Here is a 144179-nt window from a genome sequence, read left to right on the forward strand (position 1 = left end):
GTGGGAAAGGAAGGAGCTACTGCTATCTCTTCTTCAGACGAAGTAGTTCTGGGGTAATAGAGGAAACTCCAAACAAGCATTCTTTCTTTGAGTCTGAACGAAGAGACATTAGGAAATCTTTTATGCAGAAACCATCAAGGTATGGGTTAACAAGCCTGTGCTGTCTATTCTCAGCCCTTCTGCTAGGAGGAATGGCGGGTGAGGCGGGACACACCACAAAATATCATGAAAACTATAGTGTCCTTTCTGCTCTGAGGTAAAGTGTAGAAAACAGAATGCTGTTATGCATTGAAGAAGTGGGAGAAAAAAGAATTATAGGTAAATATTATTCATATTTATCCATTTCACATTCACACTAGAAATTATTACCAGCATAAAACAAAAGTGACTATCTGTGACTTGATATCTCCCAGTAAAAAGAGGGGAAGATAACAAGTAGTTCCACACTTTGCTTTAACAGGTAACTTAGAGGCCTACAGAATAAAAATTGGAAGCTATATTTCCTTCTGAGGATCCACTACTTTGTCTCACAAATCCTTTCAGAATATTTGTTTATACATGTATTTATAAATAGCTGGGATGGGATGGGAGAGGAAGTGAGCTTTGAAGAGAGAATGGGTTTTGAGAAGGGACTTGAAGGAAGAGAGGGAGATGTGTGGCTTATGGAACCCCTAGATCATTCTGGGCATAAATGACTGCCTAAGAATCAGCACAGAGGCTTTTACACCACTGGCAGAAAAGGGATTAAAAGCAGCCCTAGGGAGGCTGCGCAGGAGGTATCCAATCACAGAGAGCTTATAAGAGCAGCCAATCGGGACCAGGCTGGCCCATATAAGAAGGGCTGCAGAAGAGAGCAGGGGCAGTCACTCTCGGGAGCTTGAGAAGGACTGTCTGCCTTGCAGGCAGAGGGCAGTAAGCACCCTGGGCAGAGCAGTGCTGCAGGCAGACACCCAGGGAGCTAAAGGCAGCTTCTGGCAGATTGCAGGGATCTGCAGACAGAGGCCCTGACACAAGGGCAAGTAGGGTGCTGGAGCCACTGAAGGGAGTGGCTGGACCATGAACAGCATATACACCCCCTGCCCCTCCCAGAAGGGGGGGGAAACAGGGTGTGGCACAGCCAGAGGGCAGTGTTACTGAAGAGGATGCTGTGGTCCTGGCAGTGATGTGGGTCCAGGAATAAAGGTGAAAGCAGATGAGATGCCACCAGAAGAGGGTGCAGCACTAATTCCCCAGACAGCCAGCAGGAGGTGCCACAGTGGTGATATGTACCTTATCACACGTGGATATTCTTGTTATCCATAAAAAATGTCCAATCCCTCTCTGAATCTTGTTATGCTCTGGGCCTCAATTCTATCCTGTGGCAACAAACTCCACACAGTTTAATTACATGTTTTGTGAAAATGAATGTCTTTTTATCAGTTTTGAATTTACTCCTTTCAATTTCATTGAATGGGAAGAATTTGCACATTCTTTATTTTATTCCTAGTTACACCTCACAAATTAAGGGCAAAGTTACACTACAGAATTAGGTCAATTTAAGTTATGTTGACGTACAGCCACTACAGTAATTAAATTGAGTTGGCATGTCCACACTAGCTCCTTCTGTTGGCAGTGTCTATCCTCACTAGGAGTGCTTGCACCACTTTAATTGTCAGTGTGGGGCATAGTGAGGCACTGATACCCAGAACCCTACCAGACTGATACCTGGAACCCCACTGCCCAGGGCCGACAGCTGGAGCTCTGCAGCCCCAAGGGCTGATACCTGGAACCGTCAATGCAGTGTCTATACAGACACTGTTGACCCTAACTACCTAGACCTAAGCATTATGCCTCTTGCGGAGGTGGAGTTATTAAGTGGGTGACTTACATAGGTGGGAGCAACGTTGCAGTGTAGATGCTTACAAAGTTATGTTGATGTAAGCTGCCTAACTCTGTAGTGTAGACGAGGCCTAACAGGGAATGAAGTTAGAAGTTTCACATCCTATATAAACTTCTGATTGTGGTAAGCTGGGAGTGTAGGCTTAAGGTCAAGAAACAGACAACAGTTCATACTGTGGGAATAAGCAAAGGGGAATTTGTCACTGTAGTTGTGTTCAACTAAAAGCACTGTGTTCTCCACTTACTTCCCTTTTGCATTGTCCTTTTGCTTCCCCAGGCAACCTACTGTAGACTTCTTTCAGTGACACTTATTATTTCTAATACAGTTGTGCTTACAGCTCCCAACAAACAATTGTGCTTGGTATCAGCAAATATGTTAAGAGACAGTCCTGGCCCTGAAGAGCTTAAGTTCTAAACAAGCAAGAAAAAGAGAGATACTTAAGAACATACAAATGGCCATACTGGGTCAGACCAATGGTCCATCAAGCCCAGTCTCCTGTCTTCTGACAGTGGCCAGTGACAGATGCTTCAGAGGGAATGAACAGAACAGGGCAATTATCAAGTGATCCTTCCCCTGTCATCCAGTCCCAGCTCCGGCAGTCAGAGGTTTAGAGACATCCAGAGCATAGGGTGGCATCCCTGTACCCTCTTGGCTAATAGCCATCGATGGACCTCTCCTCCATGAACTTATCTACTTTTTTTCAAACCCAGTTATTTTAGCCTTCACAACATTCTCTGGCAACAAATTCCACAGGTTGACTGTGTTGTGTGAAGTACTGGCTTATGTTGCTGCTTATTAATTTCGTTGGGCAACCAATGGTTCTAGTGTAATGTGAAGGGGTAAATAACACTTCCCTATTCACTTTCTCTACCCTATTCATGATTTTGTAGACCCCCTTAGTCCATATCCCCCTGTAGTCTTCTCTTTTCTAAAATGAACAATCCCAGTCTTTTTAATCTCTCCTCATTTTTGTTGTGTTTCTCTATAGCTTTTCCAATTCTAATGTCTTTATTGAGATGGGGTGACCAGAACTGCAAGCAGAATTCAAGGGCTGGGAGTACCATGGATTTTATATAGTAGCATTATGATATTTTCTGTCATCTTAGCTATTCCTTTCTTAACAGTTCCTCCTAACATTGTTAGCTTTTTTGACTGCTGCTACACATTGAGCAGATATTTTCAGGGAACTATCCTTGATGACTCCAAAATACAATGCACAAAAAGAAGATTGGGAACGGAGAAGTGTTATGTGACTTGCCCAATGTTACACTGGAAATCTGAGTCAGCTAGGAATTTAAGGTTGTGTACCAGCATTAGCATCCACCTCTTGTGGGCATCCCCTTTTCTCCGGACAATATACCTACAATGGGGCGGAGGGATAGCTCAGTGGTTTGAGCGTTGGCCTGCTAAACCCAGGGTTGTGAGTTCAATCCTTGAGGGGGCCATTTGGGGATTGATCCTGCTTTGAGCAGGGGGTTGGACTAGATGATCTCCTGAGGTCCCTTCCAACCCTATGATTCTATGAATCAGTCTTTTTCAGAGCAGCACCCGCCTCTCACAGGCAGCCCCCTTTGGTTGTGAGCCTGCTTTTGGTTTTAGTTCTTGTATCAGGGTGGCCCCCACCTCTCACCAGCCCCCCCCCCCAGCTGATGGTTTTTAGGATGGTCTTCGGCAACTCAGCCCTCTGGCCAAGCCGCATAGACTGTCCCTTCTTCTGGGGTATACAGTACAACTTCTTTCTCAGCTCTGGTATGGGGCAATAGCTCTAAGGCTTCTCCCAGAGACACTGCCTTCTCGGGGCCTATCTCAGTACCAGTGCTTCTATATCCTGGGAAATTTCCCCAAATCTGGGAATTTGTGAGTAAAATGTTTTGAATGAAAATTCCCAGTTTCCCAAGTTGAAACATTTTACTCACAAATTCCCAGGTTTGGGGAAATTTCCCAGGATATAGAAGCACTGTAAAAAACTTTCTGGGAATTTTTCACCAGATTTGGGAAATTTTTAGCGCTAGGTTGGGAAAAGTTGGCATCAGGATATAGAAGCACTGCTCAGGCCAGGTTCTGGACTCAGTCCCCTAGGCTCAGCCTGCCCACACTGACCTTTTCATGGTCCTGCTGCTACTCTATCCAGCCAGGCAGGCAATTCATCTTTGGCAGCCTTCCCTGGGATTAGGTCTGCCTGGTGAACTCTCTGCAGTGAGCTGTCTGTGGCCTGCTGCTCATCTAGACAGCCAGGCACCCAGTCCTCCCTTATCAAGCTCCACAAAGCAACTGAAGGCTCAATCTCCTCTGCTGCTTGCCTTTTATCTGGCCCTTCTGACCCCTTATTGGTCGCTCCAGCAGCCCCTCTGATTGACCACTCTTCTGAAGCCATTCTAGGCTGCCTGGAGGACTTTTCGCTGCTCTATTCTGGGCAGGGTGATACAGGGCCATGAGGCCTCCAGCAGGGGGCCTCCGGAACTAGTCTACCCTGCCACAGGTTGGTCTTCTGAGTCATAGTCCAATGTCTTAACCACAGGACCATTCTTTGTGCAAAAGGACAGCATATCCCAATAAGCTCCTCAATTTACTTTCCCAATTTATGTACATTGAGGTAAATCACACAGCTACAGTTGTCATCAATTCCACTGTACAGATCAGTTGGCAAAATGATCCAGGAGCAGAGTAGCTGACACCTTTTCCCTGTCTGAAAACAAAGTGTGTTAGATTGACTACATCCCAAATTTCCACTGGCCACAGAAGTCTTGAAGTTATTTCCACTTTCACAGTAAATGCCAAAATTAAAGGTCAAGTTTGATGACAGTCATCTACATATGATACATCAACTGGGAACTATTTTAGGATAGTTTGATATTATGGGGATGTTTCTGGACACACAGTATCTCAGTATCACTTTGTTGCTATTGGCATGATGATTGCCAGTAAAGAAGAACATCTAATATAACACTTATTTCCCAAACAATTATAAATGTTGTGTAACTAAAACTGTAACATGAAGGCATAAACTCGCATACACTCCACAGTAAATATCAACCTTGTAAAAAAAAAAACAACCACATCATTGTGAAATATTGATATTGTATCAGAAAATTGTGTTCACAGTAAAAAGCTATATAGTTTGTTCATTCAAATTGGTTGTGGTCAGAGTATTAGTTCTGAATATTTAAATTTTCTAATATTACAACTTTATCAACAAAGGGAGACAGCTACTTTTTTACATGTGAAAAGTTACAGAGGTGCAAAAACAGCCTAATCTTTAAAAAGTAAAAACAGTAATACTTTCCAGTTTTGAAGTGCTTCACAACCATTAAATTAACCTTCACATCTGACTTATAGATCAGTTTCAAGTAGTATCCCCATTTTACAGATGAGGAAACTGAGGCACTGGCTTAAGTCCAGAGTTTTCAAAAGTGTGCACTGATTTTTGGTGTGCGTGTGTGCTGAAGTTGATTCCTTGAGCCAGACTTTCAATGGTACCAAGTATCCACAATTGCCATTGACTTGATTTCGAACTGAGTGCTGAGCACTTCTGGAAAATTAGGTCCAAGTTGTCAAAATTAGCAGGCACATCTGAAAATGTGGGCTGTGTTGACTTGTTGTGTCTGATATGTTAGAAGTGCCCTGTTCCTGAAAGAAATGGATAATTATAAATTTCCAAAGCCTTTCAGTTTTCTGTCACCATTGCAGAATGGCAAGAATGGAAACAAGTTTTTCTAGATTTAAGACAGCTACAGTAAAGTACAAAGGGAAAAAAGAGATGTCCAAGTAAACACACTTATCTGTGCAATTGGAATGGGAAGCAGAGCATATTTCCAAATCTTTCGACAAGCTCTCTACTAGAGATACAGATGGTTATGAGGCATTTCTGCAAAAGGCAGAGACTTAAATTAGACTGCTGCCAGACAGAAAGAAATCAAACAACACTAGCATACAGAAAAGCATAGGGGTATAGTAATTGTCAGATAGAAGCTGAAAGATAGTACAGTACTCATCAAAGAGAGCTGCAATCACAAGCATAGTGATTACTGGCTAGCAAAAATGGCCATATGCTGAAAGTGTAAAAAGAGAGGCCATTGAGCTAGAGTTTGTCCTATCAAATCAATGAAAGAAGTAATAACAGAAACTGTCTCATGGAGATCCCTGGAGTGTGAGAATTACTCAAAGCCTGCTTGGAAAATCATCTTAAAGGAGAGCCACACGAATATTAGTTTTAACACTGATTCAGGTGTTAACGTTTCTGTGATATCAGTATTGATTTATGATACAGTTTTGCCATTCTGGCTACTTCTGTCCACCAGTTCTATTTTACAGTCCCCAGGTGGTGTGCCACAATGCAAAGGGCAGTTTATTGAACAAGTGGAATGAAAGGGCAAGCCATACATTTTCCATATTGTTGTGGTCTGCAGTGACAACATGGATGTGAATCAGATGAATTCTAATGCTGTCAGAGTATAAAGATTGCATTGAAACCCAATGTAGAGTTCTATTGTATACTGAGTATTACTCACAGAATATCTGCTCCACAGCTGCCAAAAGGCAGGCAGGACTAGAAAGAATAGAAAGCAATGGTGTTGGTGTGAGAATTCATGAACAGCGGAGGGGTGTGCACTCCTACTGTTTCTGTCATGGGGAAAAAGGGGGGGGGGGAGATACAGCTGTATGTTGATCATCTATATTTAAATCCAACAATTCTGAGAAAAAAGTATATTTAGCATGCACTTGTAAACATCCTTCCAAAGCTGGATAGGAGGTGTGTTCAAGCCTACATGCTTCTAAAGGGTTGTGAAAATTCCCAGTAGAAGAATAGTGCCAAATTAGGCTGTGATTTTGCAAGTTCCTCTGCACAGGCATACCCAGAACCCTTGCCCTGAGCGGCTTTCAGGATTAGGAACATAATAGCTTGAGTGGACCAACAACATTTCATGTGTTTTCCATTTTGCATTTGTAACATGCCTGACATTTTTCACTGAGAAAAGGGCTCAGCTATTACAAGACTCTAAGAGGGAGTTACTGTCTACATGGACGATATTCCGGTGTGTGGATGTTCAGAGGAAGAACACAATAAGCACCTAGAGGAAATCTCTAAAACAATAAGAACTTCTGGTCTGAAACGCAAGGGGGTGGGGGGGTGGAGAAAACTGTGCCAAACTACTTCCACTTTTTAGGGCATGAGATTAGTCAAGATGGACTGCATCCAGATCCAGAAAAAGACAGCCATCTTAGAAACGCAGTCTCAATAATCTATGCAAAGCAACAAATCAGGGGCAAAATAAACAATCTTGGGAAAATTTTTTGTTACAAAATCACTTAATTATTGATGAGCCACTGACAGACTCTTTGAGCTTGAAAGTTGAATGAACATGGAATTTGAATAAGGAATTAGCCTAGCATTGAGGGCTCCATTATGAGCTTTCTTTGATATTGCATAGCAGATAATTATGTGCATGGATGCCAGTAGTTACAGTGCAGGGAATGTGTTACTGCAACAGTAAGGTTTCCTATTAAAGCCATTACCTTCCTCTTTGAAAACATTACTACTGCACAGGCACATGCAAATAGAAAAATGTCAGGCCTGTGCCTCAACTTATGAAAGCTCTTATTTCTTTACTTTTTTCACCTAGTCACAGATGCCAAAATATTTGTAGCTTTAAATCTGCTTCTGCCACCATTCCTCATATTTAGTAGGACTTACTCATGTGAGAAAGTCCATTGATGTAAAGCTAGCGCACCATGAGTAAGGGTGGCAGCATCAGGTCTTAAGGGAATAAGCATTTTGCAGTCTGTAACTAGATGAAAAGATTTTTTTTTTTAGAGTTAATGTAGAGGGTAAGAACCAGTGGAGTACACCAGCAGTAGTAAAAAAAATCTACTTCTCCAAGCTCCTATGTTATTGAGATTAACAAAGGAAATTTCAGAAGGAATAGAAGATGCCTGTAACTTGTTACAAATTCCTTAAAGGGTGTAGATGAGACTTTGCAGATGGACTCTTTAATTCCTAATAAGAAACCAAACTTTTAAATTAACACACACAAATAACAAAACACTCCCCTCTCTTCCCTCCCTGCACCCCAAAAGCCTCAACAGATTATTGGAATTCTATTTCTAAATTGGGGATGGACTCTAATCTCGTATTGCACCAGTACAACTTCAGTGCATTTCTCCTATGTAACCAACATCAGAATCAGGCATCCAAGAGGAGTGTATGTAGTAGTAGAATAGTATATTGTGTTTTTCCTGCTAGAACCAGTCCATTCACCAGAGTGTCTTGGACAGTGGTCAGTGCCTTCTCCTAAAATGCACATAACGTGAGGGGAGAGGGAGAAAGACAGACTGTCTTCCTGTCCCTAGCAGAGGGACACCTTGAAACTTGATAGTCCTTTTTTTTTTTTTAATCATAATTAGTGTAAAACAAATTTTGTTGTTTTGAAGACACGTTCTTCCTGTCAAAATATAGAAATACTCATATCGTACTGCCAGAAAGGGGAAAGCATGCTAGATTACTGGGCAAAGCTGTGAGTCAAACAAATCGAGACACTTAATTGTGTGATTTCTTTTTTTATTTTATTTTTTTCATAGCTGCCTGCGGCTTCATTGTACTTGCCGATTGTACTGTAACGTGGGTTGTTGTGAAAGACACCTTTCATTTCAGGATAAGTGTAAAAAGCAATTGTGCTCCTTTATGGAACCACATAGCTGAAGCAACAGGAGCACCACCCAAAACACAGGCACATGGCAAGACTCGAGTAGAAGCTGAACCATGTAGCCCATCGGGTTTTTTTGCGGACTGATATAGCAAATGCTGGGGCTTGGGCATTGATTGTTGGAGCTGTGAGAGTGAGAAAAAACAGAGAAACAGAGAGAGAAGCAGCAGAAACCCAATCAGACAGACTGACCAAGCATTGGGGGCATGGCCCTGAGAAAAAGATGAGAGCTTGGAGTTCCCAAACTGTGGTACATGTACCACGCGCGGTATTTGAGCTTGATGTCCCAGCAATTCACTTCCCAATAATTTTTTAAGAAGGTTGTATGTGAACCAGTGACGTTTGGTTGCCACTGGCCTAAAGAGAGATTTTTGGGCAGAGTGCTGGCTGAAAGTGACTTGGAACTATGATGAGCAAATAAACTTTGTCCAATTATTTGACACCTTCTATGTTAAGGGAAACAAGACTTTATGTACATTCTTGGTAAATAAACAGGATTGCACTAAAGAAATACCGGACTCCATCAGCAAGGTCTCTCCCTAACGGAAACAACTTGCAAGGTCCCGAATACTGGCTACCTGTTTGAGTCAAAAGGGGTAACAAATTATACTTTTTGTCCTTGTTCTTTATAAAGTAATTGTTAACTTAATCAGAATCAATAAACAAAACCACTAAGGGCATGGCTACACTTGCAAGTTAGAGCGCATTAAACAGCCCCAGGAGCCCTAACTCCCGACCCATCCATACTGGCAAGGCACTTAGAGCGTCTGGACTCTGCAGCTGGAGCATTCCTGGTAATCCACCTCCATGAGAAGCATAACGCTTGTTGCGCCTCGGCTGAAACGCCCCAGTGTCAGTGTGAACGAGGTGTTGCATTACTGCGCTTTGATTGGCCTCCGGAAACGTCCCATAATCCCCTTAAGTCAAGTGGCCACTCTTGTCATTGTTTTGGAATCAGCGGTAGGAATGCGGATATCCCCTTTCAAAGCTCAATTTCTGACAGCTCCAGGACAAGGCAAGCCATTAGTGTGGAATGTTGCGTGCTGTGAGTGTGTGAGAGAGAGGTCGGGGGGGAGAGGATTTAAATTACAAGACAGCATGCTGACACACTCTCAGCATCCCAAAAACCCACTCTCTCTCCCCCCACATACACACAACACACTCCCTGTCACACTCCACTCCACCCCCCCGCATTTGAAAAACATGTTGCAGCCACTTGAACACTGGGATAGCTATCACAATGCACTGCTCTTTGTGGTCTTGCAAGAGCTGCTAATGTGGTCATGCCAGTGCACTTACAGCTGAGAGTGTAAACACACGGCAGCGTTTTCCCTGCTGCGGTGTCCGAAGGGTGGTTTAACTCCCAGCACTCTACAACTGCAAGTGTAGCCATGTCCTAAGATTTATTACAGATATTTGAATTTGTTAGTTCACTGGGGCAGGAGTGAATGTTACAAATATGTACTTTGCTGTTAACTGCCATTTGCAATCTAGTCAGACATGACAATTTTACTCCTGAGAGTATTCGGTGCCAAAAATTTAAAAATTCTGCACACAATATTTTAAAAGTCTGCAAAAGTGTGCAAGTTTTATTTGTCAATAAATAAATGCAGAGGTTCCAACATGATATTGGGGAGCACAGGCCACGGGCTCATGGAAATGGGAGATCACTGTGCAGCTTCCCCCTCGGGACATGGACTCAGTGGTGAGGCTGCACCCAACCCTGAGTGCAAGGACCGGGCCTGCCCCCAAAACACCCCAGGTCCTCTATGCTAGGTGCACCAGGTGTGGGCAGGCAGGCTCAGCAAGACAGGATCCAAGTGTGGAAGGAATCCAGGTGTGGGTTGAGAGGGTTCTGTGTGGGGCAATCTGGGTGCGGGTGGCTCAGTGGGGGAACCAAGTGCGGGGGGGGGGGATCTGGATGCACAGGGGCTTATTAGAGGGTTCTGGGTGCAACAGTAATGGAACTCTGCAGGGGGGTCCAGGTGAAGGTGGTTGGGGCTCAGTGGGGTGTGTGTGTGGGAGGGGATACAGCTCATGGGGGCGGGGTCTGTGTGTGTGTGTGTGGGGTCAGTATACAATGTGCCTCAATATACAATGCCACATCCCAAGCATATTCAGGGCCACTCCTTTTTGAAAATGTCCATGAAGCTCTTTGCTAACCCTGGATGCTCCTATGTAGGCTAAACTGCAAATTCAATATCTTGTGCTATTTGTTAATACTGTATTTAAATCTAGAAATATCAGTGATCATAAATAACCTATACCCATTTTCAGAAGGCATATTACGGATGGAAGGAACCCAGAAACCTTATTTTCTTTCAGTCTATTCCTTCCCAATAAAGGGCTTCCTGGCTTGACTTGTCCTGTTCTTTTACAGAATTTATGAGAGAACACCTGCGAAGTTTATATCTTCAGAGATCTCAGGCAGGTACTATGGATGGATCATCATTTCCCCCTCTTTGTTTACCTGTACATATCACCAATGCAAGACTGTAGGTGAGATACCTAAGAAAGATTTTTAGACTATTAAAATCTTGATTGCTGGAAATAACCAGTAAATAAATGGGGTGGTGGTGGTGGGGGAATCCCTCCAGTATCACCTTGCCTTAGTTGTTGACTATAGTCAGCTGATTGCCAGAGGTGGCTGCATTTTGTTCCTTGAGTGCTTTGGACTAAAAGGTGTTGTAAAAATGTATTTTTCTTCTTGCAACCATTATTTAGCCTTACTCAGAGGTCAGTCCACTCAACATGCAACTCTGCTCCTAGAAAAATTTTGTTCTTCCACTTTGAAAAGGAACCAGACTATTATTTTCAATTTATCTGGAATATTTATTACATTATGTATCACCATAGCCCTTTGTTTATTATATTATCCTTGAGACAAGGTAGCTGAGGTAATCTCTCTTACTGGACCAACTTTTGTTAGTGAAAGGGACAAGCTTTCAAGCTTAGAATGAACTCTTCTTTAGATTTTTGATTGGTTTTCAGTTGTCTGATCCTCCACAGCCATTTATAAATGGTGTTTTGTGTTAGTCTCCTTCCATTGATTCCATATACCAGAAAAACAGCAAATTGCATGTCTTTTGATGATATGATTTTTAACCAACTTTGATGAGGTTAAAAAGCCTGAGACTTTGAAGGAGTACTGTTGATTAGGCTCAACCAGAGGCAAGTCTCAAGGAAAAATCAATAATGGCATGTGTGCATGATATGTGATACTAAAATAGAAGGAAAGTTATTGTACTCTAGCCTTGCTCTCTTTCTAGTCCTAGGAAAAGGTTTCCTCATGGGACAGAAATCTCATTTTAAAGATCAACAACTCAATCAGTCTTCTTTTCAAGTACTTTTCAAATCAATTTTCACTGAAGTCAAGGTTGAGTGTAAAAAAAAAATAGCAATAAGAGTGTCAAATCAGAACAAAAGAAGGAATAAACATACATAAATCTAGCCACAATCGGCAGTTATTTAATTTTAAAAGAGACTGACTTCTCTTCCAAACTGTTTTATGAAGGGAAAAAACACCATCCTGCTCACTACACTACTTCAAATCATACTCTAGAATACCCATGTTCTGACTGAGTGTTTTAAATAACCTCTTCTCATTCAATAATTAATATTTTAAAAGACATTATTGTTCCTCCATCCCTCATCTGTTCCCTTTAATATTTCAGCTAGTGGTACATTCACTTTTCCTTCTGCTTGCCATTCTGTAGTATGAAAACAAAATTCTGGTACTTGTGTAGATCATGCACATACTGTGTGGAAAACAAAGTTGAACAAACTATAGTTAGCTTACAGTGTTTGGCCTAATAAACTACACCGCTACCTCAATATAACGCGACCTGATATAACACGAATTCGGATATAACGCGGTAAAGCAGTGCTCAGGGGTGGGGGCTGCGCACTCCGGTGGATCAAAGCAAGTTCAATATAACGCGGTTTCACCTATAACGCGGTAAGTTTTTTTGGCTCCCGAGGACAGGGTTATATCGAGGTAGAGGTGTATTTAATTGGTACCTAAAAAGCAATCAAAACAGTCACCGTCAGCTATTCCAAATGCCAGTTATCATTGGCCATGCCACATACCTGGCTGCGAGTTGTTAGAATTTTCAGAATCCAGAATATATATAACATCTTGTGCATTGCAAGCAAAGGGCCAAATCCATTGTTTATTAATCAAAATTCTCCATTAATAGGGAAATTTGCCCAATTTAGCAGTACATGATTTGGTCCACAGTGATTGAGTCTAGAGAGGGAGAGCGATTCTGACCTCAGTTACGCCAGTGATTATAATGGAATTACTTCAGATTTACTATTATTTATGATCAGAATCTGACCAAGAGAGAGAACTCTGGACATGGAATTAGACCAGCAGTTCTTAAACTGTGGGTCGGGACCCCAAAGTGGGTCATGACCCTGTTTTAATGGGGTCACCAGGGCTTACTTAGACTTGCTGTGACCAGGGGCCCAAGCCCAAGGACTTCAGCCCTGGGCAGCAGGGCTCACGTTACAGGCCCCCTGCCTGGGGCTGAAGCCCTTGGGCTTCGGCTTTGGTCCCCCGGCCTGAGGAGGTGGGGCTTGGGCTTTGCCTCCACCCCCGGGGTTTTGGGGCTTGCTTGAGCAGGCTCGGGCATCAGTCCCTCCTCCTGGGGTCCTGTAGTAATTTTTGTTGTCAGAAGGGGGTTGCGGTGCAATGAAGTTTTAGAACCCCTGATTCAGACATTCATATTTCAGTGGTCATCAGGATTACCAATGTAAAATAATACCAGGCAGGATTTACAGTAGTAGTGCTTGGTTTTCAAAATCCCTTCTTCAAAACTATTTAAAATGACAATGGGGCATGCATGCCTATCCCACTCCATTTTCTGAACAAAAATTAGTGAAGATCTGCCTCATCTGCTGTTTCTGCCTATAGACTCCCAGGTTTGTGCCCTTCAGCTGGGGAAACTCCAGCAAGTTACTGTTTTGGGTTTTTTTGTTTGAACTTCTGATGCCAGGTGGATTTCACAAAAGCAGAAGAGACTTAGATTGTAAGCTATTTGGGGCAACTTTTTGATCTGCTTATATAGCACCTCGCACAGTGGGGCCCTAGTCCTTGAGTAGGGTCTCCTAGGCATTACAGGAATACAAATAATAAAAAATGTGTGTGAGTGTTGAGAAACAATCCTAGCCCTATGCCATTTGGGTCATGTTCAGTCAGTCCCTGACATTTCTCATACTTTAGAGGATTAAGTAATAAGTAAGATGTTGATTCTGCAAACATTTACACAGGTACATATCTTTAAGCATGTGAATAGTTCCACTGATTTAAAAGTTAAGTAGGTACTTAGGGCCTGAGCCTGCAAATTCTTAAGCCAGGAGGTCTGCACAGTTGGGATCCAGAAAACATTTGGAATCCCTTTGCTCCCCCAACCCCCTTTTTATGACTTGTCAATATGAAAATGAGTAGGCTCAATATGGATATATAACATGAACATTATTTATCTATGGATGTTGTTACAGAGTGACTTTAAAATGGGAAGGAAGTTGCAGATAGCTCATATCTGAATTGATGCAAATATATGCCAAAAATGTGCAATGCACTGTGTGTGAGTGCCAGAGGATAGTGGCAGGTACGGTATGCTAATACCCTGGCACGTTTAGGAATGTTGACCAGGGTTGATTTGTGATGCCGAGAGACAGCTGTGTGCGCTTCTGAGCATCTCTCACCAGGGAGCAGCAGTACAGTATTTAACATACAATAAGCCCTTGCCTTCTCCGAGGGGCAAAAAAGGGAGACCTGTCCCAGAATGTGCAGGCAGGGGTGCTGGAACAATACGTATAATGGGGGTGCTCAGAGCCATTGAACCAAACTGTAAACCCTATATATGATGGAAACCACTTCAAGCCAGGGGGTGTAACAGCACCCCCAATTCCAACACTTATGTGTGCACAGGCCCATCTCTCTGAGGGAGAATAGGAGAACCCTGCTTCCTGGCAGTTGGGATGGGGGGAGGAGTAACCAGCAGCCCCTGCCTTCAGCAGCCATGGGGAGATCCCTGGATGAGTGTGGAGCCAGGGGATACTGATTTCACTCTCAGCAGGATTTAAGGGAAAGGGAGAATCAGTGCCGGTGTGAGCCCACTGGGGGCCTTAAGCAGGAATACCCCCCCCCACACACAACACATACTAATAATTAATAGGGGCTCCCCTGAGTTCCTCAGGACCCGAAAAAATTGCTTAGTCTGCTTATGTCTAGCGCCCGGGGACGGGGGGGAAAGCAGGGCCGAGGGGAATCAGTGCCTCCCAGGACAGCGGCGGGGTCTTTCTCCTCTCCGCAACGGGGTGTCCGGGTTCTCCTCTCTCCTAGCCCGGCACTGAGCGCCTGAAATGCGGCGTCCCGGGTGGGGGAGGCGCTGCGGGGCCGGGCTAGGCGGGGAAGTGGGGGGAGTCTCCTGGCGCCGCAGCGCGAATCCCGGCCGCCGTGTCCCCGGAGAGGGAGCGGCGGCTCCGCGTCCAGGCTCCTCCCCCGCGGCCGGGCCGGGCCGCGATGCGAGCGGGCCGGAGGGAGGCGGCGGCGGCACGATGTGGCTGCGGCCCGAGGAGGTGCTGCTGAAGAACGCGCTCAAGCTCTGGGTCACCCAGAAGAGCAGCGGCTACTTCGTCCTCCAGCGGCGGCGGGGACACGGGGACGGCGGGGGCCGCTTCACCGGTACCGCCCGGCCGGGGCTGGGGAGGGAGCCGCCCAGGTGGGGCCCGCCGGGCCATTGCCCCCCCCGGAGCCGCTCGCCCCGCGGGCCCCGCCGGGCTGGGGAGGGAGGGGAAGCGGGAGCGCCCCTCACGCCCTGTGCCTGGCACCGCAGCGGGCGGCGGTCCCGGGCTCAGGAATCAGCTGGTTCCGGTCGGGACAGCGGAGCGGCTGCTGCCGCCCGGGGGAGCCCGGAGCAGGCTCTTTGTTCCGTGTCCTGGCGGGCTCTGATGGAGGCTGGTGCTGGGTTCAGCGCGGAGACAGGGCCGGGGGTGTGTGTCTGTGGCTGCGGAGCGGGTCACTGCCGGGGGTCCAGCTGCGGCGGGTTCCTGCTCGCCGGGGGCTCCGGGGTCTGCTTGCGGCCATGGGGGTGGACCTTCCAGAGTCACTGGTGCTGGGGTGGTTTGTTCTGGCGGCTCGATAAGTTACTTGGTAAAATGCTCCTTCCGGGCTGCTGGAAAATCTCTCCCTTTAAGGTGAGAAAAAGATGTTGAGGATTGTTTTGGGTAAGGCACTGAAAAACCATGGGCTGTTTGTTCAGCTGCAGCCGGAAGGCAAACAGAATCCTATTGTCCGCCTGCTTCGGTACAAAACAAAAGCGCGTCCCGCTTTATAAAGTACTTGTTAAACTCCGTAAGGAATAATGCGTGCAGTGCTGATCACCCTGCTGTAAGAATCTGAGTTATTGCCTTGCAGGGAGTGTTGCCTTTGTCTTCTATGAATGTTAGCAGGTTTAAATAATCCAGATGACAAGGAGAGGGTAAGGAATTCTTAAAGGTAACCAAAAACACTAATTTAGTGCATAGACTCCATTCTAATGGACAGTGTAGAAAAACTAAGAAAAATAGAAGTTTTCAGAATAGGTGGATTAACCTGGAATGAAAGGAGAGAGATGCTGGTGAGAAGAGTGAGCCAAAAAAAAAAAAAAAAAAACTCCCATACTGTTCTTATACAAGCATTGAGTGAAAAACACATACAATTATGGTGGTTTAAATTTCCTTCATGCATGTGTTGCAATATATTAAGTGCTGGATGATCTGTATTTCCTTTTTTAAAATAAAGGATTGATTCTTCAGAGTTCTTTGACTCTGACCAAGTCTCTTGAAACTTGTTAAGTTCAACATCAATTCAAGGGGAGCTGTACTAGTGTAACTACCCAGGTTAAAAGAACGAGGAGTACTTGTGGCGCCTTAGAGACTAAAACATTTATTTGGGCATAAGCTTTCGTGGGATAAAACCCACTTCATCCACTGCATGCATCCGAGGTTAGTGAAAATTACAAATGCTTCACAGTTTTCTTATGGAATTGACTTCAAACCTCCTCTTCTTTTTGCTGATACAGACTAACACGGATACCACTCTGTACCCATGTTAGTGATTGAAACAAAAGGGGTATATTAGCATTTGTCTTAAAATTTCACTTCTTTGAGCTACCACAAATGTAGCTTTAGTACAGACTGGCCGCAAGCATTTTAATGACCATGTTGTCCAATTCTACTTTAAGCAGGTCTAGCCCTTATGGTGGCTATTTGCTGCTTCATATACACACGAAAAGCAGCAGTGATAATACAGATGGATGAAGAAAAGCAATTGCCCAGAGCTATCCTTTGGGATTTCTAAAAATGAAAGGGGCAGAGCCACTCAAGATTGATTCTATCCACCCCTGCTGGGAACTGCACAAACAAATCACAAAAAACCTTGCAGTCAGTAATATCAAAGATAGATCTAAGGAAAATCACCTTGAGTGATCTGTTTCTACATCTGTGGCTCGGACGTGATTAACTAATGAAACAAGTGGAGCTTCACAAATTCAGAACTAAAATTGATTGAGTAGGGCCAAGAAAATGATTTGGTGGCAGTTATCTGCATGTACTTTCTTAATGCTCATAGGATTTCTGTCATCCTATCAAATATACATGGTGAAAAATTACATTTAGTAGTGCATTTGCAACTTCATATTTCCATTAAATAGCTTCCAACCTACATTTGCATTTTTACTTCATTTGACTGTACAAAATGTTTATTTAGCACTTTAGTTGTGCATGGTACTTTTAGAAAATATGAAGACAATGGATCATATTCTGCTCTAAATTATGACAGTGTAAATCTGGAGTAATTTCAGTGGGATCAGTGAGTTATACCAGGTTAACTCTAGAGTTATTGAACAGAATTTGGTCCAAAGTCCTTGCTCTGAGAAGTTTACAATCCAGATTAGACCAAAACATGAAGAATATGATAATACATCATGTTGGGGATGGAGAAAGACAGCGGCAAGCAAGAAGAGGAAGGAATACTGCTCTTCAATGAGTCTGACTTCTGAAGAAAGAAGATTGTAGTCTATATCTTATTTTTTTTTAAATTCAGATTTCTTATGATGGATTGTAATTTAAAGAAAGCTGAGCTATTTAAATCTCAGAAACTTTTTTTATTCCTTAATAGACACTTTTAAAGGCTACTGTGTTTATTTGATATACACAAGGTAGAATTGTTCTATGATTCTTGTCCGTATGTGGCATTGTCTTCTGTTATCTCCATTTTATTTGGAGTCTGTGTCTGTCCTGGCTATGTAGGCATTCACTGTTTGTCACCATGAATGCTTAATTCTGATTCAGTAGACCAAGAGGTTGTCATGTTACAATTGTGTAACTTTCATGAAATCCTGGCCCAGTTGAAGTCAAGGGGATGGGATCAAGATCTAACCCCTAGGGCAGGGGTCTCAAACTCAGTTTACCTTAGGGCCAGTCCTCTAATCCTCCCAGCGGGCCAATAATGTCATTCATGCCACCCAGAACCCGCCTCCCACCTGCCTAAGGCTCTGGGAGGGAGTTTGGGTCAGGGAGGAGGTCTGGGGTAGGGGATTGGGGTGCCGGGTGCAGGCTCTGGGAGGGAGTTTGGATGGGGGAGGGGGTCTGGGGTGCAGGCTCTGGGCTGAGGTAGGGAGTGGGGGTGCAGGAGGAGGGGGTGGGGTTGCAGGCTCTGGAACGGAAGAGGGGGGTGGGGTTCAGGCTCTGGGAGGGAGTTTGGGGGTGGGATGTGGGCTCTGGGAGGGGGTCAGGGGTGTGGTGCTTACCTGGGGCTCCAAGGCGGGGCACTGCTGCCCCCAGGCACTGCCCCCGCAGCTTCCCATTGGCCGCAGGGGCGGTCGGGATGGGGGCAGTGCACAGAGGCACAGCCCAGCCCCGCCCTGGGGCCGCAGAGAGGGGCCGGCAGCCACATGGAGCGAGCACGCAGGAAGCCGCTCAGCTCTGCTGCGATGCCGGTGGTGAATAGAGCCCCGGGCTGTTTTAAATTGCCCAGGGAAGGGGGGGGAGGTGCCCTGGGGCGGTAGGCAGGGCCAAGGGAGAGACCCGGCCCCAAAATTGCTGGAGCCCCTAGGGCCACATTGGGGAGGTTCTTGGGCCACAGATGGCCCGTGGGTGGGGACTTTAAGACCCCTGCCCTAGGGTTTATATTATGTTTTCCCCTTCCTCCTTGTGTGGAACATATCATTCCTTGATTGCAGGGATGAGAGAGATTAATTTTCAGATCTAAAAATAGCTTCTACAGCTGTTAGTTTTAGGTCCAGGTTGATCATGTTGCTGAAATCACAAATGTGAAGTCTCTACTTCTGAGCTTTCCATGGCAGACACCTGCAAGTTTAAAATAAAAAATTGATGTTTGTTGTCTAGCTAAGTTCCTGGTGCATCCTGTTGGCTGAATGCAGAAGCTAAATCCGCAGTGTATACAATCTTTTTATATAAGGCTAGCATAAATCTGTTTTGGCTGACTAACTGAAAACACCCTTTCTCTTTCTATCCTCTTAATTTCCTCCATTTTAAGAAAATTAATTGTATTTCTTTAATCAGCTTTTGTTTGTATTGTAGAAGGGCCTAGAGGTTAGGTGCGTCTTACAAATGGAAAACAATACATAGAAAAAATTAAGTGCACTTTATGATGAACATAAGCAAAATGTTACAATTCTCTTTTACTTGGAACAGTCAAAAATGAGCACGATGGTGGGAAACAAAGTGAAAGAAAATAGTTAAAACCAGTGTGAAACTTTCAGTGTAAATGCTTAAAAAAAGTATGTTCAGTGATGGGAAAAATGGCTTGAAATTTCTAGGACTTTTAAATAGACTCTAAAAATAGATTAAAGAAATGTCACCCACATGGGAAGAGATTACACTACTTATTTTTTATAGCAGGTGTCTGAGTCAGGAGTTTTGGGTTTTGTTTCCGGCTCCATCATTAACTTAGTGAAAAGTGAGTGCTTACCTCACAAGGTTTGATAGGTGGTATGATTCCAGATGAAAGATTCAATAAAAATGAAAAGTACTATTATTAGTAGAGCCATCTTTGACTTTAAAATTATACAACAGTTCACTGCCCTAACTTTGATAAATCATGGAGGTTGTTTTTTAAAGGAGGGATCAGATGTCACTTAATACATTTTAATGTGCACAAAAGCATGTAAGCCACCGTGATAGTATATGATGTTTTCACTGTGCCTGTGCGTGAACAACTGCTTTTGGGTCCATTCTTTATTTACTCACTCTTCTTTCCAACCCATTTCACCCTTCTTTACAGGTTAATCTATCCAGAAAGTACAAATAAACCTAACACAGCACAGCAGAAGAATATATTTTGTTTAGATATATTCTTTTTTCATCCCCAAAGAATTGAACTATAGGGTAGACATATGTCACATGAAAGCACTAGTCTGTTTTTGTCATCAGGGTAGTGTATTTGTATTGAACTTTGAACAGGTGTGTACATAAGAGAAACATATAACCTCTACGGTCACTTAATCTTCTGCATACTAGCAAAGTTCACTGATACAAGTTGGGGTTGCAGGTGGTGTGGAAAACTGGCCTACTTTCATACAAGAGAAGGTGAGAGGAGATCTCTTAATCTGTTGATCACCCACTTTGTGTAATTTGTTTTCTAGACTTGCAAGGGACCTGATACAGCAAAGCAGTTAACCAAATGCTTAACCCTGAGCATGTGAGTAGTCCCCTTAACTTCAGTGGAACTACTCACATGCTTAAGTGCTTTGCTGGATCAGGGATATAGGCAGGAAATCTGAAATGTGTTCTGGAAAGCGTGTGTTTCAGGATGAAATTATCCACAAATTAACTTTAATCAAGATGTAATTCAGCTCTGGCTGATTCTGGGGTTGTATATAAATATAACTGAAGAAATCCTTTTGTAGTAGATCGCTTACGTTGTTGCTCTGGAAAAGGTGGGAGCTGGTTGAACTTGAACTTAATAACTAAGATATGTGCTGGTATCTTTCTGTAGTCTCTGTGAAGAATCTATGGTTTCCTTAGGTCAGAGGTGGGCAAACTACGGCCCGGCCCTCGAGCTGCTGCTGGGGAGCGGGATCGGGGGCTTGCCCCGCTCTGCACGTGCCGTGGCTCCCGGAAGCAGCATGTCCCCTATGCATAGGGGCAGCCAGGGGGCTCCGCACGCTGTCCCCGCCCCAATTACCGGCTCTGCAGCTCCCGCGGCCAAGGGGGGACATGCCACTGCTTCCAGGAGCTGCTTGAGATAAGCGCCGCCTGGAGCCTGCACCCCGACCTCCTCCCGCGCCCCATCCCCCTGCTCCAGCCCTGATCCCCCTCCTGCCCTCCGAACCCCTTGGTCCCCGCCTGGGGCCCCCCCCCACCCCCCCAACCCCCCCCCCCCCAGCTGGACCCCTCCCCCCCCCCTGCACCCCAACCCACAGCCCCAGCCCAGAGTTCCCCCACCCTGAACTCCTCATTTCTGGCCCCACCCCAGAGCCCACACCCCCAGCCGGAGTCCTCAGCCCCTCCCGCACCCAACTCCCAATTTCGTGAGCATTCATGGCCCGCCATACAATTTCCATACCCAAATGTGGCCCTCAGGCCAAAAAGTTTGTCCAGCCCTGCCTTAGGTAAATGGTAATCTCTGGTTGTCCATAAGATGTATAATCAAGAGTAGTGTCAAATCCTTGTCATTTATAGTAATATAATGTCAGAATGCCTTCGTCGCACAGAGTGAGGCTGTGGCACTACTGTCATTTTTATGAGAGGATGTTGGAAGTTTCAGCTCACTCCTCATTTGATTGGATTAGTACTGTGTATTCTGTTCAAAGCAAAAGAACATTTCCTGTAATTTTAATGTCTTGTTTAACTTTTTGTATTTTAAGATTTGGAATGTTGGATTAATAACATTCAATGCAAAGCTATTGATTATTTTCCCACTCCTTCCCCAATAGCTAACTAGTTGCAAATTTTGTTTATGCAGTATTCCATATTCTTACATATTACTTATGTCCAGCAGAATTCTAAGTGATTTTTTTTTATGTCCTCTAAATATTTGTAGGGTTGTTCTTATAACTCAGGGAAGAAAAACTGTAAACCAGAGGTTTACACTTATGGACACAACTTACCGTATATACTCGTTCATAAACCGATTTTTTTTTTTTTAGTAAAAAAGGGAAGCACCAGAGAAGGGGGTCAGCTTATGAACGGGTATAGAGAGGGAGAGGTGGGACACAGCCCCTCCCCCCAACAGAGGGAGCAAGGAGAGGCAGCACAGTTAGCAGAGACAGGAAGGGAAGAGGCGGGGCCAGAGTCTCTCCGCTTCTGGCCACGCTGCTCTCCCCTCAGCCTCGGAAGCAGCTGCAGCCGTGCCGCTCGGCCCCACCCCACAGAGCAGGCTGTGGCTGCGCCGCCCGGCCTGCCGGAGCACACTGCAGCCATGCCGCCGGCCCAGCCCGCTGGAACATGCTGCAGCCACACTGCCCGGTCTGGCCCTCTGGAGCAGGCTGCGGCCACGCTGCCCAGCCTGCCGGAGCAGCTCCAACCAGGCCAGAGACATCCTCCCCTGGCCCTCCCCAGATAAAGTGGGAAGGGATGGTATGGGGAGAGTGTAGGGGTCCCGAGCTAGGGGTGGGGTCATGTGGGGGGTGGTCATAGGGGTTACTCCCCTGACTCCCAGCTTCTCTCCTCCAAAAAATTTCCCCACCAGTTGCTGTCTCGGCCTGTCAGGGTAAGCAGCTGGTGCGCCGGGACACTTTGTTTACGTAGGTTTACCTCCATACCTGCAGACGCTCGAGGTAAACAAACCATCTCGGCCCACCAGTGGCTTATCCTGATGGCCCGGGAGCCAAAGGTTGAGCAACGTAGTTACACTAATATTGGCCTGTAGTGTAGACCTGGCCTCAGAAGCTGTAGAAAATAGGTTTTGATCAATTCATAGCATTAGTTAAAGTGAATAAGATATTAGGGTGCATTTAAAAAAAATACCATCCTAATGCAAAATGCAAAGCATCTGTTCTCAAGTTGTTGCCCACAGAGCTCCTTCTGGTAGTCCAGAGAGAGCTGGCTGGTCACAGGGTGCTGGTTCCCTTCTTTATTTCCAGTTGCCAAATTATTTACTGCATTTTGATTTAGAATAAAAAAGTGTCCATGCTAGGGTCTAGATTCCTTTTCCAGAAACAAAAAATATAATATAAGCAAAATTAAAGCCAGCAGCTGCTATGCATCTTCAAGCCAAAAATAATAAACTATGATAAAGTCCAGTCCAAACAATATCCCCATTCCTCACAAACATTAGCCCTTACTATGCCTGTTCCTCCTCCAACACCTGTGCAAATAACGAGGCGTTTAGCATACTCCAAAATTCAAGCTATTTCAGACCAAGGGCGTGAGTAGGCCGCAAAGTTGAGGTCCCTTCCTGGAAAGCATCATTCTGTTAACAGCTTCTTATGCTGAGGGACTCCACATTAAATGTCCCCATTGATAGCAGCTGTTGCAGTATGGCTCATGGAGAGGTCTCAAGAAGGAAGGTTCTAAGCCAGTTAGGGCTTCACAGGTCACAACCAACATCTTGGACTCAAATTGGGAACCGATGTGTGGATGAGACGATAGTGTTAATAGGAGGGATTTAAGTTTATTATTCCCTATTGGGAAAGGAGAAGCTTATACAGGAAGGATGGGCTCCACCTATACCAAAACAGAACCAGATTGCTGGCATATTTAATGAAAATCTCCCCCATGACTTTTTAAAACTAAGGGCTGTGGGAAAGCTGACAGGTGCAGAAGAGCATGTGTTTCAGACAGACACATACCTAATGGGAGGATCTATTAACAGGGATTCTCTATATCGGGGTGGGCAAACTATGGCCCGGGGGCCACATCCGGCCCTCCACACGTTTTAATCCGTCCCTCAAGCTCCCACTGGGAAGTGGGGTCTGGGGCTTGCCCGGCTCCGGCACTCCAGCCGGGGAGCAGGGTCGGGGTCTTGCCCCCCTCCATACTGCTCCCGGAAGCAGCGGCATTTCCCCCCCCCCCGCCCCTACGTGTAGGGACAGCCAGGGGGCTCCGCTCGCTGCCCCCGCAGCTCCCATTGGCCGGGAACTGCAGCCAATAGGAGCGGCGCCTGTGGACAGGGCAGCGCGCAGAGCCGCCTGGCCGCACCTCCGCATAGAAGCTGGAAGGGGGGACATGTCGCTGTTTCTGGGAGCTGCTTGAGGTAAGCGGTGCCCAGAGCCTGACCCCCTCCCATGCTCCTTCCCCAGCCCTGATCCCCCTCCCGCCCTCTGAACCCTTAGATCCCAGAGTGGAGTATCCTCCTGCACCCCCAACCCCTCATCCCCAGCCCCACCCCAGAGCCTGCACCCCCAGCCAGAGCCCTCTCGCCCCTCAGCCCCCAATTTTGTGAGCATTCATGGCCCACCATACAATTTCCATACCCAGATGTGGCCCTCGGGCCAAAAAGTTTGCCCAGCCCTGCTCTATATCCTAGTAAAGAGGACAGAAGTTGATAAAGTACAAGTAGGAGCTGAAGAGAAACAGTCAAACGAAAGAGTCCCATTCAATTATATCACATGAAGGCAGACAACTAAATAAAATTGACAAATTTTATAAGTGCTTGTACACAAATGCAAGATATCTAAATACTAAGATGGGTGAACTTTAGTGCCTGGTATTAGGTGAAGATATTGATAAATAGGTATCACAGCAACTTTGTGGAATGATGATAACCATTGGGACATGTTAATACCATGGTACATAATATATAGGAATGACAGAGTAGATCACGCTGGTGGGAGAGTGGCATTATGTGAAAAAAAGACACGAGTCAAATAAGGTGAAAATCTGAAATGAATCAAACTGTACCATAGAATTTCTATGGCTATACATTCCATGCTTGGATGATAAGAGTACAGCAGTGGGACTATATTACTGTCCACCCAACCAGGATAGTGTCAGTGACTGTGAAATGTTCCAGGAGAGTAGGGAGGCTACAAAAACAGAAAACCCAATAATAATGGGGGATTTCAACTAACCCCATATTGACTGGGTACTTGTCACCTTAGGATGGAATTCAGAGAGAAAATTTTTAGACACCATTAATGGTGACTTCTTGGGAACAGCTAGTCCTGGAATCCACCAGAGGAGAGGCAATTCTTGATTTAGTCCTAAGTGGCGCAGAGGATCTGGTCCAAGGGGTAAATATAGCTGAACCACTCGATAATACTGACTATAATATACTGTAATTAAACATCCTTCGGGTGGGGAATACCAAAGATACGCATTTAAATTAAAAAATGGGAACTACACAGACATGAGGAAACTAGTTAAACGGAAATTAAAAGGAACAGTGACGAGTGAAATGCTGGCAAGCTGCATGGAAATTAAAAAAAAACAAAACAATAATAGAGTCTCAAACTGTACGTATACCCAAATTTAAAAAACTAAACAGTAAGAAGACCAAAAAATGCCATAATCGCTAAACAGAATAAAAGAGGTGGTTAGAGACAAAAAGATATTGTTTAAAAATTGGAAGTCAGATCATAGTGAGGAAAATAGAAAGGAAAGTCTGTCAAGTCAAGTGGAAAAGTATAATTAGGCAGACCTAAAAAGTATTTGAAGAGCAACCTAGCAAAAGAGACAAAAAAAATTTAATATTAGTTTTTAAGTACATCAGAAGCAGGAAGCCTGCCAAACCGTCAGTGCAGCCACAGGATGTTCAGGGTGCTAAGGGAGCACTCCAGGAAGGTAAATCCGTTGCAAAGAAGCTACATGAATTCTTTGCAATTGGTTTTCTCCATAGAGGATGTGAGGTAGATTCCCACACCTGAACCATTCTTTCTGGGTGACAGATCTGAGAAACTGTCCCAGATTGAGGTGTAAATAGAGAAGGTTTGGAACAAATTGATAAATGAAACTAAGAAGTCCCCAGGTCCAGATGATATTCACCTAAGAGTTTTGAAGGAACTCAGAAATAGAATTGCAGAACTACTAACTGTGGTATAATCAATGAGGGGAGTCCTTGTGGCACCTTAGAGACTAACAAATTTATTTGGGCATAAGCTTTCATGGGCTATAACCCACTTCATCAGATGCATGGAGTGAAAAATACAGTAGGCAGATATAAATATACAGCACATGAAAAGATGGGAGTTGCCTTACCAAGTAGGGGGTCAGTGCTAACGAGGCCAATTCAGTCAGGGTGGATGTGGCCCATTCCCAACTGTTGACAAGAAGGTGTGAATATCAACAGAGGGAAAATTACTTTTTGTAGTGACCCAGCCACTCCCATTTTTTATTCCAGCCTAATTTGATGGTATCAAGTTAGCAAATTAATTCCAGTTCTGCAGTTTCTTGTTGGAGTCTGTTTTTTAAGTTTTTTTGTTGAAGAATGGCCACTTTTAAGTCTGTTATTGAGTGTCCAGGGAGATTGACGTGCTTTCCTACTGGTTTTTGAATGTTACAATTCTTGATGTCTGATTTGTGTCCATTTATTCTTTTGCATAGAGACGTCTGGTTTGGCCAATGTACATGGCAGATGGGCACTGCTGGCACATGATGGCATATATCACATTGGTAGATGTGCAGTGAATGAGCCCCTGATGCTGTGGCTGATGTGGTTTGGTCCTTGAATAGATATGTGGTCAGAGTTGGCAACGGGATTTGTTGCAGGGATTGGTTCCTAGATTAGTGTTTTTGTTGTGTGGTGTGTAGTTGCTGGTGAGTATTTGTTTCAGGTTGGGGCGCTGTCTGTAAGCGAGGACTGGCCTGTCTCCCAAGGTCTGTTAGAGTGAGGGATCGTCCTCCAGGATAGGTTGTAGATCCTTGATGATGCACTGGAGAGGTTTTAGTTGGGGGCTGTAAGTGATGGCTAGTGGCGTTCTGTTCCTTTATTTGTTGGGCCTGTCCTGTAGTAAGTGACTTCTGGGTACCCTTCTGGCTCTGTCAATCTGTTTCTTCACTTCCCCAGGTGGGTACTGTAGTTTTAAGAACGCTTGATAGAGATTTTGTAGGTATTTGTCTCTGTCTGAGGGATTGGAGCAAATGCGGTTGTATTTTAGGGCTTGGCTATAGACAATGGATAGTGTGGTGTGGTCTGGATGAAAGCTGGAGGCATTTAGGTAAGTATAGCGGTCAGTAGGTTTCTTGTATAGGGTGGTGTTTGTGACCATCACACACGGTAGTGTTCAGGAAGTGGATCTCTTGTGTGGACTGGTCCAGGCTGAGGTTGATGGTGGGGTGGAAATTGTTGAAATCCTGGTGGATTTCGTCAAGGGCCTCCTTCCCATGGGTCCAGATTATGGAGATGTCATCAATGTAGCGCAAGTCGAGTAGGGGCATTAAGGGACGAGAGCTGAGGAAGCATTGTTCTAAGTCAGCCATAAAGATGTTGGCATACTGTGGTGCCATGCGGATACCCATAGCAGTGCCCCTAGCTGTGGTATGTAACTTTAACCCTTAAATCAGCCCCTGTACCAGATGACTGTAACACTGATTTTTAAAACCGGCTCTAGAGTTGATCCTGGCAATTTCAGGCTGGTAAGCCTAACATCAGTACCAGGCAAATTGGTTGAACTTATAGTAAAAAACAGAATTATCAGACACATAGATGAACATGATATAATGGGAAAGAATCAACACAGATTCTGTAAAGGGAAATCATGTCCCACCAATCTATTAGAATTCTTTGAAGGGGACAGGGGTGAGGGGTGTGTGTGTCAACAAACGTGGACCAGGGTGATCCTGTGAATATAGTGTACTTGGACTTTCAGAAAGCCTTTGACAAGGTGCCTCACCAAAGGCACTTTACTTAAGCAAAGTAAGCAATCTTGGGATAAGAGAAAAGTTCCTCTTATGGATCAGTAACTGGTTAAAAGATAATAAATGGTCAGTTTTCACAGTGGTGAGAGGTAAATAGCGGGGTCCCCCAAGGATCTGTACTGGGACCATTGTTATTCAACATAGTCAATATGATCTGGAAAAAAGGGGTAAACAGTGAGGTTGTAAAGTTTGGTGGTGATTCAGAATTATTCAAGATAGTTAAAACCAAAGTTGACTGCAAAAAGTTACAAAGGGATCTCTCAAAACTGGATAACTGGTCAAGAAAAAGACAGATGAAATTCAGTGTTGATAAATACAAGATAATGCACATTGGAAAACATAATCCCAACTATACATGCAAAATGTTTAAATTAACTGTTACCACTCAAGAAAGTGATCTTGGAGTCATGCAGATTTCTCTGAAAACGTCTGCTCGATGTGCAGCAGAAGTCAAAAAGGCTACCAGAATGTTAGGAACCATTAGTAAAGGGATAGATAATAAGACAGAAAATATCATAATGCTACTATAGAAATCCATGGTACGGCCACATCTGGAATACTATGTGCAGTTCTGGTCTTCCCATCTCAAACAAGATCTATTAGAAGTGGAAAAAGTACAAAGAAGGACCACAAAAATTATTAGGGGTTTGGAATAGCTTCCCTAGAACAGGTGTTAGAGTTATTGTCACTACTCCCCCTCATAGGAGAAAACGATTCTTTCTAACCAATAGGCTATTCAATAACTTAGGCCACTACAAACTTACATCAGTATAACTACGTCGCTCAGGGGTGTGCATTTTTCACACCCCGGAGCAATGCAGTTACATTGACCTAACCCCGATGTAGACAGTGCTGTGTGGATGGGAGGGCATCTCCCGTCGCCATAGCTACTGCCTCTCGTGGAGATGGATTAACTATGCTGATGGGAGAAGCTCTTCTGTTGGTGTAGTAGCATCTTAACTGAAGTGCCACAGCAGCGTAACTGCAGCTTTTTAAGTGTAGTCCTGCCTTTAGACTTTAATCAAAATGTTTTTGTAGCCTTGCCCACAACTGGAATTCTGATATCATATTTCTCTCCCTCCCTCTTGTTTGGTTCTTTAACTGTAACATCTTAAAAGGTCTCTCTCAAAAACATGTTTTTCTTAAATTTTCCCTGAAGAAGGTGACCTCTCCACAAGTGAATTTGGGCTGCAAATAACTTAAAACATGGAATCACATGCATAAATAACTCTGTCTTCAACAAAGGCTGTAAAATGAAGGCCCAGTTTCTCAGCTGGGCCACACCAACAAACATTTTGTGTTTTTTGTTGTGTGCATGTGGCATTATCTATTTGCTCTGCCTGCTCTAATCTTATGAGCTTGCAGGTTACAAAGCAAAATGGGACCAGCAAACAGAGTGGAGGAGCCGTGCGTTATGCATACGCACAGATACTGCGGTGATGTGTGTTTTTAAATGTCTTGAAAGCCATGAATGCACCTGCAAATCAAAACAGAGGTTTCAAGTCTAATGTTTAGCCTTCCGGCATGGATTGTATCTGTTTAAATTGTGAACATCAGCCCCTTTAACACTGAAAATCACTAACTAGCTAAAATGAGATTGGAATGAATATAGAGGGAATGTGTTTTTGTTTGTTGCGTCTAGTGGACAGACTCTGCAGAACAACAAGATGGGTAATTTCTAAAGGATTTTTTGTGGTTACTAGAATTATGTAATACTACAATGCTTCTAATAACTTTGTGGGTGCATTATATGGCACCAACAAAATGTGTGTGAGGGATTCTTTTTTGACAGTATTCAACAGAATTTATATTGTGGTAATTTAGGGGACTATCAAAAGGGAGCATGTATGTTCCACATATTTATCAGGTACATTAATTTTAGGCTGGAAACAGTTTTTCTAGACTTGTAGTGTGACAGAGCCTTTATCTCTGTGGACTTTAGAACCAACTGGACTGCAGCCTTCTCGGCTCTATGAGCTAAGATCAAGTGAAAAATTCTCTAAATTATATCTTAGGCTGCTGTCGTGTTGACTCCTGTTTAAAATAAATGTGACAACCCTCTGCAAGAATTATGTGGATAAAAGCATACTTGGAAAAATGGCCTGAGAAGAAGAGGGGGTCATGGTACATATTTGTTCTTTCATAACACACTAGGAGAAGTACAGTCTGGGTTTTTAGGAAGTGGGGAAGCATGTGCATACTTCTGCTCCTTCCTCCTCCCCCTTCCTATATCACATCCCTTTCACTCTCCTACAGCGCTCCTATGACAGCAGACCCCATGATCGTATCTTGAATTTCCAAGGATATTAGCGTATGAAACAAATGGGTAGCTAACCCTCAGAGTAATATAAAGCCACAGAAAACATTGACGAAAACTTGTGAAATAATACCATTAAAAGTTAAAATTTAGTTTGCTGGGATATGATAACTTCCAACTTCACAAAGAACATAATGCTGGATACTCAGTTTAAGAAGTAACACAAACAATTGTAGTTTCAGTTCACTTTTACATGGTGAAAAAGTAATTTAAGGCACTGACTTGTTGCCTAGGTGTCGAAGGGCCTGATCCTGCAAACACACATGAAAGTAGTCCCTCTGACTTCAGTGGGATTACTCCTGTGTAATGTATTACACATGCATAAACGTTTGCCCTTAGTTCTGAAATCTAGCTTCGTGAGCTTTTTTTCAAATGTGGTAAAACCAGCATCATCACCAAGGAAATTATTATTATTATTATTTTATTTTGTTACAGCAGGATTAGTGTAGTATTAATTTCTCCCCCCCCCTTAAATATCTTTCCTTGCTATCTGTATAAATTCTGTTGAGTTGAATTGAGAAAGCTAGTAAGAAATACACCACTGTACGTGTGTCTTGTTGGCTTGAAACCTGCCCTATCTGTACCCTGTGCAATCTCGGTGAGTTAAACAGATGTTTGTATGAGATGTAAGCTAGGGTAGAATTTATCCACTAGTCTTTAGCTGTCTGTGTAACGGAAAATGTTCCTGATATTATAGAGCTATAAAGCAGAAGTTCCTCAGTGAAGTATGAGTGAAAGCAAGAATCTGTTAAACGTCACTGCTGCATGACTAAAACATTTAGAACTGCTGCAAGCAATCAGAGTGTCATGTTGTACTGGTTCTAGGAAGAACTTGATGCCAATTTTGGTGTTAAGTTTTCCTTGTTTTGATGTTCCCCTGCCTGCTGTACCAAACACCTGTTCACCAGAACACAGTTCTTTGCCTATATTTAACCCACAAGGATGGGGGCCAGATCCTGAGCCACATCAGAAATGAGCTCAGTGCAGATCAGAAGTAGGGGGATGCAAAGGTGCTTTATGCTGCCTTTATGCTGCTACCTGTCCTGGACTTGGACCAGCCGTAGACTGCTCCAATTAGTTCTGTCCACCTGCCTGTGAACCCAATGGAATGTTCTGATAGCTGGAACACAGCAGTTTCCATCCACATGCCTTTTTTCCTAGGCACATCACTTGTGCTAAGAGGTTCAGAAGGGTGGTGTAGAGCTGGTAAGAAAATAAGAATGGCCATACTGAGTCAGACCAATGGTCCATCTGACCCAGTATCCTGTCTTCTGACACTGGCCAGTGCCAGATGCTTCAGAGGGAATCAACAGAACAGTGCAGTTATAATAGCTCTACCCCACCCAGGGATTCCCCTTTTGCAGGTTGAATCCTTAGAGAGAGACCAGTTAAGCTACCTGTAAAGCAGCCAGAGCATAAGGGAAAAATTGGGGTCTATGAGTTGGAAGGTTTGGATTCTCCTCCTGGCTCTGCTGAGTTCCTCTATGATAACAGGCAAGTTGCTTAACCACTTTGCCCATCTGTAGCATACAGGTAACTGCCAACCTCACAGGGTATTGTAACTTTCTAATTTGCTGTTTGCAAAGTGCCTTGAGCTGTTCAGATGTTACTTTGCAACAAAAATAATAAGCTATATTGTGAGGGAACTAGGGTGAATAATACTTAATTCAATTCAGAAGTTATTTCATTGTCAATTTTTATTTCTAAAAGTTTTAGATAAGACATAACTTCTGTATTTTCTTGACGTGATTTTTTCCCCCACGTATTTCTTCTTGCCCAAAGTCTCATCGCTGAAGTCTGGGATGTAGAGCAGAAAGTGTTTCTCACAAACCCAGATTTCAAAGTGTTTAATTTTGAGTCCACCTTTCATTTTCGAACATCCAGTCTCTCAAAGTTTAATGGAATGCTTCAAATATCATATGGTTAATTCACACCAATTTAGAGAAATCTGCATTCCTGAGAGTTTGAATAAATACGTTTACATAGAAATCAGTGTTTTTCAGGTGACTTTACTGTAATTGGTCCTTTTCTAGATTGTAGCTGTGAGTTGTGGTACTCAAAGTATAGGGTCATACATAGCAATTTGTGATATCTTCTTCTCTTTGAGGTTTCAGGTAAATACAGATTAAGCTCAAATGGTGGATCATACTTCTGCAAGTTTATTTGATAACCAGAAAGGTATCACTTTAATTTTCACCCCCTCCTCCTTTCCCCCCCAAAAAAAAAAAAAAAAAAAAAAAGTGTGCACAGCTGTGTTACACACAGAGTTGGGATTAACTTGAATAAGAAGACCTAATCATACAGTTATGTAGCATGCTGCGTCCAGGCTGATTAGATTACACTATGATCTTGGTAAAGCAAAGACACTGCCTATCTGTCACAGGATCTGAAAATAGTGCTTCAGTCTCCTGCTAGCTTGTACTTGGATTGATTTATTTATTGAACTGGTGTGCATAAAATAATGTGAACTCTATAAAATGGATTTCAGATTAGAAACTTTTATTGTAATTCTAATTTGGTTGTACTTTCCATATAAGGTATAACTTTGCAGTATTTGATTTGCACTATTTAGGTTGTGTAAAATGTGCATAAAGATAGATATTTGAAATGTAACTAAACAAAAATTGTAGTTAAGATTCATGATCTACAGGAAGAGTGCAAATTTTGTTTGAGAGAGCTGTTTGTTTCCATAAGAATACAAGTTAAACACTTGCTTTGAAATCCCATGTCCAGGGAAAGTGTTTATGTTATTGAGCACAAACTGATTTTAAAGCAGAAAAGCAATTTTCTTCTCCGCTCCCCCCCAAGCTTTGTCTGACGTCCACATTGGATTTGGACCTTCCCCTTGCATTTCGACATTCTTTGTAATCTTGATAAAATCATGAAAAGACTTGTGATGTTCATGAGATGATCTGTTTCTGGACTCTGAAGTCTAACTAGAAAACCTGTGGCTGCAGCTTTCTGTAGTGCAGATTCTCGGTGGCTTTATTTTTTCCCCCTGAAATGGTTTTGCATTGTTTGAAGCTGAAAAATTGAAATAGAGAGCTGGTAGTAGTATTGTTTAAAAGAATGCAATGAACTTGAAAATCATATTTACTTCTGAAATTTTTGTTCCATACATGGTCTCAAGAAAGACCTATGATTACTATAATAAAGTTAGTAAAACATATTTTTCTTTTTTTCCCTAGTTTGTTTTATTTGATAGGCTTTTATGATAGTAAGATTTGCTTTTTCCTGTAAAAGTCAATCGGTTCCTTCCTGGTTAAGAAGACCCTCAAACATCAACAGGAGAGTGATGTGTGTGTGTGTGTGTGTGTGTGTGTGTATAAGAAAAATATTTTTTTTTTTAAAAAGAGGACTGTTTTAAAGGGTGCTCTATCAGAAACTTAAAAAAAAAAAATCTAAGGAAAAAGTTGATTTTAAAATTCAAATTGTGTACCTTTAGAAATTTCTTTTGTTTGCATGCTTTTATTGGTTCATTCAGGGGGAAGCACTGTGCAGTTGTTGTATGTTACAAGTATTAAGCGGAGTTCAGCGTTTATATGATAGAAAAAACACTTGGAAAGCAGCACCATTTGAATAATTTAAGTAGCTTTCATCCTTTCTTTAATATTAAACTTTGTACTCAATCTTCACCAGGTTAATGTACAAGTTTTGGCTAATGTTGCATAGTTTTTATAGCACTCGCCGATTAATTATTGAAAGATCTATTTTTGGGGCTTGTTCAGTTAAATTTCAACCTATGCCATTGCTGTAGCACTTCAAAAATAGATGTGCTAAACCATAGTAATGAGGCTACCTCAGAAAGATTATTGATATGCTTTTACGTCAAACTAGGAAATTGTTTTAACCTGCGCTAAATACTTAATATTTTTCTCTCTTGAAGAAAATAATCAAAATACAGGTGTGAAATGTGCACAAATTGCTTATTCTGCATCACTGGTGCACCTTTGTTTTACTGCCCTGGAATCAGCAGCAGATATGTGAGATCAGAAATCTAGACAACATTGTTACTTGTGAAACTAGAAAGGGCCTTCCGTCCTACCCAAATTAAAAATAGATTGGGGCCTAATCTAAATCCCACATAAGTGTATGAGAGTCTTTCCATAGAAACTAATGGAAGTTCAGTCAGGCCCCTTATGTATAATATTAATTATGAAAATACAAAACTAACTGAAGAGGGAGACTTCAGATATAGATTCCAGTGAATCATCATTGGAGTTTGTGTATGAACCTGGCTCAGATCTTTTTTTAAAATATAATAATATATTCAAAGGATTCTTCTTAGTTTTGGCTGCTCAGTACTTTGTTTTTATAATATTTAAACTGTGGCTAAACTGGCCGATCCGGGGAGTGGTGGTATTTATTTAGTACTTGTGTTCAGTTGGAAACTTGGTTCGTTACAGTTAGTGAACATTATGGAACTGGTAAGCAGAAGTACAGAGTGAAAAGAGGAATTGGCTGCTGTGATCAGTCATTCAGGGACAGAAAAGGGAATTTAATTTGCACAAACCGAGAAACAAGATAAATACCCTTTGTTTCCCATGTACTTACATGGCTTCATTGTATGGGTGCATTTCTTGTATTCTCTAAAAATAACCATATTTCACAAGTCTGACCGTTTATCAGGATTTTCGGAAGTGCTTGATCTAACTTTTGCCAGTGACTTAAATGGGACCAAGGTGAGGCCTAAACTAAATGCTTTTAAAAATCCCTACTCATAGGTTTTTTATCAGGATGAAAAAATTAGTCTCTGGGCTGTTTCTTTCTTTGTTAATCACATGGTCTTCAATATATTGAAACTTGAGGCTGGACTGTGCTATGCCGTTGCCCTACAGCTTCCTCTGATGACAGGATGCGGACTCATAGGGCGCTCCTAATTGTATTATTATTGTTGGCAAAATACAGAATTTTAAGATCATCTTACAGAATTAGAACCTTTTATGCGGCAACGGGGGAATGCACATTTTAAGTGCTCATCTTTTGTAGTTGGAGGAACTTTGATTTTTTTTTTTCGGATTGTTTTTCCTGTAATAATTGGAGAGGGTTTGGTACTTTGCGTTATATTTTCACCTGCAAATTCATGACTCCAGTTCAAACAGATAGCAATAATATGCTAAGACTTGTTTTACTCAGGAGCCAATTATTATGGAATAGAATCTGAGACGCAATGCATTTGAGACTGTTCTAAATAATACATGTTTATGTATTCTAACCATAGCTTAGGTTTCAAAGCTTCTGTTAGTCATATGTATATATGGCATAATAAACGAACTAGAAACGTAAAAACTTGGTCTTCCGATTGGTCTGCCTGGCCCTCTAGTCTCTGGTGCATTTGAACACTTCTCCATTTTACAAGCCAATGTTAGAGAGCTTTGTTATAATTTTGTTCAGTGCTTAATTTGAGGGTCTTAAACGTGAATAGGTCTAATAGTGATAAACTGGTCTCAGTGAGAGTTGGTGCTGCTGTAATTAAAACATGTCATTCTCCTTTTGTGTGTGTGTTCAGGTCGTTTGGTGGGTGCCCTGGATGCAGTGCTAGATTCTAATGCACGCGTTGCTCCATTTCGAATTTTACTTCAAGTTCCAGGATCACCAGTTTACTCTGCCATAGCATGTGGTGAGTTATTGAATGGATCAGAAGTTTACTGGGCCATAGCTGCTGGTGAGTTACATACCAATTTAAAAAAATCCCCAAAGCTAAATTCTGAGCATGCTCAGTATCTGCATGTCCAAGACGCTGAAGGTAACCAAAATTAGTAACCTCATGTGTGTGTAAAGGCTACTGGCTGTGACTTGTTTAATAACCAAAATACCTATTGGTTATAATTCAAGGTATTAATAACATAAGGGAATGTTTTCTTCTGTTAAGCAAGAAAAAAAAATCTGGCTGTCTTGTTTTTCTGTCTGTTGCAAAATGTGGTCATTCCATTCACATATTTATCATTTCAGATAGTAGCCTGTGCAGGCCACTTGCAGCAGGAGGCTTTTTGTTCTGGTCTTTCATCAACACGTGTATCGGCAGTTAATTTTTACCTGCCGTTTATTTAAAAAAAAAAAAAAAAAAGTCTCCCAGCTCTTCTGATCACAATAAAATCTCACGAAAGAGATGTTTTAAAAAATATTAAATGTTTTAAAATAATAAATGTTTTAAAGTATCATAGTGCTAGGTGACCCTATGGTGAAGAATAGTGCACTCTAAAGACTTGAGTTTGCTAGTCTTTAAACTAATTCTTAATGCAGTGTTTCCCATGCTTTTCAAAACTGAACACCCCTTTAGAAAAATAAACCAGTTGTAAATCATAGCAACCCCGCTATGTGGTGTTTAAAGCCTACCAATGTTAATGTATGCATTTTTATACACTTTCTGTGCTCTCCTGGCTAGTCCTTCATTCTTCCTCCTGTTTTGGAAAATGCTGGTGTAGATCTTCATAACATATTTCCTCTCCTTTTTTTCACGGGGTTGAGCAGTGAAATAGTTAACAATGTTGACATTTAAAATATCACTGGTGGTGTTAGATTTAGTATTCATTGAAATTAGTGGGGCAGTTCACACATTAGAGTTGTTGTTTATGGCTTATTGAAAACTCTGGTAGATGTCTCTTCATCAGCTGCGCACATTTCACATTTTGAAGGTGCATGCGTGTGTGCTCTCCCTTGTACCCCCTTGAGGAAGTGCTCCATGCACTGGAAAACACTGCCCTATGGATGCCTGTCTGTACCTCAAAACCACTATATGATTTTTAGTGTATTTTGAAGATACAAAACGGGAGCGAAGGATAGTAGGTCAGGATTGATGTGCATTGTTACATTTGTGTTGGGAAGCTTACAGAGAGTCTGTTCTCCATGTTATTTTTGGCTCTGGTTAGGTGCTACCATTTCCTCATTTTCATAATTGCTGTTCACTTGGTACTCTTTTTTTTTATTTGGGAGGTAAGAACACACCACTAAAGAGAGAATGTTTTGTGAAGACAATACTTCATGCTCTTAAATATTGCTCTTGTAATGAAGAAAATGAGTTTGGCATTTTAAAATGCAAATCCGTGTTCATCTCAAAGAATGCTTAGGTTCCTTGCTCAGTAGCATGTAGGTAATATTCCTCTCTGGGGTTGAGCATTACTCTACTCTATGCAGATTTTTTCAGTCTGCTAGGGCAGCTGTTGTTTTTCACTTCAAGGGGAACCACTTGTTTTACTGGAATGGTTAAGATTTTTTGTAGGTTATAGAAGTTTTAGAAAAGCCTTTAACAAATAACACTTTAAGATCTTGAATTGCCACCCTTCCCCAAATGGATTTCCAAGATGTATTGTTGTACGTAACAGTTAATTTTTCCAAGTCAGTAGAAGATAATTCTGGTTGTGTAGATCAATATTGCATTAATCTATACTATGTGGATTCAGCAGCAGAGGGGGAGCTAACCAGTTTATTGCACTGAATGCACACATACACCACCTGCCCACAAGGCAGGCAATCCTATACGCTGCATTCAGTGCAAGCAGCTCATGGCTCTCAGAGACAGACTACAGTCTCTTGACAGCAGAGTGGCTGAGCTGGAGGAGCTTAGGGAGACAGAGATGTACATAGACAAGACTTTCCGGGACACAGTAGAGCGGTCCCACTCCCAATCTGACGGCCTTTATGGTGTTGCGGAGGATGAAAGTCTCCAGGAAGGAGAACATCAAGCTGGAGTGGAGAGAAACAGTCACATAGTTGGGACCCTCCTTGCAGATGATGCCATGGTATCCTCTCGCACTGAGGATCCCCCTCCGAGGGAGATGACTTATTAGGAACAGACAGGTAATAGTATTGGGGGATTTGATTATTAGAAATATAGGTAGTGGGTTTGTGATGCTTGGGAGAACGCCATGATGAATTGCCTGCTGGGTGCAAAGGTTGTGGAACTCTCAAGACATCTAGATAGACTTATGTATAGTGCTGGGGAGGAGCCGCTGGTGCTGGTACATGTAGGTACCAGTGACATAGGGATAGGAGAGAGGTCCTGGAGGCCAAATTTAGGCTGCTACGTAAAGGATTTAAGTCCAGAACCTCCATGGTAGCATTCTCTGAAATGCTTCCAGTTCCATGTTCAGGACAATTAGACAAGCAGAACTGCAGGGTCTCAATGCATGGATGAGACGATGGTGTAAGGAGGAGGTTTTAGGTTTATTAGGAACTGGAGATCCTTTTGGGCTTAAACTAAAATGGAACGGGATTGCTGTCATATAAAATTAAAAAAGTTGTAGAGGAGTTTTTAAACTAAGAGCAGGGGGACAGTTGACAGGTGCAGAGGAGCACATACAGCCCTTAGGGGAGGATCTATTAACAGGGATTCTCTCTGTCCTAGTAAAAAGGAGTGGATTGAAGTTGATAAAGTACAAGTAGGAGCTGAAGAAAAACAGTCAAACGAAAAAGAGTCTCGTTCAATTATATCACATGAAGGCAGACAGCTAAATATTGACATTTTATAAGTACTTGTATACAAATGATAGAAGTCTAAATACTCAGATGGGTGAACTTGAGTGCCTGATATTAAATGAGGATATTGATATAATAGGCATCACAGAAACCGGTGGAATGATGATAATCAACGGGACACAGTAATACTAAGATACAAAATACATAGGAATGATAGAGTAGGTCACGCTGGTGGGAGAGTGGCACTATATGTGAAGAAAGCAGAGTCAAATAAGATGAAAATCTGAAATGAATCAAACTGTACCAAAGAATCTCTATGGATGGAAATTCCATGCTTGAACAAGAAGAATATAGCAGTAGGAATATGGTACCGACCACCAAACCGGGGGGGGGGTGATGATTGTGAAATGTTCAGGAAGATTAGAGAGGCTACAAACAAAGAAAACCCAATAATAATGGGAGATTTCAACTAATCCCATATTGACTGGGTTGGGTACATGTCATCTTAGGACGGAATCCAGAGATAAAATTTCTAGACACCATTAATGACTGGTTCATGGAGAAGCTAGTCCTGGAACCCACAAGGGGAGAGGCAATTCTTGATTTAGTCCTAAGTGAAGCACAGGATCTGGTCCAAGAGGTGAATATAGCTGAACTGCTTGGTAATAGTGACTATAATGTAATTAAATTTAACATCTTTGTGTGAGGGAAAATACCCCACAGTATCATTTAACTTGGAAAAGGGGAACTACACAAAAACGAGGAAGCTAGTTAAATGGAAATTAAAAGGAATAGTGACAAGAGTGAAATGCTGGCAAGCTGCATGGACACTTTTAAAAACACCGTAATAGTGGCTCAAATTAAATGTATACCCCAAATAAAAAAATAATTAGAGGACCAAAAAAATGCCACCATGGCTCAACAGAATAAAAGAGGTGGTTAGAGGCAAAAAGACATCCTTTAAAAATTGGAAGTCAGATCCTAGTGAGGAAAATAGAAAGGAGCATACATTCTGGTAAGTCTAGTGCAAAAAATAGAATGAGGCAGGCCAAAAAAGTACTTGAAGAGCAAACTAGCAAAAGAGACAAAAACTAACACCAAATTTTTTTTTGACACCATCAGAAGCAGGAAGTCTTCCTTCCTTTAGCCTCACTGACTGGTTGGCAGACAAGGCTGTTGCAGAGAAGCTAAATTAATTCTTTGCATTGGTTTTTACTGTTATTATCAGACACACAGTTGAACACGGTTTGTTGGGGAAGAGTCAACATGGCTTTTGTAAAGGGAAATCATGCCTCACCTGTATCTGTTACAATTCTTTGAGGGGGTCAGCAAATGTTGACAAGGGTAATTCAATTGATATAGTGTATTTGGACTCAGAAAGCTTTTGACAAGGTTCTCACCAAAGGCTCTTAAGCAAAGTAAGGAGTTTTGGGATATGAGGGAAGGTCCTCTCATGGATCAGTAACTGGTTAAAAGACAGGAAACAAAGGGTAGGAATAAATGGTCAGTTTTCAGAATGGAGAGAGGTAAATAGTAGGGTCCTCCAAGGATCTGAACTGAGACCAGTGCTGTTCAGCATATTCATAAATGATCTAGAAAAAGGGGTTAACGGTGCGGTGGCAAAGTTTGCAGCTGATACAAAATTTCTCATGATAGTTGCATCCAAAGCTGACTGGGAAGAGTTACAAAGGGATCTCACAAAACTGGATGACTGGTCAAGAAAATAGCAGATGGGGAAATTTAATGTTGATAAATGCTAAGTAATGCACATTGGGAAACATAATCCTAAGTATACTTATTAAATGATGGGGTTTAAATTAGCTGTTACCACTCAAGAAGGAGATCTGAGAGTCATTGTGGATAATTCTCTGAAAACATCTGCTCAATGTGGAGTAGCAGTCAAAAAAGCTAACAATGTTAGGAACCATTAGTAAAGGGATAGATAAGAAGTCAGGAAATATCATAATGCCACTTTAGAAATCTATAGTATGCCCACACCTTGAATACTGTGTGATGTTCTGGTTGTCCCATCTGAAAAAAGATACATTAGAATTGGAAAAGCTACAGAGAAGGGCAACAAAAATGGTTAAGGATATGGAACAGCTTCCATATGAGAAGAGAAAAATACTGGGACCATTCAGCTTGGAAAAGAGGTGACTAAGGGGGGATTCAATAGAGGTCTATAAAATCATGAATGGTGTGGAGAAAATGAATAAGTAAGTGTTACTTACCCTTTCACATAACAAGAACCAGGGGTCACCCAATGAAATTAATAGGCAGCAGGTTTAAAACAAAAAAGTACTTCTTTACACAGCTCACAGTCATCCTATGGCTCTCATTGCTAGGGAATATTGTGAAGGCCAAAAATATAACTGGATTGAAAATATAATGAGATAAGTTCATGGAGGATAGGTTGATTAATGCGTATTAGCCAAAATGGCTAAGCCTTTGATTGCTTGATGCTGGGACTGGATGACACGGGATGGATCACTTGATAATTGGCCTGTTCTGTTCATTCCCTCTGAAGCGTCTGGTATTGGCCACTGTCAGAAGACAGAATACTGGACTAGATGGATTAGTGGTGTAACATAGTATGGCCGTTCTTATATTTCTTGTGTGTCTTTCGTAGTCAAAGCATTTTTGCAGTTTTACGAGCAAAAAATCCATAAAGACATTAAGAACAATGAAAATTTAACCTGCTTCTGACTAATAATCCTCTTGTTATGAAATGCTGCCTTCAGCAGCTGGGGAAGAAGCAGGCTTCCTGCTAGGGCTGGCAATTCTAGTCAGTAACACAGCAGAACCTGACTCTCTTTAGCACAGTGTTGAAGTTTTCCAAGCTGCCTCTTCCATTGTGGCTCTTTGCTTATCCTCGTTCCCCAAAACTGATACCTGAATTTATTTAGGGAGGGGCCTGGGGAAAAGCTGCTGAGACTCTGCCCCTGTAAGTTCCCACAAAGCCGGAGCCTTGGAGCAGAAAAGCAGTGTTCGGGTTCTACTGTAGCAACTGGGGGAATCTGCTTATTAATTTCTCCCTGTACTAGTGAGGTGCTGGAGGGGCTCTCAAGATTCCCCTCAACAATCCAAAGATTGTTCTGGGTTGAAGGGGGTTACAGGCCGTTTCTATTGCAGTAAAAGTTAGAAATGCAGCCAAGGAGCAGCTCCTGTGCATCCTAGCAATCCCCATGCGAGTACGTAATGTTGTGTTGCCCCCACATTGCTGGATAGTTAACATACTGTTGAAAAATGGAATATTAATTATTAACAGTCCGCTTAGATAGGGTCTGTGGGCTTAAATGCTAGCTTTCACACAAAGACATGTTTTCTGCCTTTTCAGAGTATTTACAAGCAAAATAAGATGTACAAATTCAAGGCAAGGTGGATGAGGGTAATATCTTTTACTGGAGCAACTTCAGTTGGTGAGAGATAAGTTTGCAAGGTACACAGAGCTCTTCTTCAGGTCTGGAAAAAGTAATCATAGTGTCACTGCTAATTACAAGGTGGGACAGATTGTCCTGTGACCGCAGAGGTGTCAGTTGCCCCTTCATTTTAACTGGTCTCCTGTAACCTTTTATGCTTAACAATCTGTCTCACCTTGTATTTAGCTGTGACACTCTACTTACTTTTTCAGACCTGAAGAAAAGCTCTGTGTAGCTTAAAAGCTTGTCTCTCTCACCAACAGAAGTTGCTCAAATAAAAATAAATTACCTTACCCACCTTGTCTCTCTGATATCCTGGGACCAACCCGGCTACAGCAGTGCTGCAAAAAATACCAGGCAAGACACGTGAAGACAATTCAGAACAGAGTGGGTGTGGGGATTATCGAAGAAGTGGGTTCGGAGGAGAGAAGAAGAGGAGTGAGAGGGTGCTTAGCAACTGGGGACAAGAGACTCTAGGCATAGGGCAGTATTAAAAAAAAAAAAAAAAAAAAAAAAGCCATGCAGCAGAATGAGAGGAGTAGATGAAGGGAGGAGTAAGGCAAAAGGATTGGGAAGAGCATAGGGGGCATGAGAAGGAATGAGAGTAGCCAGGGAAGGGGTGAGTAAGGCCATGTCTACACTACCACTTATGTCGGCAAAACTTGTGTTGCTCAATGTTCTAAATAAAGAACCTGAGCTACCGAAGTTTCCCTGGCATAAGTGGTCGTGTTTACAGCACTGTGTCGGCAGAAGAGCTTCTCCTCCTGACATAGCTACTACCGCTCGTTTGGGGTGGTTTAATTATGTCGACGGGAGAGCTCTCTCCCATTGGCATAGAGCAGCTACACAAGCGATCTTACAGCGGCGCAGCTGCTTCAGTACAGCTGTGCTGCTGTAAGGTCTGTCATGTAGATGGAGTCTTAGATCATGCTTGTGTTTGAAGACAAGGAGCTTGAATTTAGGGAGTAAGAGATGGGGAGCTCAGGGAGGAGAGGGAATCACGAAGCGGTGAGGTGACATGGTCAGAGGGGAGGAAGATAACTTGGGCAGCATTTTGAACAGAATGAGTGGGTAGACTGTAAGGCAGAGAGAAGATTTACAGCAGTCCAGGTGAGAGATGACCAGTGCTTGGACAAGGTGTCTAGCAAAAAAAGAAAATATGGCAACTACTATGGAATACTCCTCCTTACTGTAGTCTCTCATTCCAGACTGCACACACAAAGGCAGACCGCTGATTCATCCCCACTGTGTTTACCCTCTATCTACATTGTCCAGGCTTAGAAGTTCAATTTAATAAATTGTCATTTTATATTAAAACATATCCTATGAAACAATAGGTCTTAATTAATATCCTACAGTGTGTGGTCCTCCTAATAGTTAGCAAAGGCCATCTAAATGGCTGTCTTCTTTCTTCATGATTTCTTCTATATTTTTTTGCCTTGATTGATGATATTTATGAAGTTCCATCGCAAAACCTTCCTGTTGAGGAAGTTAAATCTTGGAAAGTTTCCCTGCCAGTTGGCATTCCTTGTGGGAAACCTAGCAGAGGAAGGTGGAAAATGTTTAGCTAAATTTATCATCTCTGCCGTGTGAGGCGACATGCAGTCTTTGATGTTTACAGATCTCAGGTTTTGTGATAATGAGATTTGTACTTGAATTTTCTTTTTCTTCCTCCATGCTCTGCTCTTTTTGTTCACTGTTGCCTCTCTTCCCAGCAGGGCACTGAAAAGAGCACATCATGCCTTCTTTACCTGTTACCTATCCTGTTTAATGACTGACTGGCAGGTGCTGTCTTGTGGGGTGGCTACTTTTTTCCTAGTAGTGCTGTTTTACAACTTGCCTCTTTTCCTTGCACTTTTTTGGTCTCATGTCGTTATGACGCACTGCAGCTTTTTTGGAGCAGTGGAGCTCAACAAGCATTTTGCCTGAAGCAAACTGCCAGAGACTAAAATCACGTTTTTGGAGTTTGTAGGTACACGTGGTACTTAAGAATAAATTGTATTGCTTTTTAAAGAAATCCATCATGTTTCAAAGCTTATTCTATTTACCCACCTCTCTCCAAAACTGGAGACATTCTCATTTTAGGTTTGTCAAGCAGTGTTAAAACAACCAAAACCAAACTCCTTTGTTGTCAGACATCTTGATTATTACAAAAGCCTTCATGAGTAGGGTACCAAATTAAAGGTCACATAACCTCCTCCCAAAGGCACATACTTGTGTGTGTGTGTGTGTGAGAGAGAGAGAGAGCATGTGTTTGTTGGGAGAGGCAGGAGAGTTAAACCTTAAATCAAAAATGAGCCACATCCAGACAGGGCAGTAAGAAGCTTTGTTGTATTTTTTCTGCTTTGAAAGTCAGAACAGCATTTGTCTGCAGAGAACTTGTATTCAGATCTTGAAAACTAAAAGTACTAAAAACGACTACTTAAAATAGTATTACTTTTGTTTTCTCTAGTTATGCCTTGAAATGTAACATCTTATTGACCTATTTGCTACTAATAGTTTTCATTTGTGACTTCAGAAACTTAATTTGTTTTAATGCACTATGACACAACTGCATTTAATTTCTTTTTTTTCTAGTTAGTTTCTTTCACAATTTCTTCTATGTGGTTTTTAATGAGCTCTTTTTTCTTTTCTAGGTGCCACTTTAGAGGAGATAAATCAGCACTGGGAGTGGCTGGAGCAAAACTTACTCCATACTTTGTCTGTTTTTGATAATAAAGAAGATATTGTTAGTTTTGTCAAAGGGAAAGTAAAGGTAAGAAAAGTTGTCTTGCTTTCATCTTTCCCCTGCCCACTAGTAAAGGAATTGGTAGAAAAATAACTCTTGATATTGTGGAACTATACCAGTCTACCAACTGTTTGTGTCCATATTAGCTTTTGCCCATCTAGACAGTATTTTTGATAAAATGAGGTGACTTTGCAGCTATGTTTATTCTGAACACAATTATATTTGTCATGAAATGTACATAGCTTTCTTTTTCAAGTCTTGATTTCCACATTCCATATCAGTGGTCTCATTAGTTTGTTGTCATCCCGCATTGGAAAGAGTTGGAAAGTATGTCTACACAGTATTTTCATCTGATATCCACATACCTAGGTGCTTACTAGCTATGGTGAAAAATACCTGTGCCATCATGCCTCAGGAACCTACAGGAATAACAGCTGTGTAGTCTGACATGGGCTGTAGTTGATTGGCAGTACATTACATTTACCTTTCAATTTAATACTTGCAGGGCCTGATTTTCAGAGGTGCTGAGCGCTTGCACCTGCAACTGAAGTCAGTGGGAGCTGCAGGTTCTTAATACCTCTGCAAATGAGGTGGATAGCTTCATCTTTCTCGTGTCCATTATACATTCTTTCCCATTCTGGCTTCACTCCAATTTTCTTTCCTGTAATAGATCATGATGTATTGTTTCTTGAGTTTTCTTCAATATCTGTTTATTCTCTTTTCTTGATCCTACACTAAGCACACATTGTGTTCCTATAATTGTGTAGCTTCTCCCTTTTCTTTTCCTGCTTCCTTCCTCTCCGCTGATCTCTGTCTCTCTCATACTTTCCTAACACATCCCATCAGTCTCTCCTATCTACATCTATCCATGCACGCACTCTCTCACACCCATCCGCTTACTCAAGATTGAAAATTTCACCAGAAACATAATTGACAGATGACTGAACCTACTAGCACAAGACCCAGGTGTAAGATGTGATGGGTCCCACTGTCCAGGGACAGTGCTTATGTGAGAAGCCAGCCTTGATCACACACACACACTTGGAAGGGGGAGGTTGCTTGGATTTCTAAGAGGGTATTGCCTCTGCACCCATGCTCAAGGGGCTTTTAATTTGTAGAGGGTAGTCAACACAAAAATGCTCTGACACCCTAGATTACTAAGGCCCTACCAAATTCACGGCCATGAAAAACACGTCACGGACCGTGAAATCTGGTCTCCTCCTGTGAAATCTGGTCTTTTGTGTGCTTTTACCCTATACTATATAGATTTCATGGGGGAGACCAGCGTTTCTCAAATTGGGGGTCCTGACCCAAAAGCAGCGCCCTGCCAGCAGCAGTGCAGAAGCAAGGGTGACAATATCATACCATGCCATCCTTACTTCTTCGCTGCTGCTGGCAGTGGCTCTTCCTTCAGAGCTGGGCTCCTGGCCAGCAGCGGCCACTCTCCAGATGGCCAGCGCCACTGCCAGCAGCAGCAGTGAAGAAGTAAGGGTAGCAGTACTGCAGCCAGTAGCGTAGCTGGGGGGGTGCAGGGGAAGCAGCCGCTTCTCCTCAGCACATTTTCCAAAAGCAGCGCCTTAGTTAGGGGTTACCATGGCGCCAGCGGGCAGGGCCCACGCTCCACTCTGAAGCTTGGCCTGCCGGGCCGGCGCTGGGCTCCTGCAGGCAAGGGGGGGCAGCACGGCCGGAGGAGCCATGGGGAGGGGGCGGCACGGCTGGAGGAGCCATGGGGGGGAGGCGGCGTGGCCGGAGGAGCGAGGGGGGGCGCAGCATGGCAGCCCGCGGCGTGGCTGGAGGAGCCATGGAGGGGGGGGGGGCGGCACGGCCGGAGGAGCCATGGTGGGGCCGCGGGGGCGGCATAGAACGGCCGGAGGAGCCAGCCAAGGGGGGGGGGGGGGCGCGGGGCGGCCAGGGGGGGAGCCAAGGGGGCGTGGCCAGAGGAGGAGCCAAGGGAGGGTACCTTTTTAATGTTTGCTCCCCCTGCTCTTAGGACCTGGCTACGCCACTGACTGCAGCCCCCCTCCCCATAATAACTTTGTGACCCCCACTCACAACTCCTTTTTGGGTCAGGACCCTCCAATTACAACACTGTGAAATTTCAGATTTAACTAGCTGAAATCATGAAATTTACTATTTTTAAAATCCTATGACCGTGAAATTGACCAAAATGGACCATGAATTTGGTAGGGCCCTATAGATTACAGTACATGAATCTCTAGCATCAGTGATATCATTGGTCTTGGACTGCAGTTAAACTCTTCATTATCTGTGATGTTACAGAAATAAAGATAAAATTATATCCAGGGACTGAAGACCATTCAAAACATCTGTGTTTAAAAGACTAGCTCCAAATAGTCTGTTGCTGTATCTAAATTTTATCCCTAAATGGGGAAAAATGACACCATCACCTACTTGATCCTTGATGCAACATCTGTAAAACGTGCACCTTGTTGAGAAGTTTTTCTTTTTTTAAATTCCTATTTCTGGCAGTAGTTCAGTGATTTATCTTTCCTTACTACACCCTGTACATCCAAGTTCTCTGAAAGGCTTGAATAAAACTCACATCTTTTAATAATTTTGTGACCATGAAAGTGAGAGCAGGACACCTAGAATTCTGCAGGTTTCAAACTGAATAATGGGCCCATATTTTTATTGTTACATCAGCTCTCTGGCCTTTGCTATAGACATCTGGCATATGGGATTACAGTATTCCAGTAGGACTGATTTGTATTTTGTAGCACCTGAAGTAAATTTGCATTTAGCCGAGCAATTTGCATTTAACTGTCTTTCTCTACTCCTTATTTATTGTAGAGCTGTAATGAAAAGACATAGCACTTAATTATTTCAAGTCTTTAAAAATAGTTAAAAGCTTATTACAGGTTATCGTAAACTTCACTGTACTGTTTCTTGGTAATATTGCTGATCAATATAAAAATTTGGTACTGTAGCTTTGTGCTATGTAAGTCAAATTAAAGCTTCTACAGCCATCATATGCTGAGTGAAATTCCAATAATGTTTATTGCCTTCTCTGGGTTATTTGAAATAATCATGATGATCAAAGCAAGCCATTATTGGTATCAAGATTTTAATTATAAATTGTAGTTTGAACAATATTTTTCAGTTATAACTTGGGACCAAAAAGAAGACTGGGTTTGGAAGTGTGGGTAAACAGACTGCAAATACTAAGTAAATGTCTGTATAACTTGCACATCAACTTGGATACCTTTCTAAGAGAGAATCAGGATTTTAAAAATGTACTGATGGCTTGTAATAACTAGTTTGGACAAACTACCAGTTTGCCGTAATATATTATCTTGTCATTGAATCAGGCATTGATAGCAGAAGAGACCAGGAGTAAAGTAGCAGAGCAGGAGGAGGATCCTGAGAAGTTTCGAGAGGCGCTAGTGAAATTTGAAGCCAGATTTAACTTCCCTGAAGCAGAGAAGTTAATTACCTATTATTCATGCTGCTGCTGGAAGGGTAAAGTTCCTCGTCAAGGCTGGCTTTATCTGAGCATCAATCACCTCTGTTTTTATTCCTTCTTCCTAGGCAAAGAATGTAAGTGTGAGCATATAAAAACTGTTATCCCTATACCCTATGCAGACTTGTAAACATACATATCACTTTTTGGGTAATTTTTAAGTTGATGTATTTAAATCTAATCTTCTTCTATTGTATTTGGCTAATGCAACAGTGAAGAGTTCTGAATCTGGTTTTGTTTGGGTCAACTATTTTGTTAAATTTGAGTGTATTTGCTTTTAAAAATTCTACGTTGTCATGTGTCATCCATTTTTATATTTTATTTACAACAAACTGTTTTCTTATTAGTATACATAGATAATGGCTTTAAACTGTTGTTTTTTTAAATGTGAAGTGGACCGTGGTGGTAATTGTACGGTGGAAATCAGGAAAACAGTCTGCTCTAAAAGCGTGCTAAATAGTTTAGGCCCCAAAGTAGATCTGCCTTAAAATGTATCTGATGTGACAGATTCTTAAATACCTATTTTTAATACAGAACATAGTCATTCAGAAACAGTCCCTCCCCCATTGGTGTGTACATGCACACACACAAAAATAGCCACTGTTAATAGCTGCAGTTAGTACAGAGACAGCAAAGGAAGTGTAAATTGGCTAAAAAAAACCCCCGTTCTTAGAACTACGTGACATCAATTATGCACTTTAAAGTAATATGAGTAGTAAACCTAACACAGCTGTGTCTTGTCCTCCATGTGACGAGGTGGAAGGGGAAAACCAGTATTTTCAAATGAAAAGGAATGAAATTTTGTTTTTTCAAGCTTCTGAACAAATTTTACAGATAAAACAAACAACTCCCAAATATCTTAAAACGTTTGTTTTCCCTTTTCAACCTTTAAATCTTTCACAGAAGTGACAAGTTAAAGTTTTAAGAATGGCTTGAAAAATCTACCAGATAATCACTACTACTAAGCCATTCCAAAAGATATGGTCCCATGTTTCCAATGGAGCCCCAGGGAGCGTTCTTATGAGATGCCCTCCATACCCAGTCTTGGATGATGGAAATTATAAACGAACACAACCTTTTAACTGTTTTTTTCTTTTCAGGGTGTGTGTGTCTTCTCCTTCTTAACAGGATTATGCTCTTGAGTAACACTGTAGGGATTCCTGTAAATCCTACCACAACTCCAGCAGGAACAGCAGAATGAAACTTTGTTCATTATACTCTAATGATCAGAGAGGCTTTACTGTTTATGTATAGAAGAGTTATTTTGTCAAGTCAAATTGTGATCATGTGGTTATTCAAATATTATATTTATAGATTAAAGCTGAATTAGAGTACAGTAAAATATGCAAAATATTAACTCTTAATTTCTAGGATTTAATACATCCCCTCTCCCAATTAGATGTCTCTTTTCCTTTCTATTTTATTAGAACCCAGTTATCGTGTTGCACTTGCAACTTCTGCTGATTATAATACAGAAGTTGCATGTGGCTTGGAAAAATGTTGTTGTTGTTTTGATGCATAATTAGCTCAGTCTCTGTTTAAATATCTTGTTGATTGTCCACTAATATATGATGAACATATGAAATCCTCTGCACACAATAAAATGGATTCTTACCAATCAAAGCAGAAAGGGAAAAAATGCCTTACTATTATTCACAAAGCTTCATTTATGTATTACTGGAGATTATTGAAGGATAATGAAGGGACACTATCAAATATTATACTACATAACCAGAAATAGCCCCTTATCTTTGCTAGTAACACTTTATTAAAATGCAAAATTGAAATAAATATAATTTACTTTACATTTATGTTCATTTTTCATCTTGGACAGTGAAAATAAACTACTCATTCACTTTTGTTTATAATCTGTTTCACTTCCTGGTTCTCATGCATTAATTAGGCTCATGCTTGGGAAAGTAAATAAAAAAGAAAAACAGTTTTCATTAACATTTTTTTTCTCTTGAAGAATGTACTGTATTCCTCCCCCTCGTCCCCCAAAAAACCCCAAAACAAAACAACAACAAAAAACCCAACACACCACCCCAGGATTGCTGGAACAATTTGTATAGTGGGGGTGCTGAGAGCCATTGAACCAAACTGTAAACTCTGTATATAATGGAAACCACTGCAGCACCCCCCGCAGCTCTAGTTCTAGCACCTGTGCACCAACCCGTCCTAAATAGGGCTGTTGATTAATCACAGTTAACTCACGTGATTAACTCAAAAAAATTAATTGCGATTAATCGCACTGTTAAACAATAGAATACCAATTGAAATTTATTAAATATTTTGGATGTTTTTCTGCATTTTTATATATATTGTATTCTGTGTTGTAATTGAAATCAAACTGTATATTATTCTTGATTACAAATATTTGCACTGTGAAAGATTAACAAAGAAATAGTATTTTTCAATTCACCTCATACAAGTACTGTAATTCAATCTTTGTGTCCTGGAAGTGCAACTTACAAATGTAGACTTTTTGTTACATAACTGCTCTCAAAAACAAAACAATGTAAAACTTCAGAGCCTACAAGTCCACTCAGTCCTGCTTCTTGTTCAGCTAATCACTAAGACAAACAAGTCTGGTTACATTTACAAGATCTAATGCTACCCTCTTTTTATTTACAATGTCAACAAAGTGAGAACAGTCATTTGCATGGCACTTTTGTAGCCAGCATTGCAAGGTATTTACACGTCAGATATGCTAAACATTCATATGCCCCTTCATGCTTCACCCACCATTCCAGAGGACGTGCTTCCATGCTGATGACGCTTATTAAAAAAATAATACATTAATTAAATTTGTGACTGAACTCCTTGGGGGAGAATTTTATGTGCCCTGCTGTTTTAACCATTCTGCCATACATTTCATGTTATAGCATTCTCGGATGATGACCCAGCACATGTTGTTCATTTTAAGAACACTTTCACTGCAGATTTGGCAAAACGCAAAGAAGGTACCAAAGTGAGATTTCTAAAGATAGCTACAGCATTTGACCCAAGGTTTAAGAATCTGAAGTGTCTTCCAAAATATGAGAGGGACGAGGTGTGGAGCATGCTTTCAAAAGTCTTAAAAGAGCAACACTCCGATGAGGAAACTACAGGACCCGAACCACCAAAAAAGAAAATCAGCCTTCTGCTGGTGGCATCTGACTCAGCTAATGAAAATGAACAGCATCGGTCCGCAGGGCTTTGGATTGTTACGATCAGAACCCGTCATCAGCATGGACATATGTCCGCTGGAATGGTGGTTGAAGCATAAAGGGACATGAATCTTTAGTGCATCTGGCACGTAAATATCTTGTGACGCCGGCTACAACAGTACCATGAGAATGCCTGTTCTCATTTTCAAGTGACATTGTAAACAAGAAGCGGGCAGCATTATCTCCTGCAAATGTAAACAAACTTGTTTGTCTGAGTGATTGGCTGAACGAGAAGTAAGACTGAGTGGACTTGCAGGCTCTAAAGTTTTACATTGTTGTATTTTTGAATGCACTTATTTCCTGTACATAAGTCTACATTTGTAAGTTCAACTTTTATGATAGAGAGATTGCACTACAGTATTTGTATTAGGTGAATTGAAAAATATTTTTTTTGTTTTTTTTACAGTGCAATACTTGTAATCAAAATAAATATAAAGTGAGCACTGTACACTTTATAGTCTGTGCTGTAATTGAAATCAATATATTTGAAAATGTAGAAAACATCCAAAAACATTTAAATAAATGATATTCTATTATTGTTTAACAGTGCGATTAATTTTTTTAATCACTTGACAGCCCTAGTCCTAAACTTACTTGATGGTGTCTAGTGTTGAAATTCTTTTTTTTCTCATCTCTGATATGGGTGACAGACACGATTTGCAACTCTTTGTCGTGTTTTTCAACTGACATACTGAATAGTTCATAAATAATTATACTTATGAATGATTGTTAATATTGGAGAACTTGACACTTATTGTGAAGCAAGGAATTTGTTATCCTGGTTTTCATGTCATAGTCACTAAGGACTAGATCCGCAAAGGGGACTTAGCCTCAGTGTTCAAATACCTAACTTAACCCTGCTGCCTCATGACAGCCACAGCCCGGTGTTAGGCACCCAGGCTCCCTATACAGTGTATTGGGAGAGTTAGGTGCTGAAAAATGGGATCTGCAAAAGCCAACAGGGTGAGTGGAGAGCCGCTTAAGCTAGCCAATAGGTCACACTCCTCTCCTTGGCATTTCCTATCTAAGTGCCTAAGTCTGGGTCAGAGGGAGGCACCTATTTCTGCTTGCAAGGCCGTCGAGAGCGGGTTCGGGCCCTGGTGAAAATTTTTTTTCGGGCCCCCCAGCCAGGGCAGATCGGCTAAACAGGGCCGACGATGGGAGGAAAGCCAGTCCCCGGGCCCCCTTCCGGACTGCCGGGCCCTGGTAATTTGTACCGGCTTCCCCCCTCCCCCCCGCCCTGTCTGCTTGGGATCCACAGTCAGGAACCTTCTCGTGGAATTTGGCACCTAAGCCCTTCCTTACAAAAAACAGGAAGTGACGGCTGCCTTTAGCTCAGAGCACTCAGCTAGCATGTAGGAGACCCCTCTGCCTGATTTGAAGCAGGGATTTGAATCCATATCTCCCACCTCTCAATAGAGTGCCCTAGTCACTAGGCTGTGGGATATTGTGGCGCTCAGTCTTCAGTGACTAATTATTTTTACACAGTGGAATGGCTTCAACAAGAGAGACATTCCACTGTGTACAAATTTTAGCATTGGAACAGGGAATTGAAATCGGGTCTCCCACATCCCAGGTGAGCCACTGGGCTATAGAGTTAATTTCAGTCTTTCTCTGGCTTAGTTCCCACTTGGGCTTAGGCATGAGGTTGGCACCTGGGCGCCAGGACTAAAGCGCCTGTGCTTATGCCCAGCAGCAGATTATTAGGTATCTAAGGGACTTTACTGGTGGAAACGTAGCCACCTATAGGATTAGGCAGCAGCTAAATGGAGTTTTTTAGCATCTACGTTTTGGATTTAGGCAGCTAAAGTGGCAGTTAGGCTAGATCCACAAAGGTATTTAAGGAATGCTACTTAAAATGCCTAAGTCTTACGGCTTTAGAAAATAATGCCAATAGAACATGGTTCTTGTACTTTCTCAAACACAACTGCGGAGAGAAACAAAACACGAATTACAAAACTGAAAGAAAAAAGTCTTGGCAGTTATTTTAATTCTGTTTTATTGAAATGCTTCAGTGCTGTTGGATGAACATAAATATGGGCAAAGTGCTAAATCTTCTGGGTCTGCTACTTGATCAAAAAATCCTTGTTTTATTTCTGGTGATGTTAGTGAGTTTTATGTGAAGTCACAGTACTTTGAAACGAGAAGGGCACTTACACTGAAACATGTTCGAAGATACTCAAAGGAGGGACATCGATCAAAAGATTTAGAATTTTGAAAGGTTGGCATGTTCAGTTTCTTAAAGGGCTACTGTCAAGTTTTCATAGTTTTTAATTAAGTTTTCATTGTTCCTAAACTTTGAAAATATGTTATCTTTTGCCACCAGTTTTGACCTTTTTTGTAATTTGGCATGCTGCTCCTGTTTCATACAGAATATAAGCCAGTGGTGGGCAACCTGCAGGCCGCATGCAGCCCATCAGGGTAATCTGATTGCGGGCCGCGAGACATTTTGCTGATGTTGACCGTCCGCAGGGACAGCCACCTGCAGCTCCCAGTGGCCACAGTTCACTGTTCCCGGCCAATGGGAGCTGCGGGAGGCGGCGCAGGCCGCAGGGATGTGCTGGCTGCTGCTTCCCGCAGCTCCCATTGGCCAGGAACAGGGAACTGCGGCCACTGGGAGCTGCGGGGGGGGGGGGGAGAGGAGAAGAGGGGGCCGTGATGGTCAACATCAGCAAAATGTCTCTCGGCCTGCAATCAGAGTACCCTGATGGACCGCATGCGGCCTGCAGGTTGCCCACCACTGATAAAAGCCGTTCTGTCTTACTTGGCTGGCATGTTTGACAACAGCATTAGTAATAACATTAGTACAACTCTAGATAACTAGTCTTTTGTCCCTTGGCTGTCTGGCTCTGCTGAACTAAAATATTCTATGGTCATTCATAAACAATTTGTGTGACATTAGTATGCTACATTTAAATAGGAAAAGTTAGAATCAGGGAACACTCTTGACAGGATTATGGTTCTAGAATAATACAGTAAACTCACTCAGGGTCTTTTATAAATGTAATTAATTATCATGGACATGGTTTTATATAACAAAACAATCAAATCAAGACAAGGCTTTACATTATTGCCTTTTTATGACCTTATTAGCAACAAGAGATTGGCCTGTGATATTGGTAGAGTAGTCCTTATGTTCATTGGCGATGAGAGTCCTGGGTGAGCTTCCAGGTTAACTCAGGTGGAAAATCTAATTTATTTTCAAGTGCTTTTCAGTAAATAGTAGCCAGATTGTTAGTCTACTTCCATAAACATCCAATATGCGCTGATCCTTTTTCTCTTCTTTGGGTAGTGACAGATGATTTAACAGAATGTCAATATCAAAAACCCTATCTTGTACTCCTTCTTAGTTGTAGTTGGACTTTGTCACATGCAATTAAATGTTTCTGGACAAAATTTACAGCTGTCAGTTATTTAAAAAAATTAAAATGGGAAGATTAAATTAATATGCATAGTAATTTTCTTGAAAGATCTATTTATGGGTGAGAGATCTATTTATTGCAGCCTTCTTCAGATTTCCATTGGTAACAGTTATACTGTGTGTGTGTGTGTGTGTGTGTGTGTCCTTTATATTTCATATGTGGTATTTCTCATTCTTCTTTTTTACCTCATTATACTATATAGGTAATAGAAATGGGTCTCTCAAGCCGGACACAGACAGAAATGTACACATTTATTTTCTGATGACATTGTCCCCACAGTAGTTAAATTAGAGTAATTTGTGAACCTTGAGTTTTATTACTGTTTTCTGGTGATCTTTGTAGCCTTGTTAAGGGGTGGTGTCAGTGTCTTCCTCATCAAAGGAGACTTCTGATATATAGATCTATAAATTTATATATATGAAACTGTTAGCTCAGTATTTATGCCACATAATAGTATGAGAGGACCATACTGTAGAGTGCACTGCTGAATTCCCTAGTACAATCATTTACACGTTGTTTTGCGTAGTCATCCAGTTTACTTCTGTTTCCAGACTCTGGGCTTAGTTTCCAGCCAAAAACCATCCAGTCTGGAAGTAAGCTAGCCTGCTGCTTCCCTGAAACTATCCAAGTGAGTAGGAGACCAAGTTCTCACCTTTCTCAGAGCCTACTTCCAGTAGGGTAGATGGCCCTGAAACCTTTCCTCACGTTCTTGCCACCCCCTAGCGAATGAAACGTAACCTGCTTTGTGGGGAGAGGACTCCTGTCAATGTTACTTGATGATTTAGTGTCTTTCATGAAAACTAAAAGAGACCTAAGAGGGCAATCCCTCAAAAGAGAAGCTTTCTGCCTAGAACATGGGAGAATGAATAGTGGGTACATATTAGGCATTTATGTTTTTGTTTTTGTTTTTTTAATATACAGAAGAATATTTTTCTTCCCCTTTATACCTGTTTAAAGTCCATTCTGAATTTTAATATGTTTGCATATTTCTGAAGTCTGTGAAAAATTTAAACTCAGTTCCTAAGAGGTTTTTGCTCTTTTTCAATGGCAGTAAAACTCCTAGTTCCCTGGGTTGATGTCCAGAAACTGGAAAGAACCTCCAATGTCTTTATGACTGATATCATCCGTATCACCACTTCAAGTAAAGAACGAGACTTCTCCATGTTCCTTAATATTGATGAGGCATTCAGGATAATGGAGCAGCTGGCAGACGTAACGCTCCGAAGGCTACTAGATAATGAGATCTTTGAACTGGATCCAGGTCTCCAGGATCCTACTCAGATTACAAAAAGGTAAAAAGCAAAGTTCTTGCTTATGCAAGAAGAATTATAGAAGTACATTTCCCATTTTTCAGTATTTTATTAGCTTGTAATTAGTAATTAAATATTGAACAACTGTGTCTTGAGGAAAAAACAGATTTTATAATATTTTCGATCTTCAAAAATAGAATTTTTCAGTGTGTATGCAACTCGTCTGGAGTAGGTATTCAAGTCACACACCTATATTTTCTGTATTTTCTGAAGCAACATCACTCCTTTTTTTTTTTTTTTTTTAAAAGTACCATTTCATTGCCCAAAAGTAAATTCCAATAAGCGAGAATTCCAACTGCCTTGAACAACAGCACTCTTTGTTATGCTCTTTGTTCTGTGTAAGCTTTCCAAGTGCTGATAACATGGTAATTATTGCTTGTGGTCACATCCTAATGAACTTCTGACAGACGGAAAGTCCCTACTTCTATTATTCTCATAGTTGATTTAACAGGGAGTCCTGGGAATCAAAACTGTAGTGAGAGATTCATATGCGATTGTCTGTACTACACTTTGCCTTTCATTCCAAATAATCCCTATATGGATTCCTCACCCACCACTGAAATGAAGTTGACTCTGAGGGGAGGAAAGTGGTAGCCATTCTGTGCCTGTAACACTACACAAGACACACATGCGCACACTCATGCTCTTTCTCTCTCTCTTTTTTTTTTTTTTTTTTTTTTTTTTTTTTTTTTTTTTTTTTTTTTTTAAGGAAAGTGAAACTGCAGAAGGAATTTTAGGTGGGCAGAATATAATGACCAAAGTTGGAATTTACCTAGGACACCCTTGTTGACATCATGGTGTCAAATACTTCTAGTCTGGGGGTCATTCCAGGCGTGTAGGTTGTGGTTTTCCCAATTATACATCCAAGTCACTTGACCCAGCAGTCAGAACTGTACACCCTCATAAATATAGATCACTCATGCTACATGAATGAATGATTTGTGAATTGTTTCTAGGTGGGGAGAAGAGGTTCTGCTGATGAGAATACAGGTGTCCAATGACTGTTTTCCGTTATTAATATGCTTCGGTTTTGGTGGCCATTTCTGCAATGATGCTAAAATTACAACCCCTTTTCCAAATTCTTGTGAATAGTGCTATAGGATCTTTAATAGCAGATGAAGATTCCTATACACTATTATTTTTCCCAAGCATTTTAAATTTACACTTGATAGGTGAAGTCCTGGCTCCATTGAAGTCACTGGGGCTAGGATTTTGCCTATTATGTCATTGAAGAATATATTTTGAGCAGTCTGTAAATTTAATGAGGGCAGTAAGCAGTAAAACTTACTTATATACGCCTATTCAGTGATGCCAGAGATTTCTTTAAACTAGAAGATTTGGGCCAGATTTTTAAAAAGTGCTTAAAAGGATATTGTTGAGGTTTTTGTTTTTTTAAAACAAAACTTTGCCTTGGTAATCGTGTGTGTGTGTGTGTGTGCGTGCTTTTACTCTGAAGAGTCAGTTATATTTCTAAACCCTCTTTCTGCTTTCCACTCCTCCTTCTGCCCTCCCCCCCCCCCCCCCTAAACAAACGAGTTCCTCCGAACCTCATCTTTCGGACTAAAAATATATTGTCTTGAAGTAAAGAAACCAATGCACAGGAGCTATGACACAAATTGCACACCAGTTTTTTTCTGGGGGATTCCTAATTTGTAATTTTTAAGTTCTCCTTTTCCCACCAAAAGACTCCTTGAATTAAAAATCTTAATTGAAACAAAAGTTAACACCCTCCCCCCCCACAGAAGTAAATATTGCACTTAATAGACCTCTGATATACTGTAGTGGCAAGATCTTCAGCCGAATCAAACTACAAATTGTTTTCTGAATCGAGTTTGAAAAGAAGTATGTATATTAATGAACCAGCAATAGGAGCACAAATCATCCCACACCTATAATCACACAGTTTTTCCCTTCCCCTCCCCTGCCTTCCTTTCTCTTTTTAAAAAAAAAATAAAATAAAAGGAGAGAAGAAATGGTTTGCAAGAGAATTCCTGAGCCTGACATTCTGTAAACATGCTGGTGAGTGGTAACTTGAGAGCGTGAGCAGAAAGGAAAATACAAAGATGTTGAAATCCCATTTCCTGTACACAGGTTAGACAGGTAGTGGCTAGCTAGGTAGGTTGATACTTTGATGTAGTATGATTCAGCAAGTTCGTTTTTTGAATAGTGGATAAACGAGTTGCTAATTCTGACATATTTGGGTTGAAGTGACTTGATTTTTCACTGTTGTAATGGTTCAGGGAATACTAGTTCTCACTTAATTTTTCCTTGTGTTCTCTCCTTAACATTCCCTTTTTTGCCTTGGAAGCAAATATTAGAATGTGTTATAATGCAATGCCAGAATCAATGTAATAGGCCATATCAGGATGTATACAAATTGATTTAAAATAAAAAGTCTGATTTCCGCCCGCCCCCCCCCTCAAATATAAGTTAATCTTTTGGGAAAAAATAATTTAAAAATTTTAAAATGTATGTTCAAACCAAAATTTATATTATCTATTACAAACATTTAAATTAAATTTAAATAATAGTTAAGCGGTAGGTGTTTGCTGCCAAAGTTTTAAAAAAATCAAACCACTGAACTGGTTGAAGTCACTGGCTAAGCACCTGGAACCAGGGTTTGTTGACGTTCTAAATCACCTTTTGACACCAGTAGCCTCTTCTGCAGGTTTAGAGAGAATATTTTCTTCATTTAAGATTATTCAACTAGTTCAGTTTAAGGACTAGTCCACTCATAGTTGAAAAACCAATTGAGAGTTGAAAAAGCAGGGGAGCTTGTTTTTCCTTTTTCCAGTCTATGAATAAAAATTAGATGAGAGAATGAGACTTACTACTTCTAAAATCTTGAAGGACAATGTGACCAGAAAAAACAGTTCAATTCACTAACTGCAGTTACTTCCTTTATTTAGTAAATCCATTAGTTTTAAATGCAAAACATGTTTTGATAAACTATTTTTCTTACATATCCAGTACATCTAAGATCATTTTTACTAATTAAATAAAACAATTTTAAAGTGTTATTTTTGTGCATTCCAGTTGAATTCCAATTTCCATCCAAATGCAGCTTTACACAAATCATGAGTAAAAAAAAAATTAATCATCTTGTAAATGAGAAACATCATTCACTGTTTTCTAACAGAAGAAGATGTAAAAATTAAGAATCTGAATAAATGTATATTAAGCTATAAATAAATGTGTACCCTCCTGGTTAGCAAAAAAGAGGAGCAAATTACACCAACCAATGAGAATTAATCTTTAAGAAAATAACTTAAAAAGTACAAATGCAAAACGAGATTAAAATTGATATTTAAATCATGGTTTCCTGCCTGGTGATTTTTAAATCATGATTAAAATCAATTATTTAAATCACTTTAATTTAAATGAGTCCACCCTGGGCCATATACACCTCTACCCTGATATAACGCTGTCCTCGGGAGTCAAAATATCTTACTGCGTTATAGGTGAAACTGCGTTATATCGAACTTGCTTTGATCCGCTAGAGCGCGCAGCCCTGTCCCCCCGGAGCGCTGCTTTACCGTGTTATATCCGAATTCGTGTTATATAGGGTCGCGTTATATTGGGGTAGAGGTGTATTATAAAAATGACTCCTTTAGCCCCCCCCGTTAGTATTTTTTTTATACTTGTTGATGGGTTGGACACTACATTTCAGGGGGGGTTGTGGCAATTCTTTTTAAAAGATGCCTTCATTTCTCTGGAAAAATGAGAACTTGTGTGGAAGATCATCATATCCTATATAAACTACACATGGAAAATAGAAGCTTATAATTATAATTCGTATTTCAGAGTCTCCTGTTGTCATCTTGCTGAACAGTAATATAGGGCCCAACCTTGCAACCCTTTACTCATGTAGGTAGTTCTGTAATTTCAATGGGACTACATGTGTAGGGGCTGCTGAATCACATAGGCGCCAACTTTCCCTGGCGCCGGTGGGTGCTCGCGTGCCACCGCCCTGACTCCACCCTCTCCCCGCCGTGCCCCCATTCCAACCCCTTCCCCAAAGTCTCCGCCCCCTCCCTGCCACATTGGACCACTTCCCCAAATCCCGGCCCCAGCCCCGCCTCTTCCCCGAATATGCTGCGTTCCCCCTCCTCCCAGCTGCGCGAAACAGCTGTTTCGCGGCGCAAGCACTGGGAGCTAGGGGGGGAAAGCGGGCACGCAGCGTGCTCGGGGAGGAGGCGGAGCGGAGGTGAGCTGGGCGGGGAGCTGCCAGTGGGTGCTGAGCACCCACCAATTTTTCCCTGTGAGTGCTCCAGACCCAGAGCACCCACGGAGTCAGCACCTATGCTGGATCAGGTCCATAATTTGTGACAAGAGCAATATTGGGGCCTAGTGTCAAAGCAGATAGTAAATCAGTTTCCTTCCTTCTTAATGTAATGATGATGTTCATAGACATGGATTACAAAGGGATTAATGCCCATTTAAGCACACTCAAAAGCAAAGTGAAGCTGAGGGGCAGTTGATAACCACAAAAGGCCTTTATTGCAAATGCAGCTCAGTGCCATGAACTACACTGTTACATAAGATAACTCTCTTATCCAAAGAGATTAGATTTTCTTTCTTTGTGAGGGTTTGAAAATGCTGTTTTACTGCTTTCTTTGATTTTCTGCTTCCATCTCATTCAGGATGTGTAGAGGACAAACACTTCTTGAGGAAATGGCCTGAGTGGAAATGTAATTGGGTGCATACGGTGCCAATAAGATTTGAAGAGGATAATAATTTCTCTGGGCTGTTACTGTCTTAAATCGTTTTTCTTGTTGTGTAATGATGAGTTACCAATCGATAGAATTTGAAGCAAAATATTTAAAGCAAAAAAGTTCTTTTGATTGTTAAGCCAGTGTCAGAGCTGAATGGAAACTGGTTGATGAAATAGCTTGCATCACAAATGTTGCTTTCATCCATGTGATTGCTTCTGACAGGGAGGCTCAGAATATCAATGTGTTTTTAATAAAACGACAATCTTTTACCAATACTTCCCAGTTTATACATATCAGGTACTTCTCACCCCACGGAATGAAAAAATAGTGAGTAACCTTTCTCCAAAAGTGAGACGTCATCTAGCTACTTACCAACAGAACATTGTCATTAGATGTTTTATTCTGTAGTTACATGTTGTTTTAGTTCTTTGAATATGAACAGGCAGTGACTCAACAAAACTGAGATCCTGCCAATATGACCCTTGTTGGTTTTAAAATATAGAAAACACATTTGACAGCGAGGATACAGTCTGAAATGTTGAAATACTGTCCAGGAATTGTTTTTGTCAGCCATATGTGTATTATTTCCTTTAAGTAAAAGACTTTTAAAAGGTAACTTTTAGGTCACATATAGATGATCATAGTTCAGTCTTACTAGTCACTCAATGTGCTGGAAACAAAGATAATCCTAGAATCCAACAAGGTGCAAGTTGGGAACCCAGGCTAAAAAAAAAAAAGGGCGGGGGGAGCGCAGAGTAGTCTGCTGATTGCCCTGGAAAATAGGGAACAAAACAACTTTTTTTTTTTCTTTTCTCTTTTTGGGGGTATATTTTTCTTAACTTTCATCATATTTTCTCACTGGTACATATAAAAATAATGCTACTTGTTTTAGTTGCCTGTTGATTCATAAATATGGAACTGCCAGTACCAGAAAGAAAAGAGGTGAGTTGCTTGAGTTTAGCAGTCCCCAGCAGGTGGGGACATTGCACTCATGTTTCAGTGCTGGAGGGGTTTTGAAACTCAGAATGGAATCTTTGGAATCCCTTTTTTTTTTTTTTTTTTAGGAAGGGGAAGATAACCTAGTACAGGGAACTTAGCTTATTTGCCAAACACTGTTCATGCTTCTCTGTAAATAATAAACCTTGACAGTGTCCATATATCAGCATAGGCTATGCCTCAGTGCTTGGGTTCACCACCTTAATTGAGTCATTTTAACTTGTCTCCAGGATAATATTGTATTTATTACTGGCAAACTTACAGCTGATATCATGGGCCCATAGATCTCAATCTTTGCTGTATCACATTTAAAGGGTTACCTTTCCTGTTTCAGCAACTAACTTTAGAGGTACCTTTTTTTAACTGCCATAGATATTTTACATGCTGTACTTTTGTTGGGATATATTTATGAGGGCACACAGTTGCTGAGAAGCGGAAATGCATAGCATATCTCTTTGGGTAACCGAATTCTGCTCTTCTGTTCCACTTGTGATTCTTTTCATATAAGTTTTCATCTCAGCCCACAGCGATGTGAGTACTGACTGCATTTCATTCTTGTGCTGCCATTTGTTCTCTTTCCCAGATCCCACAAAGCTGACCTCCATCTCAGCACCTTTTTTTTAGAGCAGTGGTGGGTAAGGTGTGGTCTCCTGGTGCCGCTGTCTGATCTTGCTTCATGAGTCATTCCGAACAGGCAATTCCAGTGATGTTAGGATTGGCATCCTTCCCTAATGACGGGAAGCTACGGTTATGTCTATATGTAAACTGCTACAGTGGCACAGTTGCAGCACTGCATTTTTGCCACTGTAGAGCTTCAGTGTAGAACAGTGATACTCAGACCTCAGGGGTTCAGGAGCCAAATTAGCAATCAACATTACCCAAAAGAACTGCAGTAGTGAGAATTCATTGTTTCATATACTGGTGTTCTATGTATTCATATTTAAACCGTATGACAGGGGAACTATTTAGCTTTTATTTTATTTATATATATAATATTCTCACAGCAAAATGACTGACCAAGTATTATTATTTTATCAACCACAATTGGTTAATAACATAGTAACATAGATTGGTTAATAATTAAATCACACAGTGTTTTAATTTGTGCTATAAAGAGCTGCAGGAGATGCATTAAAGAGCCACTTGCGGCTCGAGAGCCAGTCTGAGTAACACTGGTGTAGACACTCACTGCAGTGATGGGAGGGGTTCGCCTGTTGCTGTAGTTAATCCAGCTCCCCGAGAGGCGGTAGCTACAATGCTTTCGTTGACCTAGTGCTGTCTGCACTGATGGTTAGGTCAGCTTAACTATGTTGTGCAGGTGTGTGGATTTTTCACACCCTTGAGTGTGACGTAGCTGGGTTGACTTAATGTTTTAGTATAGACCTGACCTAATGCATCCTCTTTTTCCCCTAAAAAAAACCTTCATGTGGTGTTGCAGTGCATGTCGTCATGCCAAAAGGCAAGCATGCACTTTGTGAATTTATATAGGTTTTAACATATATTCTGTTAGCTCAAAGAGAGGTGAGGCTAATGAGTCAGGACATTGTGGCAAAATAAAATGTTAAGATACTTTAAGACCTGTTTTGGCTGAAACACGCAGTGTATCTATATAGTGTTGTAACTTTACTAGCTATGAGTTGCTGTCCCTCCTCCACAGTAACAGAAATCCAGCCAGATGAAAAAAAAACTTGAAAGGAAAAAAGCATAAATGTTCTCATTTTAATATAACAAGTATTGGTGAGCACCATCCGCCGTTGCAAGATGCCAAAGTTACAGCAGTATTTTTTCTTGTTCCTTTGTAACTTCTCTGAAATTCTTAAATATATCAGATTATTTTTCCTTCTTAACTGAGTATTGTCTGTATGTGGCTGCCCCGTCCCTTTTAATTCAGGTGTATTCAAAGATCTATCTCTGTCTATACTATAGCACTCCTGTGTTTGATTTCTGGTGGGAAGGAAGGATGATCTTGTGAAATATTAAACTGGGATTTGGGAGAGATTTGGATTCAGCTCTGCCACAGCTCTGGGACTGTGAGCAAATCTCATAATCTCTCTCTACTCCAGTTCTCCAGCTGTAAAATGGAAATGATAAAGCACAGACATACTCTTCTCCCCGCAACCCCGCAAAAAAAAGACAAAACAAGGAGTATTCAGAAACACTTGTTCTTTTGGTATAGAGAGGCTACTATATTCAACCCCTGCTGACAGTATGCTCATCATCTTGTGCTAATGGATTCTGGGTGCACCCTGTATGCCAGGTATTGAACACAATTATGCCATGTTCACAGTGGCCAGGCAGAGTTCAGCCACTGTTCAGGAGGGAGGGATGAAACTGAGCAAAGCAATGTTTGACAGCCAGTGTTAAACATAGCCAGCTTAAGGTTTTCCGCTGTCTTGGATGCTGTCTGTAACATTTTATAAATGCTCAGGCGTCAGTTTTGTAGGGGACAAGGCACAGCACTTCTAAATTGCATGAACACTCATCTCAGCGTGAGACGCTCAGGCTTCTCCGCGTTGCCCAGAGTCAAGTATTGGCGTACTCCTGTACTAACATTTTACTAGCATAGGTATTTGATACTTGTCCTACACTACCCACAGTGCAGGGTGGAAGTCTGTGTTGCAGAATGTGGAAGACATGTTTTGAAGAGGGGGAACAGTAAAGATCACATTTAGAAAACTGGCTCGAATGCAATTTTCTGGTTTATGCTAAAACAGGGGACGTGTAGCCCATGTTAGCTAAAGCCTGATTTTAAAATTGGTTCAGCTAGTGCTGCTTATTTCTTTGTGGAGAGAACCCTAATGTTCCAGGCATCAAAGTGGTCTTTGTTAAATGCCAATGAATAGTTGTTCATATTACAGATATGAATGAACATTTATGTATTGTGTGTTTATACACACAATATTGTATAAACACGATTTTATAGTGGGGGAGTTCATATACATAGCTATATAATTTCCATATACACAGAGACTGCATGCACCATGTAATACTTTCTCAAATTCTCATGCAATTTCAATACCCCAAAACTTCATTTATATATACTAAAGGTTGCCCAGTGGTGCCTCATTTCGGTCCCTAAAGTGGAAAGTAGCTAAACTTCCAAAAATCTGGAAATCCAAAGTTAAGGTATCTTCCACCCCTGCAATGCAAATTTAACTCTGCCCCCTTCAAGTGCTGCTTCACATACTAGCAATCTACTCTCACAGTTGCTACAGAACACTTGTGGAACAGAGCACATGAGCACTGTAGGACAGCCTAACACATTCTTTTTACTAAAGCCTGGTCTCTTCTTAAAAGTTATATTCGCATAACCCTGAGCTCCATGGTTAAACCAACCTAACCCCAGTGTAGATGCTGCTAGGTTGATGGAGGAATTCTTTTGTCGACCTAGCAACCACCATTCAGAAAGGTGGATTACCTAGAGCAATGAGAAAAACCTCTTACGTTGCTGTAGGAAGTGTCTACGCTACCCATAGGCACCGACTCCATGGGTGCTCCGGGGCTGGAGCACCCACAGGGAAAAATTAGTAGGTGCTCTGCACTCACCAGCAGCCAAGCTCCCCTCACCCCCTGCCCCACCTCCTCCTCTGCCTCCTCCCCTGAGCATGCCGTGTCCCCGCTCCTCCACCTACCTCCCAGCGTTTCCCGCCTGGTCGCCACTAAACAGCTGTTTGGCTACTCTGGGAGGGTGGGGGGAGGAACGGGAATGTGGCGCGCTCAGGGGAGGAGGTGGGGAAGAGGTGGGGCAGGGGCGGGAATTTGGGGAAGGAGTCAGAATAAGGGCAGGGAGGGGGCGGAGTTGGGGCGGGGACTTTGGGGAAGGGGTTGGAATGGGGGCGGGGCAGGGGTGGAATCGGGGTGGGGCCAGGGGCAGATGGGGGTCGAGCACCCACCGACGGGATCAGAAGTTGTCGCCTGTGACGCTACCGCAGCACAGCTGTAGTGCTGTAGCTGTGTCGCTGTAATGCCTGTAATGTAGCCATGGCTTAAAGCAAAATTTGGGTTTAGGTCAGGTGTCACAAACAGGAACTACCTACATCTGGGCTACACTCTTACACTGAGCCTACTCCACTCAAACCATGCCAGACTTGCTACGTGTTACAACTTCTTCCCCCACTTGCCCTGAAGATTCCTTCTGAGACCTTGCCTTCACTTACCCCTCTCTAAGCCCCAGAGACCACTGTTGTGTATGTCAGACTGCTAACAATCCCCATGGGAAAAAGACACCCCTGTGCACCTCTGCTGACACAACCTACAGAATTAATCATTGACATAAAGCATAATTGATCTCTCTCTGTATACATGCGGCTCTGTTCATATCATAGTGACAACTCTTGCCAATCTGCTCAAACTAATCCTTCCACCATTCAGTACAGTTACACCTAGCTCAGGGAATGCAGCTGGAGTGCATGCAGATAAATGCTGGAACTCAAAGCTGTAGAACACAACACAAACAATGGAGTATTCTCTTTGTCCTTCTTCAGTCTACTTACTGTAGACTCCTAGATTTTTAAGGCGAGAAGAGACCATTTGATGGTCTAAGCTTGACCTCATGTATAACACAGGCCGGAGAATTCCAGTTACTCCTGTATTGAGCCTAATATATGTGATGGACTAAAGCACCCGGTCTTGATTTGAAGAGATGAAGAATCTACCACTTCTCTTGGTAGTTTAACCTTTGCACTCCCCTTTCAGTGGCTCCTGCCAGCTCCAGGGGCTGGGAGTGGAGCAGCAGAGTTAAGATGGTGTTGCAGGGGTGGTCCGTATTACTTAACTTAGTATTTCCTGGTTTCTAGAAGTTTAGCCACTCTCCACGTAGTGGAAGGGCACAAGACCCACCAGCGGACCTTAACTGACCATTAATGAAGTTTTGGGGTATTTAATTTCCATAGTTTAAAACAAATAATTTTCAGCACCATCATGTACCAGAGCCCAGTTGCAGCCCTTCAGTGCCTCTGGCTCCTTGGCAGGGCCGGCTCCAGGCACCAGCTTTTTTTTTTTTTTTTTGGCTGCTTGGGGCGGCCAAAACCCTGGAGCCGGCCCTGCTCCTTGGGTATGATTATCCTGGCACAGAATGCACTGGCTCCATGGTAGTCCCTTCACTGCCCCTGACTCATCTCTCTGCCTGTACAGCAGGGCTGGTTCTCCCTCCTTCGCACAGAGAAGGAGGTGTTGGCACAGGACCCACAAGTGGAGGAGCTGTTGAGAAATTGCAGGGACTAGCATGGAGTCACTGGAGAGAGGGGGCAGTCATTGGGGATTCATGGATGTGGGTGATTTTGGGGGATAGATGAACCTCCCCAGCACGCCTCAATACACAGCTCTGACTCCCTTATTTTCATTCCATTCTTCCCTCTGCTGCTCCAACATCCACCCACATTCTCCTTCTCTGCTTTGACACCCCCTGTATTCCCTCCAACTGCTCAGACTCTCCCCCCCTCACTGCTCCAATATTCCTTCTATCATGCCAATGGCTCTGACCATCCCCACCCCCAACTGCTCCAAGCCACCCCCCCCCCACATACACTCCTACTACATTGAGCACCTCCACACGCCAGCTGCACCCTCCCTGTTTCTGGTAAGCTTGGAGGGGCCGTGGGGAAGTGAAGAGGGTATGTACCAGCTGGAGGTAGGGAGATGCTGAGTCCCTCCCCCAAATCTGGGCCGAGTTTATAGGGAAGGGGCTGTATCCATCTGTTTGCATCAGGAGGCTCAGAGAGTCATGAAGCGGACCATTGATCTCAATATGATGAACGCAGCTGAATGAGAACGCTCCATGGAGATTAACGTGACCTGAAATAATAGCACTGAGGCATGTGAACTAGAGATAAGAGAATAATTGAGTTCTTTGGTTTTGGCGTTTGGTGGGCTCTTCCCTAAATATTGGTCTTTGGGGAAAACATTGCTGAATGCAGGTAGAGAGTAAGGAATGGGCAGAAGACACATTCTCTGAAAACTGCTAGGCGGTAGGGCTTGAACTCACACCGCATAGGAGCGGCTCAGGTTCAGTGACCCCAAGCAGGTCACCCTGAGACACCCAGTTATTGTGAAAAGACTCCTTGCAAATCCTCTGGCTTCAACAGAGCTCTAATCTTGCTGCACATGCACATTTCACCCTTTTAGGCACATCAGTTTGGCACATGCCAATCTGGATTTATAAACTGTACCCTTCAGTACAACTGCCCAAAGAGGCAATGGATGCCAGGCGTTAGGTGGGATAAATCCTGGGTGGCTGAGATCAGTGTTAGGAGGATTAGAATAATAGTTTGAGCCCCCGGTGTGCGGAAAATAAGTTAAAACCAGGTGATTTTATAAAATGATTTTTAGGGTGGCTGTAATCTCTGGGGCCCTTTGCTCAAATGACCCCAGGTTTGGACCACTAACCCTCTCTCACCTCCATGAGGCACAGCAAATATCAAGGGAGTCTGCATCATCATGTGGATTGTAGAGTACAGTATTTACAATGGTCGTCTTTTAAACAGTAAGCAGCTCTCAGCTGTAAGCACAGCAGAGCTGTCGCTTTACTAGAATTAACTTTAATACAATTCGCAAAGCATGAGAAGTGATAGCAGCAGGAGGGAACTTACCTTCTCAGCACAATAACTGGAGAAAACAACCTTATATAGAACAATAGTGGATGTTGTCATTAACGCTCATCTGTGTTGTGCAGAAGTGGAAAATATTTTTGTGCTGAGCTAACGGAGAGGCATATCCTGACCCAGCTTAGTCAAAATAGCAGTTTGTTGCATGCGCTTGTCCGAGTTTCTTTTTCTTTTGCTATGGAAATTTAAGTCTCAAGAAAGCTTTTGTCTTGCTTTGTAAAGAATACTTCTCTTCGTTATTTTTAACAGAATAGAGCCTTTTTGTCTGTTTTCCTGGGATAACATTATTACTGAAGATAGTGGGTCAGAAACACTGCTTAAGTCCATTCTGTTGTTTCTATTGTTTATTAGCTTTATAGTTTCCTTTCTCCTTTTCCAATTTGCTCTCAGCTCCGCCGCCTCACTTCACCGGGCTTCATTTTTTCTACAGTTAAACATTCAATAAAAAGGGAAATTAAGTTATTTCTTAAAAGAGACTTTAGCCTTTATTCCTAAGTAACGTGGAGAGAGGGTTTTTTCGCTTGCTCTTCCTTGGCTTGCCATAGTATGGCTGTGCGGAGCTCCACACTCCATAGGTCAGCTCATGCTTCGCATTCTTTCAGTGGAACAAAGACAAGCCTTGTTTCCCCCTAGGTGAGTTTTGTTGGAGAAACTCATTCACAGCAAAGAGAATAATAGGACTGACTTGTCAAAAATTTAATGCCACAAATAAGTATGGATTATGACTGTTTTCTTGGAAATCCTCAGAATATCAGGGCTGTGGTTCACTGATACTACCACAACATGGTGTAATGAGCAGGGCCTTGTTTATAATGTAATTTATAAAGTATAAATGGCTATGTAAATCCTCATTTAAAATTTTTGCATCACCAGGCAAAGGCTAAATGTTTATTTACATGGATTCTCTCTCGCCTTCATGGTTTGGGGGTAGGGGAGAAAGGAAATCTTCTAAATTCAGTCTGAATGTATCTGATGCCATTATGCCTGTCTGAGTTTGCAAAATGGCCCCCCAAAAATTGCTCTGAATTTTGAACTGTTCTAATTCATATCAGTGGCTGTCAGCTCTGAAGTTTAATGATGATGATTTAAATGTCAGCATAGTTAACAATTTCACTGCTGAATGTTTTAGCAGGAGTATCAAGTTAATGTGCTTTTCTATCACTTTTGGGGTGTATGGAGGCAAGAATCAGGAATGGTGGCAGTGGAGCAGATAATGCTGATAAATATTGAATGAGGAATTAAAGATCTCCACCCACTCAGTAATAATAATCATAATCATGATAAATTAATCCTCTTTGTCCTTGACTAAAAAAGGAGTGAAGGGGGAGAATGTACTGATAGCCCTTGGTTGCCTTCTGGGTGCCCAAAATCAAAACTGCTTCCCTGAATGGCAAATTCCAGCTGTCATATCCTTTACCCCTTGTCCCCTGCCCTGCACCTCCAGTGGACATTTCCCGTACAAAAGCCTATGGCACACTGAAAACTAAGGGACAGCTTAAATTAATTTGTGTGTGTTCCTTTCTTAACAGGTAGTAATATTGTTTTTAGGTTACTTGTCAAAAGTGAGCAATTGCTAAGTTCTTTGTACTTAGAAGTTGCCACCTTTACAGCCTTCCACAGTCACACAAAGACCTGATTGGCAAGATTGCTGTGTGTAGCAGCTTTACTCTACATTACTTATTCTTAATGATTGTTATTTCTTTTTTAATGTTACTTTTGGAAAGGAAGCTCAGATATTAGGTTTCAAGATTTTTTATTTCTCTCTCTGTCCCCCTCTTTCTTTTTTTTTTTTTACAAGGGATCTCGAAGCTAGAGCACAGAGTGAGTTCTTTCGGGCCTTTTTCAGACTGCCGGGGAAGGAGAAGCTACATGAAGTTGCAGACTGTTCTCTGTGGACTCCATTTAGTCGCTGTCACACAGCAGGAAGGATGTATACTTCAGACAGCTATATCTGTTTTGCCAGCAAAGAAAGTGGGTGTTGCAATGTTCTCATCCCCCTTAGAGAGGTAGGGTCTGCTGTTTGATTTTAATTTTACACTGTGCCTGGTTTTTGCTGATCCAAACCGCTGCTGTCCATTTACTTAGCTGAAAAACAGTTGTTTTCAATCAGGAGGAGATGTGCATGTGTGGAAGAGAGTTGCACTACGCTTTGTTCTTATCTTCATTAGCAGATTAATTCCTATACAGCAGTTGGGTGAGGCAACGCATTTCTCAAAGTAGTATTGCCAATTAATACAATATATTGTATTGATATTGATCTATCCAAGGAATAATTGCTATTGACAGTAGCTGTGGCCCAAATTCTCCCAATTCCCCCCTCAGTAGGCATGGGGGATGAGAACTGGGAAAGTCCCAAGGTAGAGGTATGGAAAGAGGGAGTGCCAGTTTTATTTATTTTATTAACTGTGGTAGCACCCAAAGGTTTCAAGGATTGGGGCCCCATTGGGTGCTGAAAACACATGCAGATAAGATACAATGGCATCTTTCCCTCCATTTCATGCACCGTCTTCCCCCACCAAGCCTGTGGGGATTCCACACACAAGGGACTACTGATTGGCAGTGGATTGTCCTGTGGAGCTGAGGGAAGCAGGCGGCTCTGGAGGCAGTGCTGACACACAGGTCTCCAACACAGACATGATAGTCCGGTCTTTTAAAAAAGACTTGTACGTTTTTATCTAATGGAGATTTTTTTAGACAAAATTAACTTCTTGGGACTCTGATGTAGAATCAGTAGAATTTGGTTTCTGCTTTCAGCAGAATTAAGTGGCATTTTCCCCTCACTGCAAAAAGTCTGGCCTTCAAGTATTATGAGCATTTCAATATATTTCATTTAGCCGTTGTCTGGCTCATAGATGGCAAGTAATAACTGCCAGGCACCTATTTTAAATGCACTGGAGTGGGATGCTGTTTGGTTTTTAAAGATATATTTTTTTTCAATCCCTGTGCCTGCAGTTGTGATCTCTTAATGATGAAGCTCTACTTTCATCCTGAACCAATAACAGCAACTTCTGAATGATGTCCTGACCCTAGCAGTGACTTGTAGTGACACAGCATCTGAAAACAAGTGGTGTAATGTACATAATTGGAGACAATGGCTTTTTAATTTCATATCTATCAAAAACTGTTATGCTCACAGTTAAAACTTAATTCAATGCTGTTGGGAAGAAACGTCATTTTTCCTCAAGAATTTGGTTATGTTGATCCCATTCCAATTGTTGTTTTAAATGTCAGCAAAACCATAGCTGATTTTAAAAAGTTGCATAATGATTTTGAGTGCCCAGTTTGAGACACCTTCATCTGGCCTGAACTTCAGAAGGCAGGTGCTCAGATTTTTGAAAATCAGGCTTCTATAAGGTATCTTAACTTGAGCATTCAAAATCACAAGTTACTCTTGAAAATCTTTAGACTGAAGGAGGTAAGGTCATCTGTCTAAAGTAAAGAAAATTTAATCAATCTTGATCTTTAGCGTGTATCTGACCATTAGACAATCTGAATAGTCATAATTAATATTGGTGTGCAAAGAAATATATCCCTTTATGTACATTTCAGTGCATGTACAGTATATCAGGGAGTGTATTTGAATGGTGACTAATACATTTTCTGTCATGTTTTTGGAATAGGTGGTTAGTATAGAGAAGATGGAGGACACTAGTCTCCTTCCCAATCCCATCATTATTAGTATAAGGAGCAAGATGGCCTTTCAGTTCATTGAGCTGAAGGACAGAGAGAGCTTGGTGGAGAACCTGCTTCTGAGACTAAAACAAGTCAACACCAGCAACCCAGTGCACTATAACTGCTTGGAAAAAAAAGAAACGGTACTAAACTTTTGATCTGTTTCTAATTGCATAATGATGATGATACTTAGCCTTTTGTCCTGCATCTCCTAAAATCATAACTGGAGCAGAAAATTGGTCAGAAGCCTGTGATTAAGGACAGGATTAGAATTCAAAATGACGGTGACAAACTGTAGAAATGGTCTGAAATAAATAGGATAAAATTCAATAAGGACAAATGCAAAGTACTGCACTTAGGAAGGAATAATCAATTGCACAAATACAAAATGTAAAATGACTGCTTAGGAAGGAGAACTGCAGAAAAGGATCTGGGGGTTATAGTGGATCACCAACTAAATATGAGTCAACAATGTAATACTGTTGCAAAAAAAGCTAACATCATTCTGGGATGTGTTAACAGGAGTGTTGGAAGCAAGACACAAGAAGAAATTCTTCCACTCTACTCAGTGTTGATAAGGCCTCAACTGGACTATTATGTCCAGTTCTGGGCACCACACTTCGGGCAAGGTGTGGACAAATTGGAAAAAGTCCAGAGGAGAGCAACAAAAAATATTAAAAGTCTAGAAAACATGACCTACGAGAAAAGATTGAAAAAACTGGGGTTGTTTAAGAGAACGAGGGGATATGATAATAGTCTCCTACTACGTAAAAGATTGTTAAGAAAAGGAGGGTAATAAATTGTTTTCCTTCGCCACTGAAGACAGGACAAGAAGTAATAGGCTTAAAATGCAGCAACGGAAGATTTAGGTTAGATGTTTGGAAAAACTTTCTAACTATCAGGGTAGTTAAGCACTTGAACAAATTGCCAAGGGAGGTTGTGGAATCTCTGTCATTGAAGGCTTTTAAGAACAGGTTAGACAAACACCTCTTTGGGATGGTCTAGAAATTTAGTTCTGCCTCGATGCAGGGGACTGGACTAGATGATCTGACGAGATCCCTGACAATCCTATGTTTCTATGATTCTGTGATTTACAATTTACTAGTAACTTCTTATGGATTAATGTAACGATTTTTTCCTACGGTGTTTATAAACTGTAGGCAAATTAACTGTGTGTTTGGTACAGTATCTTTTGAATTAACCTATAGTAAATTCTTTTCTACTGTATTGTATAAACCATCAGGGCATTTTATTCTTTGTGCAGGACCAGAAATGCTCAATATTTAATCAGGAAGCTAAGAAACACTGAGTGACAGATAACTAGTACTTGCTGAAGTGAAGAATTATGTTCTTCTATAAAATTGTCAGACACATAGAAGAACATAAATTGTTGGGCAAAAGTCAACATGGTTTCTGTAAAGGGAAATCGTGTCTTACTAATCTATTAGAGTTCTTTGAAGGGATCAACAAACATGTGGTCAAGGGGGATCCAGTGGACATAGTGTACTTAGATTTCCAGAAAGCCTTTGACAAGGTCCCTCACCAAAGGCTCTTACGTAAATTAAGTTGTCATGGGATAAGAGGGAAGATCCTTTCATGGATTGAGAACTGGTTAAAAGACAGGGAACAAAGGGTAGGAATAAATGATAAGTTTTCAGAATGGAGAGGAGTAACTAGTGGTGTTCCCCAAGGGTCAGTCCTAGGAACAATCCTATTCAACTTCTTCATAAATGATCTGGAGAAAGGGGTAAAAAGTGAGGTGGCAAAGTTTGCAGACGATACTAAACTGCTCAAGATAGTTAAGACCAAAGCAGACTGTGAAGAACTTCAAAAAGATCTCACAAAACTAAGTGATTGGGCAACAAAATGGCAAATGAAATTTAATGTGGATAAATGTAAACTAATACACATTGGGAAAAATAACCCCAACTATACATACAATATGATGGGGGCTAATTTAGCTACAACTAATCAGGAAAAAGATCTTGGAGTCATCGTGGATAGTTCTCTGAAGACGTCCACGCAGTGTGCAGCGGCAGTCAAAAAAGCAAACAGGATGTTAGGAATCATTAAAAAGGGGATAGAGAATAAGACGGAGACTATCTTATATAAATCCATGGTACGCCCACATCTTGAATACTGCGTACAGATGTGGTCTTCTCATCTCAAAAAAGATATACTGGCATTAGAAAAGGTTCAGAGAAGGGCAACTAAAATGATTAGGGGTTTGGAACGGGTCCCATATGAGGAGAGATTAAAGAGGCTAGGACTTTTCAGCTTGGAAAAGAGGAGACTAAGGGGGGATATGATAGAGGTATATAAAATCATGAGTGATGTGGAAAAAGTGAATAAGGAAAAGTTATGTACTTGTCCCCATAATATAAGAACTAGGGGCCACCAAATGAAATTAATGGGCAGCAGATTTAAAACAAATAAAAGGAAGTTCTTCACACAGCGCACAGTCAACTTGTGGAACTCCTTGCCTGACGAGGTTGTGAAGGCTAGGACTATAACTGCGTTTAAAAGAGAACTGGATAAATTAATGGAGGTTAAGTCCATTAATGGCTATTAGCCAGGATGGGTAAGGAATGGTGTCTCTAGCCTCTGTCAGAGGGTGGTGATGGATGGCAGGAGAGAGATCACTTGATCATTACCTGTTAGGTTCACTCCCTCTGGGGCACCTGGCATTGGCCACTGTCGGTAGACAGGATATAGGGCTGGATGGACCTTTGGTCTGACCCAGTATGGCCGTTCTTATGAGAGCATAGCTGCTTATATTTCAAAAGGTTTTCCTGGGACACTCTTGGGGAAAAAAGTTGGGACTCTAGGAATCTCAAGGGGAAGTGCAGGGTAGAGCATGGCACTTTGATATCCTTGAGAATTACAGGCAGTTTCAGTCTGAGTGTCAGTTCTCATGGCCTTAAAGACTTGGGATTCAGCTAAGCTGCCAGGAACCCAGCATTTTTCAGGAAGAGGCATTTTCACCCCTCCCTTCATGTCTTTAGGAGGCATCTCCCACACTCTGTCTCCCCACTGAGGAATAAGATTGTGGAGAACTTCCCTCCCCTCACATCAGGGGGCTTTCAGGCTTCTCCTGGGTCACTTTCCTGTGTTATTCCTCCCCATCCCAATCTCCTGGGTGGCCCCTTTTGTGCTCTTTGCACATTTTCTATTTCATACATCAAAAATCAATCTTTTCCTTAAACGAATGCTCACTCTGTTCAAAAATCACCCGTCCTGCTCCACTCCCCTCAATCAATTAAGTAACTGTTTCTGTTACTCCAAAAATTCACTAATTATTTGATGTGAAAACTGACCTGCCACAGGCTGAATCCTGGGCTGCTGCCTGGTTACCTCCTAAGGCCTCACCATAGCTAACTTTCCTCTACCTGCACGATAATCCCACTTGGTACTCAGCCCCGGGAGACACGAGATGAGCTGTATGTCTCTGTCCTGGAGCTCTGGCTCCCAAGCTAGGGTGTTGGGGTAGCTTATCAAAAGCTGGGAGTGTCCCCGCTAAATCCAGACGATGGAGTAGCACAGTTGTAAAGGCTACTAGCTAACTTGTCTGTAAAAAGGAATTGAAAAACACTTCCTGTTCCTTCCTAAAAAATATGAGGGAAGGTAGCAATGGAATCCTGATCTAGAGGTGCTGAGCACCTACAGCTCCCATTGACTTTACGTAGTGACTGCAAGCGCTCAGCAAAACTACTAATTAGGCCATTATTAATTAGGTGCCTAACTGTGGATTTTGGTACTTCATTTTAGGTCAAAATTTTCAAATTTGGGGAAAAGTTAAGACTATAACCAAGTTACCTGCTTCACTAGTTTGTGTTGGCTCTTGTTGTCTCAAACATTATACCTACAGTACAGTTTTTTAAACCCTTTCCAAAAATTCTTTTTCTTTAATTCTATGTTGCAAGAACTCTCTCGTGTTTCATTCGACATGTGTGTACAGTGACTGTGAGTCCCGGGATTTGGGAATGGTGGCTTCCCAAAGCGAAGACAAGAGTGAAGGTGAAAAGGAGAGCAATCACTTGTTAAATGCAGAGGCACTACGATCAGTCTTTCACCAGTCCGGAGCTGAAGGGAGTGACTTCAGGATGGTATGGACAGCTAGGGTGCAATTGTAGATTAACTTTTTAAAATAAGTCTTAAAAATAACTATGGTAACTCATTTGGCCAAGCCCTCTTTTAATAAAGTGAACTATATATTGGCAGGAAAGTGTAAGTGTGGTTGTGTGTGTTTTGAGTTTAAACTGTAGTAAGCTTCTTTGTTTGTTCATTTGTACTCCTTTGCCTGCCTGGCTCTTTTCTCATTCCATCCCCAAAATATTTATTTACCATCCCTCCCACAATAAGTAAAAACTGGTGTCTCTTTACAGTACTCCTTTTCACATGATGTCACAACCACAAATGTGTGAATTTTTAAAAATGGTATTTTGATAGAGAGGTGGCGTTGGATCCTGTCTGCATAGTTGCAACACTTATACTTTATCAGGCTTTCTTATTACTACTGCCTCTCAACAGTGCTGTCTTACAAGAGTTATAATGAACTAGTGGATCGAGCAAAGAGCTCATAGTATTCATGCTAGCAGTGTAGCTTTCCCTTTAAAAAGCAAAACAAAACTAGCTTTATGGGCCTGTGGAGCCCACGGTTGTCTCTCCTCCCTCAGACTCCCAATTGATTTGGGAAGCCTGGTATTGTCAGTGCTACTATCATTTAAAATAAGTTGTTTGCCCTTTTACTTGTGATCTTTAGGATAATCACGGTTATTCACAGTCACAAGAACTAATCTTTCGGGTCTGTGAGAACCATGGCTGGAGATTTCTTGAAGGCTTTTTGGGAAGCCTTCGGTCCACTTCATGAGTGTGGGAAGGGGGCCCTGCTGCCCAGGCTCCCCCGATGAATGTCGAGCTGCTGTAAGCTCCTTTTGAGAAGTAATTGTGACCTCTGGCAGCTTAGTAGTGAGAGAAAGTATGGCCAAAGCACAACACTAGCACCTTCTCTCCCCGGCTGCAGAGTGGAGCTGCTTCAGCCTAAAGGCTGTGAGAGGGGAAAAAAGGACCAGTGCATCCCCTGGTGCACTAACTCGCAGGCAGTCCCTATGGAGCTGGGCTCTGGCACACAGTGGGACTCTCATTGTCTTGCCTAGTGTTGCTCTTCCCTGGTGCAGTGGGACTGCATAGGTTCCTCCCCAAGGGCAGAATGGGGCAGGATTTGCCCCTTAAAGTAGATCTCCCGTGTCTATTACCACATTTTCTGGTCCAAAAGAAATCCTTATGAAAGAGGAAAATCGAGGGTATTTAATATTTTTTTGTATATTAGACCTTAAAAGCATACTGCTTGTTTTAAAACTTATCCTCTGGTTTCCAGTCCAGGGAACAAATAAAAGAAAGACTGTGGAATGACCATTTTGCAGAATATGGCAGAACTGTGTGCATGTTTCGCACAGAGAAGATTAGAAAACTTGTTGCAATGGGAATCCCAGAATCTTTACGAGGCAAACTCTGGCTCCTCTTTTCAGGTGAGAACTCTAGAATACATCTTGGATATAGCCAGGATCCAGGGCTGAACGCAGCTACAGATGCAGTTAGGCAAGAAAGCTCCAAAAGATTGTTCTTCAGCAAAGGAAAACTGTGTCCAAGCTAGATATTTTTGCATGTAATCCCATCACATTCTCTAGTGGGAAGGAAGGAAGGAAGGAAGGAGAGGTGCTCAGATACTGTGGGGGATAGTATCCGTATAAATACCTAGGTAGAACAATAAGAGATTTTTATTTTGTCTCTCATAACTGGTCAGTGGTGCGCAGAAAAAATAGCAATTTTGTCAATGTAATTAGCATAAAAATGCCATCACGTGTTTATGAAATAATGTTCTTCTTGAGGCAACCATTAGACTGTAATATAAGTATTGATTTAACCTTAGCTAAACCTAACTATTTTGAAGTTATGGCATCTTTAGGTCTGCAGTGCTGCTGCTTCCCTTAAAAAATTGGCAGGAATCTATAGCTGGAAAAGACTTACCAAGTAATTTCATTCATTGCCCTGTCTGAGCAGGATTGTTCCCTACAATGTGATCTCCAATTTATTGGGTCCAGTTTCAGACACATTTGCAAGGATTAAATCCTTTTCTTTTTGGAGTTTTTTCTTTTTGGACATTACATTCAATACTGAATACATTTATCCCAGCAATGCTTTTAGCAGGGGATGTTTCACAGTACAAAGTCAGTACCAAGCTGGCTTTTCTTCTACTGTGTGATTTAGGCTTTAATAATAGCTGTTTCATGTTCTGTGCAAACATTGCACCTTAGAAAATCACTGCTAGTATTTTAACTCCTTTTTAGGTGCAGGGGTTCACTAAATGCAAGTAATGTCTAATTTCATAGACCTTGGGGGAAAAAACCTCTTCACGTTTTTTCTTTTGACAAATAATTCACGTAATGACATTATACCTGAAATCCTCATGTTTTCCTCTTACTGCTGCCTTCAGATGCTGTGACTGATCTTGCCTCCCATCCTGGTTACTACGGAAATTTAGTGGAGGCGTCAATGGGCAAGTGTTGCATGGCAACAGAGGAGATTGAACGGGACCTGCATCGCTCATTGCCTGAGCACCCAGCCTTCCAGAATGAAACTGGGATAGCAGCCTTGAGGAGAGTTCTGACAGCTTATGCACATAGGAACCCCAAAATAGGATACTGCCAGGTGAAGAATTATTAGCATGTAGAAAAGTATGTTAATGCGCTCGCTCTCTCTGGAGCAATTCTCTGCTTACTCAGTTTTGTTATCCCCTCAGTGGGTTTTGCAATGACTCTATTATAAATAACGTGCTTTGATTTGTTGCATATGTAATGAAAGAATAATTTAAATGTGTAGTTTTACTCTGAAAAATGAGGATGTAAAAATGGCCCTTTCTGACTCAGACTTGTTCCCCGTGTATGTTCAGAATTTTCATTGAGAGTCAAAAATAAATTCCCACTACTCTTGTTAGTGCTGAGTGCAAGTTATCTCATGCAGCGCTCAGCGAGTGAGCAAAGTAAACTGGCCTACGAAGATGAGCTTCACATAGGGGACCTGTGCAGGGATTTGGTGAGCTGAAATCCTCCTCTTCCCGGATGGGTGGCAAGTACATAGCACCCATGCAGTGTAATTACAACCTATTGGCTCTAATAATGTCTCCACCTCCCCTCCTGAGTTCTGACCAGGGGAGTAGTGTAGTTCTAGACCCATGAGCCAGCTCCCTTATCTTCCATGCAGACACCTCTACAGAGGCAGAAAACCCATGTTATGACACAGTTGGATGCCCATTTTGCATCTTGACAGATATAATGCTGTGTTTTCATGTGGGGCAACATGAACCAACTATGCAAGAGTGGCATGTATGAACTTGCAAATCGCCCTATGGCTTAAAGTCTTAGCTGGGTTGCAATAATAAAATTAGTCTCTCTCTCTTCCTCCCCCCTCCCCCCCGCCAAAAAAAAATATGGATATCTCCGCAGTAAGAAGAGCAGTGTTTTGTGGTAAGCTGTCAGACGGTGGGAGCCCTGGGGGTGAAAGGCATTTCTCCTGCCAATTAATTGATGTTTTATCTGAAAAGTTTTATTGTTGTTTTTTAAAGCAGCCCTGCTCTAGGAGCTTTTGGTGAAACAGCGGGGTTCTGCAACTAATAAATCCCATTTTCTTCTTTGACCTCATAACAGTCTATGAATATTTTGACCTCTGTGTTGTTGTTGTATGCCAAAGAGGAGGAAGCTTTTTGGCTGCTGGTTGCTGTGTGTGAGAGGATGCTGCCAGATTACTTTAATCACCGAGTGATAGGTAAGCTTGTCTCTCTCCCGCTCTTTCATTGAAATATTACACTGGGAATGAGGGAGTGAAATACTGCAAGGCACCAGGATGAAAAAGAACTTGCAATTCTGATTTTGTTTACAGCTGTGCAGAATACCATCTGTGAATTGGTATGTGAGAGCACCATTTATATTTGTGTAATTGCTGTTTGCTCATTACAGATTTCACTGAGTCTATCTGAAATATTTGAAAATTAGTAAAAAAATTTCTAATGTACATCTTGGCTTTGCAGTCATATTTTCTTTTGCTGATCAGGGAGATGCTCCATTTATACCTCAAGTGTTAAACCGTGCACATGTTTAATTAAAAACAGGCTAGCTACTTGCTAATCTTTGTTCCTGTAAAGTATTGAGTGTTATTGGGATGTCTCCCCCAGCTGTATGGATGGCATATGTAAGGATATGTTGTGGTAGCTATTTCTTATCTGACATGCTTGTGATCTCAGGATGCTGGAGGAAGATAGGATTGTATCTAAAATTACCCTGGAGAAAGAGCTGATCTCAGCCCTGTGTTTCTCAGGCTTCAGAGTATACAGCTGTGGGAGATACAACTTCCACCCTTTCTGCATCTTATGCTCTACAGTATGCCATGCAGGGTGTGTCTACTTGTTCTGCAGTATAGGTACCTTTAAGACACAGAAGGCCAAACTTTCAGAAATGTGCATTTAAGTTGCTTGTGAGAAAAGGTGTAACTACATGCACAGTGCTTGGCTGCAGATGCAATGACCCGTTTTATACACTAATCTTAGGCATGTACTATAAATATAATATATATTCCATTATTTGCACTCGCTTGTCCTTCCCTAACTGTTTTTAAGTGGAAGATTTTTGCTTTATGTTGAGTTTTATTCATTTTTCTGTCTTTACTGCTAGCCTTAGTGCTTAGCTATACCATCTGCCATTGTATCCCCTGGTCACTGAATAGAGATAAGTGCAGGCAGTTAGTTTAAGTTAGAGGAGTATTGCTCTAGGGTCAGCTAGTAAAAAGGTTAATGGTGTGGTAGTTGATACTACCTACACAGTGGCAATGTGTTTCATTCTCAGCTGGTGATTAGGCACCGTTGTGTCCCATCAGTCAGAACCTGCTCCTCAACTGCGAACATGGCTTTCATTACCATTTTGAATTTGATGACTTGCAGGTCTGCCTCTCAACTCTAGATTTGCCTCCTTCCATCCAAACTCAAATCTCAGCCTGTCTTTCTGATATCTCCTTGTGGTATCTCCATCAACTAAGGGCTTGTCTTCACTGCAGTTAACTTGGGCTTTTACTCAGATGTTTTCCCTAACTTGATTCCTGTCCACGCAAAACTCTGTTACCTAAGCGGAGTGATGCTTTACACCCAAGCTAGCTGGGCCATCCTGGGCTCTAGGCTAAAACTCCAGTGCTGCTTACACTCAGGCTGATTTCCTGCCCACTTTGTGCTGTGGATGTAGGCTAAACCACTTGAATGCTTATATTGCTCCAGTGCCTTCACACAGTTCTTCCTGTGTGCCCAGGACAGACAAGTTCTCCCACAATTCACTGGGAAAGAATTATAGCTCATTTTACTGCAGCACTAAGAACGCAGTGACATATTCTTAGAAGTCCTAGTGTCTCACCCTAGTGAGAGCTGCACCAGTGTGGGTACAGCTGAGTGGACACCCTTGAGGGGTATGGGTTTGCAGTGTGGCTGGTCACACCTGAGCCAGGAGTTTTCTAAAATATATGAGGAATAAAAAGAATTCAGAAAATGGTATTAGTCCATTACTAGATGGAAATGGTAGAATTATCAGTAATAATGCAGAAAACACAGAAATGTTCAATAAATATTTTTGTTCTATATTTGGGGGGAAACAGATGATATGGTCCCATCATATGGTGATAATACTCTTTCCATTTCACTAGCATCTCTGAAGGATGTTAAACAGAAGCTACTAAAGTTAGACATGTTAAAATCAGCAAGTCCAGTTAACTTGCATCCAATAGTTTTAAAAGAGCAGGGTGAGGAGCTCGCTGGACCATTAATGTTGATTTTCAACAGGGACTGGCTCTTGGCCCTACTCAACAGGGACTGGCTCTTGGCCCTACTCAACAGGGACTGGCTCTTGGCCCTACTCTATTTAACATCTTTATCAATGACGTGGAAGGAAACACAAAGTCATCACTGATAAGGTTTGCAGATTACACAAAAATTGGGTAGTGGCAAGTAGTGAAGAGACAGATGGCTGATACAGAGCAATCTGGATCACTTGGTAAACTGGACATAAGCAAACAATATGCACTTTAATATAGCTAAATGTATATATCTTGGAACAAAGAATGTAGGCCATATTTATAGGATGGGAGACTCTATCCTGGACGTAGTGACTCTGAAAAAGATTTGGGGGTTGTGGTGGGTAATCAACTCCTAATGTGACACTGTGGCCAAAAGAGCTAACACAATTCTGGGATGCATAAAGAGGGGAATCTCAAGCAGGCGTAGACAAGTTATTTTACCTTAGTATTTGGCACTGATGTGACCGCCACAATATTGTGTCTAGTTCAGTGCCCACAATTCAAGAAGGATGTTTATAAATTGGAGACGGTTCAGTGAAGAGCCACAAGAATGATTAAAGGATTAGAAAATGTGCCTTGTAACAATAGACTCAAAGAGCTCCATCTATTTAGCTTAACAAAGAGAAGGTTAAGGGGTGACTTGATTACAGTCTATACATATCTACATGGGAAACAAATATTTAATAATGGGCTTGTCAGTCCAGCAGAGAAAGGTATAACGTGATCCAATGGCTGCAAGTTGAAGCTAGACAAATTCAGACTGGAAATAAAGGTGTAAATTTTTAACAGTGAAAGTAATTAACCACTGGAACAATTTACCAAGGGTCACGAAGGATTCTCCATCACTGACAATTTTTAAATCAAGATTGGATGTTTTTTTCCTAAAAGCTCCTGCTCTAGGAATTAGTGTGGGAAGTTCTATGGCCTGTGCTAGGCAGGAGGTCAGACTAGATGATCACAATGGTCCCTTCTGGCCTTGGAATCTATTAAAAACCTGAGTGCTCAGACCTAGGTGCCAATAGCCCAAGTTCTCTCTGCATTGAAGACGTGCCCTAGCCCTTAACATGACCAAAGGGGAATTCCTGATCTTCCTCCGCCCTCCCTCTCCCCCCCCCTCCCCAAAATAGTCAGACCACAATGTTATTCTTCCTGTTGCTCAATTTTGTAATCTTGGCTTCATCTTTCACTTGGCCCTCTCTTCTGACTGTCATATCCAGGCCTTGTCTAAATGTTATTGCTTCTTCCTGTACAACATTTCCAAGATCTAAACTTGCCACTCTGCCAAAATTCTTGTCCAAGCTTTGATCATCTTGCTCCATAAATTCTGTAATCTCTTTCTCTCTGACCTTGACACCCTCTCTTTGGCATGTGACAGTAACACGTCCAGTCAAAATCCAGCTGCTAAAATCGTTGCACTGACTGTGCCACACACAGCCCTTAACTCCCTCCTCTAGCTCTCCCTCCCTGACTGCACCAGAGACACTTCTTGCTCTTACTTTCAGAAATTAGCCTTGCCATGTGTACCTGACTTTTTATCTTTATTGTGAGGGCCTCTCCCTCTTACTCTCCTCCACTGATGGCAGCCTTGATTACCTGAGTCTGCTACAAGCACTTTTCTTCATGCCACCCTTTTCAAGTGGGAAAACCCTCTGAGCCATAGCCACTTCCTCCTCCAAGTACTTCCTCCAAACTCACTTTTTCTGTGTTGCTTACAGCCAACTGTAACCCCAATAATGGCTAGGCAGGTGGCAAGCTGTGAACACTGCTCCTGGTTGATTGAGAATTGTGTGTATCCCGTTATTTTTTTGTTACCTTGTCTCCCCCATCTCCCACCATGACCTGTTGGTCTTCTCTACTTGTTATGTCTTGTCTGTGGCTTTCATCTTCTGTTTTTACCGTGCTTTAGCACAGTGAGGACCTGGGTTCAGTTACTGGCTCTGCCACAGCCTTCCTGTATGATCTTGGGCAAGTCACTTTGCCCCTCTTTATCTCAGTTTCCCATCTGTCAAATGGGGATAATAGCACTTCCCTCCCTCATGGGGTGTTGTATGGGTAAATACATTAAAGATGCTCAGATACTCCTGTTATGGGGGCCATAAAAGTACCTTAAATAGACCTGGTGGGCCACTGCCACAATTTAAACATTACTAATAACCTGGCCTTTTGTAAAACGTACAGCACTTCATGTATATCTAATATTAAACTTCTGACTTCACAAATCTGCTATCTATCCTCCATGCTGTCTCTCAGGCACAAAATGCCTTCTCTACACTTGTTTGCCAAGCTACCTCTGCCTCCTCATTCAGATCCTTCCTAAAAACCCACTCTGCCTCATTGCCTGAGAGAGTTGGGATAAACACACACCAACTTAATGGAACTGTCAAGTGGAGTCCATGTTTTGCTGAGTAATCGTGATCTTATTGTCACCCGTTCCCTTCCTCCCCTCTTTTCCCTTCTCTTTTTGTCTATTTATGGTCCTCACGTGATGAATAATGTCTGAGTTAGATGGCATGCGCTGCGAGGTGGGGATTGTGTCTTTCTTGTTTCTCAAGAGCTCTTAGCACTCAAATTATTATAATCATTTTGGGATCAGGGTTGGATCTGACCATCTCACGTGGTAGCATAATTTGCATACTCCCCATCTCTACTAGGGTGCCTCCTTATGACTTGATGTAGAAAGTGCTTAAAAAACAAAATTGCTGTGTCCAGTGCTTTGGGATTTGGGTATGAAAGCTGAAGCTTTGGGCTTCCTGTCTCAGGAGATGCAGGATGTGCTCTGCGTTTGGGCAGTAGAAGTTTTGAGTGACGTATCATGGAGATTTGTATAACTTGATTTTAAAGCCAGGAATTTCATAGCAAGCAGAACTTTCTGATAAGGAGAGGAGAATCTGGGCTGGGAGGAGAAACGTGGGTTGCGTGAAATAACTGCAGACAGAATACAGAAGATGACTGGCAAAGAGAACTCCTTTTTGTATACAGTAAACATCTTTAATCCAAGGCCCTGGTCTCGCATATCTGATTTGCTACCATGGATTCTTTACGCATGTGAAGTCACATTGACTCCAGTGAAGCTATTCATGGGCACAGGGGTGTGGGCTAGTAGATAAGATTGCAGGATCAGGGCCTGAATGTGCTCCACATAGAAAGATTGTCTTTAAGGCACCAAGGAAAACTTATGCCTGGGAATGATAGGAAATTACTATTTTTTTTTAAACATCCTACTTTTTACCAAATAAATACTTCCTTCAAGAGCAGTTTTGTATTTTCCACTCTAGTGCAGCTGCTCCCCTGCTCATTTTTGTGCAGTTGGTGTGTGGATGGAGTGCTGAACTATGTACACCGGAAGGAAGGGTTTTTTTGCTTCATTTTTATTGCATAAATCCCAAGTTGAACAGTAAGCAGCTTTTAAAACTGTTCTTGCTAGCACTTAGGTATGAAATTGTCTGTAGCCAAAAGCAGCTGCTGCTATTATTATTTTATAGCACCCGAAAGGGTGCTAGGCACTTAACAGAAAATGACACAGGCCTTGTGCAAAAGAACTTACAATAAGTAGTATAGACACAACACAATGGGTGGGGGACGAGGTTTATCACTGTAGGATAATATGGTTACTCACTTCAGGTGCGTACACATCTTGGTGGTTCAGATTTCATTTTGTCGATTTGGCAGCTGTTAACTGTAGATCTCAACAAATCCTTTAGCCTCAGCTAACCCTGTGGTTTCATTGTGACTTACAGGTGCTCAGGTAGACCAGTCAGTCTTCGAAGAGCTTATAAAGGAGCGACTTCCAGAACTGGCTGAACACATGAAAGATCTGTCCACCTTGGCTTCCATTTCCCTTTCATGGTTCCTTACCCTGTTCCTCAGCATCATGCCCCTAGAAAGTGCTGTGAATGTCGTAGACTGCTTCTTCTACGATGGAATCAAAGCCATTTTCCAGTTGGGCTTGGCTATTCTTGAAGCCAATGCAGCAGAACTATGTAACAGCAAGGATGATGGACATGCCTTGATGATTCTTAGCAGGTATCCTCCTCTGTCTGAACTTCAAATTATATAGTACTTTCAAATTGCTCTGCTTTAAAACTACTACAAAGGAATGTGGCTACTGTATCAATAGTAAGAGAAGAATAGATTTAAATTTTTTATTAAAGTTAATGTTTAAAATTAAATATACACAAGTTAAGAGGGAAGGTACTGTACATCTGGGGTCAGGCTTGGGTTAAGGGGGGTTACAGGTATCAGTTGCAAGGATGAAGAGATACATACATATCACATAACTGGCATAGACCCAGATTGGGGTGCAAGGGTTTTTAAAGTGTCAGTGGATAAGTGGGCTCGGATAAGGAGTCCAAGTCAGTAGCGGTGTAGCGGATAAGTACATGGGTCGGGTGCGTCCCTTGGTTCGTCAGGGATAGTATAGGCATATGCAGCAGCGTCTAATTCAAGTTCGCCTTGTTGCTGCTGTCCCATCAGTGTCTGATCTCAACAAAAGATTTAGGAAATTTGGCTAATAGAGCCCCTATGAAATTTCCTGGCAATACTGAGAGAAGCAGGGGACTGCGTCAATGTGTACTATTTACTGCTGCGCTTAGCTGCTTCCCTTGACTGAAGAGCTTCTTGTCCCAGACTTTGTGGAGACAGAAACGTTCTTCCTTGGGGGGTGTCTGCCTTTAGTTATTGGCTAGATCACAATTATAGTGTGAGTAATAGTCAAGGCATTTTGAAAAGCTTAGTAGCATAAAAACCTGTATATTTCCATTAAGTCTGAGCCAGAAGACTGTGCTTACTTATTACTCTGCTCACAGCATACACACAGTGAAGTAATCTGTGTTTGTATTGCTTTGTTCCCTTTAGGTTTTTAGATCACGTTCAAAATGAGGAAAGCCCTCTACCTCCAATCGGTAATCACCATGCATTTTTTAGCGATGATCAGGAGCCCTGTCCAGTGACTGAAATAGCTGACCTGATCCGTGATTCCTATGAGGTAAAATAAAACTTGATATCTCCTGGATTTTCTGTGATACTTAAATAACAGTGTGAGTTTCCATAGCATAACCCTCTGGTGATTCAGCCCCTCGATAAGGTGCTCAGATACCACAATGATGGGTATAGTGTAAATACCTAGTTAGGTCGATAAACTAGAGACTAAATATATTGAAACACTTTCATTTTTCTAGGACTAATAATACTTCGCACTTTTTACATTTTCAGAAAAGTTAAAAAATCTATTCCTATATTCTAGAAATTCGGAGACCACTCTGTGGAACAGATAGAGCATATGCGCTATAAACACAGGATTCGTGTTCTACAAAACCATGAGGATACAACCAAACAAAATGTGGTGAGTAGAATTTTCTAGCACTTAGGGTTTTTTTTAACTACTATTACTCTAATTAAGCTTGCTTTAAATTTAAAAAGGCACCTCAGTGTGAGTTAAGGGTGATCTGTTATCTGATGTTTTTTAGCCTCCAGGCTTTTTTGCCCTTGTATTCATAATGTCCCTAAGATAGATTTAAAGGGGGGACTGGAAGACATATGGAACCATAAATGTTTCAGTTCTTGTCTGTCCTTTTTCACTGTGTAGAGTACAATGTGGGAGCGCCCATTTCTGGACCATGCCATTTATATCAGTGCTGGTATTCACCACTGTGCTTTTCCCTTCTTTCCCTTTCAGCTCAGAGTTGTCATCCCAGATGTTTCAATTCTTCCTGAAGATTTAGAGGAACTATATGACTTGTTTAAGGTTGGTATGCTTGGAAAGTAGAGGGATGAAGACAGAAAGCTCCAGTGTTCTATGGGTTTAGTTTGCAGACCATTATTTGGCCTTATACTAGAGCTTCAGTGAAGAACTGCAGAAAGAGGGAGTTACTGTATTATCAGTGGTGCTGTCATTTGGATAAGATGTTAAACTGCACCTTGCTGTTTTTCTCCCTTCGGGTGGCTGTTCAGCTAGATTACAAAGAGCAAATTTAATGACCATTTAAGACAGTGGGGCTCGGATTGGGTCTCAAGGACCTCATGACACTTCTTAAAAAAGCCAAGAATAACCTCATGACACTTAAAAGAGCAAAAGATAACCTTAGCATGCCCCTTCTAACCTGTAGTACAAAAAAGGACTGCGTAAAATCAGGTTCTATTGTATTCTAGCAAATTCTGTCTGCACACAAGTTTAATAATGCACAGCTCTTCAACCTGTGTTCTCTGTGCTGAGCAGCAAAAAACTTAAGTACCAAAAAAAACCCTTCACTTTCTTAGTCTTAATGTTCTTTAGAGGCCAGTCCTCACTCACCTCTCAGTAAAAAATTAACCTGGAGTCCTTTCCATTTACTTACAATTTCCTGGGCTTTGACAATTTTATAAATAATTTATTTAATTGCCTTGTTCCCAATTTAATTTCTTGGATTTGGGTTATTCTCTTTGAAACAGTTCTTTTTTTTAGTAATGATGTGATATTTACCTGACTCCGTTTGTCTGTGTATTGTTTACCTTACAGCAATAACTATTAGGTAATTAGGAGAAAATATTGTAAAACTCTTACTAGTTTTGAAAATGTTACCTACTAATTACCCATGGGAAATCATGAGACAATTTGTCTGATTTGAGACTTGAACAGTGTTTTTTTCCTTAGGAATTGTCTTGGTATCATCACACCTACAAAAAGAGGTTAACAGTTCCAGCATACCTTGATACGAATATTTAAATCTGTATCAACTACTATTCTTAATAATTTATGTAATAATGTTTTCTTTTCTACGGCTTCTGATTCCTTTTAGAGAGAACATCTAATGAGCTGCTACTGGCAAGGGATGAGACCTGTAATTCTGCGACATGACCCAAGTCGGCCTTATGCTGAGCAGTACAGAATAGACTCTCAGCAGTTCACTAACCTTTATAAACTTGTCTCACCATGGACGTGTGGGGAACACACTCAAATTGTAGCTGAAAGAACATTCCGACTTCTGGATGAAAATATGGACCATCTCATCGAATTCAAAGGATTTGCTAGCTGTTTAGGTAGCTACCTTTGCGACAATCCAACTGGCACTTGGGCTGGGCTGGTGGCGGGATGGGACGCAGGGCGGTCTGGCTTCAGTTAGCATGCCAAAGTGAGAGAAGGACATCTTTTTCTTGAGTACAGTTTAACTAATCTCTCTTTTGTACTGATTTCACTTTGAAGTAATCAGAATTATAAGGCAACCTAAGGACCTGATTGAAAAATCATATTAAAATGCTTCACAGTTCTCAATCACCAGAAGTTTTACTTTTGCTAGGAAAAACTTTTAGAAGACGTACCACGTTTAAAATTTTCTAAACATTCTTTTCTAGTGGAGATTACGAAATCCCCTTTTCTCCCATGTTAGTTTCTCTCCCCACCCCCCACCCCCAGTTGAGTGAGCTGCCTAGTATCTTTTGTGATTCATAATCCATTTAGTCTTTATAAAACTAGAGGGCAGAACAGTAGAGAATCTCAGCCCACCTAGGGTCTAGCTTTGGGGGCCTTATTTTTCTCTTATACAGCAACCTCCTGCCTACCCCCTCTTTCCCTGTACACAGGCTGTGCTTGGATCGCCAAAATTATAACCTGACCTGGAGGGAACTTGACTCCTTTGCTCGGGTATGCCTGAGATGCAATTAGTGTCTGAATGGCATGAGGCTGTGCACCTCCATATCTTGACAAAGTTGAAACTGCCTTACCTGTAGTGGGATACCAAATCCAGTATTCAAACATAGATCTCCTCACTTAATGTCTAGAACTGATTTTTGATACAGAGCTGAGCCACTGTATAACTCTTAACGTGAGCTGATGTGACTAGTTTTAAAAACCCTTCACAATATGTTTTGAGTGAATTAAACATTAGTACCTTGTCTGCATTGGTTATTTAAATAAAATAGGGGAGCCCTCACTGCTCTGCTTATCCTACAAGACTGTCGTGGAGGTGTATGGGAAGTATTAAGAGGAAAATGGTGGCCCCCCAAATGAGGGTATGGTTTTGTTCAGCTGTGGCAATATATAGCCTCTGCTAGGCCACTTTGCATTCTTGCCAATATTTCTAGATTAGATGTGTTTCATGTTTAGTAACAGTAAGCCCTACACACTAGCTGGTCACTTGCTGGTCTTAAATATTTCATTTTAATACACTGGCTGCATGTACATATGAACATTCTGTTGTACTTAAAGAACTCCTGATTATTTTAAACTGTGGAAGTAAATGTTCTGGTGCACTGTTTATTTTCCTCTTGTAGATGTTATGTATAATGGAGAAATGAATGAAAAGATAAACCTGTTATACAGGCTGCACATCCCTCCTGGTAAGAAATTTGAAAGGAAAAGATCATCCTCCCTTCCTCTCCCAGTCCCCATAAACAGACTTTATGGGAAGCAGAAGTTGCTGAATGAATATACATGGCTGCCCTCAACTAAGAGGATGTGCACTCTACATTTCTAATGGTGCTAGTTAGTTACAATTTTTTAAAATTCCAGTCTAAGCTCTTCTTCGCTTAATTTTGAAATTTTGGGTGTCTTCCTATAAACAAGGTGGCTTACAGCTGCTATACTCTGAGATGTCTTGCAATCGATTCTGGGCCTTTTTCCATACAGGAGGTAGTTGTTCTAAGGGGTTGATACTCTATTTTTATTGAAAAGACTTGCTGCATGCAGTACTGGTTTGACCTTGCAGAGATACAATCCCAGTCTAACATGTGATTAGGTGATCAGAGTTTGAGTAATATTTTATACAGTCTGTGAAGCTTTTTGTTAATGTGTTACTCTTGGCAACATTTCCTGCTACTCCATTACAATAAGCTGCTTGTTTATGCTTGTGTTAAAAGTCTAATACAACTAGGCAATGTTTAAATAACAATCACCTGCAAAGATCACGTTTAGCATAAATGCTAGTTTTCTTCCTGAGCTCAGAGGATTAAAATGTGATAAAGCTCTTAGTTATTAATGCACCATGTGAAGGATCACTAACTCTCTCAATTTATTGAATTTTTTTTGGTAGCTCTCACAGAAAATGAGAAAGACAGTCAGTCACCACTGAAGAATCCTTTATTGTCTACTTCGAGGCCACTAGTATTTGGAAAAACAAATGGTATGTGCTGTCGAATTTATAAAATTGTTAGTATAATTATGTACATAATAGAGCTGTCCAGCTCTAAGTTCATTATTTCCTCTCCAGTTTCTGGTTTTTATTTGAATTTGTTGCAATGGACTTAAAACTAATGTTTGTGTTTTTCCCCCACCCAAGGTGATACAGTAGATTACCAGAAGCAACTGAAGCAGATGCTTAAAGATTTAGCCAAAGAGAAGGATACTAAAACTGAAAAAGCAATGCCAAAAATGAGCCAGGTATTCTATATTGAGGATGTAATTTTAAATAAGGGTGGGAAATACCTTTTAAAAATGTCTGAGCCCAACTGTGCGGCTCTTTCTAATGGCAGGTACTACAAACAAACTTAAATTACTCCGTGTACTAGATTCAAAATTTGAACTAGTTTGGACCAGGTGAAGCTAATCCAAAAGGGCCCTTGACCACCCCACCAGCAACTCTCTCTTGTAAATTGAGAGCCCATGTACCTCCACTGGCTGCAAATACACTAACGTAGTACTGGGAAAGAGGTAATTTCTCAAATAGCTAGGTCCAAGCCATATCTACATTTTCCACAGGCCAAAACCAACAAGCAGCTAATGCAGATCCCAGATCACTTGTGTTGTGCTTACAGCACTGTCAGTTTCTGGGTTGACTGAAGATGTCACCCCATCCCAAGGCTAATCAGACACTGCCCATTCCCATGAAATCCTAATCTCCCTCTCCAGACTCCCACCCACACACACACTCACTCTCTCTCTGGAGGCGCTCTCATTCTCTCACTCACACAGACGGCTTGTATGAAATCCAGTCTGTCATATTAAATTAGGAAAGTATTACTAACTGCCAGAGTACGTCCTGGTAACTTTTTTTTTGGCATTTTATCAAACGGCTAAAAGTCTTTAAATTTGTAGCAAGAGTTTACAAATGAGGATGCTTCTGCATGGTACTCTAAAAAAATTCTCTCACCTTACTGCCCAAACTTTTACAGCTATTGTACTATATCTGTGATATGGTGTGATCAATAATTTGACCTGTTACAATAATTTCCCCTTGCCTATTAGAGGGAATTCATCCAGTTCTGCAAAACCTTGTACAGCATGTTTCATGAAGATCCAGAGGAAAACTCTTTATATCAAGCCATTGCCACTGTGACCACTTTACTGCTTCAGATTGGAGAAGTGGGTCAAAGAAGTAGCAGCTTGGGGAGTGGATCAGATGAATTTACTGAGGATGTACAGTCTGAGGCCTCGGCCTCAGACCAGGATACTGTTTTTACTGACACTGTGAAGACTACTCATAAAGAGACTCCATCTTTACCTGTGACTGAGGGGAACTGGATTATCTCCTTCGAACAAATTTTAGCATCACTTTTGACTGAACAGTCACTAGTAAATTTCTTTGAAAAGCCTTTAGAACTGAAACCAAAACTGGAGAATGCAAAGCTAAATCAATATTGTCTCAAAACAAATGGAATGAGTGACCAGTCACTAGCTGAACACATGAAACTAAATACACAGTAGCAAAGTTGCCTGAAACTGCACTGAAGTTACACCAAAGCGACGTGTTGCAAAGGCTGGCTTTTGGTTAGGAGTGCACTGTTTTGTTTGCTCCTCAGTTTGAGAGCTTTAAAAGCTAAAGGGGTGTGTAGTTTGTGCTATTGATTTATTAAATATGTTCTTGTTTTGAATGTAAAAGGAAACATCTGTCTGCACTGTGAAGACACTGCAGACCCATTACATATTGGGAGAGCAGAAGCTGGCTCCAGTAGTTTTGTTACAGAGTTTTTGTTTTTAATTGGGGAAAACCCTCCTCAGCTACTGTCTGCAGTTTGTTTATGTGGTGATTTGGGTTTTTTGTTTGCACTAATCCTGAAGACTTGTTTCAATGCTGGTAATTGAAACTATTTTAATATTTTTGATTGTATTCAGATCTGTATGTCTTGCTAATCTTAAGTGTACATGGACTGCTTCCGATGTTCTGTGAAAACATGCACTTTTCAATTAAACCTTTTTGTACTGGACTTTACCCTAAGTAGGGGGACTGTATCAACTCTTCAACTAAAAGGAATACTCATGAGGTAAGCGCAGGACACTCACTCTAACCCTCCTACATAAAGGGTACTTTTCAAAGTGGGGGGGGGTTTGTAGACCATACTGCACAACTTACTCTTCATGTTTTTCTAAAAGCACCAGTGAAGATTTAAGAGAAGAGACCTAATAAAAAAAAAAACCCCTTAGCCGCCACCACCACCAATAACTGTATGGACACTATTTTTACAAACATACACATTGCCATGGAGCATTGAACCTGAGGTCCATATAATTGAGTCTCTTGCCTCTGATGGGCAAGAACTAGATGTTTTAGAGGATACAGAGGCATATGTGAGAATCTCCTCCACACTGCACTAGTGATCAGGGGTTAAGCCGTGAAGCATAAAATTTGTCTAACTATGGTTATCCCTAAAATAACCCCATCCTTTTTTGAATCCTATGAATTTCCTACAGCAGTTTAACTACAGGTTGGGTGAAAATCTTTTTCCTTCTAATTTCATGGGCTGTCCCTGTCCCCATGTTTTTGTTTTGAGATGGGTACAACAAGCTGCTGCTTTACCTTTTCTAATGTAAACAATACACTTCAAAAACACTTCTCCTTCTGCTATAAAGGTAACACCCCAATAAAGCAAGCAGGAATTTCAGCTGCCTAGCCACCAAATGCTGATTTAGATATGCTGTAGTTCTTTGAGCATTAAAAGACACTGCTCAATAAGGTATCTTAGTCAGAATAAGTGTCACTTTTATAACTTTATTGTATTGAAAAGCAGTTTAGTTTTCATCCACATTGACTGTCTGTAGACCTGTAAAAAAATACAAATGATCAGTGACCAAGATAGTCTACTCTAAATCTTAGATGCACCTAAGGAGATTTACTCAGCCATAATTAGCAGTTAACCACAAGATTAAGAATGCTGATGTCTTTTAATTAACCAACTAGGCTAACTAATAGAGATGAGCATTTTTAAAGCAGCAAATAGACTGCCAACTTGAAGGTACAACTTAACTCACATTTATGAATTTTTTTTTAAATCTACTAGTGCCACAACATTAAAGATTAAATTCACAGAATTATTCAGTTTCAACATTAGACTTCTGCCTGTGTGGGTCCGAGAGCAGCAGAGGTAACTGCTGGGCAAGAGAAGCCCCCCTCTTCTTCCTCTGCAGCAGAAATTTAAGAGTAAAGTTCTTTGATAAGAACGAATCTAGCTAGCAACATACTAGAACAGCCACAGATACCCGGAAGAGTCTCCCTTGCAGCAGATGCTTAGTAGGCTTGGCTTTGCCAACCGCCTTGCTCAGAAAACATGCAATGGAGAAGAGTATGTATACTTACTTTTGAAAGTGGTGACAGGTACATAGGTAACCAGTGTGTATAGTTTGTTGGGTGAATCTTCATCCTCATTGCGTTTTCTGGATAAACGTACACGGATGCGGTAGGGAACATTCCTATAATGAAAATATTGCATAAGTTTATGTAGTTTCCTTTTCAATACATTTTACATGAATGCAATTTGTCTGTTGAATTTAAGACAGACAATTTGAGTTTCAGTGATCTGCAGGTTGCAGACCACTCTTAAACAAAGTGAGTCTTATCACACGTGGTATGTAAAATGAGTTCCTGGATGTTTCAGCCAAGAAAATACAGTAACTCCTCACTCAGTCATCCCTGTTTCGTTGTTACATTGCTGATCAATTAGGGAACATGCTCATTTAAAGTTGTGTAATGCTCCCTTCTAACATCCTTTGGCAGCCGCCTGCTTTGTCTACTGCTTGCAGGAAGAGCAGCCTGTTGGAGCTAGCTGGTGGGGGCTTGGAACCAGGATGGACTGGCAGCCCCCCCCAAGTTCCCTGTGCAGCAGCTGCCCCCCCCCCGCCATGTGCAGCTCCTGCAGCTGCTCCCCAAGACTCCTGCTTGCTGTGCAGGGGAAGGGAAGAGGGAGGCTAATGTCAGGGTGTCCCCCTCTCCCTGCTTACCCCATCTTCCATAGAGCAGGGGGGGGCACACCAAGGCTCAGAACTGAGGGAGCTTGCAGCAAGCTGATCTAATTAACAAGGCAGTGTACTTAAAGGGGAAATGCGCATATCTCCCTCCATTCCTGCTGCCTTGTAGAGTGAGAGAGTTAACCCTTGAGGGCTCAGCCAACTGCTAGTTCAGGGGTCGGCAACCTCTGGCACGTGGCTCGCCAGGGTAAGCACCCTGGTGGGCCAGGCCAGTTTGCTTACCTGCCGCGTCGACAGGTTTGGCCGATCGCAGCTCCCACTGGCTGCGGTTTGCTGCTCCAGGCCAATGGGGGCTGCGGCCAGCACATCCCTAGCGAGCCGCGTGCCAGAGGTTGCTGACCCCTGTGCTAGTTCATCATTTAGCAGTAAGGGAAATATCCCACCCTCTGACTCTTCCACCGCAACCAAGCTTTTCACAATCATCATCACTGTGTACCAGTATTAAATTGTTTAAAACTTATACTCTGTGTGTATATATGGTCTTTTGTCTGGTGAAAAATTTTTCCCTGGAACCTAACCCCCCCCGCATTTACATTAATTCTTATGGGGAAATTGGATTTGCTTAACATTGTTTTGCTTAAAGTCGCATTTTTCAGGAACATAACTACAACGTTAAGTGAGGAGTTCCTGTAACTAAAAAGTGGCCTATAGCCCTTACGGATCTGGGGTGTTTACACTGTCACTGCCAATTCTGTACCTGAGGGCAGATAAGAGCACTTTTCATACGCTTCTTAAAGTGAGGAGCTGGGGGGGGGGGCTCTCCCAAGAAGCAAACAGTGGGACTATAAAAATGGGAGACATTTGGAAATAAGGACAGATCAGTCTGTTTTGAGGAACAAGCACCATTACTGGTGTGCTAGCTGCATATCTTTGCAAGTGTTTCCCGCATGACTAACAGTAATACAGGGCAGACAATTAGATGTTAATACAGTCTGGACCTGTCATGCTCCCTGTCAGTACCCAGCCAGGGAAGCTAATGATCCAAACAGCAGACCAAATTTGGGGATGAATTCTGGTCACGTGCCACCTGAGGCATGTTGTGCATATGCTAAGAAAAAGATGCTTGAAGTCTCATCCTGGACAGAGCATAAAGCACTGTTTTCTAACTGCCTGAGAATCAACAGCTAAACTTGTGTGTGTGTGTGAGGGGTTGCAAGATTTATCCAGATACTAATGGTATCATCTGATGGTAGCAGAACATGTTTTTTTAAAAAAGGGGGTATTTGAACATGCCACATGTAACAAAAGGATAAAACATTTGAAGCCTAAGTGGCCTGTGAGACATTAACTGTATTTAGTCCTTCAAAGCTAGTCCCAGCCTAGTATCCCTGTATAGCTTATGTTTGTCATTTTTAGGATGTAACCGTTGAGGAAGGGAGGCACAAAATGATCTGTCCAAACTCTCTTTGAGGAGAACCTACATAGCTATTGCCCAGAGTATAGAATTCAAGATTTTGAAACCGCCCTGCCACGAGAATCTGATTCTGCAGAGGAATAAGAGTAGAGTGGTGAGGAAGAGATGCGAGTCCATGAACAGACTGATGTGTTAAGCCGGGGCGGGCAAACTTTTTGGCCTGAGGGCCACATCGGGTTTCCAAAATTGTATGGCGGGCCGGTTAGGGGAGGCTGTACCTCCCCAAACAGCCAGGTGTAGCCCGGCCCCTGGCCCCATCTGACTCCCCCCCACCGCCCCATCCAACCCCTTCTCATTCCTGACTGCCCCCCAGAATCCCTGCCCCTGACTGCCCCCATTCCCCACCCTCTGACCGCCCCGCCCCCTGACCACCAACCCCTGCTCCCTGTCCCCTTACCGCACTGCCTGGAGCACAGCTGCGCCGCCCAGAGCATTCGGCAGCGCAGTGAGCTGAGGCTGTGGGGGAGAGGGGAACAGCAAGGGAGGGGCCGGGGGCTAGCCTCCTGGGTCAGGAGCTCAGGGGCCGGGCAGGAGGGTCCGGCGGGCTGGATGTGGCCCACGGGCTGTAGTTTGTCCACCACTGTGTTAAGTAGTGCCCTCTGCCCCCCGTTTCCTCCCCAAGGCTGCAGAGAAGACTCTTAGGCCATGTCTACGCTTGGCGCTGCAGCGACACGTATGGTGAAGACGCTCCATGCCGCCGGGGGAGAGCTCTCCCGTTGGCATAAAAAACCCACCCCTGGGAGCAGCATAAGTTATGTTGGCAGGAGAAGCTCTCCCGCCAACATAGCGCTGTGCACACCTGCATAAGGAGTGGAATATTCGCACCCCTGAACAACACAAGTTTTGCTGACATAGGCATCAGAGTGAGACCCACATTCACAAAGGAATTTACGCATCACTGGTATACCAAACCCCTACTCAGCTGCTGCCCAACCTTATTGTTTTTGATGTAAAAAGTTCCCTACCCCAGCATGATTCTCAAACCAGATGAAAATAGGCAGGTCTTGCCTGCAGGGTCTTATTTAGTAGGTGTGCTCGGAGCGCACCTAATTCCACACAAAATGACAAGGTGGGGAGGAGGCCTTCCTTATAACCTTGAGCCCAGTGACTAGGGTACTGAGCTGGGGTGTGGGAGACCCCAGTTCAATTCCCTCCAAGCCCCGATGAGCAGAGGATTCCCGAGCAGGAGTTTCCCACCTCTCGGACGAGTGCCCTACCATAGAGCATAAGGAATAAAAAACTAATTAAAAACAAGTTTATTTTTTAAAAATCTGTCTAAAATTAAATTGATAACCTATGTTAAGGCCTAAACTACTTATACTCAAATCGTTTAAATACTAAAAATAATATTAAATGGTACATACTTGCTACCAAGTTTAAAAAAAAAAAATCAAACCACCAAACTAAGTACCTGGAACCAGATTTTGCATCTACTGCTGTCAAAAGCAAAGGTTAGCACTTCAGAATGAATATTTTCTTCATCTCTGTTTATTGAACTAGTTCAGCTCAATGACTAGTTCATTAAAAATTAAGTAACTGATTGGGAGTTGAAAAAGCAGGAAAGCTTGTTTTCCTCTTCCAATCTATTAATAAAAACTGGGTATGAGAGTGTGACCAGAAATAATCAGTTCAATTAATTAACTACAGATAATTCCTTTGTTTAATAAATAGGCCAGTCTTTGTTTTGCTAAACTTTTTTCTTACATATGCACCATATTTAATGTAATCTTATATAAACAATTAAAATGCTGGTTTTTTTGCATTTAATTGAATTTTAATTTCAATCCAAAGAGCCTGACAAATCACAAGTAAAAAAAATATTGAGTCAAATGCATTATTAATCATTTTCTAACACAAAGTAAAATTAAGAATCTGAATAAATGTAAATTAAGCTATACAGTAGAACATCAGATTTATGAACTGCCCAGCTGACCACACACCTCATTTAGAATCAGAAGTATGCAATCAGGCAGCAGACTACATATGCATTAGGCGAGGTATTTCTAGTAGGGACAAGGAGGTGCTGCTTCCGTTATACAAGGCGCTGGTGAGACCTCATTTGGAGTACTGCGTGCAGTTCTGGTCTCCCATGTTTAAAAAGGATGAACTCAAACTGGAACGGGTACAGAGAAGGGCCACTAGGTTGATCCAAGGAATGGAAAACCTTTCCTATGAAAGGAGACTCGAGGAGCTCGGTTTGTTTAGCCTAACCAAAAGAAGGCTGAGGGGGGATATGATTGCTCTCTTTAAATATATCAAAGGGATAAATACCAGGGAGAGAGAGGAATTATTTCAGCTCAGTACTAATGTGGACACGAGAACGAATGGATATAAACTGGCCGTGGGGAAGTTTAGGCTTGAAATTAGACGAAGGTTTCTAACCGTCAGAGGTGTGAAATTCTGGAACAGCCTTCTGAGGGAAACGGTGGGGGCGAAAGACCTCTCTGGCTTCAAGATTAGGCTAGATAAGTTTATGGAGGGAATGGTTTGATGGGATAACGTGATTTTAGTCAATTAGGCAATAACGGCCATCGCTGGTAAAATGTGGGTCCGGCTGGAGAATCTTGCCTGTATGCTCGGGGTTCTACTGATCGCCATATTTGGGGTCGGGAAGGAATTTTCCTCCAGGGTAGATTGGCAGAGGCCCTGGAGGTTTTTTGCCTTCCTCCGCAGCATAGGGCAGGGGTCGCAAGCTGGAGGATTCTCTGCGACTTGAAGTCTTTAAATCACGATCTGGAGACTTCAACAGCTGAGATAAGGGAAATTGGGTGGGTCAGCTTTTGTGGCCTGCATCATGCGGGAGGTCAGACTAGATGACCATAATGGTCCCTTCTGACCTTAAAGTCTATGAGTCTATAATACTGTACTGTATTTTTTTTTAACTACTAAAAATAAAGGGGAAGTTCAAAAAAGATCTGACAAGTAAGGAAACTGTTTCTGTTATTGTTTCATTTAAATTAAGATGGTTAAAAGCAGCATTTTTCTTCTGCATAGTAAAGATTCAAAGCTGTATTAAGCCAATATTCAGTTGTAAATTTCTGAAAGAACCATAACGTTCTTGTTCAGAGTTACGAACAACCTGAGGTGTTCGTAATTCTGAGGTTCTACTGTATAACTGTTTAAATACATGGGTATAGACACAGTAGTTCCTCCCAGGTAAGCCAAAAGCAGCACTAAATTTAGTGTAAAGACCATATATAGTTGCAATCAACATATTTTAACGGTTACCAACCAATGAGAATCAACTTTTCTTTACGAAAATAACTGAAGAGTACAAATACAAAACACTTATCAATTATTTAAATCAATCCACCCTGCTAGAGTCATTTGGCCCTACTTAATTACAAAGTAGAATGACTTCAAGAGTGATTGAGGGAGCCCTACATTAGAATATCACATCGTCCCTGGTTAGGGCACTCACTTGAGAGGTGGGGAACCCATCTTCAAATCCTCTCTCAGCAGAAAGAGGGGGAACTGAACTGGTGTCTCCCAAATCTGGGTATCTAGCCACCTGGCCAAAGATTATAAAGGAGGCCTAATTCCCCCCACCTTGTCTTAAGAGGGAGTTCCCAGCTGCATTTCGCAAACAGATAGGAACCTCCTCTGCAGCCCAGACCTAGCCATGAGAAGGGGGGCAGGGCTTTCAACACAGCCCTCTAGTAGGCATCTCCCCTTGGCTAGGTTAGGTGGCTCCCCGCCTAGTGTACTGGCTCATGTGGATCCCATTCTCAGGTGCCTCTTTTTCTCCCCATTCATTGTCTAGGTGCCTAACCCAGGGTTTGTGGCTTCCAGTAATTTTCTAAGAAGCTAAACCCCTTTGTGGATTTGGGCCCTAAGCCCAAGATCTCACCCAATCACTTATAATACCAGAAAGGAAACATCTGCAAGCGAAAAGCAAATACTGGTGAACAGAAGAGATACTTAGAGATTCTCCCACGTGTGTTTGTGAAATTCTTCCTCCACTACCCATGATTAAAGCCCCTGGGACATACCTTATCCCTTTGGCCCAGACTGCTTTATTCAATCTGGTGTCAATGCGTACATCAGGAGTACCCATCTCCTTCATTGCAAATTTACGGATCTCCTTGAGAGCACGGGGGGCGCGTTTCTTGAATCCCCTGAGAACAGAGAAAACGGTTATTTAGCTAATCTTTAATAAATATCCCTAGCACTGGAAACTTGCCATGGATCTAGCCAGACTGTCATTCCATAAGCATATAAAGCCAAAAGGTTTTGTTGGACTATGCTAACCTTGTTGTTGTTGCAACAACTGCATCTTTTCTCAAAAACCACTTTTCTAAATAGATACAGATGTGTAATAATGTACATACAATTTCACTACAACGAGCCTGTTGTACTAACTGGCTCCAAGGGCTTATTTCAAGTTGCCCCTTGGATGAGATTTTTAAACTAAGGTAGCACAGCACATGTCAAAGCACTATTTGTATATTGCTGACAGATTAATATCTAATGCTAGGAGTCGGTGGCGAAAGAGAGGTTAGGAGCAAGATGGCAGGAAGACTAAACAAGAGGGAGACACAAACAGTATTTCAGACCAAGTACCTCCTGGTAGTGAGAGAAAAAAAAGCAGCCTCAAGAAAGTAAATAAAATGAAATAGATTTATAGAATCAGAAAGTGGAAAGAACAAAAGGAACTGACTGAATCACCAGAGGGAAAAAAACAGTGTTTTCCCCCCTCCCCACTTCTGTAGAAAAGTATTGGCGTTTATCAATTATCTTCCACTCAGTAGAAAAACTTCTCTCATCTATCCGATACTTTCCTATTACTGGCTCCTTAAAATTTATAAAACTAAACTCAAGTTAAAAAAAAGTCTCTCTCCCACTTGAATATAACTACATTCACAGCCAGCTCCCAAGTGAAATGACAGAGTTCCTGTACAAGTCTTCACTCTCTATAAACTCAATAGCAGTGTGCTAAACCTAGGAAAAATCATGGAAAGTGAGAAAAACATCCTGAGAACTGCATTTGCCAGAAACCATAATCACTCAGGCCTTGATGCTGCAATTGGATCTGCACAGGTCTACATGCAGGTGCAGAACTGAGGCCCAATATACCCCATCACACTGAAATCAGCATCTTTGATGACAACCATCCACTGCCAACAGGTAGAAAGCTTACTGGACCCATTTCCAAACACCAGCCACCTTAAGTAGGTAAAGTAAGGTCAACTTTATCGGGACAAACAAGGCATGAAAAAAGCCACTCACACTCCATGGATCCGTTTGTGAATGTTGATGGTATATTCCCTAGTCACCACCTCATTGATGGCAGATCTCCCCTTCTTCTTTTCTCCACCTTTCTTTGCTGGAGCCATCTGTGCAACATTGAAAATCACAGACTCGGTGTGGGCCTTTCCATCAAGTCATCTCTAACCCTTTCCCCCTCGCACATTAGGGTTTCTACAGTCAGAAGTCTAGTTCAGCGTAATCCACCTTTTACAGAGCACTAGCCTTGCAGGTTTCAAAACATGCAGCTTCAGTGTTACAACTCCATGATTCTCCCCCCCCCCCCCCCAGGCCCTACTGCAAGGTGCTGCACCACGCCTCAGTTTGCTTACCCCTTCCCCCCCATGCTCACATGACACCCCGAAAGCACAGAACCAGGCTTTTACACTTGGCTCCAGCTTCCGGGGCACTCAGGAAAACCCCTTGGCCCTGCCCTCAAAACCTGGAGCAAACCCTAGCACTAGAGATGCCTCCTACTGCTAAAAAGCACCCGCACCTCTCCCATCCGCCCTATACAAGGCCTGGGGCCCAGCCCCGTGCGGGCCCCTGTGCCCACAGCCCTTCTCCTCCCCTCCCCCGCCAGCCCGGGCCCCTGTGCCCACGGCCCCTCTCCCCCAGCCCAGGCCCAGGCCTTCCCCCCCCCCCCCCCCCTGCCCCGGGCCGGCAATACCCGGTGCCCCGGGGGCGGGGTCCCCTCGCCACTCGGGCCGGGCGGGGCCCGGGGCTCGACGAGGACCCGGCGGGGCGGATGGCGGCGGATGGGCGGGCGGGCCCCGTAACGAGCCACTCACCCTGCCCGGGCACAGATCGGAAAGGAAGGCGCGGGGGATTGTGGGACGAACCAAACCGGAGGGGGCGGGGGGAAGCGAGGAGCACTTCCGGGTTGGGGGAAAGGCGGGACTGCGCCTGCGCGGCCCGAAGAGGCGGGGACCGGCGGTTGCAGGCAATGGGAGGCCGGCGGCGGCGGCGGCGGGGACGCAGGATCGGGCCCTGCCTGCCGGGAAGGCGGAAGCGTGGGAGTTGCTGGGCAACCTGGCAACCCTACAATAACAATCCCGCCCGCGAGCGCCCCGTGCAGCCTGGGGCGGGCTTAAAACGCGGGGGGTTCGCTGGGCGCTTGGTCCGTGTCCCGGGGGCTGCAGGAGGCTGGGGCGCGAGTCCAGCCTGTCCCTCGAGCCCCGGGAGCGGATCTTCTCCTGCCGTCTGCGGAGTGCAGCCTTTGCGGCTTTAAGCAAATCACCACGAGACTTTCAAAAACAAAACAAAACAAAAAACAACAACGTGGGAGTTGATGGGTCTCATAGTCCAGCAATCCAGTGTCGTAACCCAGCAACCCCACAGTAACCCAGTGTTGTAACCTAGCAACCCTGCACTAACCCAGTGCAATAACCCAGCTGCTGTACAATAACCCAGTTCACTCTTTCAGCAACCCTACAATAACAACACTGCACTGCAGCACTCTGAGAATAGTACGGCTATGTTATAAACTACAGCTTACCTCAGCCTAGCTGTGTACAATAAATCAACCCGCAGTAATAAACCCAACACAGCATAACTGTCCTACAGTTAACAGCACAGCCTGAGTGCTGTATAATATCAGCTCTACAACCCTAAAATAATAAAACGGTGCAGCATGATGACCCAACAATAATAATAGCCCAGTGTAGTGTAGCATTTTTACAGTAATAACCCAGTTTAGGCCTACAATAATAACCCAATACAATAATAACCCATGACTGACTACAGTAACAACCCCTACTGCATTATAGCCTTATAACAATAAGCCAGAGCACTGTGCCTGCACTGCAATAATGACGCCTATTCCACTTTCTTCTTGGACTCCAGAGGGCTGATCCGCTGTCACCGGATAGACAAGCTGATGCCGTCCCCGCCACCTGTGCTCAAGGCGAAGAAGCTGCTGGTGGCCGCTCTGGTTGGCCTGGGCCTGTTGGAGCACAGACCCTCTCTGCATCTACTCTTATCTGCCCTGGCTGGCAAACAGCAGGGGGTGCCAGGGGGCTACAGGGACAGCTGAGCCAGCCCCGGATGTTGTGACTCTTGTGAGCTGATGTCGCCTCAACGCACAAAGCCTGGCCCGCCGGCTCCACTGCATGGTCTGTGCCCTGCCCCCTCCCTGCCAAGCACTGTAAAGAACCACTTGTAACTTAACTGTACATAATAAAGCCGTGTGGAGAAAAAAAAATAAACCAGTGCAGAGCGACAGAGAGCCCTAAAGCAGTAAATTGGCATAGCATGTTACAATTCAAAATGGGGCTGGGATATGCAGAAGTGAGCCCGACAGAGTTTGAGAAAGGATGGACATTGGCCCTCAATCTATTCTTATGAGCATCATATTCCTGTATAACAGTTAACCGGAAATCAAGCATGGCAAGTTTATAGTTCCCTCCTGTAAACTACTGGTTTTTGCCCCTGGCTATAAGATTCTGACAAACAAGATTATTGACTGCAGAAATTGACTGGTTGAGGGGAATATTGAGAGTTTCAAGACCGGGGTGCTGGAACAATTTTTATAATGGGGGTGCTTCCCGCATTGGCCTGGATGGCAAACCCCGGCCAGTGGGAGCCACGATCGGCTGAACCTGTGGACGTGGCAGGTAAACAGGGTGCTTACCATGTGCCAGATGTTGCCGACCCCTGCTGTAAACCCTGTATGTAACTGAAACCACTTCTAGACAGAGGGTGCGGCAGCACCCCTCCCTTGTTCCAGCACCTATGGTTAAGTCTACACCAAATAAAAAAAAAGAAGTAATAAGAAAATGGCGAGGGCAAGAAATAACACTGTTACAGAAGATTTAAAAAAGACAACTGGGATGGTTTTGACACGTGATATTTGACATGGTGAGACATACCAGAGTGTAAAGAACTAGAATCAGAGGAAGACTAAGGATGCCTTGGCTAGACACTGTGAAGAATGACAGAACAAAAAGTGATTAACGATGAGTTAAGCCGTGAAGCTGATTCAAGACAGAAAGTGGTGGAAACACTTCATGAGCCCATCAGCGCTGTTGATCTGGAGTCAAAGAAGGAAGGGAGCATGGCCAGAGCACCTTGCACTCTGGTAATCCCTGCCAGTGCAACAGCCCTTTGGCTTCAGTTGTAGCCACCATAACTTAGAGCAGTGGTTCTCAAGCATATTTGATAGCACCCCCTCCTCCTTTGTACCTGGAGCAGTTTATCCCTCCCCCGCACCTTCAGGTGCCTGGCCAGCAACCACTGCTCTCCATCCGCACAGCTCTGAATGTGCACAGTAAGTTCCACCCCCCCAGCTTCTCACGCCCCCTGCCGCCCAGAATACATTCCGCCCCCTCCAATTTGAGAACCTCTGGGTTGGGGCAGCCCTCAAGCTGCTTTAATTTATGGCAGAGGCAAAACAGTCTCTAGCTGTCTCCAGGATCAGGAAAGCACTAACAAAGCTTTAAGCCATATTTTTGTCTCCTACCCCATGGCTACCGTGGCTAAAACTAAAACCTTGGCTCTGCCCCATAGTGTCTTGAGAATTTTAAGTGAAATGATATTTCCCGATGAGGAACTAGTTACCTATAGGTACAAGTTTAATGTTGTTATCTTTTGGGGCTTCCTAAAGCAGTATTATTCTGGTTACCTGTGATGAAACAAGGAGAGGAACAACTGTCAGAATAGGTTTTTTTGGAAACAAACATCAAACAGTTTGTAAGGTTACAGCGAGCCTTTCAGGTCTAAATTGAATTATATAGTTAAACCGCCATAGGAAGGAGAATGTATGTAAATTCTGTAGTAAAACTTTTCAGTTACTTTATTATGCTCCAGAGCAAATACAAATGTGCATTATTAAATGGAAAGAAAAAAATTATTTGAGGATGTATATAGCATGAAACAGCAGCTCCCGTCACAAAAATGTTACTAATTCATTAATTTATTACTAAATAGCCACTCACAAAAATAAATAAATAAAAAGCACAAGCAAACGTTTATACTTGTGAAATGAGTTGATATTTCATATACAAAATAATTTCCACATAATTCCATATAATTTTATTTTATATAGAAATAGGTCATTATTACAACAGCTGTACAATACACTACTTTTTATTTTATAATTACATAAAATCTTTCTTAGAAACATAAAACATACAAAAAAGCGAAAAGTGCATTTTTTTAAAGGAAAATTCAAATGTTATCATGAAAAAAATATGTGATAATTTGCAGCATCCCTAGTCATTGGGCCAAAACACAGTGCATATTTTTCTGATACTTGTTGCTATGACCAGTTGTAAGTGGGCTGTTCATTTTGCAGAAAGACCCACTTTATATTAGCAAAGAGTCTACTAGAATGCTGGAACAATACAGCTGCATGATTGTGCTTATATTTTTAGTTCTCCTTCGCAGTCACAATTCACAGAGTAAACAGGAAACAGTCCAGTGTTTTTTGTTTTTAATCAAAAAGAGCTGGTAGGGTAAACTGCTTTAATACCTTTAGGTTATAAATCAAGGGGTATGGATTGTGTAGCATTTTTAACTGTGACTGGGCTTTCTGTTTAATTGGATGTACCAGTCTGGCCACCAGAATAACAAAACAAACCTCTCTTTATAGAAAGTGCCTAGGTTATATCTTCTGTGCAGTTGTGCAAAACAACGATAATAATCATAATAAAAATAATCTCTTGTTCTCTGCTCTATAGATTTTTGTTCCATTGCTTTTCTTACACAAAAGATGAACTGAAACAGTGTAGGCCAAGTACCTCATGTGTCTGTCCACAGTCTTTAGGAATCAGAGTGCTCTCAGAATGATGTACCAACAAGAATGTTCTCCTGCCGCACAGCAATCAGTGATGGAGTTTGCACAGGATAGTTTATTTTACTCAGCCTGATGATACATAATATTGTCATGAAACAGTGCAAACTGAATCCAACTCCTTTTCTGTTGCATTGTCTGCTGCAGGCCGCACTCTGGTCTGCTACTGCCATGGAGCTTTGAAATGAATGCATGTGCAAAAGTCAAAATTGTAGGTTCAGTCATTTCTTCTCTCCTGCCCCACAGGTCTATTGGTTATAGCTAATCGTGCATTGATTCTGCTGGTGTGGGACTCTATCATAGTGGCTGTGGTAGATTTGATGATTCTGACAAGCTACAGGTTCTTCTTGAAGCAAGTGGCAGTGGCTGCTGCTGTGTATGAAGGTATCCTATATTTCCTTGCTGCTGTGAGTAGGACGGCAGGAGCAAAGAATTGGGTTGCTCACTGTGTAAAGGACTTGGTGTCTGCACCTACAGATAAAAGAAAATTCATTTGCGTGATTTGATACAAAAGTTCTTGTTTCTTAATGTGAAAGGTATTTTAGGAAATTATTAGTTTGCAGCCTTATTCTTAGACTAAATATTTCATAGACTGTGTCCTGGTATTGGTTAGCTTAGGTAATAGGGCCTGATCCTGCACCATTGAAGTCAATGGGAGTTCTAAAATTGACTTTAATGGGAATAGGATCTGTCCAATAGCACAGAAGTGGCTTTTCCATCAGATTTTACATCCCAAGATTTTTGAAATCAATGGAATTTTGCTATTGTCTTCAGGGGGGAGGGATAGCTTGATGGTTTGAGCATTGGCCTGCTAAACCCAGGGTTGTGAGTTCAATTCTTGAGAGGGGCCACTTAGGGATCTGGGGCAAAAAAAAATCAGTACTTGGTCCTGCTAGTGAAGGCAGGGGGCTAGACTCAATGACCTTTTCAGGGTCCCTTCCAGCTCTATGAGATAAGGTTTGGGATCAAGCTTTACAGGCCCAATTCAGCTGAAGTTAATAGGAAGACTCCTGTTGACTACAATATGGGTTGGATTAGTCCCAAAGAATAAATCAATTAGCTGGTTGATATTACCTGGTTCTTTCAAGCTTGTATGCTCCTTGCCCCCTTAAGGGGGAAATATGGGTAAAAAAAAGAAGGTGGTTTGTTTATTTATTTAAATAGGGATTACTGTGAGAGAAGAGCTATTCAGGGAGTCTTTTTCCAGGGTGAGAAAAAAAGCATAGAGAGCACAGCACAGAAGCTATTAGAGTCCATGAAACAAGATGAAATCCTTTGGAGGGCATATTAGATTTAGAAATTGGCTTTTGGCTTCAATATCTGATCAACCCATTTCCAGTCCAACCCAGCTGCACTTTATACTAGTATATATATTCCTGATATGGGTAGTTCTTTGGTCTGTGATGACTTATTTAATAATAACTATAATACTTTGCTCTTCCATATCATCTTTCAGGATTTGCGAGCCTTTTACAAACATTAATTACTACATAAAACACTCCTGTACAGTAAGTATCCTTAGGCCCATTTTGCAGATGGACAGAAATTAAACAGTTTGCCCAAGTCACGCAGAGAGACAACGGCAGAGTTAGGAATAGAACTCCGGAATTCTGATACCTAGCCCCCGTCTAATCGTTATAAAATGTCCTGTTCCTCACCACTGTTGAAGTCCTTTGCCTGACATGCATCTAAATCTATTAAATAAAGTGAATTGATGTTTCATATACAGTTATTTCCAGGGTTGCACTCAACTCAGTCGAAGTTGTAGCTTCAACACAACTATAGTAGCTGGATTCTGTTTTGGCTTAGCACATCAGCAACAGCACTATCACCTGAGTTCCACCTTCAGAAACTTTAATGCAGAATGTGATGATGTAAAAGATAGTAAAAAAAACCACCTGGATTTTCAGATCTCATTTCAAATTTGTGGTACTGGCAGTTAGAAAAAGCACAGTTAGAAAAATCATCTTTTGACTTGTAAACTGAGGAAATTTAATACAGAAGCAATGAGACACTAAAGTTTAACCCCATGATGACAATTTTCTGACTGACTGTGACTGTGATTTAAGTACATTTGGGTTTGCCATATTAATTTTCCAATTTACAGTATTGGTATTTTTTTTTAAATATTTAATTGGTGTGTTTGAAAGGTTCACATAACATTTCAGGTCCTTATTTAATTTCTATGATATTTGCAAAATTTAACATCTTTAGTATGGAAATCTATGTAGCACATGCCCAGTCATGTTCCCAATGACGTTTATGGCAAAACTTCCACTGACTTTGGTGAGAGCATGATCAGACCCCATTTGTTCTGCCATCTAAAGATCATAAGTTCTTTACTGCTTTGCATATTATTGCACAGATACAAAGTGTGTATTATCCTTTCTGTTCTAGCCCACCTGAAGGTAGCAATGCTGCTGCTGTTGCTGGAGTTGCATAGGTTGCAGAGATGATGTCTGAGAAGGCTGTGATGCAGAAAACCCTGGATGTAACACTGCCTGTCCCATCAGCACTATAGGTGAACTGCTGCTGGAAGTTTGCAGTTCCAGACTTTGAAACAATTGTTGGTTTTGAGAATATCTATTTAAAAAAAATCAAGAATAAACTGTTGAAAAATCAGATGTGATGTCAGGGTACTAGGGCTAAAATCCTTATCCTTAAAATAGTGTCACTGGACCTTTAATGATAGGGACCTCAATTTCAAACTCATCTGAAAGACAGCACCTCTATCTGCACGTTTCCCCGAACAATATGTTGAGGAACTGGTTCATTACTGACTCAGAGGAAAGAATGCCAGCTAATGAATTATCAGCCTAAAATCCTGCATCTTCTTAGGTTTCCTGAAACATCTCCGATTAACATAGGGTTCAGTTGTGAGCCACCTTACAGATTAGGCTTGGCACAGATTATAAATTCTCCAGAACAAGGTCGGGGGAGGGAATGGGAAAGGGAAAGGAGGAAGACCAGGAACAAGATTGTGAATGAGAAATTGAGCACAGCTATGTTTCCCCCTTTGGTTTGGAAGGAATGAAAATTAATTTGGTTCATTTAGCAGCTTCTCATGTAGCACCGAGATGCTGGGCACCTAGTTCTTCTCTCACTTGCACTTGGGTAAATCAGGAGAAACTCCACTGATATCAGTGGAGTAAATCAGGGCCGGTGTAACCACTAGGAGAACTAGGCGGCTGCCTAGGGCACCAAGATTTGGGGGTGCCAAAAAGCGGTGCCCCCCAATATTTTTTTAACACTATTGCTCCCTGCGGGGGGACGGGCTGCTTGCAGCTGCGTTAGCACCTACCTCTGGGGGCATCCTCTGCAACCGCGGGCCCTGCCGCCACGCCCCACATCACTGCCCGCCCGCGCCTCCCCTGCTAGCCCGGAGCCGCCTCCTCCCCAAGCCCCCAGGCTGCCTTTGCAGGCTCAGTCCTGGCTCAGTATTCGAAATAAATTGCCCTGAGTTTCAGAAGTACTGAGAACCCCAGAGTTCCCACAGACATCGGGGGAACCGCAGGTGCTCAGCATCTCTGAAAATCAGGCCCAGAATGACACTGATGCCTCTGCCCTGGGCCAGAGCTCTCTGAGTAAGGGGCTTCAGCAGCAATTGGCGTAGGGCAGAGTAAAGCAACCAGGACGGTCAAGACGGAGGCTGGAACTCTGTCTTCGCCTCACATCTGTGGGGAAGACAGGCCTTCAGACACCCCCTCCCACCTGCACTGCACTATCCAGCCCAGGAGCAAGGAACCATTTCACACCTTAGCGCTGGGGGGAGCTGAAGCCCAGAACGGGGAAGTAAGTTGCCTGAAGTCATCCAGTGAGTTGGTGCCAGGGTGGAGAATAGAAGCCAGATCCCGACTCCCAGCTCTGTGCTCTGATACCCAAAACAGCCCTTTCCAGATCCATGGGGGGGGGAGGGGGGAGGAGGCAGGAGGGACTCTAGCCACATGCAGGAGACCCAAGGCCATTTATTTTCATTAAATATGTAGACTAAATAATGAAATTAATAATTTTTCAAGCCGAACGTGTATTAATTCTAATGAACAATGCCACATTATGCAGCATTCATTTGTGAAAGTTTATAATAAGTGATGCTCCAGGGGGAGGGGAGCGGGAGGGTGGGCGCAAGGTGGAAGTTTTGCCTAGGGCGCAAAATATCCTTGCACCAGCCCTGGTGGAGTAACACTGATGTCAGACTAGAGTGAGAGGAGAATCAGGCCCTAGCAATTCAAGGTGGGTCAGTACTGACGCTGAGCTCAGATATTTAGTATATTTCCTCGTACTCATTTTGGTGGATCAGAAACTCAGCATTGGGACAAGTACTAAATGTGTGAGAGAGAAACAAAGAAAGGTTCCCTATTCTTGGCTTGCTGAAATCCCACTAACACATTCTGTTTCTCACAATAGTAATTTTAGACACTGAACCGACCAGAAAGGGTAAGATTAACCCTAGAAGCCTCGTACTCAAAGAGAATCAGAACTGATGTTTACTAGTACTGGCAGATCTCATTATAAAAGGCCACGCTCTCTCAAAAGTCACTTCAGTGCTTTATTTTTCACAAGTAACATACTTAGCCTGGCGTCCAGCCACACTGATATCTGAAGCGAGTCTTGAATTACAGGAGCCAGGCATCATTGGCTGAATAGGCTGGCTGAGCAACAGTCTTGCACATGGGAGAGAGAAGAACTAAGTTACTGCATGAACATGTATTCCAACTCACAATCTAGTTCTCGGTGATCTATTGATTTTTAACCCATTTTTTCTTTCAAGGCATACGTATTTTCATCCTAGTGCTGTGATTTTCAATGTTTTTTCATGTGAGGACCCCCTACAAAGTTTTGAATGGCGGTGTGGACCCCTTTGGAAATCTTGAACATAGTCGGCGGACCCCCAGGGGTCTGCAGACCTCAGGTTCTAGTGCCTTTCACTCCACAACTTGTTAACATACCTCACCCTCCTTAGTGTTCAGAATCCTCATCTATCATGTAGTAAAATGAGAAATGGACAGCTTTTTTGTCAGGGCAGAATTGATTAATTTATTAAAAATCATTTACCTCAGTTGTCGGTCCTGGCTGAAATCTGGACTAGCATGACACTGGTTGCTATCCTGTGCTATAGCAGCAGATGGAGCCATGTTCACAGCCTGTGGGAGCACAGCAGAATTGGTAAATTGTGAAGCTAGGCTGCTGGATGAGTGACTGGTGTTCTGCATTACTTGTGCACTTCTCATTGATTTCTGATTCTAGACCACAATTTTTAAAACACACACACACACACACACACACACACACACTCTCTCTCTCTCTCTCTCTCTAACTATAGATTTTTATTATGGCAGGGAATATGTGAGCAAAACCTATGGTGTGTTATAGGAGGTACCCTTGTGATATACTCTGATTGGACTTCAGAATAGAAAGGGCTATTTGGGCAGGAGAAGTGAATGACTGACATGTCCTGATCTGGTACATTACAGTTGTTTTCCTGGAAGTCTGGGGGCAAACTGGGGTCTGAGAACAACTGCACAGAGTGATGACAGGAAAGACAGTGAAAGTAGACAAGGAAAGCTAAAAAGAACAGGAGTACTTGTGGCACCTTAGAGACTAACAAATTTATTTGGGCATAAGCTAGTCTCTAAGGTGCCACAAGTACTCCTGTTCTTTTAGCGGATACAGACTAACACGGCTGCTACTCTGAAACCTGTCAAAGGAAAGGTAAGTCATTCCTGACCAGTTTTTGGAGAAAGACTTAAAAATCACATACGGTGATCATGTGACACAAGCATAACCTTAATTATTACATGATGAGGTGTGCCCTGTGTGTGTGGGTGTACACAGGCAGGTGCTATCGCAGTACAAATAATAAATTTTAAAAGTCTGTAATATGTTATTTATTATCCTCACATATGCACCACAACTATTTCACCATGTTTTATTTTATAGACTTTTCAGAGTATTTGACTCTAAAACCAGAGTACTCTGAAAGCAAAGCAGGCCCTGTACTTCTAAGAACCAGTTCTGGAAACACAGAAACCCCCAAGACAACACCAAAGCAAAATTAGAAGGGATCACTATTGTCACTTAAGCCCTGTGATGGGAATAAACCTTACTATGTAGAAAAGGATTTTTTTCAGGGTGGATTTGCTTTATATCAAATTGATTTAAATCACTAGTCAGGAAGACTCGATTTAATCATGGATTTCTACATAAAAGTGCATTCTTGTTAGTTGTTATACAACTCAGAGATAGATGTAGGTTTCATTTTTAGAAGATACACACTATACATTTTTAAAGTGATTTATTTTGAAAACTTTTCAGATTAGTTTTACAGCTATATCAGAAAATGAATGATTGTTTGGTTATTTCATTTACCAAAGGTAATTGAAGCAGATATTTATGAAGTCATTGGGAGGTGAACTATCTCCAATTCAAGAGGTTAATCATTAATATTTGGAGGATTTTCTTGCCATGCTGTATTAGGAGGAGAACATCACCAGACAGACATTTAAATTGTTTTATTTAACTAAAACAACAACTTTATGTATTCTGGATTTTTTTCTTCAATGGCAAACATATACTATTTTAACAAAATAAGCATATGGATTTTTGAATTTAGTTAAGCATTCAAGATTTTTAAAATCGGGGGGGAGTTTGTTAAAATTGTTTTTAACTAAAATAGTTAAATGAAATATATATTTTTTTAAACAAAAATTAAATCGACTATGTCAGCCAGGTCAACACGAGAAACTTAAAACATTGGCTTTTGCAGCTAACTCAGTCGTCTTCACCTTCATTTTCCTGTTTGTTCATAATCTGGAAAAGTAAAACAAGGTTTCCTTCTTTTTCAGATCCCAAATGATTTCTCAGTTTGGAATGCATTAGTCCAAAGGAAGAAAATATTCTTTCTACACTGGCAGAAGAAGCTACTGCTGTTAAAAGTGAGATTATCACTTCAGCAGTCTCTGAATCCAAGTGCTTAAGTGACTTCCACCAGTTCACTGGTGTGACTTTCTTTAAAACATCATCAGCAAACGTATTTCTTGAATGGTTCACCCTTAGCTCTGAAGTTTATTATGGTTGGCATTATGGAGGGACGATTGCTGGATGTCCATGTCATAGCCAGCTCCTCTTCTTCAGCAGTTAAGGTTTGACCCTGGTCCCGAGTATTGAGAATATTTGCAAGAAAATGAGCTGGAGATAGTGCTTGTCCCATTCGTTTTTTTAATGCTTGTAATTTAACTCTGTCATTGCATATTTCTCTTTTTAAGATCTCACTCGGTTCCTTCCAAATTTCAACAGCATCAGCAATAAAACAGCTATTTCCCTGCATTTTGTTCAAGGCTACAGAAATAGGCTTCAGGGTGCTCAGCATGTGTTCAACATTTCTCTTAAGCCCAATGTTGACAACTTTGGCTGTTGCAGTGCCATCTATTTTTTCACAATTTTGTTCACAAACTGTCATCAGATTAGGCCAGTTCTTGATATAGTGCTCAAAACAGTCCACTACTGAGTTCCATTGCACATCTTGTGGGAGAGTTAGCTTGGTTCCTCCCACTTTTTTCAGAGCAGCTGCTGCAAAGTGGTTGTTATGGAAGTATTTTGCAGTTTCAACAACATTAGTCTTTATTTCTGGAACACTGAAGTCTTTGGTTAGGAGGTGCATCAAATGAGCACTGCAACCGTATGTTATTAGCTTGGGACTCTCTTCTAAATTTCTTCTCATCTTGGATACATTTGCAGCATTGTCTGTGACCAAGCTGCGTACTAGACATTTGAATTTTTTTCCCACAGTTTGTTATAGCTTTTACTTCTACTTCTTGTAAATATTCTGCTGTCTGTGCATTTCCTGATGTATCAATTGTTTCTGTATCGACATTCCCTTCTTCTATTGTCACACAAGCACATACAGCAGGATCATTGTGGACATTGCTCCACGCATCAAGACTCAGGTTAACAATTTTACCCTCTAGACCTTCTGCACATTGCTCAATTTCTCTTTCATACACTTTCTCCAGCAATTTGCCTGCGACATCTGCTCTGTTGGGTGGACTGTATCCTGGTCTTAATGACTGAACCATGTTAATGAAGTGTGGGTTCTCAATCATACGGAAAGGAGAGTTTGTTGCATAAACAAACCGGGCAATTTTTTCATCAATTACCTCTTTTTGTAATCTGCTGGTTCTTATCACAAACTTATCTATGGTTGTTTCTGGATGATGGAGATTTTTTCTTCTTTTTGCTACAGGTGATATACTGTGGCTATGTGACATACATGATGTGACTGAAACACTATCATTGGCAGATAAGTCTGAAACTATAGAAAATGATGGTGATCTTGAAGGTGGATAGTCTTCAGAATCCTGTACGTTGAGGATGGATTCTCCTAAACAAAATAAGACAATGCAGTTATTTAATTATTATTACCATGCTGCTCATTTAGTATTACTCATTGCATTCACTGACACTCAGTACGACTTTAAAGGTTGAATTGTAAAAAGAAGATCTGCCTATTTCAGCTATTTATTTTTTATCACAACTGCATCTAAAATAGTACCATAGAGTAACAAATATATTTTTTGCTCAAACATGAGAATTCAAGAATAGTCCAGAAGGAAGACAGTCAGCCCTTAAGAGAGAAGTATGAAATAAAAAAGATTACCAACCTAAAGATCCTGTATGTTCAGATATGTTCCTTTCATCATCTTCAACGCAGCTTCCTCCTGAGAAGGAACACTTCTCATGATGTTGTTTCATTCGGGCAACCAGGCCTTGCATTTCTTTGGTGCACTGTTTGCATTTTGCACGCATGCGTGTCTTACCCACAGGTAGAGGAATTTCATTAAAATATTCCCAAACTGGGTCTCTTTTACGGCCTGCTGCCATTATAGGTTTTCCCTTCTAGTGAGAGAATGGTATGGTAGATCTCAAATCAATGAAGGCTACACTCAGAAAGACCTCAAGACTTCTGGAATATGCTGCTCAAACAGTTCACTTTTGTTTCTACTGCCTGTCCCTCCCTTCTCACATTTATCTCCAGACTTCTTCTCCTTGTCCAGATCTATTCCGCCCCCAACAATCTTCTATTCATTGAACTTTTTGAAACTTTGCACTTTTAGAGAGAGGTAAGGGATTGACTCTGTGTACACAAATTTGATAGGGACAAAAGGCTTCAGGTCTGTTATTTCTCACCTCTATATATTATTTATTTATTTATTTATGTAAAAACATGTTTGCTGTTAACAAGCATGTTATCTCTGGAGACACAAATCCAGTTTGAGAACTGCAAAACTAAGCATCTCTGATGGTATCTTCTAGACTGAGCACTGAGTCCCATTGGGTAGATAAAAAGATTAAACTAAATAATCTATACAGAAGCCCCTGGAACCCCCATAAGATTGGGTCCCTAATCCATGAACTATTGAAACTCATTTACAAAACTTTTCTTAAACATTACATGAATATATGGTCTCATAATACAGAATTAGAATTTATAATCCCTATTCCATGATGAGATACCTTTGAGCTATAATGTATCTTAATTAAAGCTATTTTTAGATACATTGTTTCCTCAAAAATAATTTTATCAAAAAATTCCGATTTAAATAAAAAAAAATCCGATTTTTTTGATTTTTAAACAAAATCGTTGATTTTTATCCACCCTGATTTTTTTTTATTATTATAAACCATGGGAGCATTTTAATAGACTTGTTATAACACAAGGGCACAGGAGGTTAAGAGGTACCACTGCGTGATTTGAAGGTACAGTTGTAAATGTGTTCACCGAACAGCAGTAGGTGAACAGAAATAGGGGTGTGTGCTGGGATCATGCTGAAGAAGGAACAATGGAAATGCAGAGAAAGCTCTGCAATAAGGCAGAAAGATAACTATGCTGAGCATACTCGCAGAATCACAGCTCTCAATTACTACTAGTTAAGAGTTTAATTTTATTTCTCTGGGCTGGAGTCTGTTGCTCTTGTAAGATGGTGTTCTCAGTTCAGTTCCTTATGGGCAAGCCCCACACATCAACAATACACCATCATAACTAGCCATAAATAGGCTGTGTTGATGGTCTCAGGCCACGACTGACTGGTCAGCGAACTAGCCACCAGGACAAGGTTAAAGCACTTTTTTGGTGCTGGAAAGGTTGCCTTGCTGTTGCAGATACTGCCAGTCTCCGTGGTTGTCAACCTGTCACCTTTCATGAACAATAAAAGCAAAATAGGTCTCCACACACTCCCCTGTTCAGTTTTAAAACAGAAACAAGCTGGCTGCATAATGCTCCTGGTTCAGATCTTTAAAAAAACCAGATCTTAAAGTAAAGGAGAAAGCTATGGGGAGAAGCTTTTGTTTAGAAGGAAAGATAAAAAAGGCCACACATTTCTATTTACAATACTGATGGCGTTATCTGTGATCACTCAGTAATGACTTCAGTGGCTTGTATCCATATTCATTTCTTTGTAGTGAAATAATATGTTTACCTGGCTTGATACCACATTTGCTTCTCTTAATATTTGCTGGTTTGCTGGTTGGGAAGATGCAATTTGCCCTTGAAGTTGAGGACTGGGGATAAGCTGCTGCTGAGAAATGACCCTTGACCTCTGCTGTAGCTGCTGAGGATCTGGCTGCTGTATATTGCTAAAGCTCAGGGACACTGTTGGCTGCTGTAAAAACATCTGGAAAAAAGAAGAACTTTTTTTTCTTTTTCTCTGAAATAAGCTCTTATATCCTAAAAGGAAGATCATAATATTTCTTAATTAATTAACATTGTGCTATAGTTAATTGTGTATCATATGCCCTTTGTAGAATATACATTGTGCAATCTTTTTTTTTTTAAAGTATATTCACTGTTCATGAATGGTGCCCGAAGGCTGAAGTCCTCCCTCCACACAGCAAAGCACAAAATTGTAGCAGCAGTTCAATGGGCATTAACTCTGTTCTGGAGGGACCACCTGTGGGGATAGAAGAGTAATTCTGTGCCCATTCAATCCTTGGCCTCTCTTTTTAGCAAAGAAAGCTGAGGCTGTGTCATGTTATTTACTTGAACTGGGACCGTATAGAACATGGTTGCAACCAAGGTCCTATAGTGGCACCAAATCTTGTATAAAGGGGGTCAAATGAGGTGTCTAAGACAAGGTTATGGTTTGCTGGTTATGATTATGTTGTCTATATGTGTGTATCAATTTTGTAGTTGAAGTTATGAATATCGGCTGTATACTGTCTGTATTTCAAACTTATGCTATGCTTCTGGGAGACATCCCAGACAAGTTGGTGTTAGCTCTGCCTAGCCTGCTTGATGGCCCATTAAGGACCATCAGCTATACAATTGACCCATTGAGAGAAGACAAATACGCCTTGCAACTCAGCAAAGTATGCAGGGACTGGCCCATGTGACTCCAGACTCCATTTTGCTGTAATTTTCCGCAGTAAGGACAAAGAGGTGTTCTTACACCTGGAAAGGACTATAAAAGGCTGATGCCTCTCCTCCATCTTGTCTTCAATCCTGCGTCTTACCTCTGGAGGGACTTTGCTACAAACTGAAGCTCTACATAAAGGACTGAATGACCCATCCCAGCTGGGGATGTATTCCAGAGACTTGATTTGAACCTGCAGTTTCTTCTATCACTGCTACAAGCCTGACCCAAGAACTTTGCCATTACTGTATGTAATTGATTCCATTTAATCAATTCTAGCTCTCATCTATATTTTTTCCTTTTATGAATAAACCTTTAGATTTTAGATTCTAAAGGATTGGCAACAGCGTGATTTGTGGGTAAGATCTGATTTGTATATTGACCTGGGTCTGGGGCTTGGTCCTTTGAGATCAAGAGAACCTTTTTTCTTTTACTGGGGTGTGGGTTTTCATAACCATTTGTCCCCATAACGAGTGGCACTGGTGGTGATACTGGGAAACTGGAGTGTCTAAGGGAATTGCTTGTGTGACCTGTGGTTAGCCAGTGGGGTGAGACCAAAGTCCTCTTTGTCTGGCTGGTTTGGTTTGCCTTAGAGGTGGAAAAACCCCAGCCTTGGGCTGTAACTGCCCTGTTTAAGTAATTTGTCCTGAATTGGCACTCACAGTTGGATCCTGCCAGAACTGCATCGTTACAGGCTGCCTTCAAATTTGTCTCCGATAGTTCAACACCATAAAGGAGTGTCTGGCTGAGTCTTTTTAATGATGTCACAGCCAGGCACAAGCTCCCAATGTTGCATGGCTTGTCCCTTGTCCCTGAAAAGATATGTGTGGCTATGTCTACTCTATGGAGCCTATGTCGGCATAGGTATGCTGGCATAGCCCCCTAGTGTGGACACAGCCTACACCAGGGGTTCTCAAACTTCACTGCACTGCAACCCTCTTCTGACAACGAAAGTTATTACACGACCCCAGGAGGGGGACTGAAGCCTGAGCCTGCCCCAGGCAGGTGGGAGGGGGCAAAGCCAAAGCACTTCAGCCCCAGGTGAGGGGCCTGTAACCTGAGCCCTGCCGCCCAAGGCTGAAGCCTTTGGGCTTTGGCTCCGGGCGGTGGGGCTTGGGCTTCGCCTTCAGCCCCAGGCCCCAGCAAGTCTAATGCCAGCCCCACTTTGGGGTCCCGACCCACAGTTTGAGAATCGCTGGCCTACACTAATAGAAAGAAACATCCCCCACCCCCGCAACGATATCAGTTACATCAACAGCAGCGCTCTTCCCTCAACATAGCTGCATTTACACTGGGGAGTAGGTCAGCGTAGCTATGCGGGTCGGGATGTAGTTTGTTCATGCCCCTGACCAGCAGAGCTATACCAACATAACTTTTAAGTGTAGACCAAGCCTTAATAAATTGGTGAGCACTATACTTCGGTCTAACTTCCAGTCAGATAACCATCTCCTGGTGTTACGCCTAGTCAGGTCATGAGGGGCACTTAAAATATTATGACAAAAAGCTAACAGAGCATCTGTTATCTACTCAGTGCTTCTGTAAACAATTCGACAAAGTGATGCAGTCTTAAAAGTCTTAAAAGTTGCAGTTTCTTTTGTTTTTCTAGGGGCTATTTCTATTGTTACGGTAATGCAGAAAAAAAAAAGCCATCATTTTAAACAGTATCTTATTAATGTTGCAAGTTGTCTTTGTAGTGTTTAAAACCTAGTCAGAGATCGACATGCCACATCAGAGGCTGCAGACATTCTTCGGTCCGATTCTGATTTCACACCAGTTTTACACTTACGTAAAACTATTAATTTCAATGGAGTTACTCATGATTTACCTTGGTTTAGATGAAATCAGAATCACAATTCCTTATTAGCCTCATGCCTTACAACGCATCTGAAGTATGTCCAGTAATGTACACCTTGTATTACCAATTCCCTAAACTGTCACATCCCTTACACTTCCTTTTTGAAAAGACAACACACCTTTCTTTAACAGAGCTGACATGGTAAATTGTGTTTCCTTTGTGTAAGTATGTTTTGGTGCATCATATAAGTACGTATTTACCTAATTTTTAAAATACATATGACTTGTTCATTAAATTAGGTTAGTTTAAAAATGTCTATATTATTTTTATTGAAAAAAAGATCCACTCCCAACCTGACCTCTTTTATGCCAAGTTTTAGCTCAGATAAAAAGTTACAGTCAAATTAAAAACCTTTAAATTAAAAGCAAGAAGCAATTAATGGAAATGTTGATAGACCGTAAAGTAACGGTCCTAGTGGCAGTTTTTCTATAGGCCGATGACACCTTCAAAAAAGTTTGTATTAAATACATAGGTCATGTAATGGAGTTGTGACTGCTCACAGGAGGTCTGAATTTAGCTCATAGTGTTTTATTTTTTGAAACATAGCTCATTAAAAGATGCTAAATGAATCTGGGGTTCTTAATCATCAGTCCAAAGGGCTTCACTAAAGAGAGAATCAGAACACTGGTCATGCAGGTGCAGTGGATATTTCAATTTGCTAGTTAAACTTAAAAACAAGAAAACATTACATACTTGTACAACATTTACCAGTAATTTTTTCACAAAATATTTAATTTATGGTAGTCCTATCTGGGTTCCTTTTAAATACAGTGATACCACAGCATAAAATAACTACTACAATCTCACAAAGTAGAAAGAAACACTCCTCAGACTGAGCATATCCAAATAGATAAACTAGCAATGCCATCTCTGAACTGCATATAATGACATGTCTCAGGACTGACATCAGGAGAAGCATCTTGCAAATCTTTCTTAATTGGCCACCTTGTTAGCATTCTCAACCAATTAGCCAAGGAGCTAATGGACATGGAAGCACAGCTGCCCTCTCATTCCTAGAGGGATTTCCTCCACCTCATGGCTGAATCACATTGGCAAGGCAATATGAGAAAGCTTGAACTGCCACTGTCAAACTCTTGCTGTTCTGTAGAAATCCAGAAGTTTTTACCCTCCAGGCAGGACCGCCCAGAGGATTCAGGGGGCCTGGGGCAAAGCAATTTCAGGGGCCCCTTCCATAAAAAAAAGTTGCAATACTATAGAATACTATATTCTCGTGGGGGCCCCTGCAGCCCCGGGGCAAATTGCCCCACTTGGCCCCCCCCCCTCCCCGGGCGGCCCTCGGAAAAATAAACATTTAAAAACCTTAACCATCTCGGCACAAACCCTGTTTTGAGAAAACTTCTTTTCAAGTCACCTTTACAAGGTATCACTGGTTCTCAGCATCAGCTAGTGCTAAAAGGGACTAAAGCTCATTAAAAGGGTTGGACAAATATTTTCGGTCAAAACTTTTTTTGGATCGAAAACTAGGGGTTTTTAAAAAGCAGAATAAAATCACGGACAATGTCTGCTTTCCTTCAAAATTTGTTGTGGTTTTTTTAATTGAAAAGCTGAAATTAGTCTGCCAAAACCTGAACATGGTTTGGAGTTTCAGAAGTGTGTGGCCAAATATTTGCTGCTTGCTGTGTTTGATTGTTTAAAGAAACAATAAAAAAATTCTGCTTAAAAAAAATCCAAAACTTTTGAACCAAACGCCTGAGCCCATCCAGTCAGAGATTTTTCCAGGTTTCTGATACTCTGCTGGCCTCCTTGACTCATATCTGTCTCCATAACTTTGGGTTCATTTAGGTTAGAACATAAGAACGGCCGTACTGGGTCAGACCAAAGGTCGATCCAGCCCAGTATCCTGTCTACTGACAGTGGCTAATGCCAAGTGCCCCAGAGGGAGTGAACCTAACAGGTAATGATCAAGTGATCTCTCTCCTGCCATCCATCTCCACCCTCTGACAAACAGAGGCTAGGGACACCATTCCTTACCCATCCTAGCTAATAGCCATTAATGGACTTAACCTCCATGAATTTATCTGTTTCCTAGAGACTGGCTCCATGGGGTCCCTCACAAACTGGAGAAGGTTACTGTGGATTTGTCTTTAGTATAGACTATGTACATACGCCACAAACTGAGCATTTGAGCTTCTTCCAGAATCTGGGATGAGCCTATGTTGTGAAAACTGAAATGCTCAAAATAGCACATGCATGTGAATGGACACAGGGTGCTAAAATTAAATTAACCCAGGGGGTCTCAAACTGGGGTTTGGGACCCCTCAGGGGGTCACAAGGTTATTACTGGGGGTTGCGAGCTGTCAGCCTCCACCTCAAACCCCACTTTCCCTCTAGCATTTATAATAGTGTTAAATATATAAAAAAAAGTGTTTTTAATTTATAAGGGGGGGGGTCGCACTCAGAGTTTGCTATTGTGATAGACCCAGACCAGTTGGGAACAGCAGAGTAGCAGAAGGGAGATCTACTGGCCACTGGATAAGTAGTTTTCTGTTCCCTGACTGACCAGAGCAGGGGCTGCTCCAGGCTAATAGACCACCTGACTCCAATTAACCTGCTAAGAGTCAGGTGAGGCAGTTAAGCACCTGACTCTAATTAAGGCCCCTCTGATGCTATAAAAGGGCTCACTCCAGTCAAGCCAGGGGAGAGGAAGTGTGTGTGAGAGGAACTGGGAGCAAGAGGTGTGCAAGAAGCTGAGAGTGAGTAGGTGTACTGCTGGAGGACTGAGAAGTACAAGCGTTATCAGACATCAGGAGGAAGGTCCGGTGGTGAGGACAAAGGAGGTGTTGGGAGGAGGCCATGGGGAAGTAGCCCAGGGAGTTGTAGGTGTCGTGCAACTGTACCAGGAGGCACTCTAAACAGCTGCAGTCCACAGGGCCCTGGGCTGGAACCCGGAGTAGAGGGTGGGCCCGGGTTCCCCCCATACCTCCCAACTCCTGATCAAACACAGGAGGAATTGACCTGGACTATAGCTTCTACCAGAGGGGAAGGTCTCTGGACTGTTTCCTGACCCACAGGGTGAATCTGTGAAGTGAGCAAATCCGCCAATAAGCGCAGGACCCACCAAGGTAGAGGAGGAAGTTTGTCACACTATGTGAAAGGGGTCACCAGTACAAAAGTTTGAGAACCACTGAATTAACCCCTCTGGAGTCTCGGGGAATACAGGGGAGGCGGGTCTCCCTTGGTAGGGTTGGGAAGGAGGTAGGTGGTGTAGGATATTGCTCTTCTCATGTGATCCCTCCCCCATGGCTCTCTTGGCTCTATCACTGTTAATCTAAAGTGGCTAATTTTAAATGAAGCTACCCTCCCCTGACATGAATCTCCCTATGGCAATGAAATTAAATGTAGACTATAATTTGGCATTTGAGAAGTGAAAGGCATGGTAGCCCTAAGGGAAAAGATAACAGCTTGGCTCATTGTGTTAAATAGCTGTCTGCAAGCCTCAAACTACTGAATGAGCTTTAGGGTAGGGAAGGCTGTGCCTCCCCAAACAGCCTGACCCTGCTCCCTATCTGACCCCCACCTACTTCCTGCCCCCTGACTGCCCCTCTCAGAATCCCTGACCCATCCTGCTCCTTGTCCCCTCACCGCCCCTCCCCAACCACCACCCCGGGACCCCACCCCCACCAACCCTCCCTGTCCTGACTGCCCTGACCCCTATCCACCCCCCCGCCGAGTCCTGACAAACCCCCGAAATGCCCACGATCCAACCCCCCCATTCCCCGTCCCCTGACCGGCCACCCAGCAGCACTGTCCAGGGCCGCTCCTGGGTTACCGCCGCCTCTCCCCTCTCTTGGAGCCTCAGCGTGCCACGTCCAGGAGCTGCCCTGGCCCCTGGACAGCGCTGCAGCAGCATGGTTCCGGCGGGACCGGAGCTCGCAGCCCCGCCCCTTACCATGCTGCTCTCAGTGGGAGGAGCTCAGGCCCCGCTGGAGCCAGGCCGCTGCAGCGCTGTCCAGGGCCACTCCTGACGTGGCACGCTGAGGCACTGGGGGATGGAGGAAGGCGGAGGCGGGGCCCGGGGCAAATTGCCCTATTTGCCCCCCCCGGGCGGCCCTGCCTCCAGGTCTATCAAGCCAGCATCTTTTATCAATACTATCTTTTTGGTAAAATGGACGCTGATGAAAGGCATAGCACTAAGAGCCGAAGATTCATTTACCTTCAAGAGAGACTGGCTTGTACATTATTTGTGGGTATGGATGTTCACATTTGTAATTCTAGCATGCTGGTCAGATTCAGCCCTTCTGCCTTTCTCTGGATGCACTAGTCATTAACTAGACTATTTTTAAATCTGGAGCAGGCACTGCATCCTTTCAGATACCTGAGATTATACTTACTGCTCCTGTACTTTCATTTGTCAGTAAAAGACACTTAATGGGTTTTTTAACACTTCTGTTCAAGGACCAGAGCCCTCCTGCTAGTTCATCTTTCGTCACACTGGGCTCTTGGAAACAGTTACTAATACACAGTACTGGGCTCAACATCTCTCCAATTGGGAGAGTATTTCTTGACTGACTTCTGCACTACAGTTCTGAAGATCCTGTGTACGAAATGAAAATAGGGCTAGTTTCTCCACAGAGCTATCTATTATTCATCCTGGAAGGGAGTGAAAATGGGGAAGGAATGCCAGTGAAACAGCTGAAGGGAGAAAGTGGAGGCTGCATTACAGGCTCCCTTCCTTCCAGGGAGCAGAAGGAAGTCCCTCCATGCTTACATCATGCAGCATGCCTGTGTTCTCTATATGCCATATTCCACTCAAACAGATACAGAAATCTGTGTGATAGTAACTCCCCTCTATTTGCACCCAATTTCATGGGTACAATCAATGATGGACAGAGATAATCGAATTCAAACATCTCCCTACCAGACCTACGAAGTGCTGCTTCCATTAACAGGGCCTTCAAACCCATGTCCCACCCTGTCCTTAAGTATATGTGGCCTGAAGCCCTTGCAGATCCTACACTTTTACTTGATGTGAGCTTCCCCGAGGCACTTGAAGCAGCTCGTATGCGGGTCACTCACTGGCATCGGCTTGTGGCAGGAAGCACGCAGTTTCAAACCTGGGGACCAGGGCATGCTCCGTTCCTGGGACGACGTCCTGGAGGGGACCCCTAGCTAACTAAGCAACTACAGCTAACTGAACTATTTACAACAAGAATGAGTCCAAGAAAGTCCACAGAAAAAAACACTAGGAAGCTTGCAATCGCAGGAGATGTCCCAGCAACCATCACGGGTGGTAAAAAGGAACTGAGAAGGCATGGGGTTGGCAGTGCCCTTTATACCGGTGCATGAGCTTGGGGCTCCAGGGGGCGCTAGGAATGGCCCCAAGGATATCACTAAGGGGAAAAATCTCCAGCAACTGTGCATGTGGGCGTGCACACACCTAGCATGGAATTGACATAAGCAAGCACTCGAAGAAGAACAAATGAAACTGACACTGCAAAACAAGCCGTTCGCTTTCTAAATTAACTGTTTACAAGTGGAACAAAACTGCAGGTTCAAAAATTAGAAGGTATTTTTTTAAATGTGGTTGATAGGGTGTGAATAACATTATAATAATTCCTGGTATTACTATTTTATTCCTTTAGTTAAGGACAGCGTCCCCTCTTAACCTTTAGAAAACATGGAAGAATGCCCCAGCACAAAGCCAGTCTCAAGAGCATTACAGGCACAATTATTACTATTATCATTGCAGCAGCCCTCAAAGGAAAAGGCCCCAGTCATAGGTTAGTGGTACTGCACACATCTCAAGTGCGTGTGTGTGTGTGTGTGTTTATTCTGAGGGGGTTGAAGGGCAGTGGAACCCTGAACTAAGAAATCACCCCTTCTCCATTACCCCAGTCTCCCCCCCCACTCCCCAATCTGGGGCTTTGTCCTTCAGTGAGCACTGCGAGCCAAGGCGTCTAACAAAGGCCTGTTTGGATCACTGTTGGAAGTCTAACTGATCAGCATTGCCTAACACGAGTCTCTCCATAACACAGCAGCTAGTTCCAACTGGCTCTTGCCAGAGCTCTTAAAGGTACAGTTCTCCACAACTCCCAGCAAATCGCCAGTTTACTCTCCAATCTTCCCACCACGCAAGTCTCCCTCCACAGGGTATGTCTGCACTGCAGCTGGAGGTGTGATTTCCAGTTTGAGCAGATGTACATGTGCTAGCTTTGATCCAGCTAGTGTGCTAAAAATAGCAGTGTAGACGCAATGGCAGCGGGAGGTGACAGCAGCCTGAGTATGTACCTAGGCGGCTCTTGGATGGGACTGTGCTTCAGCAGAAAGCCAAACCACCCGTACCACCGCCGCTACACAGCTATTTGTAGCACACTAGCTTGATGCAGTCTGGGGGCACCCTTAGTCAGCTGGAAAATGGTCAGTGCCGATGTCAGAGTGCTCCCAGCCCTGCAAATGCCCTGAGTGTTGCTCCTCCAGCTGCTGCTCTGCCCTGGGGGAAGTACAAAGGCATCTGTGTCATGGTTACCACTGGAGGTATGTGCCCAGAAGAGCTCAGTCCTGTGCTCCAGAGGTGAAATTTTAGGCCCACGCTCATCATCTGCTGTTCTGCTGCTTGGCTCCAAGGTGAATCTCTTCCCTCAGGGCTGGCCCCTCTGACAGGCTATGGATCATCTGTGCCCCACCTGGCTGATGAGGGGAAAGAGGTGGGCAAAGCATGGCTGAGAGCACAGTAAAGATTCTGTTCTACCATCGTACAGCAGAACCAAATGAGAAACAAACCACCCACCCAAGAAATTATTCAGAGCTGGACTGGCAGGCCAAAGCATTCTGGGAAAGATCTTTGTGGCCAGTCCCAGGGTATTGAAAATACATGCTGCTTGGTCCAGTCTAGCATATCCTCCACTGAGGGACCTTATGCCAGTGTTATAAATTAGAGAGCAATTCAGCATCTTTAAACTTTTGCTGAGGCTGGGCAGCATAGGATTGGAGTAATTTTTTAGGTCAGGGTTCCACTGCCCTTTAACCCCCTCAAAACAGGCACCCAGACAGCCTCCGTGTTCTCTGCGCTTGGTCTCTGTGGGCACAGTTGAGAATCTGGCCCATGGTCTTTTGGTTACCACAATTTTCCTCCTCTGTGAAGGTATCGTCTTGTGTATTGAAAAATTCTAGTGAAAATAGTATCAGTTTCCCATATTTGAGGAAACTGTGTTGTGATCTTGCCACTTTTTTCTAAAGTATGCAAACACTGGATCAGTGCATATGAATATTTAAGACTTTAGCATGAGAGAGTAATGCAATGTGCCCAATTACAGAGAGAAAGGGAGATCATCCTTTTGGTCTGTATAATAACAACAACTTTCAGAAGTGTGCCAGGATTCTGAACTGAAAGACCAGTTAACTGCAGAGAGACTTTCCACTCCCATTTATCAAAATCAATGCAAAGGCACTGGAAGATGTACACTGATATGTCTTCCTATATGTTTGTGCAGTTCCAAGAACAATGGCCTTCAATCCTGGATGGGGCTCATGGTTGCTATGTTACCATATTTACAACAACAAAAACATCATCACCATAGATTCTAAATGGAATGACTTAAGTAGCAGGATTTCTGATATGGGTCTATTAACCCCTTAATCACATAAACCTACAAACCCAAATTTAATGAGTGACATTGTATGAAGTGATTTTTTTTTTTATAGTTGCTGACTATGGGTGAAATCCAAAACTCCCATTGACTTCAAGAGGGCCAGGATTTCACCCTGTATGTTTACAATGCTACTTGGCTATTAGTTGATTTTGTGATGTGAGTTTGGGGTTTGTGTGCCCATAATCCTATCAATATGATAATCACAGTGGGACAAATTCATCCCCAGTGCAACACTAATACCAAGGATGATTTGACCCAATATTCTTAGTTAAATTATCAGGAAGATAGCAGTAATTCCTCCTCCAGAAACAATCTGAGATGCAGGGCGATGTCTCCACTAGTACTTAATGATATGTGAGTTGTACTGTATTGTTTATATAGTACAGTAGATACAGGTAAATATAAGACTCCCAGGTCCAGTGAAATTTCAGTCTGAAGGCAAACACAAATTGGGGTGTGCACTTTACAGATGGAAGATTTTGTGGGACAGGCGGTTTCTTCAGCAGTTTTTTGAAGGCCAGGGAAGGTGTTTGGCAAATGTTATTTGTGATGCACTTCCAAGCGGGGGAGGTGGCATGCAAGTAGTCACAAATTTGGGAGTGAGTGAAAGAGACAAGCTTGGGTGAAGGTGCATATGCAGGGTTGGGAGTGGAGAAGAGTAGAGAAAGGATGGAGGCAGAGGCAGAGCTGTTCAACTTAATACTGAGGACTAGTAGATCTAACTTGAAGCAAAAAGTGAATGGAAGCTAGTGAAATGAAGACCCCATCAAAGCAGTGGTGATTTCATTGTCACAGCCTGAACACCCTTCGATGAGAACTGATCATTCTGAAGTCTCAGAAGATAAAATGCTCAATTATGGAGTACTAATCTGAAAGACCACCAGCCCTTTCATTTCTTCTTGTGACTGCTGGGACAAGCCCTCCTATACAGACAGCCCTTAGCATGTCTTGATTTTTGTGACTGACAGGCTCCCAGAATGATATCCTGATCCAGATGAATTAGTTTTCCCAAGTTCAGATTTCTTTGACTCTGAAAATAAAATGAAAACAGCCCATACTAAGAAATACAGAGTCTGAAAACGATCTGTTTTCCTCTTGTGATGACACTGACATTACTCACCTGTATACTGGAATCCTGGACCAAGCAGAGCTGTTCCTGTATTTTATGGAGCTCTTCCTGCTGCCACCGAATGTTGGCCTGCAGGATCAGAGTTCGCTGCTCCAGCTGTTCCTTGATAGTCTGGAACATGTTAAATTGTGCCGAGAACTTAAAAAGAGAAAACAAACAACCATGTGTCTTTCTTGTCATTATGGTAGGAATTGTGCTCTGTGCTATTGTATTCTGTACAGGTTTCTTGTTTGCAAAATGTAGTCAATATATATTTTTTATATATGCTAACATCTGGACACCATAGAATCTTCTTTTCTATTTTCCATCTCAGGCATATCTGTTCAAATGATAGAGCTTCATCGATATTACCTGATTACATTGATCTCCTCCTGAAGGGGGTTCTTCGTTATCTTATTAATCGTCAGATGGTACTTTAGTACTTAAGTGTCACCAAAAAGTCTTAATCAGATGAGGAATTAGTGCAATACTGTGTACCAGCCTATAACACTGATGAGCAATCACTAAAAGATAGTATCATCCCACAAAAGTAAGTTTTGGAGCACTTTGGGTATGTCTACACTACAAACACTACAGTGGCTATGGCGCAGCAGCTACACTGCTGTTGCATTGTAGTTTAGAAACTTGCTACCGTGACAGAAGGGATTTTTCTATCACTAAAGAATCCGTCCCTGCCCCAAGAGGTGGTAACTAGGTCAATGGAAGAATTCTTCCATCAGCCTAGCCGTATCGACACTGGGGCTTAGGTTGGCTCAACAGTCTCTCTCAGGAGGTGTGAATTTTTCACACCCTTGAGCAACATAGCTAGGTCGACCTAAGTTTTAGGTGTAGACCAGGTCTTGGTTTGGAGTGTCATATAGCCCAAATAAGTACACTAGTAGTAACCGTTCCCTATTTTTTTTCAAGTAGAAATGATGGCGTTATATCAGGTTTTTCTATTGATTTTTTTGGTACCATAATGAGATTTCCAGTTACATTAGTTGTGAACACCTTCTGTATTTATACCCGAGTGGTATTCGGAGTTATTTTAATGTTTTTATTATATTACTTTCACACATGACATAACAAGTTAATAGCTGCCATCAACTCAATAGAGGGCAGTTCTCAATATTATATAAAACAGATCACAGTAGTAGGATTCAATAAGAGCGTAAATCATCAAATATTAGAGTTACATAATACAATGTGAACTCATTCAATAGTTGCAGAAGATTTTAGCATATGATAACAAAGAAATACTTTTATTTAGCTGGTGTTTAGGGTAGGATCCAAAGCCCATTGAAGTCAACTGAAAGATTACCACTGACTTCAGTGGGCACTGGCTCAGTTCCTGAGTGTTCTTTGTAAGATGAGTTCATTCATATTCTAAAAATAGGAGCAACATTTTGGAAAAAGCTACAGGGTAACATTTTAAAATCAGTAAACTTTTCCATAATGTGTATCTCACACCTTTCTGAAACATGCAGTTCTACCTGGGGGAATCTTTTGATTCCCATGGTTCAATCAAAGAACACTTTGCTTTGACCAAAAGACATTAGAGGTTAAGATAGTGGGTTCTTTTAAAATGGATATGTGCTACTGGGCAAAAAGATGTCAGTGGCTGGATCCTCTGGAAATTAATGGTGTTGCACTTGCTCACACCATGTCTGAATTCCACCTACTTAATGACAGAACTATGCTGCTGCCACATAGGCCTAAGAGCTCCCAGCAACTCAAGGGAAGTCATCAAGGGAACTAAAAGACACATTTAGCTTTGAGCATATGTCTGAGGGAATAATCAATTTTCGGAACTGCAGAAGGTGGGTTTTTTTTAAACTGCATATATGCTTGTTAGGTCATGCTATGGGACTAACAAGTTAACCAAAGCCGCACAAAAGAGAAGAGTAGGTTAAAAATATTGTAAGGGAAGAAACAATGGAAATTGATAGCAAATTGATTTTGTTATTGGGACGTGAATCATCTTGCCAAAAATGTTAAGTTTGAAAATGTATCCAATGCAAAGGACAAAACAAAATGATTGTCTGAAGACTTGTGCTAAACTCTATTGTAATTAGGTCAAAACTGTTTAAATTTTTTGTAGCTGGAAATTTGGGGGGAGGGGTAATGGAATATGTAACTGTCTAGACAGATTCACTGATGTCAATGGTGACATTTCTAACTATATTTTGTAACGTGATAAAAAGGGGTCTATAAAAGATCCATAGATTGTAACCCAGCTTGGGACAGGGTGAGTGGCAGACTGGACCCCAGTATTGATGAGCGTCACCTTTTTCTATTTGTGCTCTGTGATCTTAGATGCCTCATCTTTGATTAGTAAACCAAACTGAGCCTGACCATTTGATAGAACCCATTCTTTACAGTTCCAAGGGGTGGGGGGAAAGAATCAAGGGGCAGTCTGGTATTGGTGAGTCTGTACGGCATATTGGATTTCAGTGGAGCTATGCTGGTATACCAGCTGAGGATCTAGCCTATGATATTGAGATTTCATTCACAGAACTGCTTTGCTTTAAAGCAGTTCCATATGTGAAGGGAAATACCTCCTCCCCCATATTCCCTCCAGCAAATATCTGAATTATCCATGTAAACTTTCTGAAGGGGAGAAGGGAAGAGAACTTTAAAATGATTTTCCTTTGTATTTACACATATAGAAGGGGAGGTAACTTTCCACCAAATCAAAGGTCACTGTTCAGAGAGATTTCCTTGCCCCAGTAATCCTCCCCATCTTCTCATATTCATTTAGTATGTTCTATGTTGAGGTTAGTTGGCAGTCCTGGAGAGTTCAGAAATTGGGATATTGGGACATCCCACTTTCAGTTGCTGTGAGAGATTTCTAGTCTCCACATTGACTTCAGCAGGAGTGAGGAGTACTCAGTGCCTTGCAGGATTGGTCCCAGGGTGCTAATTGAAGGTAGGCAAATATTGAACCATGTGTTAAGTTGAGTTTTCCCTAAGGCATTGGTATCCAGAACATTTTTGCCTTTCAACAATAGCCCCATCACATTAAATCCAGCACCTCTGCTCAGCTCGAAAACAGACTCGAAATTCCTTAGAGGGCAGGACTAGCTCTAACTCTTATTCTATCCCAAATAGAAAATATTAACCTGACTCATGGGTGAGTGCAAACCTCTGTTTAGGGAACAAGATAAGTGGCTCCAAAAGAGCATCAAACTCCACTTGCTCAAAGCTGACCCAATGTTTCTCTGGATCCTCTTGGTACTATGCCATTAGGGAGTGTAACTATGCTATCCAACAGTGCGTGATTGGATTAGGCAAAGCTAATCCCTGCTCCACCATGGATCTATAGAGGTGGGTTTGTTTTTTAAAACTCACTCATGGAAACTAGTTCCCCCATATGAATTCTATTACTGAGGCTTGAAACTCCTCTCAGTCCTTAAAAGGCACCTTTTCTATCAGACAGTTTTGAAAGAAAAAACAATTTTTGGCAAATGGTTCATTCCGACTGCCTAACCAGGCTATAAAATACTCAGTCCAATTCACATGGACTTTTTTTAGATGCTTTGGGAAACAAATGTGATTTTCCTCAAATAATTTTCTAATAAATAATTTGTATGCCTAGATATTAGTTTTAAATTTGTTGTAGAAAGTAAAAGCCAAAAGACATTGCTTCTGATTGAAATAAATTATCAACATTATTTTTAATCAGCATGTTCTCATATTTAGCTAGATTCACTTTTAGTATTTCATTCCATATTTTCCTCTTTGTGTTTCTTCTTTTACTAGCACATTTAAACAAAAACAATTAGCTGGTTTGTTAAACATATGTCACTAAAGGCCAAAGTTTAGAAACACTTTTTTTTGTTCAATTAATCTTTCTGCCATCCTGTGATTTAGTGTAGAAAACCGAGTTATACTACAGCCTAGCAAAGGCACCTACCAGGAAAAGGTTCCATTGTTTTCCTAAGAGGATAGGAGAGCAGCCTTGAACCTGTACCTTACAATATTTACCTCAAGAGCTCTTCAACTAATTAGGAAACAAGCTGCAACCTTATAACAAATGATAGAGCTTAACTCAAGGCATTCCACATACTATTCTAACTATTTTAACTATTTCACTCCATGCATCTGAAGACGTGGGATTTTACCCACGAAAGCTTATGCCCAAATAAATCTGTTAGTCTTTAAGGTGCCACCAGACTCCTCGTTGTTTTTATTCTAACTCTAACATCAGTGCCTGATTAAATTACTGATCTCACTGTAATAATTCTAAGTTTCTGTGGTGTACTCAAAAAAGTGAAAATCACAAAGTACCAGTTTTCCAGACAATAATAAATAACAAATATGGCTAAATGTGAAAGACGACAATCTGTGAGATATCTGGATGCAAATTATCATCATTTTGTTCACGATTTGTTGTGTTAATATGAAAGACAGCAACACTTTCTACTCTTTCTTTCTCCTTTTTAGTAACATCTGTGCATTCTCAGACACAATAATGACTATTATTCATTCATTAGCATGCACTGTGTTTTGGTGGGATTTTTTAGAGCATTACTGTGAAAAAGACAAATCAATTAATATGTTAATAGATAGGATTTGTTTTTTAAGATGATCATTTACATTCAAACTACATTCAGTCATAATTGTATTTTAGATTTCATTTTAAAAACCATAGGTTAACAAGCAGGTGAGACATAAAACTGTACTTAGGCCAGGACAAAAATATTTGTTTAAAATAAAGTCCTCATAGGCAAAGCATTTAGAGTACACTGAAAAAAATCCCCTGTGACAGTGAGTCTCCAAGCCCAGGTCAACTGACTGGCTCCTGGGACTTGTGCTGGCAGGCTAAAAATAGCAGTGTAGACGCTCCGGTTGGAGCCTGGGCTCTGAGATCCTTCCCCTTTGCTGGGTATCAGAGTCCAGGCTCCAGCTCCATCATCTACAAAGATATTTTTAGCCTCACAGCGAGAGGGTGAGTCAGTTGACCTGGCTGAGAGCTGTTGCCGCTGGGTTTTTTTTTTGGTGTGTAGACATACCCTTGCACACAGGCGCCAGTGGTGCAAGTAAAATCCATTTCTTACCAGTACAGGCAGGGGCACTAGCTAAGGGAGGCACGTGACCCTCAATGTGATTCCTCACCACCCTGCCCCCAGCCTGGGGCCCCCATGCTCTCCCTGTCTCCACATCCATCCCATTTACTTGGGGCAGGGGGGCTCTGTCCTCCTCCTGCTACACCGGAGACTTCAGGGCAGGGCTGTCCCGGGAACCGCAGCGGGGAAAGGAGCAGAACCCCCAGACCCGCCCCCTGCCCTTCCACGGAGCTGAGTCTCCGTCTTCCCTCTGTGTACCACAGCAGCAGCCAAGCCGGAGGACAGGGCTGGGGGGCGAGGCTGGGGGTGGTACAGTCGCCGGAGAAGCTGCTGGCGTTCCGCTCCTTTCCCCGCTGCTGCCCCTCCCAGCAGGGAAAGGAGCAGAATTCCCAGCCTTGCCCCCCCCCAGCCCTCTCCTCCGGCGGGGCTGCCGCTGTGTCTTTCCGGTATGCCATTCCGGCTATAAATATCTTGCTGATATGGCGTACTGGAGCGTACCGGCCTACTTGCACTGCTGATAGGCGCTGACTTTTGTTTTTGCTAGTGGGTGCTTCTGAAGAGGTGTGTGTGTGTTTTGGGGGGGAGAGGAAGGGGCTCTGCCAGTTTTGGGGGGAGGCTATTTTCAGCATATTTATACACTTCTTTCATATTCTAGTTATTGAATATGTGTTTATCACTGGTATCTTTACTATTTTAATAATGATTAATTTTTTATGAACAACATAATTACATTATCATGAATTACAGTATATTAAAATCATTGCAATCACCTACAAGCTGTCTTCATTAACGTTCCAGTTTAAAGACATTATGTCTTACTGATGCTTTCTAGACGAAACTATCAGGAATCTTATTTATATCTAGTTGCCTAGTATGGTCTTGATGCACATTAAGGACAGCTACATTATTCAGTTGTGTCTGTCCCATTGATGACTGGAGATAATTTTTAAATCTTCTGAAGCTGGAGAATGAATGTTCCACAGTTCCGGATTATACAGGCACAGTGAGAAAGATTCTTATAAATTTGCAGTACTATTGAAGCATAGTGCTTCCAGACTACTGCAATGACTCTTTCTTTCTTGACGGGTAACATCTAATTTAGACCCCATCATTTTGTATATGTAGTTGGGATTATATTTTGCCATGTGCATTACTTTGCATTTAACATTGCATTTCATCTGCCATTTTGTTGCCAAGTCACCCAGTTTTATGAGATCCCTTTGTAACTCTTTGTAGTCAGCTTTGGACTTAACTTAGGGTTACCATACGTCCGGATTTCCCCGGACATGTCCGGCTTTTCGGTGCTCAAATCCCCGTCCAGGGGGAATTTCCAAAAAGCCGGACATGTCTGGGGAAATAGGGAGGCATAAGCCAGGGTCCGCCCGGCCCCAGCACGATCCGCCGGGTCCGCAGCACAGCCCAGCCGCCCCGGCTACATCCGCAGCGCAGCCCAGCCGACCCTTCCTGTGGCCCCGTTGCCCCGCACGGCTTGGAACCCGGCACCGCGTGAGCTGTTTCCGGCGGGGACAACAGGCCGGGGAACGTGCTCGGCGGTGGCAGGAAGGAGGCTGCGGCCAGGGCTGCAGGGACCCGCACCGCCCCGGTCGCCGCTGAGCGTCTGAAGCCCCCGCCAGGCAGAGGCTGCCGGGGAAGCGGGGAAGCAGGGCAGGCGGGGGGGTGCAGAGGCTGCAGGGCGAGGAGGAGCAGGGCAGGCAGGGGCATAGAGGCTGCAGGGGCTCCAGGGGCAGGGGGGGCGCAGAGGCTGCAGGGCGAGTGGGGAGCAGGGGTGTCAGAGGCTGCAGGGGCGGGGGGGTGCAGGGGCTGCAGGGCAAGTGGGGAGCAGGGGTCTCAGAGGCTGCAGGGGTGGGGGGTGCAGAGGCTGCAGGGGCGGGGGTGCAGGGGGGCGCAGGGGCAGGGCAGGCGGGGGGCGCAGAGGCTGCAGGGGCGGGGGGGTGCAGGGGCTGCAGGGCGAGTGGGGAGCAGGGGTCTCAGAGGCTGCAGGAGCGGGAGGGTGCAGGGGCTGCAGGGCAAGTGGGGAGCAGGGGTCACAGAGGCTGCAGGGGCGGGAGGGGTGCAGGGGCTGCAGGGTGAGTGGGGAGCAGGGAAGCACTTAGCAACCCCCAACCAAGATCAGAGCGGGAGGGAGGAGGGGGAATGCAGGGTGCTCAGAGGAGGGGGCAGAGTTGGGGCAGGGACTTTGGGAAAGGGGCGGGGACGGGGGTGGGGAAGGGGTGGAGCTGGGGCAGGGCCAGGGCCCCCGTGGAGTGTCCTCTTTTTTCAGTGCTGAAATATGGTAACCCTACTTAACTAGCTTGACTAATTTTGTATTCTGTGCAAATTTTGCCACCTCACTGTTTAACCCTTTTTCTAGATCATTTATGAATATGTTGAGCAGCACTGGTCCCAGTACAGGCCCGTGGGGGACACCACTACTTACCTCTCTTCATTCTGAAAATGGACCATTTATTCCTAACCTTTGTTTCCTATCTTTTAACTGGAGTGCCTGGCAATGCTTTCAGGATCATCTAATGATCCTTAATTTAATTTAATGACAGGCCTTTTGTTATCTTAATCACCCTGCCTCTGTTTATAAACAAACTCCCTGCCCCAAGGGTGGAAGCTGAGAGCAGCACAGAACTCATCACATTCCACACTGAGGCCTTGGCTACACTCGGGACTTCACAGTGCTGTGAAGCGCGAGTGTAGTCGCGCCGCCAGCGCTGCGAGAGAGCTCTTGCAGCGCTGTATGTACTCCACCTCTCCGAGGGGAATAGCTTGCAACGCTGCGAGTGAGAGTGCAGCGCTGCAGGCTCTGATTACACTGGCGCTTTACAGCGCTGTACTCGCTGTGCTCAGGGGTGTGTTTTTTCACACCCCTGAGCGCAGCAAGTTGCAGCGCTGTACACCGCCAGTGTAGCCAAGGCTTCAAGCTCCGTCTGGGTCTAGGGCATGTGCTGTGAGCAGACCTCAGGTATGAAACTCTGGGGGGACGGGGGTCAGGAACCACTATGGCTCATGGGTGCTGAGCACCCCCTATTTTTTTCCGTGTGTGCTTGAGCCCCGGAGCACCCACACAGTCGGTGCCTATGCCCTTGCAGCCCAAGTCTAGTTTACACTAAGGTTCTGGCCATGGGTGGCATGTATCGTAGGCTGGGGGGGGGCTATACCTCCCCAAACAGCCCAGCATGGCCCCACCCACGCTCCACCAGAAGGTCCCCTCCTGCTTGCCCTTCCCCCTTGGCCCAAGCCCAGCCCAGGCAGGCCGGCTACTCCTCTTCAGGGAAGCAGGCTGGGGCTAGGGCGGGTGTGGCCGGGACTTGGGGTGGCTGGGGCCGTCCAGCGCTGGGGAGCCCCCTGGCGCTCACAGGGGGAGTGGGCTGCCTGCCCTGTGCTCAGGGGAGGGGAGAGGTTGGAGGGGGATACCGCGTGCCACCTGCCTGGCATGCTGGGAGGAGGGTCTGGGCTCTGGTAAGGGAAGGGGGGCAAGGCTGGCCGGGGGATAGCCTCCCTGAGCCAGCAAGTCACCCGCCGCCCATGGTTCTGGCAGTGTAAAGAGATTTTAAAGTGGATGGACATTTAATTTGGTAATTAGAGTAAAGAAGAACCAGACCATAAGTTTTTGTTGCCTCTAGCAGAGGTGTGACTTCCTGAAACAGATATAGAGTAAAATGTTGTAGGAATGCAGGAAGACAAGAAATAACTAACTCTTAGGGATTGTCTTCAGTAACGTGGGGACACTAAGGAAAGTTAAGGCGAATCAATGTGCATAAGTTAAAGTGCCTTAAACCCCCACGTGGATAACCTCGTTTAAGATCAAGTGGCCTTAGTTCTCTGTAACTTAATCCTCCTTGCTACCTTTCCCTAGAGATCTCTCTTATGTAGGGTGAAAGTGACAACAGCCTGACCTTAGCCGTGGTCTATTTGCAGCCCTCACTGAAAGCATTAATGAGTGAAAAAGTCCTGTCCATTGGGCTTTTGCAGAGGTACTGTAATGATTGGCTGAGCCTAGCTGTCCAAAAGATGACTATAGATAACAGTGTTGAGACAGGTTTGCTTCCACTTAATCAAACTTCAGCCAGTCCATAGGCATTCTGGTACTGAACCAATAACTGACCTATCAATCTGTGGCAGGGAAAGAGAGGTGAGAGTTGTAGGAAGGGAAGGCAAGGCAAGCTGAGGGGAGGTAGATGGTCACATTGTATTTTGTCAGTTTTCTCTTGGTGAGATCTTATGTGGAGAAAGTGGAGGTAGGAGGAGGGGAGGGTTTGAGCAGTAAGTGCAAAATGTGACACTCCGCTGCACATGCTTCTCCTGTGGGGAGAGGATGAGAGAACAAATATTTGTCTGTCAAATTGCTTAAGGCATGACTGGAGAGTGCTCAGATATTATGGTGATGGGCATGGTATAAGAACCTGAACAGAACAGAATAGATTATACTCTGAACTGGAGTGGAAAGGAATGGAATTGGGATCCCAATGAGATGAGGTGGGACAGCTGGGGCTGGTGGGAAACAAATAAGGAGGCATCTCCTCTCTAGATTCACTTCTGAAGGCAGAGAAGAAATGTGAATACAGAAATTCAAGAGGGAAATATACTCAAATTTATATAAAAATAAAATTAAATAAATTTGTTTCAAAATTTATTTGAGACTAGCAGACAAGAACATCTGCAAAAGAAAATTAATGCTAAGAGATGATAAATTGGGTTATTTACTGATTCACTATACGCTGGTGTGGAGTCATGGAGGCAAATTAAACTTAAAGGAGAAATGGGATTTTGTTATTTTAAATCAGTGGTCCTCCAGAGCCTCCTGTGCATAAGCTATAAGGGAACAACATATGCTTCTTAGAAGGAGTAGAGGTGTGCGACAGAGCCAGGAGAGGCTCCATCGCTGGGAAACTGTGGAAGGACAGAAACAATGTTATGAGAAAACACAGTATTGAAATTCTTTATTCCTTCTAATCAAGTACCAAGGAAACCTGTATTGTTATTAGACCAGTTGGATATTCAGAGCAAAAACCAAACCCACTTCTGGGATCCATGTTGGTGGATCCCAATGGAGGAGTTAGTCCCTCATGTGCATCAACACTGATATGGCATAACTCAGGGAATGGGACTTGTTGAATTTGTGTTTTCTTTGATGCTGGTTCTCTCTGCATCATCAGAGCAAAACAAATATTAAGGGTCTTTGTAAAAGAGAGATTAATGTTTTGTTGTTTTTTAAAAAGATTCTCAGCAACAGATTGGTAGATTTAAGTGTGTGTGTGTTTAGTATCCAGAGGACATTCCCACTATAAGTTTTATAGCCTGTGTAGTTTTAGGACAAAATTACTTGAGAGGGTCCCTATATTCTTTGCTTTGGTTGGTGAAGTGGGAAAACATCATGAGATGGTTAAGTAACCTATTCCAGTTTCAAGCCCCCAACTAACCTGTGCCATAGATGTAGGCTGATTTTGCAAAGCTGCTTGGGCCAGCAGCTGCTGTGGGAGAAGCTCACGTGATGGCTGAGAAGGCAAAGACGCCTAGGTTTAAAAAAAATAAAACAAACTTTATTCATATGCATGGCTACTTTAAATCTCAGGTCTTCTCCTAATGTGACTGCCTTTGCATAGCTCTTTCTTTCTTTCTTTGTTGAATTGAACCTGTGGCATATTTTACATGTGACTTTTTATCTAACTCCTTGTAAATTCCATTTATTTTGATGCCCATTTGTAAACCTACCTGAATAGTGACAGGTTGACTGAGTCTTTGCATGGATGAATCCTGCTGTATGCTGGGTGTTCTTTGCAAGGAGGGAACGTTAGACTCTGTGATCAGTTTTGTTGGTGTGGCTGTAAGAGAATTTTTTGTTCGTATTTAAGAATAATCACCATATAAAATTAGAATGATGAGATATGGTTGGTAATAATATAGGCATGGGCGGCAGGTGGAGCCCCAATTCAGGGAGGCTAGCCCCGGCTCCGCCCCTTCCGCCCACACCTCCCCCCTCCCGCAGCTGGAGCCCCGAGCACCCTGCCCCCGGGCCGGAGGAGCCCCAGGCTGCCCGGAGGCCCAAGCACCCCGACCCCCTCGGCCGGAGTCCAGGGAGATTACTGATGAACCTGGGAAGCTGGATATCACATACCGTTTCCTCAGCCGCATGGGGCATAATAAGTAAAAAAAACTTCCCCCCAAAATCCCGCAACTGGGGCTCCGGCGGCCACAGCAGCACCATTATACCCACTGCCCATGAATATAGGGTCTGATCAAACTCCAGCTGGAGTCAAGGGGAACCAATGACTCCAAAGACAGTTGACAGCTGATAATGAGGATCCACACAAATGTTAAGGTATATATTGGACCAGACTCAGCCTGTGATCCACCCAGTGCAGCAAAGGGTCCCAAAAGGGCAGGTGAGGGTTCCTCTTTCATAGGTGAATCTCTGGCTGGAGTAGAATTCGCATAGCTGGTGCATAGCTGGTTCTATGGCACTCTGTTCCAGCCCACATGACAGGAGGTTGTTTACCAGGTGTGTCAGGGGCACGGCTAAAGGGCCTTCAGCTCCAGTGATCCTGGGCCATCAGAACGTCACCCATGGGCTGTTACTGCTGACCGAAGTCAGAGTGGCCTGATGCTGCTCTAACTCAGGAGTTATCCCACTTTTTTCCCCTGAGGCCCACCTGTGCAGCTGCAATAGGCACTGTGGCCCACTGTTAACATGCATCTGTCAGGGAGAGGGGCACCGCAGGACATGCACGGCCCCTCGCCTCAGCAGGGGCCAGAGCCAGGGAGAGGGGGAAGGGGCAAGGCAGGTGCTCTCACAGACACTCCCTGCCTGGGAATGAGGGAAGGGCTCAGGGGCCACCAGTGCCAGGCAAAGGAAGGCGCTCGGGCCAGGCCCGGCCATCACCTGACAATCCAGATCACAGCATTGTCCAGGTGGAAACAGAGCAACACCGCCAAGCCCTGGTCTTGTGGGGATGGGGGTAGGCACAGGGCCAATACCCCAGGGGGCCCAACAGCCATGGATCATGGGGTGCAGTGGCTCGGAGCAGGAATGGCCACGAACAATCCAGCCTCCTCCAGCTGCCCTGGGAGCTGCTGCCTCTCAGGGCCAGCCCCTTCTCCTCACCCTGCGCCCATCACCCGGTGGCTCTGTTTGCCCTCTGCCACCCACCGAAGATGCTGGGCTCCTCCAGCCCTGGGTGGGGGCCATCGCTGGCCTCCAGTCCACCAATATATACAGTTTAGGGGGGCACCTGGGACTGTGTCGTGGCCCATCTTTGGTCCATGGCCCACAGTTTGGGAATCCCTGGTCTAAATGATGCCCTCAAATCTGGAGAACACAAACCTAGCATTTAAAGGCACCTTTGTGCCACCCCTTGGGTTCTGCCTCAGGAGTTTATGGGATACATAAGTGTGTGCAGGTATGGGGTCTGAGCAGGGCCAGCTCCAGGCACCAGTGAAGGAAGCAGGTGCCTGGGGCGGCCAATAGAAAGAGGTGGTAGTCCGTCAGTTGTTGGAGCGGCACGTCCAGGTCTTCGGCGGCAATTTGGCGGTGGGTCCTTCACGCTGTCTCTTCCTCTTCGGTGGCACTTCGGCGGGGGCTCAATCGGGTTTTCCTTTTTTTTTTTTTCTTTCCGCTGCTTGGGGCGGCAAAAATGCTGGAGCCGGCCCTGGGTCTGAGTGCATGTATGGGAGTCTAACTTACACCACTTCATAGATTTTAAGGTCAGGAGGGAACATTATGATCCTCTAGTTTGACCTCCTGCATAACACAGGTGATTGAATTTCATCTAATAATTCCTGCATCAAGCCCATAACTTCTGTTGGAGCTAGAGCATCTCTTTTAGAAAGATAGCCAATCTAGGTTTAAAGACTTCAAGTGATGGTGAATACACCACATGCATGAGTCAGTTGTTTCAATGGTTGACTACCTTAACAAAAATCTGTACTTTATTTCTAGTCTATATTTATTTAGCTCTAATTTCCTGTCATTAGAGCTCATTATACCTTTGTCCTGTTAGATTAAAGAGCCCTCTATCAGAATTGTTCTCCCTCTATAGGTACTCACACCCCATGATCAATTCACTTCTTAGTTTCTCCTTGACAAGCTAAACAGATTGAGCTTTTAAAGTCTTTCACTGTAAGGGATGTTTTCCAGACCTTCAATCGTTCTTGTAGCTCTTTTCTGAACCTCTTCCAACTTTTCAACATTCTTTTTTGAAGTGCAAACACCACACCTGGACACAGTAATGGGGATATGGTCTTACCAATGCCTTATGCAGAGGTAATACCACCTCCCTACTCCTACTCAGAATTCCATTTGTACTTCCAAAAACTGTATTAACGCTGTCAGCCACAGCATTTCACTGGGAGTTTGTATTCAGTTGGATAGCGATCATGACCCTTAAATCCTTTCAGAATCATGGCTTCGAGAATGCAGTCCCCCACCCTGTCAGTGTGACCTGCATTCTTTGTTCCTACGTGTATCACCGTGCATTTGGTTGTACCAGTGGTTCTGAAACTGTGGCCCGTGGGCTGCTTGTGACCCAATCAGCACACAGCTGCGGCCCATGAGACATCCTAAGGGCTATACAGGTAGTATTGGATACGACTCACATAACACATTGTAGGCCGCATGTGCCCACAATAGTAAATAGGTTGAGAACCATTGGGCTTTACTAAAACCTTATGCATGACTTCTGAATTTAGCCTTGAGTTTCAGAACTTTCCAGCTGATGACCTTACTAACCTCCAACACAATATAATATTATAGCTTAGAACTGTGCCTAGCAACTGTAAATTTCATCTCCATAGAACTCAACAGCAACAGGCTTCATAACTAGCCTCCTTTATTCCAAAGACATGGATGATTACATCAGCCCATTTTACCACCTTCAATTAAATACATACCCGTCCATGGGCGATGGAATTAATGGACATGTCATCAGCACCTTCAGCATCTCACCAGTAACTACTATACCACCAGGAATGATAATTGGGGTAATTTAGCTAATTTTAAAATAAAGTATTGATACAGTAGCTCCATAATAACATTACTTACATGCAGGGTCAGACATGGGAGTGTTGGAAGATTTGCGTGAGCTTCTAGATGATACAGAGGGTGTCCGACTAGTGTTGAGAACTGAGACGCCTATTTCAAGCGCATTAAAGTGCAGTTCGGCATTCAAGTCTAAGCCACTGTCCTAAAATTAAAAAAAACCCCATCATATTACATCTGACAGGGTATGGTGTTCTGTCATGTATCTAACAGTACTTGTAGGGTCAGATCTTCAGCTGGTATAAACTGACTTCCATGGAGCTATTGCAATCTACAGCAGCAGAGGACCTGGGCCAGAATGTCTATGACATCTACTTCTGCTGTACCTTCCAATTGCATATGAATGAGCTTTTCCTGTTGTGGAAAGACCTTGCAGGCTATTGCCCTATTCAATTTTAGTCCAGTCCTTTGAGTTGCAGAATCTCTTTCTTCCTTCAGTGGTGAGTGACAACACCCAGAACCACTCAGCAATGCACTAAATTGGACCCTTTGTTCTTCAGATAGTACGTTTTGGACAGGTTCAGAGATATGCATGTCAGTGTGTAGTTAAGGATGAGTTGGCAATTTCATTTAAAGCCTGTTTTTCAGGTTGTAATACATGTGACTCTTTGATCCACTCTAGGCAGGAATTTGGCAGACCAGTCAACACAGGAGTGAATTTTTCCTCCTAAAATTGGCTTATCTTGGTATCACCATGTGTTGATCTAGGGAGATTTCAGATGCTTTTTGTGATATATTACATGAAAGACTCAGGTATTATCGTGACAGGGTACTGCTAATAAATAACTTTTGTACACTCTGCATTCATATGCAGGACGCAGTATTCTTGTGCATGAAAAACAATCTCAAGATGACTGTTCCAAAAGGAATCTCACTCTTAGAAATGGTCTCTCTAGGTCAAATCGTAGCATGTTGGCAAGGAAGCATGGTAAAGCTTACAATGCCAATGCCCGGGCTTTGTGTTTCACCACTCTCTGATCTCTAAGTTTGTCCTTTTATGCTCATCTCCAGTTCACTTAAATAATTGTTCAAGAGCTCAATGAATTCTGGAGTATAAAATTCAGGTAATATGTCTAGATCAGCATTGCTACTAGATCTTTGGAAATGTTAACACAATGGCTCACAATTACTGCATGTTTATGAAAAACATATCTGGTTATACCTTTAGTGCTGAAGAAACAACTTGTGAGGGTGCAGCTTCCAAGGCCAGTTCTTGTCTCCTTTCCACTCGAACATCTGCATAACTAATTGAAAAATGTAATTCTACATGAGTAACATTTCATTATTTTATTTTATACAATGCATTTTAAACAAACGGAGCAACATTATATGTTGTAAATCATTACGTGATAACTGAAATCAAGTCACATTTAATGCATATGATTTGAAGGACTGTGTTTTTATTTTCAATTTCTGCTCAACCCCCTCTATATATCCATTCACAAACAAAACATTTGTTAAAAAAGCGTTAAGGCTGAAAGTGTGTTTTGTTGGAGTCCAACAAGGGCCGGTGCTACCATTTAGGCAAACTAGGCGATTGCCTAGGGCACTAAGATTTGGGGGCGCCAAAAAGCGGTGCCCCCAATTTTTTTTACAGCGTTCCTACGCCCCCTCCCCGAGCGCGTGGTCGCCGCTCCACTTCTCCCGCCTCCCAGGCTTGCGGCACCAATCAGCTGTTTGGCACCACAAGCCTGGGAGGGGAGGAGAATTAGAGCGGGGGCGGTGTGCTCGGGGAGGAGGCGGAGCAGAGGTGAGCTGGGGGGGGGGGGAGCTGCTGCGGGGTGCCGCAGGGCGGGGGGGGAGCTGACGTGGGGGCGGCGCCTCAGGGCGGGGAGCTGCCGCAGGGCTGGGGGGGCGCAAGGTGGAAGTTTCACCTAGGGCGCGAAACTTCCTTGCACCGGCCCTGAGTCCAACCCAAAACAATG

The 144179-nt window shown here is 42.8% G+C and overlaps 3 protein-coding genes across 5 annotated transcripts in view; 1 reads left to right on the forward strand and 2 right to left on the reverse strand.

Moving 5' to 3' along the window:
• Positions 1–15062: 15062 nt before the first annotated feature.
• Positions 15063–92509, forward strand: TBC1D8 (TBC1 domain family member 8). 3 transcript variants are annotated; one of them, XM_026647879.2, is made up of 20 exons: positions 15063–15274; positions 35220–35375; positions 44181–44299; positions 47602–47830; positions 55436–55676; positions 69806–70013; positions 71628–71822; positions 75603–75785; positions 77057–77207; positions 78173–78387; positions 79383–79500; positions 85302–85587; positions 86419–86548; positions 86807–86905; positions 87239–87307; positions 88338–88578; positions 89809–89874; positions 90567–90656; positions 90813–90913; positions 91718–92509. In XM_026647879.2, the coding sequence occupies exons 1-20, from the start codon at positions 15148–15150 to the stop codon at positions 92174–92176; spliced, it is 3483 nt and encodes a 1160-aa protein (XP_026503664.1). In that variant the 5' UTR covers positions 15063–15147; the 3' UTR covers positions 92177–92509. The 3 variants fall into 3 exon arrangements, with proteins under 3 accessions (XP_026503664.1, XP_026503667.1, XP_026503668.1); XM_026647882.2 differs by having other exon boundaries at positions 35220–35330; XM_026647883.2 differs by lacking the exon at positions 35220–35375.
• A 929-nt stretch (positions 92510–93438) lies between these two features.
• Positions 93439–102224, reverse strand: RPL31 (ribosomal protein L31). The gene is made up of 5 exons (XM_026647890.1): positions 102164–102224; positions 101355–101461; positions 100118–100243; positions 94044–94156; positions 93439–93510 (listed from the first exon to the last, which is right to left on the reverse strand). The coding sequence occupies exons 2-5, from the start codon at positions 101459–101461 to the stop codon at positions 93479–93481; spliced, it is 378 nt and encodes a 125-aa protein (XP_026503675.1). The 5' UTR covers positions 102164–102224; the 3' UTR covers positions 93439–93478.
• A 4002-nt stretch (positions 102225–106226) lies between these two features.
• The window catches only part of NPAS2 (neuronal PAS domain protein 2), an 86815-nt gene continuing 48862 nt past the window's right edge, over positions 106227–144179 (reverse strand). The window contains exons 11-20 of the mRNA XM_026659727.2: positions 143417–143498; positions 142258–142399; positions 138933–139042; positions 138641–138733; positions 128155–128301; positions 116637–116831; positions 111217–111305; positions 110733–110825; positions 108567–108747; positions 106227–106635 (exon numbers count right to left, since the gene is read on the reverse strand). Coding sequence (XP_026515512.1) covers positions 106462–106635; positions 108567–108747; positions 110733–110825; positions 111217–111305; positions 116637–116831; positions 128155–128301; positions 138641–138733; positions 138933–139042; positions 142258–142399; positions 143417–143498 — 1306 coding nt within the window. The 3' untranslated portion in view covers positions 106227–106461. The remainder of the gene's footprint in view (positions 106636–108566; positions 108748–110732; positions 110826–111216; positions 111306–116636; positions 116832–128154; positions 128302–138640; positions 138734–138932; positions 139043–142257; positions 142400–143416; positions 143499–144179) is intronic.

Source organism: Terrapene carolina, unplaced genomic scaffold (assembly GCF_002925995.2).
Source record: "Terrapene carolina triunguis isolate 2854851 unplaced genomic scaffold, T_m_triunguis-2.0 Scaffold21, whole genome shotgun sequence".
Taxonomy (NCBI): domain Eukaryota; kingdom Metazoa; phylum Chordata; order Testudines; family Emydidae; genus Terrapene; species Terrapene triunguis.

Coding starts and splice junctions, on each gene's coding strand:
- TBC1D8 (XM_026647879.2), top strand. CDS start 15,148: ATGTGGCTGCGGCCCGAGGAGGTGCTGCTGAAGAACGCGCTCAAGCTC. Junction 44,300..47,601: donor TTGTCAAAGGGAAAGTAAAG/GTAAGAAAAGTT, acceptor TCATTGAATCAG/GCATTGATAGCAGAAGAGAC. Junction 79,501..85,301: donor CTTTAATCACCGAGTGATAG/GTAAGCTTGTCT, acceptor TGTGACTTACAG/GTGCTCAGGTAGACCAGTCA.
- RPL31 (XM_026647890.1), bottom strand. CDS start 101,461: ATGGCTCCAGCAAAGAAAGGTGGAGAAAAGAAGAAGGGGAGATCTGCC. Junction 100,244..101,354: donor CACAAACGGATCCATGGAGT/GTGAGTGGCTTT, acceptor CTCTGTTCTCAG/GGGATTCAAGAAACGCGCCC. Junction 94,157..100,117: donor GTCTGGGCCAAAGGGATAAG/GTATGTCCCAGG, acceptor TTTTCATTATAG/GAATGTTCCCTACCGCATCC.